Raw genomic sequence first — 144,179 nt, forward strand, 5'->3', positions numbered from 1 at the left:
ACCCACACGTCAGCCGCACGGGGAGTTGACCCCGAGCGCTGACGTGGATAAGTGGACGCGGGTTTTGCCCGTGTACGCTTTCATCTTCTGAAGGCGTACTCTGGTTCTTCTTCGGGCCAGAAGGCGCTTTTCTTTCGGAAAAGCGTATTTTCATAAGTGCGTTTTCAGTTAACCACTCGGGGGCCTGTTTGTGGATGTATTTTTATAGATTGGTCCCTGGCACTTCTCTGATCGTATCTTTTTGCTCACAACTCCAATTCAGGTGATTCCAAAGCCCACTTCTTCGTCTCGTCGAGCCCGGTCCAATGGGATCATTTTCACCATGTGAACACATTATGAAAATGACTATTTTGCCCTTGCACTTAATCAGTCCCCTCCGGGAGAGAACTGTTTCTGGCCATTCTTTCCGCGAGCTTCTCGCACTTCCCGGTGAATCCATCTCCCCCGGGCAAGCCACACCCTCCATTTGCATGATTGCAATGCAATGCCATGGTTGATTGGTTTAACTTGCTTAAAACTTGCTCTAGCTAAATATGATTTGTTCATGGCATTTCTTGGAGTGATATGTTGATCTTGCTACTGCCATGATGTTGTTTGGATTCCTAGGACTAATATTTTGTAGCTTATGAGGATGACATGTTGCCACTGGATTATTAGTGGATATTATGATTATTTTCATGATGGTATCTGATATTATGTTTCGGAGTATTACTTTGGATATGATGTTATCATGTTGATCTATGGTTAGCTATCTTGCTCTTGATGTTGGTTTAGTAGTATCATTATACTTGGATTCATCATGATAGTAGTGATATGTTGCCCTCGAAGTATTTTGATATGATGATAGTATGCTCAGGATTATTTGTTGGATATTGCTATGACTTGGATTACAGGTGGATAGATGATATCGGAATGTCAGTTATCATAGTTCTACCTTGGGGATAAATTGTTGGGGAACGCAGTAATTTCAAAAAAATCCTACGCACACACAGGATCATGGTGATGCATAGCAATGAGAGGGGAGAGTGTGTCCACGTACCCTCGTAGACCGAAAGCGGAAGCGTTAGCACAACGCGGTTGATGTAGTCGTATGTCTTCACGATCCGACCGATCCAAGTACCGAGCGTACGGCACCTCCGAGTTCAGCACACGTTCAGCTCGATGACGTCCCGCGAACTCCGATCTAGCAGAGCTTCATGGGAGAGTTCCGTCAGCACGACGGCGTGATGACGGTGATGATGCTGCTACCGACGCAGGGCTTCACCTAAGCACTGCTACGATATGACCGAGGTGGAATATGGTGGAGGGGGCATCGCACACGGCTAAGAGATCAAGAGATCAATTGTTGTGTCTATGGGGTGCCCCCCTCCTCCGTATATAAAGGATCAAGGGGAGGAGGGGCGGCCAAGGAAGAGGAGGCGCGACCAAGGGGGGCAACCCTACTCCAAGTAGGATTCCCCCCTCTTTTCTAGTCCTAGTAGGAGAGGGGAAGGAAGGGGAGGAGAAGAAGAAGGAAAGGGGGGCCGACCCCCTAGTCCAATTCGGTTTGGGCAATGGAGGCCATCCGCCCCTAGCTGGCCGCCTCTCCTCTTCCTCCACTTGGGCCCATAAGGCCCAATAACCCCCCGGGGGGTTCCGGTAACCACCCGTACTCCGGTAAATGTCTAAAACCTCCCGAAACACTTCTGTGTCCGAACATAGTCATCCAATATATCGATCTTTACGTCTCGACCATTTCGAGACTCCTCATCATGTCTGTGATCATATCCGGGACTCCGAACTATCTTTGGTACATCAAAACACAAAAACTCATAATACCGATCGTCACCAAACTTTAAGCGTGCGGACCCTACGGGTTCAAGAACTATGTAGACATGACCGAGACACTTCTCCGATCAATAACCAATAGCGGAACCTGGATGCTCATATTGGCTCCCACATATTCTACGAAGATCTTTATCGGTCAAACCGCATAACAACATACGTTATTCCCTTTGTCATCGGTATGTTACTTGCCCGAGATTCGATCGTCGGTATCTCAATACCTAGTTCAATCTCGTTACCGGCAAGTCTCTTTATTCGTTATGTAATGCATCATCCCGCAACTAACTCATTAGTCACATTGCTTGCAAGGCTTATAGTGATGTGCATTACCGAGAGGGCCCAGAGATACCTCTCCGACAATCGGAGTGACAAATCCTAATCTCGAAATACGCCAACTCAACAAGTACCTTCGGAGACACCTGTAGAGCACCTTTATAATCACCCAGTTACGTTGTGATGTTTGGTAGCACACAAAGTGTTCCTCCGGTAAACGGGGGTTGCGTAATCTCATAGTCATAGGAATATGTATAAGTCATGAAGAAAGCAATAGCAACATACTAAACGATCAAGTGCTAAGCTACCGGAATGGGTCAAGTCAATCACATCATTTTCTAATGATGTGATCCCGTTAATCAAATGACAGCTCATGTCTATGGCTAGGAAACTTAACCATCTTTGATTCAACGAGCTAGTCAAGTAGAGGCATACTAGTGACACTTTGTTTTGTCTATGTATTCACACATGTATCAAGTTTCCGGTTAATACAATTCTAGCATGAATAATAAACATTGATCATGAAATAAGGAAATAAATAATAACTTTATTATTGCCTCTAGGGAATATTTCCTTCAGTCTCCCACTTGCACTAGAGTCAATAATCTAGTTCACATCGCCATGTGATTTAACGCCAATAGTTCACATCACCATGTGACTAACACCCATAGTTCACATCGTCATGTGACCAATACCCAAAGGGTTTACTAGAGTCAATAATCTAGTTCACATCGCTATGTGATTAACACCCATAGAGTACTAAGGTGTGATCATGTTTTGATTGTGAGAGAAGTTTAGTCAACAGGTCTGCCACATTCAGAGCCATATGTATTTTGCAAATATTCTATGTCTACAATGCTCTGCGCAGAGCTACTCTAGCTAAATGCTCCCACTTTCAATATGTATCCAGATTGAGACTCAGAGTCATCTAGATCGGTGTCAAAGTTTGCATCGACGTAACTTTTACAACGAACTCTTGATCACCTCCATAACCGAGAAATATTTCCTTAGTCCTCTAAGGATAATTTTGACCAATGTCCAGTGATCTACTCCTAGATCACTATTGTACTCCCTTGCCAAACTCAGGGCAGGGCATACAATAGATCTGGTACATAGCATAGCATACTTTATAGAACCTATGACTGAGGCATAGGGAATGACTTTTCATTCTCTTTCTATTTTCTGCTGTGGTCGGGTTTTGAGTCTTACTCAACTTCACACCTAGCAACACAGGCAAGAACTCCTTCTTTGACTGTTCCATTTTGAACTATTTCAAAATCTTGTCAAGGTATGTACTCATTGAAAAAACTTATCAAGCGTCTTGATTTATCTCTATAGATCTTGATGCTCAATATGTAAGCAGCTTCACCAAGGTCTTTCTTTGAAAAACTCCTTTCAAATACTCCTTTATGCTTTTCAAAAAATTCTACATTATTTCCGATCAACAATATGTTATTCACATATACTTATCAGAAATGTTGTAGTGCTCCCACTCACTTTCTTGTAAATACAGGCTTCACTGCAAGTCTGTATAAAACTATATGCTTTGATCAACTCATCAAAGCGTATATTCCAACTCCGAGATGCTTGCACCAGTCCATAGATGGATCGCTGGAGCTTGCACATTTTGTTAGCACCTTTAGGATCGACAAAACCTTCTGGTTGCATTATATACATCTCTTCTTTAAGAAATTCATTAAGGAATGTAGTTTTGACATCCATTTGCCAAATTTCATAAAATGTGGCAATTTGCTAACATGATTCAGACAGACTTAAGCATCGCTACGAGTGAGAAAATCTCATCGTAGTCAACACCTTGAACTTGTCGAAAACCTTTTTGCGACAATTCGAGCTTTGTAGATAGTAACACTACTATCAGCGTTCGTCTTCCTCTTGAAGATCCATTTATTCTCAATGTCTTGCCAATCATCGGGCAAGTCAACCAAAGTCCATACTTTGTTCTCATACATGGACCCCATCTCAGATTTCATGGCCTCCAGCCATTTTGCGGAATCTGGGCTCATCATCGCTTCCTCATAGTTCGCAGGTTTGTCATGGTCTAGTAACATGACTTCCAGAACAGGATTACCGTACCACTCTGGTGCGGATCTTACTCTGGTTGACCTACGAGGTTCGGTAGTAACTTGATCTGAAGTTTCATGATCATCATCATTAACTTCCTCACTAATTCGTGTAGGCATCACTGGAACTGATTTCAGCGATGAGCTACTTTCCAATTCAAGAGAAGTTACAATTACCTCATCAAGTTCTACTTTCCTCCCACTCACTTCTTTCGAGAGAAACTCCTTCTCTAGAAAGGATCCATTCTCAGCAACGAATATCTTGCCTTCGGATCTGTGATAGAAGGTGTACCCAACAGTTTCTTTTGGGTATCCTATGAAGATTTACTTCTCCGATTTGGGTTCGAGCTTATCATGTTGAAACTTTTTCACATAAGCATCGCAGTCCCAAACTTTAAGAAACGACAGCTTAGGTTTCTCGCCAAACCACAGTTCATACGGTGTCATCTCCATGGATTTAGATGGTGCCCTTTTATTTAACGTGAACGTAGCTGTCTCTAAGGAACAACCCCAAAACGATAGTGGTAGATCGGTAAGAGACATCATAGATCGCACCATATCTAATAAAGTACGGTTACGACATTCGGACACACCATTACACTGTGGTGTTCCAGGTGGCGTGAGTAGTGAAACTATTTCACATTGTTTTAACTGAAGGCCAACTCGTTAACTCAAATATTTTATTTCTGCGATCATATCGTAGAAACTTTTATTTTCTTGTTACGATGATTCTCCACTTCACTCCGAAATTCTTTGAACTTTTCAAATGTTTCAGACTTGTGTTTCATCAAGTAGATATACCCATATCTGTTCAAATCATTTGTGAAGGTCAGAAAATAACGATACCCGCCGCGAGCCTCAACACTCATCAGACCGCATACATCAGTATGTATTATTTCCAATAAGTCAGTTGCTCGCTCCATTGTTCCGGAGAACGGAGTTTTAGTCATCTTGCCCATGGGGCATGGTTCGCAAGCATCAAGTGATTCATAATCACGTGATTCCAAAAGCCCATCAGCATGGAGTTTCTTCATGCGCTTTACACCAATATGACCGAAACGGCAGTGCCACAAATAAGTTGCACTATCATTATTAACTTTGCATCTTTTGGCTTCAATATTATGAATATGTGTATCACTACGATCGAGATCCAACAAACTATTTTCATTGGGTGTATGACCATCGAAGGTTTTATTCATGTAAACAGAACAACAACTATTCTCTGACTTTAAATGAATAACCGTATTGCAATAAACATGATCAAATCATATTCATGCTCAACGCAAACGCTAAATAACATTTATTTAGGTTTAACACTAATCCCGAAAGTATAGGGAGTGTGCGATGATGATCATATCAATCTTGGAACCACTTCCAACACACATCGTCACTTCACCCTCAACTAGTCTCAGTTTATTCTGTAACTTCCATTTCGAGTTACTACTCTTAGCAACTGAACCAGTATCAAATACTGAGGGGTTGCTATGAACACTAGTAAAGTACACATCAATAATATGTATATCAAATATAGCTTTGTTCACTTTGCCATCCTTCTTATCCACCAAATACTTGGGGTAGTTCCGCTTCCAGTGACCAGTACCTTTGCAGTAGAAGCACTTAGTCTCAGGCTTAGGTCCAGACTTGGGCTTCTTCACTTGAGCAGCAACTTGCTTGCCGTTCTTCTTGAAGTTCCCCTTTCTTCCCTTTGCCCCTTTACTTGAAACTAGTGGTCTTGTTAACCATCAACACTTGATGCTCTTTCTTGATTTCTACCTTCGTCGATTTCAGCATCGCGAAGAGCTCGGGAATTACTTTCGTCATCCCTTGCATATTATAGTTCATCACGAAGTTCTAGTAACTTGGAGATAGTGACTAGAGAATTTTGTCAATTACTATCTTATCTGGAAGATTAACTCCCACTTGATTCAAGCAATTGTAGTACCCAGACAATCTGAGCACATGCTCACTGGTTGAGCTATTCTCCTCCATCTTGTAGGCAAAGTACTATCAGAGGTCTCATACCTCTCGACACGGGCATGAGTATGAAATACCAATTTTCAACTCTTGGAACATCTTATATGCTCCGTGGCGTTCAAAACATTTTTGAAGTCCCGGTTCTAAGCCGTAAAGCATGGTGCACTAAACTATCAAGTAGTCATCATATCAAGCTTTTGCCAAAACGTTCATAACTTCTGCATCTGGTCCTACAATAGTTCTATCACCTAACGGTGCATCAAGGACATAATACTTCTGTGCAGCAATGAGGATAATCCTCAGATCACGGATCTAGTCCGCATCTTTGCTACTAACATCTTTCAATTTATTTTTCTCTAGGAACATATCAAAATTAAATGGGGAACTACATCGCGAGCTATTGATCTACAACATAGATATGCAAATACTATCAGGACTAAGTTCATGATAAATTAAAGTTCAATTAATCATATTACTTAAGAACTCCCACTTAGATAGACATCCCTCTAATCATCTAAGTGATCACATGATCCATATCAACTAAACCATGTCCGATCATCACGTGAGATGGAGTAGTTTTCAATGGTGAACATCACTATGTTGATCATATCTACTATATGATTCACGCTCGACCTTTCGGTCTCCAGTGTTCCGAGGCCATATCTGCATATGCTAGGCTCGTCAAGTTTAACCTGAGTATTCCGCGTGTGCAAAACTGTCTTGCACCCGTTGTATTTGAACGTAGAGCTTATCACACCCGATCATCATGTGGTGTCTCAGCACGAAGAACTTTCGCAACGGTGCATACTCAGGGAGAACACTTATACCTTGAAATTTAGTGAGAGATCATCTTATAATGCTACCGTCGACCTAAGCAAAATAAGATGCATAAAAGATAAACATCACATGCAATCAATATAAGTGATATGATATGGCCATCATCATCTTGTGCTTGTGATCTCCATCTCTGAAGCACCATCATGATCACCATCATCACCGGCGCGACACCTTGATCTCGATCGTAGCATCGTTGTCGTCTCGCCAACTATTGCTTCTACGACTATCGCTACCGCTTAGTGATAAAGTAAAGCAATTACAGGGTGATTGCATTGCATACAATAAAGCGACAACCATATGGCTCCTGCCAGTTGCCGATAACTTAGTTACAAAACATGATGATCTCATACAATAAAAGATAGCATCATGTCTTGACCATATCACATCACAACATGCCCTGCAAAAACAAGTTAGATGTCCTCTACTTTGTTGTTGCAAGTTTTACGTGGCTGCTACGGGCTGAGCAAGAACCGTTCTTACCTACGCATCAAAACCACAATGATAGTTCGTCAAGTTAGTGCTGTTTTAACCTTCTCAAGGACCGGGCGTAGCCACACTCGGTTCAACTAAAGTTGGAGAAACTGACACCCGCTAGTCACCTGTGTGCAAAGCACGGCGGTAAAACCAGTCTCGCGTAAGCGTACGCGTAATGTCGGTCCGGGCCGCTTCATCCAACAATACCGCAAAACCAAAGTGTGACATGCTGGTAAGCAGTATGACTTGTATCGCCCACAACTCACTTGTGTTCTACTCGTGCATATAACATCTACGCATAAACCTGGCTCTGATGCCACTGTTGGGCAACGCAGTAATTTCAAAAAAATTCCTACGCACACACAGGATCATGGTGATGCATAGCAACGAGAGTGGAGAGTGTGTCCACGTACGCTCGTAGACCGAAAGCGTAAGAGTTAGCACAACGCGGTTGATGTAGTCGTACGTCTTCACGATCCGACCGATCCAAGTACCGAACGTACGACACCTCCGATTTAGCACACGTTCAGCTCGATGACGTCCCGCGAACTTCGATCCAGTAGAGCTTCACGGGAGAGTTCCATCAGCACGACAGCGTGATGACGGTGATGATGCTGCTACCGATGCAGGGCTTCGCCTAAGCACTGCTACTATGTGACCGAGGTGGAATATGGTGGGGGGGGCACCGCACACGGCTATGAGATCAAGAGATCAATTGTTGTGTCTATGGGGTGCCCCCTCCTCTGTATATAAAGGAGCAAGGGGAGGAGGGGGCGGCCAAGGAAGAGGAGGCGCGACCAAGGGGGGCAATCCTACTCCAAGCAGGATTCCCCCCTCTTTCCTAGTCCTAGTAGGAGAGGGGAAGGAAGGGGAGGAGAAGAAGAAGGAAAGGGAGGGCCGGCCCCCTAGTCCAATTCGGTTTGGGCTAGGGGGGCCACGCGCCCCTAACTGGCCGCCTCTCCTCTTCCTCCACTTGGGCCCATAAGGCCCAATAACCCCCCCGGGGGTTCCGGTAACCACCCGGTACTCCGGTAAATGTCTGAAATCTCCCGAAACACTTCCGGTGTCCGAACATAGTCATCCAATATATCGATATTTACGTCTCGACCATTTCGAGACTCCTCGTCATGTCCGTGATCATATCCGGGACTCCGAACTATCTTCGGTACATCAAAAAACAAAAACTCATAATACCGATCGTCACCAAACTTTAAGCGTGCGGACCCTACGGGTTCGAGAACTATGTAGACATGACCAAGACACGTCTCCGGTCAATAACCAATAGCGGAACCTGGATGCTCATATTGGCTCCCACATATTCTATGAAGATCTTTATCGGTCAAACCGCATAACAACATACGTTGTTCCCTTTGTCATCGGTATGTTACTTGCCTGAGATTCGATCATCGGTATCTCAATACCTAGTTCAGTCTCGTTACCGGCAAGTCTCTTTACTCGTTATGTAATGCATCATCCTGCAATTAACTCATTAGTCACATTGCTTGCAAGGCTTATAGTGATGTGCATTACCGAGAGGGCCCAGAGATACCTCTCCGACAATCGGAGTGACAAATCCTAATCTCGAAATACGCCAACTCAACAAGTACCTTCAGAGACACCTATAGAGAACCTTTATAATCACCCAGTTACGTTGTGACATTTGGTAGCACACAAAGTGTTCCTTCGGTAAACGGGAGTTGCATAATCTCATAGTCATAGGAATATGTATAAGTCATGAAAAAAGCAATAGCAACATACTAAACGATGAAGTGCTAAGCTAACGGAATGGGTCAAGTCAATCACATCATTCTCTAATGATGTGATCCCGTTAATCAAATGACAACTCATGTCTATGGCTAGGAAACTTAACCATGTTTGATTCAACGAGCTAGTCAAGTAGACGCATACTAGTGACACTCTGTTTTGTCTATGTATTCACACATGTATCAAGTTTCCGGTTAATACAATTCTAGCATGAATAATAAACATTTATCATGAAATAAGGAAATAAATAATAACTTTATTATTGCCTCTAGGGCATATTTCCTTCATAAATTCCGTCATTTCGTCGGTCAAGTGCCACCGAACCGGGCTTTTCTAGTGCAACCACATTTGCCTTTATGGGAAGGCCCTAATGCGGTCTATTGTCATGCCTCTCGCTGGTTCCTCCAACTAGGGAAGGTTATGTGTGCGCGCTACCCTGGCCTGGTAGGCAGCGATATCCTTGTGTGCCCGAGTTGTATGGATCCATCATTCCTGCTTGGGACCATTTTTGTTTTTGCCATGACGGTGGCCGTTGGGTGTCACGAGGTGACATCGGGGCCACCCAGGACTGATCCCAAAGGGGAGTTGGTCGGAATGGCCGGGAGATTGTCATGGCAGTAGACTGGTTTTGTCGGAACGCCATTGGTCGACCCGAATGGGAGAAAGAGGCCATGGGTTCTGTGATGTGGGTACAGTGTGCTAGCCTGTGCAGAGTGTGTGTGTTTAATCTATCGATAGCCGCGTCCTCAGTCATGGGCACAAGTTCATACTAGGTCACATCGTTCGATCAACACTCACATGACAGAATGACTTATAGATGATTTATATGTTGATATTTGAGTAGTACAGTTTGGCAGGATGATGATGAGGATATTGGGATGATCTTGAGGATGATCATTCAGTTTGTGGTTTGGTCACGAGGTGATCACATGGAGGTTTTGATCACGAGGTGATCGAGGTGATATATTACTTGGCCGGATAGCCAAGTGTGACATGGTTCATGTGATTCGAGATGTTGGTTAATTCTAGTAGTATCATATCATGCTTAGTTATTGTTTCCTCATCTTAGTAGTTGTTAATAACTTAACCTGTTAATGCTATGTTATTGTCTTGCCTTGATGCTTTTGGTTGTTGTGAGCTTGCAAGTACATTCAATGTACTGACCTAGCGTGTCATGCCAGATTCCAGGTGCTGCCGTGATTAATTGCTTGTCGAGGTTACCGCGCGTGCGAGCTAGATCGTGTCCCAACCAGAGTCCCTGCGGAGTGGAGTTCACCACCTTCGTCGTTGTTCCGCTGCTACGAGTTATTCCGCTGCTAGCATAGAGCTTCCTTAGCAGGCATAGTGTTGCCAGGCTGATGTGATCTTTTGTAACATCAGACCCTTTCACCTTACCCTTTGTAATAAAGAGCTGATTTATTCTATGCTAAGCATTGCCGTATTCCAGAAGTCTTGATCTCTAGGTTGGAATACGGGGTGTTCCGGTGCCTCTGAGCCAGGGTGCCACAAAAGCGACGTCATCAATTTTCAACCCTTTCTAACTTCATTTGCTATTTTTCATGCATTTACTGATTTTTTTGAGCTAAACGGCCCTGAAATTGAAAAGCACTACAAATGAACTCTGAAAAGGTTGAAAGTTGGCATGGTATCATCATTTCACCCACATAGCATGTGCTAAAAAGTTGAGAGGGTTACGGCAAAAATTGGATGCACTTCGTGTACAAAATGGACAATCTCTTTCCAAGTATCAGGGTTTTGGACGAAAACTCATCTGTTACAAAGGCATTTCATTTTTTTAAACTTATTTCAACTCCAGAATTTTTGTGCGTTCAGTATGCACCATTCAAAGCCACGTCATCAATTTTCAACCCTTTCTGACTTCATTTGCTATTTTTCATGCATTTATTGATTTTTTAGCTAAACGACCCTGAAATTGAAAAGCACTACAAATGAACTATAAAAAGGTTGAAAGTTGGCACGGTATCATCATTTCACCCACATAACATGTGCTAAAAAGTTGAGAGGGTTACGGCAAAAACTGGATGCACTTCGTGTATAAAATTGACAATCTCTTTCGAAGTATCAGGTTTTCGGACAAAAACTCATCTGTTACAAAGGCATTTCATTTTTTTTAACTTATTTAAACTCCAGACTTTTGTGCGTTCAGCATGCACCATTCAAAGCCACGTCATCAATTTTCAACCCTTTCTCACTTCATTTGCTATTTTTCATGCATTTACTGATTTTTTTGAGCTAAATGACCCTGAAAATGAAAAGCACTACAAATGAACTCTGAAAAGGTTAAAAGTTGGCATGGTATCATCATTTCACCCACACGGCATGTGCTAAAAAGTTGAGAGGGTTACGGCAAAAACTGGATGCACTTCATGTACAAAATGGACAATCTCTTTTGAAGTATCAGGGTTTTGGACGAAAACTCATCTGTTACAAAGATATTTCATTTTTTAAAATAAGCTAAGAATTACCAAATTTAATATAATGATAAAACAAACTAATATTAAACAACAGAAAAGAGAATCACTGAAAAAATCTATTTTTAAAGTAAAGTTATTCACAAATTAGTGATTCACACAAATTTCAAATAATTCAAATTTAAACTATCCAAATTTGAAAACTACTGGCACTAACAGAAAGTTATAATTTTTGTGACCTATAGCAAAAAGATTCACAAAGAAACTCTAAATAAAGCAAAAAAAACAACTCAGAAAGAAAAGAAAATAAATAAAGCAGAAAAACTGAAAAATAAATAAATTAAAAAAGCCCGCCTACTAGGCCGCCACGGCGTGCGCACGACTAGAAACCCAACCTCCAGTTGGGCCAGGATGCAGGCCCGTACGGCCCAGTAGGCCCCACAGGGCAGCACAGGTTCAATAGGCCCACAAAGGCCTACTTAGAGAGGAGCTCGACACCGTAGCCGCGGCGGGGCTTATAAACCGGTGCGAGCTCCTCTCAACTAGCGATGTGGGACTAAACATTCTACACGGGAAGCACAGGCCTTTAGTCGCGGTTGGTGGCTCCAACCGCGACTAAAGACCCCCCCTTTAGTCGCGGTTGGAGCCACCAACCACGACTAAAGGTCTGCGATTCCCGCCGCTTCGGCTGGGTGAATTTCAACTTTAGTTGCGGTTGGAGCCACCAACCGCGACTAAAGGGGGGTCGTATATAAGCGGCAGTTTGCCAAATTTCAGAACTCATCGCTTTTCCCCCTCGACGACGCCAAACAGGACGTCGCCAGGCTGCCGGATCTGCACCCCGCCGCCGTAGCTGTCGACTCGCCTCGCCGTCGCCGTTGAATCGCCTCGCCATCGCCATTGCCTCGCCGTGCCATCGCCGTCGCGCGTCGACCTCGCCGCCCCCTCGATCTCCTCCTCGACATCGCGCGCCGTCGCCGTCACAGTCGTCGTCGACTCGCCTCGCCTCGCTGTCGCCCCGCCGTGAGCCCCTCCCCCTCTCCTCTCCCTGCCGCGCTATGGCCGCCCCTCCCCGAGCCCACACACACATATATGTTAGATGTTTTAGATGATTATTTTTTCACTATATGTATGTATGTTTTATTTTTTTCACTAGTTTTTATACAATGTATGTATATATATATGTATTGTAGATGAACGGTGGAATTTGCATAGATTTTCCCTTTTTTTAGTTTTTTATACTTACAGAAAAAAGTTGCATAGGAAAAAGTTGCATAGAAAAAAGTTGACCATGTATTAATAATATTTTAATGTTAATATATATCTTAATGTTGTATTTGCAAAAGTTTGTTATGTATTTGCAAAATCAAGTAAAAAAATTACAAAAATCACAATCAAGCATTCAAAATTGTTAAATTTGCATAGAATTTGTTCTCGACATCAACGATGCCCGGCCCACATCCTCGTCGTCGACTGTTCGCGACCTGCTTCAGAGGCGCCATGTCCGGGTTGGTCTCCGCCGGGCTGGCACTGGGAGGTGCTACCTTCAGGGGCGCGCATCTTGGTGAGGAACCCGCCTCCCGTCGTCGACCCGGAGCTTCTTTGGTGGTGGGTGCGTAGGTCACATTCGGTGCGAAGGCTGGCGTCCCCCGCGGAGGTGGTACGTCACCGTGTCAGGGAGGAGGACGAGCACGTCCGTTGCTACATGGTTGCATTGGACGTCAGGTTCTCCAATACCTGGCAGGTTCTTCAGGGATCTCACCCGAGCTATGATCCCGTGATCGTTCCTTCTCTTTGGGTGTCCACCGTGAGTGATGTTAGCTAGTGATGTTATATATATGATAATATTCGGGATGTATTTTTTGACGGGAATATTCGAGATGTATTAGTGATAATACTCAAGATGTATTCGAGATTATATTCGATAATATTCGAGACGATGTATTCGAGACTATATTATTCGATAATATTCGAGATGATGTATTCGAGATTATATTCGATGATGCATATTATTTGGATTATTCAAGATATATATTAGTGATATTATTCGAGATGGATATTATCTACTATGATTCAATTTTTCCTTATTGATTGCATGCATTCTAATTTGAATACTAAATTGTTTTATCTTTCTTCTGAATTAGTCAAATAAAAGCTATGGACAATACCAGCAGAGAAGGAGAAGAGACTATGTTCGACATCATACGCTCCCCGAGCCTAGATGAGAATGAAGAAGATGACGGCTCGCAATATCTGCACAATACCGGTGAGGGTATGATATTTGATGAAGACGAACGAATAGATGAAGTCCACAACAATGATGACGAAGGATATATTCTTCAATTAACAAAGACTGGCGAGGTATATTTATATAAGGCATCTGGTGATCATCACATGTTTTAGTTGATTTGTATATATATTAACGAATCGATCTTTCTTCTTTTAGCCCTCCAGATCGAGAAAATCTTCTACAAGCAGCAGGGCATTTCGTGGCCCGGCCAAAAAGTTACAGACTGGCGTAAAGTACAACGTCGATGCCATCAAACGTAATGGCGAACCGCTCGAACCTAAGAAGAATGCGAACAAGTTCATTCGTCAATGCGGAGTTATTGTCAGGGACCAAATCCCGATCTTTGTTCAAGAATGGAAAAAGGCAGCAAAGGGAGATCCAGATGTTACTTTTGTCTCTGTAAGAGCAAAAGATCTGCTTTGGGAATCTCTCATGTCACCTTTCACCCTACCAGATCGTTTGACAGATGCAGATCTGGAGAAAGTCAAGAAGAGTGCTCTTAAGAAGATGGCGATAACATTCAACAACCACAAGAAAAATATATGGGCCGCATACGTCAAAGCAGGAAAGCAGACTCCAGAATTCAAAGGAACACTGGAGAAGGCAAGAGATCAAGGATGCTTTCGTGAATTTCAAGGAATCGGAAATAGCTCAGGAACGGTCGAGTATAAACAAGATTAATGCTACGAAAAAAGAAGTGGCAACATAATCTAGGGCCAGGTGGCTACCAGGTGGCCCGGCCTAAGTGGGATATCGCTGAGCAAGAGATGATTGCTGTACGGGTCACTCCAGTTACATTGAGCTGGCCCGAAAGGTGCAAGACTTGGTTTTATGCGCATGGGGGGAAGTTGGACCCAAAGACAGGGCTGGTTTTGGAGCGGGCAAGTCTTCAAGAAGCCTCCGACGGTTTACTTGTTGCAATAGAAGAGGCTCGAATGGGGGTGTTCACGCCCAACAGAGAGAATGACAAGCTTACGCGCGCCCTGAAGAATCCTGAATACCCGGGAAGAACACGAGGCAAAGGCGTTGTTCCGTGGTTTGAGGGGTTTGCGGATTGGAACGACACTTACAGAAGCCGTGCGAGAAAGAGGCAGCAGGAGGAGGCGAAGAGGAAGCTGGAGGAGGAGAAGAGGAAGGAGGAAGCAGACCGCCTTCAACCTGTAGAATCAAAGCACGTGGAGTTGGAACGCGCTTCAGGCGGCAGCAGGAGCAGATCGACTCACTTAGCCAGGAAAGGGCGTCTCAGCTGCAGCAGTAAGCATATCAAGCATTGGATAGCACCGTCCCAACTATGCTGAGAAGTAGCGTGGGTTCCACCCAGGCCGATGATGCACTGTTGGCTAGATACCCTGTGGATGATATCAAAGATAGCACTAATTGTGAGCTACACATGAAAGTGAAGAACATATCCATGAAGGTGGCGGACGACTATGCTTTAACAAATCCCCTGAAGCAACCTTCCATTGCAATCCAATTCGAGCTGGCTATGCTCGTGTCGGGGTTGATGAAGTGATGACAGGATATTACGAACTAGAGCTTAACATTCCTGGAGGTGACGAGGAGCGCACACTGGGAGAGACCATACATCGTATCATTCTATGGAGAAAGGATTGCATCGTCTTTCCAAGGACACCGACTCCTGCTCCAACAAGTCTGCTGCGTCAGTCGACTCCTGCTCCTCCAAGTCCGGCGCTGCGTCAGTCGACTCCTGCTCCCCCAAGTCCGCCATCGCGTCAGCCGACTCCTCCTGCTCCAAGTGCGGCACCGCGTCAGCCGACTCCTCCTTCAAGTCTGGCACCGCGTCAGCCGTCTCCGCCGCCTCAGCAATAGCGAAAGAGAGGCGCCGCAGCTACGGTGGCTAGCGGTACAACAGGAGGCAAGAAATTCAGATATGGTCCAGGCCTCAAGCCTCTTCCGAAGTTGCCTTACGACTATACTGAGGAGGAAAACACAGCCATAGTGGATGCCCAAGTGAAGGCCCATTTTGCACCCCCCCCCCCGCGCGCGCCAAAGGAGAAAGTACCTGACAAAGTGGTACAACACTTTATTGATAATGCTCAACCGGCTGTGAAGCAAAAGGACTCAGACTGTCAGACTATGAGCGCTCTATCAAGAAGTTATATCATGCACAAAAAGAGAAGAATTCGAGCTCGAGCCAAGTAGTTGCTAAAAAAGCTGGAAAACTGTTCCCCAGCTGGGAGAACAGGCAGTGCAATCGACCCCCCCGCTCATTGTACAACCACATGTGAGTACCGCCGATCAGCTGATAACCGACTATCATATAAGGCAGGCTAAAGAGGCCGGTGTCACTGTTCAACAACTCCTAGGCATCGAGGAACTCCCCGGGTTTAAACAGGAGGAAATAAGATGGAAATATGTCCCCGGCCAACCTCTGGTCAAGCCTGAGGAGATCCCGCTTCTATCAACGAGAATGCGCACATTGCATGAGTGGTACCTGAGAGAAGTAAACAATGGGCGAGAGTCCCTCATGGTGAAAGTCAAGGAAGAGCATTACTTCCATGCAAAAGATTTGTGAGTTGAGTTTCAAGAAATGTTTCAGTTATTCAATCAAGACGCACTCGACAAATCTATCGTCGGTTGCTATTGTATATAAGTGATTTCTTTCTGTAATTTAATTCTCTAGCTAGTTGTGCTCGTTCATTGCCTATAATTATCCTCACTATATTCATTTCTGTGGTATTATGTAGAATGAAGATGTATGAAATGAAAAGAGATGGACGCTATGGCATTGGGTTCATTGACCCAAAAATACCATTAATCAAGAGACATGGTCAATTGAATGGTTGAGAAAAGACACAGAGAGAAGCTTGCTACAGTTTTTGAAGCGACTAAATAGCCAACCAGAAATACTACTTCCTTACAACTTTGGGTGAGTGACACTGTCTTGTACTACAAATTCTGTTTTTTGCTTAGTAGATGTTAATAAGTTTAGTTGATGAGTTATGCACATGCCCGCTTAATTATACAAACGTGTGCGCATGGACTTTCCACTGGATCCTGCTAATCATTGAAGTTGACGAGGAAAAAGTTCAAGTACTGGACTCACTACTTAAAGACGTTAATGACTACGCAATCGTGAGGGGGATAGTCGACAGGTAATTTCAATCATTATCGCACTATGTCGGCCTCTTTAGTTCATTCCCTGATATCAACTAATTAATAACTCCTTTATTCATTTTCTTTGCCGGCGGGCAGGGCTTGGCAAAAGTTCATCAAACAGGTTGAAGGCGCATGGAAACAATAGCTGAAATGGGTGCGGCCCAAGGTAATTAATTAAGTAGTACTAGCTAGCTACGTCCGTGCATCTCTTTACTTCTAGTTTCAATACCATCATGCTTGATTAATTATTACCTGATTGAACTCTATTCTCGTAAAGACCATGAGGCAGGTGCAAGGGAATAATTTATGTGCATACTATGTTTGCGAGAACATTCGCATTACGACGTCCGAAAGGACCAAAGATGATAAACAAATTTGGGTACGTTTGCCTAAACACTATTCACAATTTTTATATCATTATCTAATATATACACACACAACTAATACATTCATATTGATTCCTTCTTTATCGGAGATGTGGGATAAGCTCCTACCAACGGATCACGTACGAGCAATTCAAGAGGAAATAGCGGGATTTTTGCTCGACCAGGTCATAGATCCCAAAGGAGAATACCATTACACCTAATGCCTCCATGTAATGATCTCCAAATTGTAGGATAAATTGTATATACCAAATTGTATATATATGTGTGTGTGTGTGAATGGTCGTACGAGAAATTCGATGATATATATATATGATCGGTTCTACGAGAAAGTCTATTTACATATATGCATAACGTGTACAGTATGTAGTAGCGTAAAATATGTTTGAAATGAAAAAGAATTAAATGGAAAACACAAAATTAAAAGGAAAAAATAAACCATAAACCAATAAACCCCTAAACCTTTTAGTCAACCTCCCGGCGCGGAATCGTGCCATGTGGTGGGCCTTTGGTCCTGGGTCGTGACGAACCGGCACTAAGGGGGGGCTTTAATCCCCCCTTTAGTGCCGGTTGCTGAACCGGGACTAAAGGTCCTTACAAACCAGGACTAAACCCTGATTCTGCACTAGTGCCCTAGCCCCAATCAATGGACGAGACCGGGAAGGCGGTGACCCCGATGCCGAGGAGATCCGCCTCCCCCAGCGCCACCCCGACCATCGACACGCTTGGCTCCACCAGAAGGAAATATGCCCTAGTGTCGGGTGGTTGGTGCGACATATGCCAAGGGATGGCTTATCATTGTGGGAGCCAATAAAACGTCGCCGGTGCCTAGAAACGGGATGAGGCGAAGACATGCACGCCGGCGGATCTTACCCAGGTTCGGGGCACTCCGAGGAGATAACACCCCTAGTCCTGCTCTGCGGGGTCTCCGCATGATCACTAGATCGGTAAAGGGTAGCTACAATCGCTCCTAGAGCTGTTGGGATCAAGGGAGAAGAAGAACAAGGCTAGCTCTTGCTTGCCTCTATCTATGGTGTGTGTGTGTGTGCTATCAGGGATCGAACCCTTTGCATGGGTGCTCCGGGGGGTTTATATAGGCCTACCCCCCGGGGGTACAATGGTAATCCGACAGGGAACTGGCCCCAGCCGTCAGTGTCTATGCCTGCCGGCTTCTCCGCCGGCTGGTGGGTCCCGCCGGCTGCCGGCTCCTCGGTCGACAGGCCGGCCCCACTGCCTAGGGTCTTGTCCGCGGCTGCTTACTGTAGCCGCGCCTCTGATGACGAGGGCTTTGTCGAGGTAAGCGTGGCTACAGTGACCCGCATCGGGGGCTATCACTGTAGCCTTACCTCGTCTTGTCTCCTTAATGGGGCTCCTGCTTCGAGGAAGGGAGTCGCCGGCTTCTGGAGGCCGGCTATGCTCCTGGCCGACTAGGAAAAGCCGGGCCGCCTTCACGCCTCTCTCTGGCTGAAGGGGCCCGCGGTCCTTGGGCCGTACAGGAGGGGGTCGTGGATGACGTCGCGGCTGGCGTGGCTACAGTGCCGGGCCGCACGGGAGACATCCCCCCCGTACGGCCTCCTGTAGCCATGCCTGCCTCGGGCTTCGGGGGTCGTGGGACGCACTGTGGCCATGCCCCGTCAGGTCGTCGTTATGTAGGAGTGGTTGTAGTCTTGGCCGGCTTCTAGGAGTCGGCGTCCTTCTTGGCCGGCTTCTTGGAGTCGGTGAGGCTGAGTCGCCTTCCGGGAGTCGGCTTTAGTGGTAGCCGGCCGGGGAAGGCGGCCCAAATGCTTGAAGTGCTTGAAGGCCCAAAGGCCTGATAAATTTTCTAAAGAGCCAGGGGTAGTCGGTTAGGCTACCCGTGGTCATTTACCCCGACAGTAGTCCCCGAAGCTGATTGGGCTTCGAGGTGGAGTGGGGTTCGAGAAGCTCGATCAGCTTCCTATCGTGACAAGCCGGCAGCTAGGAGCCGGCCTTGGTGCAGGCGCGCCGCCTTTAGTCGAATTCTTCTGGAGTCGGGAGGCGGGAACCCGCGGACTTGTGCGCCGGGCCGCGGGCCGGCCTCGGGCCGTGGCATGCCACGTGGCCGGAAAGCCTGCCAGCCCACGCGCGTGACGGGACGTCGCCGCAGGGAGGGGGCCTGCCACGTCCGCGCCCCGGCCCAGGCGCGGATCCTTTGTATCCCGAAACCGCCCGCCCGTTCCGTGCGGCAGTTTCGGCTCGCACTTATGCGTAATAAACGCGAGACGTGGGGGGAGTGGGCGCAGTTAATCCCACGTCTCCCCCCACGTCCGGCCTCTTCGGCCGCGTGAGGCTATAAGTAGGGGGAGGTGGAGGGCGGCAGACCCTCGCACGCTCCTCCTACTCCCTTCGTCTTCTCGCCTTGCTCGTTCCTGCGACAGCGCCTCGCCGCCGCGCTCTTCCTTCGCACGCTCCTCCGCCGCCGTGCCAGCTTCCGCTATGCCTCCCCACGTAGAGCAGCTCGGCGGGGATTGGGATGGCTCCATCGTCCACAGCGACCACATCGACTTCCTCCGCGACACCCGGCGTCTGCCCAGCGCGGACAAAGTGGAGGTCCGCCTCGCGCCGGAGAAGGAGGTCAGGCCGGCGCCGCAGGAGGGCGAGCGGGTAGTCTTCCGCTCGCACTTCCTGCGCGGCTTCGGACTGCCGGTGAGCGCCTTCTTCCGCACCTGGCTGGACTTCTATCAGCTCCAGCCGCACCACCTCACCCCCAACGCGGTGGTGCTGCTGTCGGCCTTCGTCACCCTGTGCGAGGGCTATCTCGACGTCCTCCCCACCCTCGAGCTCTGGGGGGAATTCTTCCAGACGAAGCTGGGTACGCGCAGCAAGGGCGTGCCAGCCCATACTGGCGCCTTCATCGCGTCGCGGAGATCGGGCGCCGACAACCCCTTCCCGGTCATCACGCTGATCCAATCGGTGAAGAAGTGGCAGAAATCATACTTCTACGTGCGGAACATCGCTCCCCGGGGCGACTACGTCAACCTGCCGGCTTACGTAGCCGGCCCACCGGCGGGGAGGCTGCCCCAGTGGTCCTTCCGGGCGGTGACGCTATCGCAGGGAGGGAACGCCGCCATCGCCCGCCTGCGGGTGATGGTCCAGTCGGAGGGTCTGACGGGGCCCGACCTTCTGGCCGCGTTCGTCACGCGCCGGGTCCTCCCGCTCCAGAGCCGGCCTCATCTGATCTGTCAGATGAGCGGCCAGCTCGATCCGAGCCGGATGTGCTCCAAGGAGATGCCGCAGGCCGACGCGGCCGACATGGTGAACTACCTTGCCAACTTCCAGCTTCCCGACAACTGGCAATTCGGCAAGGAGCCATACAGCCGCGCCAATCCTCCGCCTACGGTACACTCCCCTTCTCTTTTTCTCTCTTTCTCTCTCAGCTTTGTTGCCGAGTTCCTTTGGGCCGACTCTAACTCAGTCGGCTCGCTCTTTTTGACAGAGTCCTCTGCTTCGGCCGGCCGGCGGGGCGGACGCGGAGCGCCGCTTCGTCCCCGACCGGACCGAGCACGACCAGGAGGACCCCGATCTGGGGGCAGTCCATATGGAGGACGCCGCTGATCCGGCCGGCGGCCAAGCCGGCGGCAAAGCAGGCGGCGCCGGGTTCTCCGCGACCTTCGACGACTGGCCGGACGAGGATGAAGCCGAAGCCGTCCCGCCCCGCCAGCCAGCCCCCGGACGCGGCGCGGGCTCTTCCGGTGCGCAGCCTGCTCGGGGTAGAGGCCAGAAATGTCGCGCCACCCAGGGCATGTTCGGCAGCCGGACGAAGAAGCCTAGGGGTGGGGCGGCGGCCACCAGGCGGGAAGAGGCGGCCGCGAAGGCGGCTCGCTTCCGCAGAGTGGTGAAGCAGCCGCAGGCTGTGTCAGCGTAAGCTTTCTCTCTTTCTGTGTATTCTCCTTCTTTATTTTCTTGGGTGGTTTTCTGAACCTTTGTCTTCTTTTCTTTGATCAGAGCTCCACTGTCACTCGAGCGGGCGGCTTCCGGCTCCGTTGTCGAGTCGGCAGGGGGCTCTGGGAGCATCACCCGCCGCGTAGATCCCCGCGCCGCCCTCCTGGAGGCGACGGAAAGGAACGCGCGGGAGGCGCGGGAGGAGCAGGAGGCGCAGGAAGCGGAGGCACGGAGGGCAGCCGCCGCCCAGGCAGCTCGGGAGGAGGAGGCGGCGAAGGCGCTTGCCGAGGCCGCAGCCAAGGCCCAGGTAGAGGCCGAGGCCGAAGCGGCGGCAGGGGAGGCCTTGATGGTCACCCCCCTGCGCACCATGGCGCCCGGGGGCGCGGATCCCTCGCCAGGGAGAGCCAGTGGCTCCCAGCCCGATCTGGGAGGGAGCGGCGACGACGTCATCTTCGTGAGGGAGGCGCCGGGGCCGACTCTTCCGACTGGGCGGCCCAAGGCGGCCAGACTGAGCCTGCGCCCGCACAGTCGGCGGAAGGCGAGCCGGCCGCGGGAGCTGCGGTGGCGGTCCGGGTTCCGCCAAGCCGGCGCGCAGGGAAGGCCGCGTCGGAGCCGCAGAAAGCGGCGTCGGAGCCACAGCCGGCCGTGGGCTCCAGCTCGTTGGCCCAAGACGCGGAGGCGGCCAGCGCTACCTCAGGGTGGGCGCCAGGCGGAGGGACAGCCGTGGTGAACATCGCTGCGCAAGACGTCCGGACCCGGCTCCAAGGCCAAGCCGCGGCGCTGAGGCAGCTCACGGACGAATTCCTCTCCACGCGGGCTGCCATCCGGGTTAGTATTCTCATCTTCTTCTTGATTTCTCTCGTGGGGGCGCGTCAGCGCACCCACTGGGTGTAGTCCCCGAGATTCGGGCCGACTGCTGGCAGTCGGCTCGGATCTTCCTTGATGATTTCTCATCGTTGCTTTTGTTCTCACTTCGGTCTTCTGTCCATCTTGGAGGACTATCACAACCTCCGAGCGGCCTTCTTCAACTCCCAGGCTCGGGAGCTGACGCAGAAGACCGCCGATCTCACTGAAAGCCGAGGTATGTAACTTGATCTTTATCTCATGTGGGGGCGCGTCAGCGCACCCACTGGGTGTAGTCCCCGAGATTCGGGCTGACTGCTGAGCAGTCGGCTCGGATCTTCCTTGATGATTTCTTATTGCTCTTCTTTTTCTTCTAACTCTACAGCGGCCAACGCCAGTCGGAGGGCGCAGCTGGGGGAGTCCCAGACTTCTCTTCGTGCCAAGGACGCGGAGCTCGCCGCCTTGGTGCAGGAGCGAGACCGCCTGGTCAAGAAGCTGGCCGACCAGGAGGAAGGCCACGAGGCTGCGCTGAAAGCTGCGCAGGATCGCGAGGCCGCCCTCCAGGCCGAGTTCGAGACGGAGGCGACCGGCTGGGCAGAGGCCAGGCAGACTCTGGTCTCCGGCTATGGCCGGATTGAGGATCTGGTTGACGGTAAGTCGTCTATCCCTTCATCCTCTCTTGCCATCTGCTACTTCGACTCGTTTTTCTGATTTGGGGTTCTTCTTTTCTTTTCTTCTTCGCGCAGAGTACTTCCCTGGCTACTCAACTGCTGCCAACCAGGCCATCGAAGCTCGTCACCAGGCGAAGAGGCAAGCCGGCTTCGAGATCTCGCCGACCGCCGGCCGCTCGCTGGAGGAGCAGCTCCTGGCGATCCGGGCTCGTATCCAGCTGGCTCACAGGCTGCTCCGCCGGCTTCAGCGTGCCGGGGCGCAGGTCTTGGCCGCCCTCTGGCCCGGCCAAGTGGTCCCGCGCACTCCCAGCCGGACCGCCGACTGGCTGGAGGTGGCCGTCGGCCGCTTCGAGGCTTGGAAGGCGTCAGCGGCTCGCTCCGGCGCCAGGCGGGCGCTGGAGTTTGTCAAGGCCTGGTATCCTGGCCTGAACTTGGACCAGCTGGCGACCTGGCGGCAGCAAGCCGACACGGAGCTGGAGCCGGCGCGGCCGGCCATCATTCGGCGAGCTTCGGCGATCGCCGACTACACCGACACCAACGTCTTCGCCCCCGAGGTGGACGACAATGGAGTCGCCCAGCCCGAAGATTGGTTCGGGCTGGACCCGGCGTACGGCGAGGACTCGGCGGAGGAGATCGACTCCAGCGACGAGGGCGAGGAGGGGGAGGAAGAGGAAGGTGAAGACGCCGAGCCGGCTGGCGGAGAAGCCGGCCAGCCTGACCGCGCCTCCAGCACTACGTCGCGTGCGAGTGCGTCTCCTGCCGCGGGAGGCAGTCAGGCCGGGACCAGCTAGGCGGCCACTCCTTCAGCCGGCGAGCTGCCTTCACCGACCAACTCGCCCTTCGCGCCCTTGTCTTCTTTCTTTGTTTCCTGTCTTGTTACTTTTGAACAATATTTGGTTAAGTCTGCGCAATTCCACCCACTGGGTGTATTGAAACTCAAGTCTGTTGCCAGCCTTTGAGCGGCTTTGTGTATATAAGTTATGCAATCGGCTTTTCCTTGTATTTTTGCTTTTTGTCCTTCTGCTTTTTTCCTTTGCCGCCCTCCCTTGGTTGCCGCCTCCCCAGTCAAACAGGTGCTCTGCAATCTGTAGCCGGGGAGTGCCTGGCCGATTTGGGAGGGGGAAGTACTTTTTAACTCTGCTGGACTTAAGCTAAGTTTTTAGGAAGCCGGCCAGCCGGCTGTTGTGACAGTCGGCAGGCGTATATAGAGGCCGTCTTTTTGCTATATAGGTTAGTTGTTCCTTAGCCGTTTTTCGTGCGGGCGTCCTTTCTGTCTTCTCTCTTGCTAGTCGGACAGTCAGTTCTTTGAGCTGCGACTTTCAACAAGAGAGGACTGGGAAGCCGGCGCACTACTTTGCTGACTTCGGGAAGAACTTATAATATAGCTTAAGGCGGCCAGTCCCCGGGCCGACTAGTCGAACCCGGTGCCAGACAAGAATTCAAAATGTAATAAGATAATCATGGATATGACACTCGTCATCCATAGATAAATAAAAGGCAGTCCCCGAGTACTGTTCGGGGGGCCTGCTGGTTTGTAACTTAATACAAAAGGGGTAGCGTGATACATACTGCTTTTCAGCTGTAAAATCGTCTTAGGAGATTTGCATTCCATGGTCGCTCCGACTCCTTGCGGGAGTCGTCTCTCTTGCGTGCTCTTGGCTTTGGCGCGTCGATCAAGTAGTAGGAGTCGTTGCCGAGTGCCTTGCTGACGACGAAGGGGCCTTCCCAAGGGGCCGAGAGCTTGTGCTGGCCGGCTGTTCGCTGGATCAGCCGGAGCACAAGGTCGCCCTCTTGGAAGGATCTTGGCTTGACCTTGCGGTTGTAGTAGCGGCGCAGGCCTTGCTGGTAGATGGCGGACCGGCTGAGGGCTAACAGCCGGCCTTCTTCCAGTAGGTCGACGCCGTCTTCTCTTGCTTCTTTGGCTTCCTCCTCCGTGTACATGGTGATCCGAGGCGAGTCGAACTCGATGTCTGTTGGGATGACAGCCTCGGCACCGTACACAAGAAAGAATGGAGTGAAGCCGGTTGACTTGTTGGGTGTAGTGCGCAGACTCCAGAGGACAGCCGGCAGTTCTTCAAGCCAACAGCCGGCCGATCGCTCTAGTGGTACAACGAGTCGGGGCTTGATGCCGGAGAGGATAAGTCCATTTGCTCGCTCGACCTGGCCGTTTGACTGCGGGTGGGCAACGGACGCTAAGTCCAGTCGGATGCCCTGTGTCACGCAGAAACGTGCCAGTGCGCCTTTGGCGAAGTTCGTGCCATTGTCGGTGATGATGCTGTGCGGCACGCCGTACCGAGTAGTGATGTCGGTGATGAATGTCACGGCAGTCGGCCCGTTCAGCTTCTTAATCGGCTTCGCTTTGATCCACTTTGTGAACTTGTCCACGGCAACGAGTAGATGTGTCAAGCCACCGCGGGCCGTCTTGAAAGGGCCCACCATGTCCAGTCCCCAGACGGCAAAAGGCCAGGTGAGGGGAATGGTCTTGAGGGCGGAAGCCGGCAGGTGTTGTTTGGAACTGAAGACTTGACATCCTCTGCAGGTCTTGACTATTTCTTTAGCATCCTCCAAGGCAGTCGGCCAGAAGAAACCATGGCGGAAAGCCTTGGCCACGAGGGATCTTGAGGCGGCGTGATGGCCGCATTCGCCTTGGTGGATGTCTTTGAGGATTGCCACTCCTTTTTCTGGCTCGACGCAACGCTGGAAGACTCTAGTGACGCTGCGCTTCACAAGCTCCCTGTTGATTATTGTGTATGCTGTGGCTCGTCGTTGGACTAGTCTTGCTGCGATCTCGTCAGCCGGCAGCTCTCTGCTGACTAGGAACTTGAGGATGGGCAGGGCCCATGAGGGAGCTGTGACTTCTTCTGCTGTTAATGTGGCCACCATGACTCGGGTGGGCGGGTTGGGTGTTGCATTGGAGTCGACCACCGCTTCTTGCGTCGTTGCAGTCCCCGGGCCGACTGCTGCAGTCCCCGGGCCGGGCTCTGAGGTCCCTGGGCCGGGTGCGACTACGTCAGTCCCCGAGGGAGTCGTTGAAGTCCCCGTGCCGCCTGCGGGATTTCTTGAGCCGGATCCGGCTGTTTCTGGCGCAGGCGGTACGAAGATGGAATCCGACTCTGGAGACGGCTTGATGGACGGCTTGAGGAGGCGCTGGAGGGAGACGCCAGTCGGTATGGCTTGTCGGGTGGAGCCAATCCGTGCTAGGGCATCTGCTTGGTCGTTGTCGGCCCTTGGCACGTGAATGAACTCGCACCCTTCGAAGTATCCGCTCATCTGCTGGACGAGGAAACGGTAGCTCGCCATATTCGCGTCCTTGGCGTCCCAGTCGCCAGATGATTGCTGGACCACCAAGTCTGAGTCGCCGTAGCACAGGATCCGGCGTATGCCGAGTTCTTTGGCAAGCCGGAGCCCATGTACGAGCGCCTCGTACTAGGCCACGTTGTTGGAGGCGGCGAAGTGGATCTGCAGCGTGTACTTGAGCTTGTCGCCTTTGGGAGAGGTGAGGACGACGCCGGCTCCCAAGCCGGTGCGCATCTTGGACCCGTCAAAGTGCATCCGCCAATGGGTAGAGTCGGGAGCCGGCGGTAAGTACTGGGTCTCGGCCCAGTCGACGAGGAAGTCGGCCAATGTTTGCGACTTGATGGCGGTGCGGGGTTGATAGAAGATCGTGTAGGGCGCCAAGGCAATGGCCCATTTGGCCACCCGGCCGGATGCATCCCGGCTGCCTATGATCTCGGCGAGCGGGGCAGTGCACACGACCGTGATGGGGTGCTCTTGGAAGTAGGGCTTCAATTTCTTGGCAGCGAAGTACACCCCATAGCACATCTTCTGGTAGTGCGGGTAGTTTTGCTTCGAGCTAGATAGTACTTCGCTGAGATAGTAGACCGGCCTCTGGACCAGCTGGGCTCGGCCTTCCTCCGGGCGCTGGACCACAACAACGGTGCTGATGACTCGGCTTGTCGCGGCGATGTAGAGGAGCATGGGCTCCTTCTCAGTCGGCGCGACCAGGACAGGCGGAGTGGTCAACATTTTCTTCAACTCATGGAAGGCTTGGTCGGCTTGATCATTCCACTCAAAGTGAGTGGACTTCTTCATGAGTCGGTACAGGGGGAGAGCCTTCTCTCCTAGTCGGCTGATAAAACGGTTCAGGGAGGCTAAGCAGCCAGTGAACTTCTGCACATCTCGCAGCTTGGTGGGAATCTCCATCCTCTCGATGGCTTTGATCTTGACAGGGTTGCACTCAATGCCGCGTTCGGAGACCAGGAAGCCTAGCAGCTGGCCGGCTGGCACTCCGAACACGCACTTCTCGGGGTTGAGCTTGATCTGGAATCGGCGCAAGTTGGCGAATGTTTCCTTCAGGTCTTCCAGCAAGGTACCGCGCATCTCTGTCTTCACCACAATGTCGTCTACGTAGACGTGGGCATTTCTGCCGAGTTGTTTCAAGAGACATTTCTGCATGCAACGCTGAAAAGTGGCACCGGCGTTTCTCAAGCCGAATGTCATTGTCAGGTAACAGAAAGCTCCAAAGGGTGTGATGAAGGCAGTCTTCAGGCGGTCAGCTGGGTCCAACTTGATCTGATGATACCCTGAGTATGCATCCAAGAAACACAACAGCTCGCATCCGGCTGTGGAGTCTATCACTTGGTCAATCCGTGGCAAAGCAAACGGATCCTTTGGGCAGGCCTTGTTCAAGCTTGTGTAGTCTATACACATGCGCCACTTGTTATTCTTCTTCAAAACCAGAACTGGATTGGCAAGCCATTCTGGAAAGAACACTTCCATGATGAAGCCGGCTGCAAGGAGCCGGGCTATCTCTTCTCCCACGATTCTTCGCTTCTCTTCTGATAGTCGGCGGAGGGGTTGCTTGACCGGCTTCGCATCAGCTCGGACATGTAATTTGTGCTCGGCGAAATCCTTCGGGACACCCGGCATGTCCTTTGGGGACCATGCGAAGATGTCTCGATTCTCACGGAGGAAGTCGGCGAGCTCGCCTTCCTATTTGCTGTCCAAGTTCGCCCCAATCACGGCGAACCTCTCCGGGTGCTCCGGGTCTAGAGGTATCTTCTTCGTCTCTTTTGCAGGCTGGAAGGAGCCCTGCGCATCACAATCCTTAGGGTTGGGCGACAAGGCAGGCTGCTTGCCGGCCATGGCCACAACCCGTTCCAACATCTTCTTCTCTTCCGCCACCACGAGGGACTCGGCCAGCCGACTGCTGGCCATGGCACACTCGATGGACTTCTTGTAGTCGCCGGCTACCGTGATGATCCCCTTCGAGCTCGGCATCTTCATCTTCAGATAGGCATAATGGGGCACAGCCATGAACTTGGCCAAAGCAGGTCGGCCAAGTAGCGCATGATAGGGGCTCTCTAGGTCCACCACCTTGAACCATATTGCTTTCCGGCGGAAGTGATCTTTGTCTCCGAAGAGAACATCCATTTTGATCTTGCCGATTGGAGAGCAAGATAGGCCGGGTACGATACCATGGAAGACAGTGCGGCTCGGCATGAGCTGCTTTGCTTTGATGTTCAGCTTGTCCATGGTGTCGCGGTACATTATGTTGATACTGCTTCCGCCGTCTATCAGGACGCGGGAAAATCTGGCAGCTCGCCTCTCCGTCGCAAGGGTGACGTCCAAGACCATAGCATAGGAGCCAGGCGAAGGCATCACCTCTGGGTGGTCGGCCTGGCTCCAGCTGATGGGCTTTTCCGACCAATGCATGAACTCGGCGGTGCTAGAGGCGACTGCGTTTACTTCTTGGTGTTGCCGGCGTCGGCTGCGCTTGTCGTCAACTTGACTCGTGAAGACGACGTAGGCGTCGTGCGCTTCGGGGAACTTGTCTTGGACAGCACCGACTGCCGGCCGGGCCGCCGGCTGCTGGGGAGCTGGAGGCGGCGGGCCGGGAGGCGGAGGCGGCACCATCCCTTCGCCCTTGGTGATGCGGGTGAGCCAGTGGCATTTCCGTGTTGTATGGTTGGACGGCTTCGCGCCGCTGTGGAATTTGCAGGGGGCATCGAGTGCTTGTTCGTAGGAGAAGGACGGCTGCCAGGGCGGCCGGCCTCCCTTCTTCTTGGGAGCGGGCCGCTCCTCGGGCTGCTCGTCTTCAACTGTGGCCACCTGCCGACTGGAGGAAGTCGGCATGGGGCCCTTGCGCTTGTGGTCGTTCTTGTAGGGGCGTCGGTTTGGGTCGCCAGCCGGCGTCTTGGGAGTCGGAGCGACTACCTTCCCCGAGGCGTCCACTCGAAGCTCGGTCTTCATGGAGGAGTCGGCAGTGGCGTACTTGTCGGTGGTAATCAGTAACTCATCGAGGGTAGCCGGCTCGTCGCAGAGGAGTCGGTGCTTGAGGAGGGTGCCCTCTCGGCACCCGGCAGTGAAGTATTCGATGGCCTGGACCTCATGCACCCCCTCGCAGGAGTTGCGGAGCTCGGCCCATCGCGTGAGGTAGTCGCGGGTCGACTCGTTGGGTCCTTGGACGCAGAGGGAGAGCTGGCGAGGCTGGGGAGGCCGCTTGTAGGTGCTAGTGAAGTTGCGGACGAAAACCTCGGTGAAGTCCAGCCAGCTGTTGATGCTGTACGGCTTGAGGCTGTTGAGCCACGTGCGCGCCGTCCCTTGCAGCATCAAGGGGACGTACTTCACGGCGACGCACCGATTGCCGTTGGCGATGCTGACGGCCGTGGAGTAGTCGATGAGCCAATCTTCTGGCTTCACCGAGCCGTTGTACTTGGGCGTGTCTCTGGGGAGCGAGAACCCTTTGGGGAAGGGCTCGTCGCGGATGCGGGGGCCAAAGCATGGCGGGCCGACATCGTCTTCTTCTTCTAACGCCAAGGACCGAGCAAGGCGGTCGATCCTGTGGCGGGCGTCACTCTCGCCGACTCCTTCTCGGCGGCCGAGTCGGTCGCCAAGAGTCGGATGTGTGATGGGTGGCGGAGTGAGGCGTCTTTCTCTTCGAGGCGGGGGAGGCGGCAGGTTTCCTTGGTGTTCGACCGCCCGAGGGCGACCATCCGCGTCGCGCTCGATAGTGATGCGAGTCCGGCTGCGGCTGGCAACTGGCTCCTTGTCTTTCTTCTGGCGCGTGCCGCTCGCAGTCGGCGAGCGGGACGTCGCGGCGTGCTCCCGGCGCGGGGGATGGCTATCAGCTCGGGCGCCGGCTTCGTGCCGTTCTGCAGCCGCGTCGATCAGCTGCTGGATCCGTCTTGTCATGTAGGGGAGCTCATCGGCTCCCAGCCCATTGAGCTCCTCTGCTGCCGCCTGAGCGGCTCGCAGATTCTCGAGCGGGGTGGCGTAGACGGGGCGATCTGCGCCCAGCATGCTGGCAACGGCTGCGCCGCGCTTCTGGACGAAGCCGGCTCGGCTCGGGCCGCTCGGCGGCGGGGTCCCGAAGGCGGCGCGGTCGACTTCGCGCTGGTGGGCCTCGGTGAGGCGTCTCATCGAGGCTCTCTTCTTGCTCTCCGTGATGAGGGCAAGACGGCGTGCCTCCAGGGTCTCGGCGTCGGCGTCGGCCGGGAGGGGGATGGAGAGGTCGTGCATCGCTGCTTGCTGAGCGTCGCGGGCGCTCCCGCCCGAGTTGGAGACGTGGCTGATGACCAGCACTTCGGTGACAGCGCTGCTGCCGCTGTCAGCTCGAGGGAGTGGGTCGTCGAAGACCACCACGTCGGAGGGGTAGGCGTCAAGCGACGCGGTGTCGGAGTCGATGAGCATCGGGTCGGTGGAGCCGACAGACTCCATGTCCGCAGCAGGCTCGCTGGAGACGTGAAGTTGGTCGAGGAGGCTGACGAGGCGGCTCTCGGGGTAGTCGGTGCTTGCGTCGGACGCAGGCTCGTCGGAGATGCGAGTCTCGCCAAGCAGATCGGCGAGGCGGCTCGCTGCGCAGGCGTCGTCGACGCCTTGCAGCGCGTCGGGGCAAACGCCATCGGGCGCAGCAGGCTGGCTGCGCTCGTGAGGAAGGAAGAGGGTTCCCGTCCAGAACAGGTCTCCGGACGACGGTGCACCTGGCCCCACGGTGGGCGCCAAATGTCGGGTGGTTGGTGCGACATATGCCAAGGAATGGCTTATCATTGTGGGAGCCAATAAAACGTCGCCGGTGCCTGGAAACGGGATGAGGCGAAGACATGCACGCCGGCGGATCTTACCCAGGTTCGGGGCTCTCCGAGGAGATAACACCCCTAGTCCTGCTCTGCGGGGTCTCCGCATGATCACTAGATCGGTAAAGGGTAGCTACAATCGCTCCTAGAGCTGTTGGGATCAAGGGAGAAGAAGAACAAGGCTAGCTCTTGCTTCCCTCTATCTATGGTGTGTGTGTGTGTGCTATCAGGGATCGAACCCTTTGCATGGGTGCTCCGGGGGGTTTATATAGGCCTACCCCCCGGGGGTACAATGGTAATCCGACTGGGAACTGGCCCCAGCCGTCAGTGTCTATGCCTGCCGGCTTCTCCGCCGGCTGCTGGGTCCCGCCGGCTGGTGGGTCCCGCCGGCTGCCGGCTCCTCGGTTGACAGGCCGGCCCCACTGCCTAGGGTCTTGTCCGCGGCTGCTTACTGTAGCCGCGCCTCTGATGACGAGGGCTTTGTCGAGGTAAGCGTGGCTACAGTGACCCGCATCGGGGGCTATCACTGTAGCCTTACCTCGTCTTGTCTCCTTAATGGGGCTCCTGCTTCGAGGAAGGGAGTCGCCGGCTTCTGGAGGCCGGCTATGCTCCTGGCCGACTAGGAAAAGCCGGGCCGCCTTCACGCCTCTCTCTGGCTGAAGGGGCCCGCGGTCCTTGGGCCGTACAGGAGGGGGTCGTGGATGACGTCGCGGCTGGCGTGGCTACAGTGCCGGGCCGCACGGGAGACATCCCCCCGTACGGCCTCCTGTAGCCATGCCTGCCTCGGGCTTCGGGGGTCGTGGGACGCACTGTGGCCATGCCCCGTCAGGTCGTCGTTATGTAGGAGTGGTTGTAGTCTTGGCCGGCTTCTAGGAGTCGGCGTCCTTCTTGGCCGGCTTCTTGGAGTCGGTGAGGCTGGGTCGCCTTCCGGGAGTCGGCTTTAGTGGTAGCCGGCCGGGGAAGGCGGCCCAAATGCTTGGAGTGCTTGAAGGCCCAAAGGCCTGATAAATTTTCTGAAGAGCCAGGGGTAGTCGGTTAGGCTACCCGTGGTCATTTACCCCGACACCTAGAGGCAATAATAAAGTTGTTATTTATTTCCTTATATCATGATAAATGTTTATTATTCATGCTAGAATTGTATTAACCAGAAACATAATACATGTGTGAATACATAGACAAACAGAGTGTCACTAGTATGCCTCTACTTGACTAGCTCGTTGATCAAAGATGGTTGTGTTTCCTAGCCATAGACATGAGTTGTCATTTGATTAACGGGATCACATCATTAGGAGAATGAGGTGATTGACTTGACCCATTCCGTTAGCTTAGCACTCGATCGTTTAGTATGTTGCTATTGCTTTCTTCATGACTTATACATGTTCCTATGACTATGAGATTATGCAACTCCCATTTACCGGAGGAACACTTTGTGTGCTACCAAACGTCACAACGTAACTGGATGATTATAAAGGTGCTCTACAGGTGTCTCCAAAGGTACTTGTTGGGTTGGCGTATTTCGAGATTAGGATTTGTCACTCCGATTGTCGGAGAGGTATCTCTGGGCCCACTCAGTAATACACATCACTATAAGCCTTGCAAGCATTGTGACTAATGAGTTAGTTGCGGGATGATGTATTACGGAACGAGTAAAGAGACTTGCCGGTAATGAGATTGAACTAGGTATCGAGATACCGACGATCGAATCTCGGGCAAGTAACATACCGATGACAAAGGGAACAACGTATGTTGTTATGCGGTCTGACCGATAAAGATCTTCGTAGAATATGTGGGAACCAATATGAGCATCCAGGTTCCGCTATTGGTTATTGACCGCAGAGGTGTCTCGGTCATGTCTACATAGTTCTCGAACCCGTAGGGTCCGCACGCTTAACGTTACGATGATAGTTATATTATGAGTTTATATGTTTTGATGTACCGAAGGTTGTTCGGAGTCCCGGATGTGATCACGGACATGACGAGGAGTTTCGAAATGGTCGAGACATAAAGATTGATATATTGGAAGCCTATGTTTAGACATCGGAAGTGTTCCGGGTGAAATCGGGATTTTTCCGGAGTACCGGGAGGTTACCGGAACCCCCGGTAACTTAATGGGCCTTAGTGGGCCTAGGTGGAAGAGAGGAGAGGAGGCCAGGGCTGGGCCGCGCGCCCCTCCCCCAGTCCGAATAGGACAAGGAGAGGGGGGCGGCGCCCCCCTTCCTTCCTCCCCTCCACCTCTTCCCCCTTTCTCTTCTAGTCCAACATGGAAAAGGGGGGGGAGTCCTACTCCCGGTAGGAGTAGGACTCCTCCTGGCGCGCCTCTCCTCTAGGCCGGCCGAACCCCCCCTTGATCCTTTATATACGGGGGCAAGGGGGCACCTCTAGACACACAATTGATCAACGATCTTTTAGCCGTGTGCGGTGCCCCCCTCCACCATATTACACCTCGATAATATCGTAGCGGTGCTTAGGCGAAGCCCTGCGTCGGTAGAACATCATCATCATCACCACGCCGTCGTGCTGATGAAACTCTCCCTCAACACTCGGCTGGATCGGAGTTCGAGGGACGTCATCGAGCTGAACGTGTGCTGAACTCGGAGGTGCCGTGCATTCGGTACTTGATCGGTCGGATCGTGAAGACGTACGACTAAATCAACCGCGTTGTGTTAACGCTTCCTCTTTCGGTCTACGAGGGTACGTGGACAACACTCTCCCCTCTCGTTGCTAAGCATCACCATGATCTTGCGTGTGCGTAGGAATTTTTTTGAAATTACTACGTTCCCCAACACCACCGCCTCCTCCTGCTCCTCCAACTCCGACCCCGCGGCGGCGGCGTGGACGCCCCCGTCCGCCTACCTCGTCCCATGGGTGCGCCCCGGCGGCCACGGGGCTGAGGGTGGCGGCAGGGGATACTACCCCGGCAGCCACAAGGACGCCAACTGCGCCTATGAGATCTGCCTCGCGAGCATCAACGCCACGCGGGGCCTCCTCCTGCCCGAGGCCGCCTGCGTGCGCTGCTACTTCGCCGCTGCCGCCAGGGACTGGAGGTCCAGGATGCGCTCGCTCTTCCTCGCCCGCAATGGCAGCGCTACGCCCGGGTCCGCTGTCACCGAGTCGTGGACACCGCCGCTGCGCTCCACCGCCAAGACAAGGAGGCCCTGGCGGGAGTCCGCGGCCGCCAGGGCCCGGAGGTCCTCGTCGCTGGACTGGGCGCTCTACGTGCTGACAACTCACAAGTATAGGGGATCGCAACAGTTTTCGAGGGTAGAGTATTCAACCCGAATTTATTGATTCGACACAAGGGGAGCCAAAGAATATTTGCAAGTATTAGCAGCTGAGTTGTCAATTCAACCAACCCTGGAGATTAATTATCTGTAGCAATATGATTAGTAGCACAGTAATATGAAAATTTTGTTAGCAGTGGTAACAGTAATAGTAAAGGTAACACTAATAGCAATGGTTTTGTAGCAGTTGTGACAGCAGCTATAACAATAGTAACTTAGCAGAAACAATATGTGGAAAATTCATAGGCATTGGATCGGTGAACTCGTTGGATGATATTCATCATATAACATTCATAACCTAGGGCGATATAAAACTAGCTCCAGTTCATACTCATAATGTAGGCATGTATTCCATAAATAGTCATACGTGCTTATGGAAGGAACTTGCATGACATCTTTTGTCCTACCCCCCCCCTCCCCGTGGCAGCGGGGTCCATATGGAAACTAAGGGACATTAAGGCCTCCTTTTAATAGAGAACCGGAACAAAGCATTAGCACACAGTGAATACATGAACTCCTCAAACTACGGTCATCACCGGAAAGTATCCTGAATACTGTCACTCCAGGGTTTACGGATCATAACACGTAATAGGTGACTATAACTTTCAAGATCGGATCTAGAACATAGATATAATGGTGATAACATAAACGGTTCAGATCTGAAATCATGGCACCCGGCCCCAAAGTGACAAGCATTAAGCATGGCAAAGTCATAGCAACATCAATCTCAGAACATAATGGATACTAGGGATCAAGCCCTAAAAAAACTAACTCGATTACATGATGAATCTCATCCAACTCCTCACCGACTAGCGAGCCTACGAAGGAATTACTCACTCCCGATGGGGAGCATCATGGAATTGGCGATGGAGAAGGGTTGGTGATGACGAAGATCGAAGATCCCCCTCTCCGGAGCCCCAAACGGGCTCCAGATCTGGCCTCCCGATGAAGAACAGGAGGTGGCGGCGGCTCCGTCTCGTGAAACGCGATAATTCTTCCTCTCTGATTTTTTCTCCAAAAATAGGATTTCATAGAGTTGGAATCAGGGTCTGCGGGGCCACCAGGTGGGCACAAGGCACCTGGGCGCACCAGGAGGGGCGCTTGCCCTGGTGGGTTGTCACTACTAGGGAAAACCTTATACACAGAGGTATAGCAGTAGCGTTGGTTAGAACAGAGCGCTACTGCTACTTAGTAGTAGCGCGTGTCAATAAAGCACGCTACAGCTATGGTTATATCAGTAGCGTGTCTGCTGGAAAAAGCTCTACTACTATAATTCCCACCCTATTGCCGGTAGGCTAGGAATAGTAGTAGCGGTGCCGCAAAAAGTACGCTACCGCTAAGTGCCTTGTAGTAGTGTGTTTTCTGTATAGAACACTATTGCTAAAAAAGAAAATAAAATGGAAAAGTAAATGAAAATGAAAGAAGTAGAAAAAGGAGAAATGAAAAAAAGAATATGTAAAGATAAACAAAAGAAAAAGAAAATGAAAGGAGAAAGGCATAGCAGTAGCGCTTGTTTCCACAAAGAGCTATAGTTACTCTAGCAGTAGCGCATTCTATAAGCCCGCGCTATAGCTACGTTCCTTAGATAAAAGGAAAATAAAAGGGAAAATAAATAACTACTTCCTATAGTAGTAGCGCGTTTTGGTAGAAAGCGCTATAATTAACTTAGCTATAGCGCTTTTTTCCTACCAGCGCTACTGCTATTTTGACTTAACCCCGCGCGGGCTCAAAATTCTGCTAAGTCCTTTCACCCCTCTCCCCCCTCTCCCCCAACTCCTTTGTCGCCGCCGTTGATCGCCCTACCCAATTGAGCATGCCCTCGACATCACCGCCGCCGCCCGAGGCCGCCCTCGACCTCACCATCGCCGCCCTCGACCTTACCGCCGCCGCCCTCGACCTCACCGCCGCCGCCCGAGCCCGCCCAGGACCGCCGTCGCCCGAGCCCGAGCCCACCCTCACCACCGACCGTAAGGCTCTCCCTCTCCTCTTCCATGCCCTCCTCTCTCTCTCTCTGCTGTGATGATGTTCATATGAACCCTAGATTTGTTTAGGGCAGTAGGCATTTTTTTAGCATTTAGGAAAAAAATTAGCATTTTTTTTGGAAATTAGCTAGGGCAACTTTTTATGAAAAAGCCTAAACAATAATTCCATTTAGCTTTAAATTAACAGAGGGAATATAAATAATAGTAGCATTTAGCTTTAAATTAATAGAGGCTGTAAACAAAAAACAATAGCATTTAGCTATAAGAATTTATTTGGACTATGGACATGAATCTGGTCCAAATTTCATTCAAATGAAATTTGAATTATTTGGACTATGGACCTGAATATTTTTGGAGAAATTGGGTGTAGGTACTAAGGTCTTGCTGTGGAAATTTTGGTGAGGTCAGAAGGGTTAGAGAAAATGGAGTTCCTTTGCAATTTCTAATAAGGTGAAGTATTGTTGGCATATTTGCTCTAAAACAATTTGGATGAAAAGAAAATAATGTGTGTGTGTGTGTGTGAGAGAGAGAGAGAGGAATAGCTAGAACAGAATTTGGGTTTTGTCCTAGGCAGAGAAGTGTTTAGTGAGGTCATTTTGCAAAGGATTTTGGTTTTCAAAAATAACACTATTTCTCAAGGAAAAGAATTTAGGAAGTTTTATTTTAAAGATGATCCCTTCCTAGAGTTTTAGCTTTAGACAAACACAAAATTATTTAGCTATAAATAAAAAACAGTAGCTATGGCATTTAGCTATAAACAAAAAACAGAATTGTTTTTCTTTTCAAAAACTGGGTTAAAGTAATTGTTGTTATGTAAACGAAAAAACAAGATTGATGTTATATGATATATGTCATTGATGTTCATTTGCATATTCCATTATTGTTGATTATATCTTTTCACTGAAGTGGTCATGTTATATGAAAATTTGTCAATAGTGTTTGCTCAATATATATGCAACATTGAAGTGTATCGATTGTGCCCAAGTGGGCTTTTGTTGTTTGCAGGGAATCACTCCGAGTGGCCTATGTTTTGCCGGAATGTTGATTCATTTCCGTTCCGGCAAATTTCAGGCGCTTTATTTGTCCAGTTTGTAGCAAAGGTCATGCCGAAATTTTCCGTGAATTTCGGCATGACTTGTGCTACAAACTAGGACATATCGAGTGCCCAGGATTTGCCGCAACGGGAATGAATCAACATTCCTGCAAAACATTGGCCTTTTTTATGTCATTATTCATTTTATTTGGTCTAGAATTAATTGACTACATTTGGACAGGGTTAGCAACGATGAAGGACAGGGTTCTGGTGATTGCAGCGTCTACGCGGCGGCAGACACCTATTTGAACCTTCTCGTTGAGCAACGATTGTTGTAGGGCCCACCTGCCACATCCGATACTGAGACCGACATCAAGACCGGCGCTAAGATTGATACTGGCGCCGAGACCGACGCCGATACTGGCACCAAGACTGGCGAAGCCGGTATAGAACCGAAACCAAAGAGGCAACGACGCCCAAACAACCTCATCACTACTAGACTGGTGGTCACTGATATGTCTCCAACGTATCTATAATTTTTGATTGTTCCATGCTGTTTTTTATAAATCTTGGATGTTTTATAATCATTTTATAGTCATTTTATATCATTTTTTGGGTACTAACATATTGACATAGTGCCAAGTGCCAGTTGCTGTTTTCCATGTTTTTTACATCGCAGGAAATCAATATCAGACGGAGTCCAAATGCCATGAAACTTTACGATGATTTTTATGGACCAGAAGGAAGATATTGGGCCCTGGTTGCACCTGGGGGAGTCCCGAGGAGGGGACAACCCACCAGGGCGCGCCAGGAGGCCAAGACGCGCCGTGGTGGGTTGTGCCCACCTCGACGCCCCCCGAACCGCCTCTTTGATCTATAAATACCCCAATATTCCAGAAACCCTAAAAGCGTCGACGAAATATTCATCCAGCAGCCGCAGAGTTCAGAACCACCAGATGCAATGTAGACACCATCTCGGATGGGGTTCACCACCTCCATTGGTGCCTCTCCGATGATGCGTGAGTAGTTCTTTGTAGACCTTCGGGTTCGTAGTCAGTAGCTAGATGGCTTCCTATCTCTCGCGGAATTGTCAATATAATGGTCTCTTGGAGATCCATATGATGTAACTCTTTTGTGGTGTGTTTGTTGGGATCTGATGAACTTCGAGTTTATGATCAGTTATATCTTTTTATATCCACGAAATTTATTTGAGTTTCTTTGATCTCTTATATGCATGATCTCTTATAGCCTCGTATTTCTTCTCCGATATTTAGGTTTTGTTTGGCCAACTTGATCTATTTATCTTGCAATGGGAAGAGGTGCCCGGTAGTGGGTTCGATCTTACGGTGCTTGATCCCAGTGACAGAAAGGGAAACAACACGTATGTATCGTTGCTACTAAGGATAAAAAGATGGGATCTATATCTAAGCAATAGATAAACGGATCTTGTCTACATCATGTCATCGTTCTTATTGCATTACTCCGTTTTTCCATGAACTTAATACACTAGATGCATGCTGGATAGCGGTCGATGTGTGGAGTAATAGTAGTAGATGCAGGCAGGAGTCGGTCTACCAATTTTGGACGTGATGCCTATGTAATGATCATTGCTTGGATATTGTCATAATTATTTGAAGTTCTATCAATTACCCAACAGTAATTTGTTTACCCACCGTTTGCTATTTTTCTCGAGAGAAGCCACTAGTGAAACCTACGGCCCCCGGGTCTTCTTTCTCATATATTTGCTTGCGATCTACTTTTCCTTTGCATTTTTATTCAGATCTATTAAACCAAAAATACAAAAATACTTTGCTGCACTTTATTTTATTTCCGATCTATTATTTCAATCTATTATAAATTTATGGCATCGTTACCCGAAAGGGATTGACAACCCCTTTAACATGTCGGGTTGCGAGGTGTTGTTATTTGTGTGCAGGTGTTGTTTATGTTGTGTTGCTTGGTTCTCCTACTGGTTCGATAACCTTGGTTTCATCACTGAGGGAAATACCTACCTTCGCTGTGCTACATCATCTCTTCCTCTTTGGGGAAATACCGACGTAGTCCTAGCAGACAGGAGCTTTCTGGCGCTATAGTCAGGGAGCAATCAAAACGAATTTCTGGCGCCGTTGCCGGGGAGGATCTTCAACATAACCAGGTTCCTAAGCACAAATCTCATCTCCTCGCAATTTACATTGTTTGCCATTTGCCTCTCGTTTTCCTTTCCCCCACTTCACAAAAATTTGCCGTTTTATTCGCCCCTCTTTTCCCTTCGCCGTCTTCTTGCCGGATATGTTTTTGCATGCAATCTTGTTTGCCGTTATGGATAGTTCTTCCTCTTTTTCTTGCACTCCCAAGGACGAGATCCTCAACTTTAAACAAAGGGGAGGAGAAAATTTAAAAGATGCTTGGTATAGAATTTGCAATGCTCATAATAGATCTATCTGTAAGCAATCTACAGTTGTGCTTCTGCGTTGTTTTTATGTTGGCATCACCACTTGGTATAGATTCATCCTTGATACGATTACCGGTGGAAATTTCTTAATGAGTCCTCCTTTTGATGCTCTTAATGCTATGGGAAATTTAGTAGGCTCACCACCTCTTATGGTTAATGAAACAATTTTGACTCTTGAGCATGTTATGGAAAGACAAGATGCTATTGAAAAGAAAATGCTCACTAAATATCATATGGAAATTATACATAAAAAGATGCATAATTTTGCTACTACTATTGGGTCAAAAGCGGGCGATATTTTTAAGTTGTTAAAAGAGAGGGGTACCTTAATCCATGAAAGAATAGAAGAAAGTCTGTCTCGGATCGATAAATTGGAAGAAATCTTTAGTAATCTAAGCACGGCTTTTACTGCCACTAAAATTATTGAGGAAACTCCCGTAAAGAGTAGGAGATCTAGGAACAAGGGTGCAACTTCTAGTAATAATGATAAGGGAGACCTTAAGATGATTAGCATCCATCCGGATTTTGTTGAAGTGATAAGAGATCCTTTTTGTAAGAATGAATTATTTAAATTTACCCCTAGGAGTACTGCTATTGAAGGTCTTTATGCTAAATCTTTGAAGGATTCTAAGTGTTTGATTTAAGAGTTGGACAAAGAAGACAAAACTCAGATCCTTGCCTTACGTCTAGCTAAGGGCGAGCGCTTGTTGGGAGGCAACCCAATGAATAAAATTTATTTTTGCTTTTTTGCTTTCTGTTCTTGTGTGTTCACACAATTATGCCTCTGGTATGATTGTGTTTTTTGTGTTTTAATTAGTTTTTGTACGAAGTAAAACCTTTAGGATCTTCTTGGGTGATAGTTGTTTGATCTTGCTGAAAAAGAAAGAAACTTTGTGCTCACGAAAATAATTTTCATAAATCAAAGAAAAGAGATTTTGCCCTGATTCTTTTTGCAGAAGATTAATATACAAATTACCCTGGTCGTCCTAATTTTGTAGAATTTTTGGAGTTCCATAAGTATTTGAAAGTTCCAGATTACTACAGACTGATCTGTTTTGACAGATTCTGTTTTCTTTGTGTTGTGTGCTTATTTTGATGGCTCTATGGTTTACTTTGATGAGTTTTTGCCATATAGAAGTTGGAATACAGTAGATATAATACAAAAACAAAATATGAATTGGTTTGATACAACACTTATAGTAGTGGTTTGCTTTCTTTTACTAACGGATCTCACAAAGGTTTTGTTGAGTTTTGTGTGATTGAAGTTTTGGGTTATCTTCCGATGGATGAAAGAAGGATAGAAGAGCCTAAGCTTGGGGATGCCCCGGCATCCCTAGCTATTATCCAAGAATGAGCAACCAACTAAGCTTGGGGATGCCCCCTAGTGGCATCCCCTCTTTCTTCTAACGACCATCGGTATTTTACTCGAGACTATATTTTTATTCGTCACATGATATGTGTTTTGCTTGGAGCGTCTTGTATGATATGTGTCTTTGCTTGTTTTATTTTGTGTTTTAAGTCATCAATCCTTGATGGACACACCTATTTGAGAGAACCAAAATTATATCATGACTTGTTAGAATTGCTCTCTGTGCTTCACTTAAATCTTTTATGAGCTAGGACTTGTTCTAGTGCTTCACTTTTATCTTTTTGAGCACGGTGTGCTTAGTATTTTTGAAGAAATGCTCTCTTGCTTCACTTATATTTATTTGAGAGTTAGTAAAATTTTGAAGAATTTTTCTCTTACTTCACTTAAATTATTTTGAGAGAAAGAAAAAATGTATGCTCATGATCTTCACTTATATTTGTTTGAGCTTATGAAAAGCAACACATGAAAATTAGTCCCAAAGTGATAGATATCCAAGAAGGATAAGGTAAAGAAAAAATTTCATGAAGATCATTGGACAAAATAAACTTGATTCTTAGTAATAGTTTTGAGATATGATGATGTGATATGTGAGTTATGTTGATGAGTAATTATGCTTTAGTAAGAATATTGGTGTTAAGGTTTGTGATTCCCTATGCATGCACGAAAGTCAATAATCATGCAATAAAAATTATATCCTACTTGTGGTGCATTATTCGGTGTTAATTATGCTTAATGCTTGCTTATGAGATTATTCGTTTCTTGGTTGGTCACTTCTCAATCTTTTTGCTAGCCTTCATTTTGCACTAAGTGTGATCTCTACTTGTGAATCCAAAATCCTTTAAACCAGTTTTGCCACATGAGTCCACTATATCTACCTATATGCGGTATTCTTTTGCCGTTCTAAGAAAATTTGCATGTGCCATCTCTAATTTTCAAAATAAACTTCTCTTTTGTGTGTTTGTTTCGCTTGTGGAACGGTAACGGGTGGCTAATATTTTCCATGCTGGATGTGTTATTCTCACGATGAGTGTTTATTCACTTGTCATTGCACGAGAGTAAGGCAAAGGTTTTAGGGATTCCCAGTCCCGAAATGCAAAAATGAATTTACTTTATGTTGCCAAATAATAAATTCCTTGGAAAGTGTTGGTATGGAAGGCAGCCGTGGATACGGTTAGCCATGGAAAGTGAAAGAATGGTGGAAAAAGGAATAAACTTTATTTTCTGTTTGGGAACCGCCTATGGCATATCTAGCATGAAAAGTGTTGGGAACTCTAGGTCATTTTCATTAGTGGGATGGATACACCTCCCAAAATGTTTTTATCTCTAATTTTTTCGCTTTGAGCTCTGGCACCTCTACAAATCCCTACTTCCCTCTGTGAAGGGCCTTTCTTTTACTTTATGCAATTTTTATTTTGAATTTTAGTCTCCATCTTATGTTATAAAAGCACCAACTAGCTAAGAGGCAATATGATCATGCTTAAGTATTGGGTGTAGCTAATATTCGAGTGTGTTTCATGAATGGATCAATGTTTGAGCATGATGGGCTAGGGATAACTTGTTTTAGCATTGATATTTTGAAAGACATGGTTGCTTGTTGATATGCTTGAGTATCTAAATTATTATGTCAAAACTAGACTATTGCTTTGAATCACATAAAAGTCCAAATGTCCGTGCTATAAAGAAAAGAATATGATATGACATGATAAACAACACTCCACATCAAAAATTCTGTTTTTATCACTTACCTGCTCGAGGACGAGCAGGAGTTAAGCTTGGGGATGCTAATACGTCTCCAACGTATCTATAATTTGTTATTGTTCCATGCTGTTTTATTATAAATCTGGGATGTTTTATAATCATTTTATAGTCATTTTTTAATCATTTTTGGTACTAACCTATTGACATAGTGCCAGTTGCTGTTTTTCCATGTTTTTACATCGCAGGAAATCAATATCATACGGAGTACAAATGCCACGAAACTTTACGATGATTTTTATGGACCAGAAGGAAGATATTGGGCCCTGGTTGCACCTGGGGGAGTCCCGAGGAGGGGACAACCCACCAGGGTGCGCCAGGAGGCCAAGGCGCGCCCTGGTGGGTTGTGCCCACCTCGGGTGCCCCCTGGACCGCCTCTTTGCTCTATAAATACCCCAATATTCCAGAAACCCTAAAAGCGTCGACGAAATATTCATCCAGCCACCACAGAGTCCAGAACCACCAGATCCAATCTAGACACCATCTCGGATGGGGTTCACCACCTCCATTGGTGCCTCTCCGATGATGCGTGAGTAGTTCTTCGTAGACCTTCGGGTCTGTAGTCAGTAGCTAGATGGCTTCCTCTCTCTCGCTGAATTCTCAATACAATGGTCTCTTGGATATCCATATGATGTAACTCTTTTGCGGTGTGTTTGTTGGGATCTGATGAACTTCGAGTTTATGATTAGTTATATCTTATTATATCCATGAAAGTTATTTGAGTTCCTTTGATCTCTTATATGCATGATCTCTTATAGCCTCGTATTTCTTCTCCGATATTTGGGTTTCGCTTGGCCAACTTGATCTATTTGTCTTGCAATGGGAAGAGGTGCCTGGTAGTGGGTTTGATCTTACGGTGCTTGATCCCAGTGACAGAAAGGGAAACAACACGTATGTATCGTTGCTACTAAGGATAAAAAGATGGGATCTATATCTACGCAATAGATAAATGGATCTTGTCTACATCATGTCATCGTTCTTATTGCATTACTCCGTTTTTCCATGGACTTAATACACTAGATGCATGCTGGATAGCGGTCGATGTGTGGAGTAATAGTAGTAGATGCAGGCAGGAGTCGGTCTACTAATTTTGGATGTGATGCCTATGTAATTAGCATTGCCTGGATATCGTCATAATTATTTTAAGTCCTATCAATTGCCCAACAGTAATTTGTTTACCCACCGTTTGCTATTTTTCTCGAGAGAAGCCAGTAGTGAAACCTACGGCTCCCGAGTCTTCTTTCTCATATGTTTGCTTGCGATCTACTTTTCCTTTGCATTTTTATTTAGATCTATTAAACCAAAAATACAAAAAATACTTTGATGCACTTTATTTTATTTGTGATCTATTATTTCAATCTATTATAAATTTTTGGCATCGTTACCCGAAAGGGATTGACAACCCCTTTAACACGTCGGGTTGCGAGGTGTTGTTATTTGTGTGGAGGTGTTGTTTACGTTGTGGTGCTTGGTTCTTCTACTGGTTCGATAACCTTGGTTTCATCACTGAGGGAAATACCTACCTTCGTTGTCATACATCATCCCTTCCTCTTTGGGGAAATACCGACGTAGTCCTAGCAGACAGGAGCTTTCTGGCGCTATAGTCAGGGAGCAATCAGTCACGGAGGTGGACTTCGGCAACTTTGAGCCAAAAGAGTCTGCAGAAGCGCGCGCATGCTACGGCAATCAAATAGGCTGCATCCTACGGGCAACCGCCACCATCAACGATGAGAAACTAAAGAAGTTACCAGATATGAAGCACTCCCTCCTAACTAAGCTGCACCAGGTATTCTTGTTCCCGGGCCGGGATGAAATCAATATACTGATCCAGATAAAGACCCGGCAATGAAGAAGATAAACAAACGCGCCATGGGCAAGTTTAGCAGCGCGTTGTCCGCCTGGAAAGTAAGGGTGAAACATCGGATCATCGCCAAAACGGAACCCTACTCCGAGATTGTAAAGGATTATCCGACAATTACGGAAGAGCAGTTCGAAATATTCAAGAACACTTGGGTTGACGAAGATGTCAAAGAAAAGTCAGAGTACATGAAGGGGCTCCAAGAGAGGAATATGGGGTGCCACCACCTCGGAAACCGTGGTTACGCGGGGAAGAGGTCCATATGGGCCAAGGAGGATGTCGGGGAAACGACACCTATGGGATCACAAGAATCCCTACTACGGTTGCTGGGGCGCAGGGTTGTGAGAAGAGCAGGATTAGTAATCAGCACAAGGATCGCTTACCCAGGTTCGGGCCGCGAGGATGCGTAAATGCCTAGTCCTGCTTTGGTGGGTGTATTTCAGAGAGTTCTTGTGTTCTTGAGCTAGCTACGGGGTGTAACGAGCCCAGAAAAGCCGAATCCTTCTCATGGTCGCCTTGGGCCTCCTTTTATAGGAAAAGGGGCTGCCACGGTGGCACACAGGAGGTGGAAAGGTAACAGTGCTGCGAGCTTATCGCTTGTATTATAGGACAAGACACATTTAATGCGCTACTGAGGTATCCCCTTGCTTTATTGGGGACGGGAACGAGGCCCGTCCCATCCGTCGCCGCTCCCCCTCGCTTCGACACACGCCCTGGCCAGCGATGCATGCGGCGCCATGTAGGCAGGCAGGCAGTTGAGGTGGCGCGATGGTAGGACCTTCACGAAGATTTGCATGCCGCCACGCAGGCATGTGCTGAGTTGGCCTGGAAGCCACATGTTGCCACGCAGGTGCCCGCCCAACTAGTTGGGCTAGCAGCTGCATGCGAACGGTGGTGGAGAGTTGGTTGGTGCGGGCCTGGCAGTGGCCCCGCCGACACCTTTGGTGAGGGCCTCGCCGGGTGGCCCGGCAAGGGTCTTGCCGTGGCGCGCAGTCGTCCCCGGCAAGGATCTTGCCGGGGGTCTCGTGGCTTTCCTCGGCAAGGATCTTGCCGAGGATCGTTGTCTTCCAATCCTCATCTGATCTTGAACATTTCTTGTCTTCATAAAGATCTGCATGCCACCACGGAGGTGTCTCCCGAGTCCTGGCCCAACACAGTTGATGGTGTTGCAAACCGTGGGCTCAAGGGCGGCGCGTTCCGCTGGTGGGGGCGAGCTACCCCCGGCAAGGGTCTTGCCGGGGGAACCCGCTTCGTCCCTCTGCTTCTTTGTGGTCTTGGACTTGGCATTACTCTGGCTGCCTCGGGCTTTGGTTTTACCTCGGTTCACTTCCCCTGCTCTGCTTGGTGTGGCCGTGGGCGCGGCTCCGACTGTCCGTGCACAGGTAAAGGGGTACAAAGGTGTGCCCCTTCTTTTGCACACCGACAGGAGCCCCCGGGCCTGGGCCACACATAAGCGCGACGCGTTGTTGGGCGAGGCCCAAAACGGTGCGCGGGCAGGCGGGGCAGTTTTTACCGCGGTAAAACTATTCACGCGCCGTGCTTCCCACGACCTATGTTGAATGCGCGACGTGGGCGGCGTGCGTGGGGCGGTTTCCGCATGCATGCATCACATCGCGGTAAAGAGGCGGCTCGCGCCTTCCCCGTAAAAAGAGGGAGGCGTGGAGGTGCGGCTCATTTACTGCGTGGGGCCGGGTCGCGGTCTTCAAGGCGTCCACACCCCACAATCACGGGGTGGCGAGAGGTCGCTTCACTCGTCCCCTCGATTCTGCATGTTCGCCACGCGTCCTTCATGCGCTCGGGGTGGCAAGCGGTGGAGGCGGGAAACCGGGCCGTCGCTGGTTGGGGCAGCGGGTCGGCCTCGATTCCCTGCGCCTCTGGTGGCTGGATTGGCCGAGCAGGGCGGCCGAGCCCCGACCCCGCCCCTTTATAAGGAGGGGGAAGGGGGGATGGCATTCCACACTCTTCTGTCATCTATCTCCTCCTGCTTCTGCTTCTTCCTTTCACCCGCCATGGAGAAAGGGAATCCCGGTCCCTCGACGGTGGCGGCGAGGGTCGCCGCTCGACAGCGTGTCCCTCCTCCTCCTGAGCCCGCGGTGGCGGAGCCGGCCGCGAGGGGAAGGGGGAGGGGGCGAGGCCGTGGGCGAGGCCAGGGCAGAGCTCGTGGTGCTCGGGGAAGAGGAGGACGGGGCGGCGCGCCGGCTTCGCCCCCGCCAATGATGCCTTTTCCAATGGAAGGCCATGTCGGAGACCAGCCTCGCGAGTTCTTCATCAGGCTGCGCCGGCCTCCGCGTCGCCGTCTTCGTCTTCACGCCCCGTTTGCCTGGGAGATGGAGCGTGACCCGCCCCAATCCCTTAGATTGCACATGAGGGGCTGTGGGAATGGGGGCACGCGGGTCGACGTCGACTTCCCAGTTCCTCGGGTCATGTACCTCCGTCGTGGATGGAAGACGTTCGGTCGCATCCACAGCCTGGCGGCGGGGCTCGTCCTCTACTTCAAATTAATGGAGGACGGCCTGCTCTCCGTCAAGTCTTCGGAGACTTCGGGACTCGCCTGAAGTGCTGCGTGGAGAGCTCCTCCGAAGGAGATTCTGACGATGGAAGCTCTTCCTCAAGCGAGAGTGATGAGGAGGACAGCGAGGCAGATGACGGGGACGAGTCCGACTAGGCGTCGGACGCCCCGCGCCTGGGCGGGTGCGGCAGCAGCAGCATCTGCACCTGGCCGCTCCTCCGGCAGAGCTTTGCCGGGGGAGGGGCCAACTCCTTGAACTTCTCGGGGCCGTCTCCTTGGGCGGCTGGCGTCGGGAGGCTGCGGAAGAGGAAGAGGGCGGGCGGCAAGGCCGTCAACTCGGAGTACGCGGGCACCGATGCCTTCATCGTGTATTGCCGGTCATGCCGCCTCGTCTTCCAGCTCCTTTCCCGGCACCGTCATCACCGGCCCATCCGTGGGCGGCCACCGAGGTGTTCTCTTGGTGCTTTCTGCTGCTCGTAGCTCGCCTAGGCGCCCCTTTCGCCCTTTCGACTCCTTGACCTGCCTCCTGAGGAGAGGGACAAGAAAGGAATTACAGGCATCTCCTCTCTTTTTTAATCTGTAAGCCTTCGGGCCTTGTTAAATTTAAAGCTTGTAATCCCCCTTGTTCATGTTTTTCATTTCGTATGAACTGTACCTGTACGGGATGTTTTTAATGAAAAAGGGGTGTTTGCCGGTGGTTTTCGTTCATGGATGGAACCCACGACAAGGAATGAATCCTTGTTACTATTAAGATACCTTTTCCGCCCGGCAACAGGCCTTGCCGTCCCCCCACTTCGCTCGACCATTCTCGCGCTCTTGGCGGAGGCAGGGATGAAGCGGGCTTAGGCCCCTCGTTCTATTTCCTTGCCGTCGCGACTACGACCAAATCCGGGCCCAGGAGATAATCCTTGGGCATAGAAAAGGGGAGCACGGTGGCCTAGAAATAAAATGAGGTTTCACATATCCTAGTTTCATAACGAAATGCATGACAGAGGATAAAAGACTTATCTGGATCTGCAGCCCCCGGCAACCTCATCTTGCCGTGGTTGGATCCTTGTACTTGCAGCCCCCGGCAACTTTGGTTTGCCGGGGTTAGGACGCCGGTCCGTGCCCTTTCTTCTAAGTGGCTTAGCAGAAATGCTCACATGCCCTACAAACCAAAAGATGACAGAAAAGGACAGAGAGACGCGCACTCGACCTCTAAGCTAGGGGTTAGTCGCCGCCAAGCACTATCAACCCTAACCAAGGAAGAGACTCGACCTAGCATGCATGCTATAACTTAGGGCGCCATCCCTTCATTTATTTATGCTCAGGGTCTGCGCCTGGCTTTGTACAAAGGGTTACATGCCTTGCCGGCAAAGCTTGTACAAAAGGGTGGCTTGCCGGGGGCCCCAGCAAGCCGCGCCTTATGGGTAAAACTTGCGAAGATGCTCGATGTTCCAGGAGTTGCTCACTGGGACAGCATCTTCGGTCTCCAGGCGGACTGCGCCAGGCCTGGTGACTCATATTACCCGATAAGGGCCTTCCCACTTCGGCGTCAACTTGTTGGAATTCTTGGCCGACTGAACGCGCCGAAGAACAAGGTCACCTTCCTCAAAGCATCGGGCATGAACCTTGCGGCTATGGTAGCGGCGCAAGGCTTGCTGGTAGCGTGCTGCTCTCGCAGCCGCCCGAAGACGATCCGCCTCAAGGAACATTGCGTCATCTTGCCGCAACTGCGCTTGCTCAAGCTCATCATAAGCGAGCACTTGAGGTGACCCGTATATGAGTTCCGTGGGGAGAACTGCTTTCGCCCCATATACTAGGGCAAAGGGTGTCTGACCGGTGGCTCGGCTCTGGATTTCTTGCTCCTGTCGGTAGAGCTCTCTGGCACGTCCTCGACGGTAGCGCAACACTTCGAGGAGGTGCGCTTGCCGGAGTGGGTGCGAGAGGTCTTGCCGGGCTTCTTCTTTCCTCCCGGGCCCTCAGCGGCTGGAGCAAGTGCCTTGACGGCAGCTGCTGCAACTGCTTCCCGGTAGAGTTGGTCGGCGCAAATCAGCGCGTCCTTCTTGTCGGAGGGGACGGAGATGATGGTCAACGTCCCGAGCATCTTGAGCATGTTATAGGCATAGTGTGATGCTGCCATGAACTTGGCTAGTGTCGGGCCGCCGAGGATCCCGTTGTATGGCAAGGGGATCTCGGCCACGTTGAAGATGATCCTCTCCGTCCTGTAGTTCAACTCCCCTCCAAACGCCACGGGCAGTGTGACCTTCCCCTTTGGCTGGCTCCTCCCCGGATTGACCCCTTGAAACGTGCCCGTTTTCTCGAGGTCTCCATCAGGAATTTGCAGTCTTTTGATCACGACAGGCGAGATCAAGTTCAGGCTGAAGGAAATATGCCCTAGAGGCAATAATAAAGTTATTATTTATTTCCTTATATCATGATAAAATGTTTATTATTCATGCTAGAATTGTATTAACCGGAAACATGATACATGTGTGAATACATAGACAAAGAGAGTGTCACTAGTATGCCTCTACTTGACTAGCTCGTTAATCAAAGATGGTTATGTTTCCTAGCCATAGACATGAGTTGTCATTTGATTAACGGGATCACCTCATTAGGAGAATGACGTGATTGACTTGACCCATTCCGTTAGCTTAGCACTCGATCGTTTAGTATGTTGTTATTGCTTTCTTCATGACTTATACATGTTCCTATGACTATGAGATTATGCAACTCCCGTTTACCGGAGGAACACTTTGTGTGCTACCAAACTTCACAACGTAACTGGGTGATTATAAAGGTGCTCTACAGGTGTCTCCAAAGGTACTTGTTAGGTTGGCGTATTTCGAGATTAGGATTTGTCACTCCGATTGTCGGAGAGGTATCTCTGGGCCCACTCAGTAATACACATCACTATAAGCCTTGCAAGCATTGTAACTAATGAGTTAGTTGCGGGATGATGTATTACGGAACGAGTAAAGAGACTTGCCGGTAACGAGATTGAACTAGGTATCGAGATACCGACGATCGAATCTCGGGCAAGTAACATACCGATGACAAAGAGAACAACGTATGTTGTTATGCGGTCTGACCGATAAAGATCTTCATAGAATATGTGGGAACCAATATGAGCATCCAGGTTCCGCTATTGGTTATTGACCGGAGAGGTGTCTCGGTCATGTCTACATAGTTCTCGAACCTGTTGGGTCTGCACGCTTAACGTTACGATGACAATTTTATTATGAGTTTATGTATGTTGATGTACCGAAGGTGTTCGGAGTCCCGGATGAGATCGGGGACATGACGAGGAGTCTCGAAATGGTCGATACGTAAAGATCGATATATTGGACGACTATATTCGGACATCGGAAAGGTTCCGAGTGATTCGGGTATTTTTCGGAGTACCCGAGAGTTACGGGAATTAGTATTGGGCCTTAATGGGCCATACGGGAAAGGAGAAAAAGGCCCCAAAGGGTGGCCGCACCCCTCCCCATGGACTAGTCCGAATTGGACTAGGGAGGGGGGGCCTTCCTTCTTTCTCCTTCTCCCTTCCCTTTTCCTACTCCAACAAGGAAAGGAGGAGTCCTACTCCCGGTGGGAGTAGGACTCCCCCCTTGGCGCGCCTCTCCCCTTGGCCGGCCGCCTCCCCCTTGCTCCTTTATATACGGGGGCAGGGGGGCACCTCTCGACACACAATTGATATACGATATTTTAGCCGTGTGCGGTGCCCCCCTCCACCATATTACACCTCGATAATATCGTTGCGGAGCTTAGGCGAAGCCCTGCATCGGTAGAACATCATTATCGTCACCACGCCATCGTGCTGACGAAACTCTCCCTCAACACTCGGCTGGATCGGAGTTCGAGGGACGTCATCGAGCTGAACGTGTGTTGAACTCGGAGGTGCCGTGCGTTCGGTACTTGATCGGTCGGATCGTGAAGACGTACGACTACATCAACCGCGTTGTGATAACGCTTCCGCTTTCGGTCTACGAGGGTACGTGGACAACACTCTCCCCTCTCGTTGCTATGCATCACCATGATCTTGCGTGTGCGTAGGAAATTTTTTGAAATTACTACGTTCCCCAACAGTGGCATCCGAGCCTGGTTTTATGCATTGATGCTATGCACGAGTAGAACACAAGTTAGTTGTGGGCGATATAAGTCATACTGCTTACCAGCATGTCATATTTTGGTTCGGCGGTATTGTGAGATAAAGCGGCCCGGACCGACATTACGCGTACGCTTACGCGAGACTGATTTCACCGTTGAGAGCACTCGTTGCTTAAAGGTGACTGGCGGGTGTCTGTCTCTCTCACTTTAGTTGAACCGAGTGTGGCTACGCCCGGTCCTTGCGAAGGTTAAAATAGCACCAACTTGACAAACTATCGTTGTGGTTTTGATGCGTAGGTAAGAACGGTTCTTGCTAAGCCCGTAGCAGCCACGTAAAACTTGCAACAACAAAGTAGAGGCGCCGCGATCGGCGCACATGGCCTCTGTGGCCTTCTGGAACTCTTGGTCACCGGACTCGTCGTCCTCGTCGTGATCATCGTCTTCTTGTTTCTTGTCACGGCCCCGGGCGGGCCCCTCTTGTTGGTTGTCCTTGCCGGGGCGGCCTCCCTGGCCGCCACGCTTCTTGCCGGATCCCTCGGCATCGTCCTGACCCTTCTCCTTATCCCGCCTTTCATACTCGGCCTTTTGCTTTTCAGCAAGCAGCTCAGTAACATCCCAAATTTTCAATTTGGTATGTTATACATAGATCATCATTGCATATCATATTTTTATTGCATTTTGACAAATCCTCGATAAATTCTAAGCAACTCAAGGACCCTCGGAGAGAGTTGGGGATTTTCTCGAATTTTCATATTTGATTTTCATCAAATAATAAAACGAGGATTTTGGTTTTAATTATTTTCTCTCCGGAAAAGTATTTCATTAAAAACTTAATGAGAGGAGAAAATATGACTTCTCCAAAACAATTGAAATATTGGAGGAAAAATGTTAAAATCATTTATTGGATTTCATTCGGATTTTATTTGTAATTTTAATTGCATTAAAAAATATTGTCCGTTTTTAAAACTGCATTTTTGTGTCAAAAAAATGTTCACCCTGTTCTAAATATTCTAACTAGACGGGGAAAATTTGTTTTATCTTTTTTGGATTTTTATTTATTTTTCTATGAATTTTTTGGACCTCGCCGTCGTTTGCCGGTTTATTTTTTAAAAAAACCGTTCGTTGTTTTAAAAAAAACCCTAGATCGGTTTATTTCTTCGGTTTTGTTATTTAGTGAACGTTCACCGACCCGTTCGTTTTAACGAACGCGTTCGTCGGATTTTCTCTGTTAACGAACATTCGTTCTTTAACCGTTCGTCAGTTTTTCTTTTTCGTCGGATTTTTCCGCGATTATCTCAGATCTCGATTTCTGATCGGATCTTCGTTTCTGTTTAACTTTTCGCTTGTTTATCGGAATCAGGCGATTCAAGCGCCTAGAGTTTCGTCTCGAAATTCTCTTTCCGGTTAACCTACTCAAACAAGTTTTTGCTAATGTAAAATTTGACCTAGATCCAGATTAGTAAACGAAGCTTGTTTCTTTCGCCGTTTGACTTTCGTTGCTTCGTTCGAGTTGATTCTTTTTGCAAACCGGAGTTCTTAAGTTGAACTTTCTGGTTGGATCTTTCATTCGAGTTTTACCTGTGCATTAGATAAGTACTTATTGTTTGCTTGTTTGTTTGCGATTGAGTACCCGGAGTGTGCCGCTTGTTACTTCGAATCGCTAGGTTTCGCGGATCATCAGCAAGGCAAGTAACACTTTGATCATACCTTCCATACCCAGTTTTTATTGCATTAGATCTATTCCTCAAACATTGCATGATTTGGATCTAATTAAATTGTGGATATTGGGAAGTAGTTGAGGTAGTACCTATTACCTGTTCTTTTATCAAACCCTTGGGAGTTACTTCTACGTTGCTATTATATTGCCATGCTATGCTCGTAGACGTGGATTGGGTTTGAGCGATATTCATGACAGATGTGAGATTGTTAATAATGGTTTACTTAAGGTGGCAACTAAAACTCACATCTGGGTGGATTGAGGCACCTGGGGAACCCAGTGTTGTCTGTTTGTATAAGGACCGCCACCCAGGCTCAAAGGGATCATAAGATTATTCATGCTAGAAACTTCCGTGTGCAGCCACAAGCTATTATGGGCTCTAGCATAGTTGAGTAGGTTACATGATCTCTTGAAGAGGTGGGCTAGTAGATGTAGGGGAAAGTAGGTGTAACTGTCCATCCGGAGTAAAGAGTGGTTGTTTCTGAAAGACTGTGTCTCGGTCATCCGTTTCTCAAACATCATGTAGTGCGAGAATCAAGCGAAGGCGATCGAGTCTTGTGGGGGAAAGTAGGTGTAAATTTATTCCAAAAGCAAAAGATGACGAATGCACTTGTCCGGACAACTACATCATCATCGACGACACCGACTCGGAACCAAGTGAAGATGACTTTGTTGATGAAGCTGGAGCAGACATCATGGAGTCTTCAACTGATCAGAATTTCTAAGTAGACCACCATATCAGTAGTAGTTTTCTCCCATTTAATAGTATAGTTCAAGCACTTTGTAACGCTAGTTAGATCGATTGTTATGCCCTGTTTGAATTGATTGAGTCATATTGATTGTATTTGTCTCATGAGCATATGGGTAGTGTTTTCCCTCTAGACCTCAATCTATTCTTAACTCTCATCTTTTCTAACCTATCAGATGCCTCCGAGACGCGACCCCGGATTTGTTTTCCCACCGGAGATCACCCAGTTGATTCAGCAACAGAATGCCCTGATGCAAGTGTTAGTGCAGAACCAAGGCAACAACAACAACAACCCACCACCACCACCACCTGTTGATCACTTAGCCCGTTTCTTGAGGCTAAACCCGCCGGTGTTTTCCAGTAGCACCGAGCCAATTATTGCAGATGATTGGCTCCGCAAAGTTGGAAGAGAGTTGACCACTGCAGGATGCACAGATGCGGAAAGAGTGCGTTTTGCCGCACATCAGCTTGATGGACCCGCAGCATCATGGTGGGAGAATTATACCGCCACACACCCTATTGACACTGTTACATGGGACCAGTTTCAGCAAGCTTTCCGTACAACTCATGTTTCAGCAGGACCTATGGCTATGAAGAAGCGCGAGTTTCGCAACCTACGCCAAGGAGGACGCACCGTAGGCCAGTACGTGGAGGAATTCAGTAAGTTAGCACGTTATGCACCAGATGACGTTGCTACAGATGCAGCCAAGCAGGAAATTTTTTTGGAAGGACTGAATGATGAACTGAGTATGCAGTTGATGGTAGCAACCTTCAACAACTACCAGGAGCTGGTAGATAGAGCTCTCATGATTGAAGGGAAGCAACAACAGATTGAAAACCGTAAGAGGAAGTATGGACAAGGGAAGTATAACTCTGGAGCTCAACAGAAACCACGATTTGCCCCAAAGCCGGGAGGACAGTTTCAGCATACCCATGGAGGAGGTAGTTCGCACAATCATAATGGCTCCAAGAATGGTAATGGGAATGGAGGAACTAACGGACAGAACCGCACCAACCCATCTACCCCAGCCAAGAGGGATCTAAGTCACGTTACCTGTTTCAAGTGCCAGAAGACTGGACATTATGCAACTGATTGTCCTGAAGCCCAAAATGGAAATGGTAATGGAAGCTCTGGGAAGAAGCCGAACCCGTTCAACAAAGGACACGTGAACCACGTGAGCGTGGAGGAGGTTGAAGCACAGCCTGATGCAGTAATAGGTAAGTTTTTGGTTAAGTCATTTACTGCAACCGTTCTTTTCGATACTGGTGCATCGCATTCATACATATCAAGGGGATTTGTGAATAAGTTTAAGCTGCCCACCAAAGTTCTCAGAACCCCTATGTTAGTAACCTCGCCAGGAGCAGAGCATATGGCAAGCCAAGGATGTTTTCAGATGCCATTGGCCATTGGTAGGCATGTTTTCCCCTCAGACCTAATAGTTTTGGAGTCGCAAGGGTTGGATGTGATTTTGGGAATGGATTGGCTATCATTGTATGGAGGAAACATCGATTGTGCCGGCAAGTCGATTTTGCTTACCACCCCAGAAGGAAAAAGGATTAAGTATGTATCCCGGCATATGCCGAAGAGGACTCAAGTAAATTCCTTATCAGGAGTTGTACAGGAGGAAGTACCAGTGGTGAAGGATTATCCGGATGTATTTCCAGAAGGGTTGCCAGGCATGCCACCGGATAGAGACATTGAGTTCTTGATTGAACCTTTGCCAGGCACAGGGCCAATATCTAAGAGACCGTACAGGATGCCCGCAAAAGATTTGGAGGAAATTAAGAAGCAGATCAAGGAGTTACTGGATAAAGGCTATATTCGCCCAAGTTCGTCACCTTGGGGATCACCAGTACTTCTAGTGGAGAAGAAAGATGGATCGTTGAGGATGGTTGTTGATTACCGTGGATTGAATGAAGTGACCATCAAAAACAAGTACCCACTGCCGATGATCAATGATTTGTTTGACCGCTTACAAGGAGCTAAAGTATTTTCCAAGATCGATCTACGATCAGGATACCATCAGTTAAAGATTTGAGAGTAGGATATACCTAAGACGACTTTTACCACCAAATATGGACTGTATGAGTATACCGTTATGTCATTTGGTCTGACTAACGCACCTGCCTATTTTATGAACCTGATGAACAAAGTGTTTATGGAGTTTTTGGATAAGTTCGTCGTGGTGTTCATTGACGATATTTTAGTCTTTTCCAAGAATGAGGAAGAGCATGAGGAGCATTTGCGATTGGTACTTGAGAAGCTCAGAGAACATCAGTTATATGCCAAGTTCAGCAAATGTGAATTTTGGCTGAAGGAAGTTGGATTCCTTGGACATGTTATTTCTGGAGAAGGAATAGCAGTAGACCCTGCCAAGGTTGACACAGTGACAAGTTGGGAATCACCCACGACAGTTGGAGAAATCCGGAGTTTTCTTGGACTTGCAGGATACTACCGGAGGTTCATCGAGAATTTCTCGAAGATTGCTAAGCCCATGACTGAGCTATTGAAGAAGGACACCAAATTCAATTGGACTGAGGATTGTGAAGCTAGTTTCCAGGAGTTGAAGAAACGATTGGTTACATCACCAGTGTTGATTCTGCCAGATCAACGCAAGGATTATGAAGTTTATTGCGACGCTTCTCGTCGAGGACTTGGAGCAGTGCTTATGCAGGAAGGAAGACTTGTGTCATATGCTTCACGACAACTTAAACCCCATGAGAAGAATTACGCTACGCATGATTTGGAGTTAGCAGCCGTGGTGCATGAGTTGAAGACATGGAGACATTTTCTCATCGGAAACCATTGTGAGGTGTACACGGATCACAAGAGTTTGAAGTATATTTTCACGCAGAAGGAGTTAAACCTCAAACAGAGGAGATGGTTGGAGCTCATTAAGGATTATGATATGAGACTGCATTATCACCCAGGAAAGGCTAACGTAGTAGCAGACGCGTTGAGCCGCAAGGGTCATGTCAACACCCTCATGACAGGAGAGTTACCTCAGGAGTTAGCCGAGGACCTTCGCGAGCTATGTTTGGAGATAGTCCCAAGAGGCTATTTAGCGACACTGGAGATTCAGTCTACCTTGATGGAAAGGATCAGAGAAGCCCAGAAGACAGACAAGGAGATTGACGGGATAAAGGAGAAGATGAGCAAAGGAAAAGCCAAGGGATTTCGTGAGGATGAGCACGATACCTTATGGTTTGAGGACCGCCTATATGTGCCAAATGATCCGGAGATCAGAAAGTTGATTTTGCAAGAAGCCCATGATTCACCGTACTCGATTCACCCAGGGAATACCAAGATGTATTTGGATCTGAAGAATACTTTCTGGTGGACCGGAATGAAGAAGGATATTGCAGAGTATGTAGCAGTTTGTGATGTGTGTCAGAGAGTGAAGGCAGAGCATCAGAAGCCAGCAGGATTGCTACAACCATTGCCAATACCCGAATGGAAGTGGGATAAAATAGGCATGGATTTTATCACAGGATTACCCAGGACTCGTTCAGGCTATGACTCAATATGGGTTGTAGTCGACCGTTTGACGAAAGTGGCTCATTTTATTCCAGTGAAGACCACTTACACCAGTGCTAAGTTGGCAAAGATATACATGACCAGGATCGTATGTTTGCATGGAGTTCCGAGGACCATTGTATCAGACAGAGGAACCCAATTTACCTCGAAGTTTTGGAAGCAGTTACATGAAACATTGGGAACCAGGCTAGAATTTAGTACAGCTTTTCACCCACAGACAGATGGACAGACCGAGAGAGTCAACCAGATTTTGGAGGACATGTTGAGAGCTTGTGCACTAGATTATGGATCTTGTTGGGACGACAATTTGCCATATGCAGAGTTTTCTTATAACAACAGTTATCAAACCAGTTTGAAGATGGCCCCTATCGAAGCTTTGTACGGAAGGAGGTGTAGAACACCGTTGTTATGGGACGAAGTTGGAGACCGTCAGTTGTTCGGACCAGATTTGATTAAGGAGTCTGAACAGAAAGTGAGGTTGATTCGCAATAGGCTCAAGGTAGCCCAGTCCAGGCAGAAGAGTTATGCTGATTCTAAACGAAAGGAGACAGTTCACGAAGTCGGAGACAGAGTTTATCTTCGAGTATCACCACTTCGAGGAGTGAAGCGCTTTGGAGTTAAGGGAAAGTTAGCGCCCCGTTTTATCAGACCATACAGAGTTTTGGAACGTATGGGAGAAGTTGCCTACAAGCTGGAATTGCCCAAAGGATTGTCTGGAGTTCATGATGTATTTCACGTTTCCCAGTTGAAGAAGTGCCACGCAGAGATGGCCGAGATACCACTGAGAGATACTGTGCCACTGGAAGCGATTCAGCTGGAAAGTGATTTGACGTATGAGGAGAAACCAGTCAAGAGTCTTGAGTATGCCAGCCGAGTTACCCGCAGTAAGGATATCAAGTTTTGCAAAGTCCAGTGGAGTCACCACACGGAAGATGAAGCCACCTGGGAGCGAGACGAAGATCTACGGAAGGACCACTCCCACCTGTTTTCTAGCCAACCCGAATCTCGAGGGCGAGATTCATCTTAAGGGGGGTAGGTTTGTAACATCCCAAATTTTCAATTTGGTATGTTATACATAGATCATCATTGCATATCATATTTTTATTGCATTTTGACAAATCCTCGATAAATTCTAAGCAACTCAAGGACCCTCGGAGAGAGTTGGGGATTTTCTCGAATTTTCATATTTGATTTTCATCAAATAATAAAACGAGGATTTTGGTTTTAATTATTTTCTCTCCGGAAAAGTATTTCATTAAAAACTTAATGAGAGGAGAAAATATGACTTCTCCAAAACAATTGAAATATTGGAGGAAAAATGTTAAAATCATTTATTGGATTTTATTCGGATTTTATTTGTAATTTTAATTGCATTAAAAAATATTGTCCGTTTTCAAAACTGCATTTTTGTGTCAAAAACAATGTTCGCCCTGTTCTAAATATTCTAACTAGACGGGGAAAATTTGTTTTATCTTTCTTGGATTTTTATTTACTTTTCTATGAATTTTTCGGCGGAATGTTAAAAAAAACGCGCCGCGCCCTACCGGGCCGAGGCCCAGTCGCGCGTCTCCTCCGCGAGCACGCCGCCCGCCGCCGCCGTGTCCGCCTCGGACACCGCCGCCGCCGCGCCTTGCCCCCTCCTCCAAGCACCCCCCTCCTTTTATACCCCGTCGCCGCCCCCTCCCTCGCCACCCCGTACCCGCACCCGCCCCGAGCCGAGCCGCCGGAGCCGGAGCCCGACGCCCGAAGGCCGCCGCCCCGTTCGCCGCCATCCGCCGCCGGAGCCACCCATCGCTGCCCCCCAGCCCCCCGAGCCCCGCCGCACCCCGCCGCCCTCGCCGGAGCCCAGCCGAGCCCCGCCGGAGCCCCGCCCCGACGAGGTACACCTCGCCATCGTTTGCCGGTTTATTTCTTCGGTTTTGTTATTTAGTGAACGTTCACTGACCCGTTCGTTTTAGCGAACGCGTTCATCGGATTTTCTCTGTTAACGAACGTCCGTTCTTTAACCGTTCGTCAGTTTTTCTTTTTCGTCGGATTTTTCCGCGATTATCTCAGATCTCGATTTCTGATCGGATCTTCGTTTCTGTTTAACTTTTCGCTCGTTTATTGGAATCAGGCGATTCAAGCGCCTAGAGTTTCGTCTCGAAATTCTCTTTCCGTTTAACCTACTCAAACAAGTTTTTGCTACTGTAAAATTTGACCTAGATCCAGATTAGTAAACGAAGCTTGTTTCTTTCGCCGTTTGGCTTTCGTTGCTTCGTTCGAGTTGATTCTTTTTGCAAACCGGAGTTCTTAAGTTGAACTTTCTGGTTGGATCTTTCATTCGAGATTTACCTGTGCATTAGATAAGTACTTATTGTTTGCTTGTTTGTTTGCGATAGAGTACCCGGAGTGTGCCGCTTGTTACTTTGAATCGCTAGGTTTCGCGGATCATCAGCAAGGCAAGTAACACTTTGATCATACCTTCCATACCCAGTTTTTATTGCATTAGATCTATTCCTCAAACATTGCATGATTAGGATCTAATTAAATTGTGGGTATTGGGAAGTAGTTGAGGTAGTACCTATTACCTGTTCTTTTATCAAACCCTTGGGAGTTACTTCTACGTTGCTATTATATTGCCATGCTATGCTCATAGACGTGGATTGGGTTTGAGTGATATTCATGATAGATGTGAGATTGTTAATAATGGTTTACTTAAGGTGGCAACTAAAACTCACATCTGGGTGGATTGAGGCACCTGGGGAACCCAGTGTTGTCTGTTTGTATAAGGACCGCCACCCAGGCTCAAAGGAATCATAAGATTATTCATGCTAGAAACTTCCGTGTGCAGCCACAAGCTATTATGGGCTCTAGCATAGTTGAGTAGGTTACATGATCTCTTGAAGAGGTGGGCTAGCAGATGTAGGGGAAAGTAGGTGTAACTGTCCATCCGGAGTAAAGAGTGGTTGTTTCTGAAAGACTGTGTCTCGGTCATCCGTTTCTCAAACATCATGTAGTGCGAGAATCAAGCGGAGGCGATCGAGTCTTGTGGGGAAAAGGGCGCAAACCTCTGCAGAGTGTACAAACTAATCATGGTTAGCCGTGTCCCCGGTTATGGACAATTTGAGTATCTAGTACCTGGATTATCATTTGAATCTCATCACCATGTTACTTTTAATTAATTTTGTTGGGTTAATGATGACTTTTAATTGGGATTGAGATGCTGTCAACCATCTCAATGTTTAACAACCACCATGATAGTTAAATAAAATTTATTCCTTTGCAGTAGGGAAAAATTGGCTTTCCGCAAAAACTTTAACCATAGAGCTTTCCACCAGCCATATATGCATGTAGCATAGCATTATTATTGTTCATTATTCTCCATGTGTTATTTTGCCAGCATATTCCATGTGCTGACCCGTTTTCGGGCTGCAACGTTTCATGTTGCAGACTTTTCAGACGACGAGTAAGGTGCCTTAGGTCGTGGTCTTATACTCAGTGATGCCGTTGGAGTTGATGGACTCACTTATCCTCCAAGTCTTCCGCTGTTATCGTTTTTAGATGGCCTTAAGCCATATTTATCATACTTATTCTCTTTGGAGATATTCGATGTAATAAGTGTGTGATTGCTACTCTGTTATAAATCCTCCGTTTGTACTGTGCGTGTCAGCATTACTGATCCAGGGATGACACTGGTGCACAGCAGCACAGACCATTTGAGGTCTGGTCGCTACAAGCTCGACTTGCCGGCAGTTCTGGAGGTCGTGGCCCTTGGTGCGGTGGATCTTGCAGTATTGCTTGCCGGAGCTTCCTGGCTTGTCGGTAGCTGCCAAGGCCCGGCAGGCAGCGCACCCGGCAATCTCCTTGCCGGGGCTGTCTGCCTTGACCTTCTTGTGACACCCAAGTTTTTATTTGGATTTTTCAAAAGATTTTTATTTGACTTGAGGGGAGTGATTTAAATTTTTCTTCAAGAGAACTCTCACTCTCAAATATTTTTCTTTATGGCAAAAGTCTTATTTGGATTCAACCAAGATCTGTCTTTGGTCTTGGAGGTTCTTGCTTTTCACATAGACTCAAGACAAAATATTTTCACTTGGGATATGACTTTTGAAAGTCTCCTTGAAATTTGCACTATGGCTTTTGGAAAATCCTTTGCCACTTTCAATAATTCCTTCTTGCCATGGCCTTAGTGCAAATCCCCTCTCCTAACCCTTTCCTCACCTTTGGATCATGATTTGCATCAAATCCAGCAAGTTGAACCTCCCCATGTGATTATTTCCATTTATACTCTATTCAAATAAATTTCTGCCTTCTTTTCTAGCACTTGGAGATTTACAAAGGAACTCCACTTTCTGTCTTGATTTTTGCCCCCAAACCTTTTTCCCCTCCTAGTCCTTTGAACCCTCAATCAAGAACCATGAAGATCCACTGGTCTTCAGTTCAAAATTTTCAAACTACACCTGCTGCAAGTTTGGACCAGATTTGTCAAATTTGGTGAAATTCATTCAAAACCTTCTCCAAAAATTCCAAGTAAAATCAGGCAGCCTCTGGGTGCATTGAGTGGTCACCTCACCAAGTTACAGCTCCAGAAAAATTTATCTCATTGCAAAATCTTTCTGTCGAACACCTGCAGTGCACTGTCTATGTCAAGTTCAGAAAATTCAGAGATTCAGTCAGTGGCTTGCTGTCGTTTTCTTCAGAGAAGGACGTCGATCTCGCCAGTACCACCGCGTCGCCTTGCTCCTCGTCCCCGCCCTCTTGTTCCTGCACCGCACGAACGCCTGGCGCCTTGCGGGCGTCGGCGACGAGCAGCAGAAGGTGCGCCGCCCCGTGACCGACGCCGGCGGCGGCTTTGCGGACGCCAGCGGGAGACACGGCGCCGACGACGCCACCCAGCGCCGCCCAAACCACCGGAGCTCGCCGCGTGGCCTTCCACTCCCCCGAACGCGCTGCCGCTCTCGTCGTGAACCGCAGGGCGCGGAGCGCACTCTCTGCCGCCGTTGAGCCCGTGCGGTCACCTCACCGTGGACCGACGCCATTACGCCAAGACCGACCCCGTTTAGCTGTGAAACGACTCCAGTAACCTCCGCTGATGCTGCCTGGCCACTCAAACCACCTGCCAATCCACTGCTCCGCCGTAATCGCTCGCCGAAGATTCTCCGTTCACGGCCACCCCATCGATCTGCCTATAAATAGAGGCCCCGAGCTTCAACTCGAGCACCCACCATCCCTGCACTCCCCCTAGAGCAAGCCTAGCCACTGGTAGAGCCCCGAGGAGGTCTCCTTCCTCGACTCCGGCCGCCGCGACCCGCCACGGGATCCAACCCGATTCGCCCCCGTGTGTGCTTCTCCGCCCCCATTCTCTTGCCAGTAGCTTCACCTTGCATCCCTCGTTCTGACCCGCGCCTCAATTCATAGTTTGCAGCCCTCCACCGGAGTTCCCCATCCTCACCCGAGCCGCCACCCGCCGGAGATAGTGTCACCGTCGACGTGGTGCTCCCCGTTGGACGAGTCCACCACCCACCGACGCGGAAGAAGACGTTGAAGCTCTTGGTACCCTCCGTTTCTCCTAACTCGCCGTGGTTCGACGCCGGCGTCCACCGCAGTCTTCGGGCGCCGACGAGCTTTTTAAACCTGACAGGTGGACCCCGCCTGTCAGCCTCTATTCTATTCTCCTTCGAACCGTTTTCTGTTGGCGCCTTCGGGCAAATACGTTTTCTCCTTTGCGCTTACGCATTCCCAACCGAAGCGTTTTCTGTTTTCTCAGTTAAAACCCTGGAACTTTTCTGTTTCATTACAGATAAGTCCCTGGACAGAAACCTTTATAACTTTTCAATAAAAAGGAATTTTGGAGTGATTCTTTTTCTGACAATCTTCAAATTTTGTCTAGTTTTTTTATGGGATTTATTTGAAAAATATTTGGAAAAGTTTCTGTGCATGTGTTGGTTTTCACGTTAGTGCCCGTTTCGTGATTGCCGTAGGTTCCGGAAGAGGTGACGGAGCCGCGAACTTCGCCGAGCTAGACTCCGACTTCTCCGAACCAGACAAGCATGTTTTGAACATTTGATATGACAGGTGTTTTACATGTTCACGTGAGAGTTTGTGCGTGGCATATGAGTGTCGGTAAATACCTCGTTGCTTGTAAGGCAACGACCCGGTTGTTCCAAAGTCACGATGATCTCTGATGAGAGATGGCCTAATCATGTGGTGACATGAAGGGCAGCAAGGTGGTACTGTTGTAGCATACCAGCCTTGCGTCATCCGACTTTCTCCAACGTTAACGTGGTTGGAGCCACGTTATCGTTCTTTTTCCGCATGTTCCAAAGTTGCGATGATCTCTGATGAGAGATGGCCTAATCATGTGGTGACATGAAGGGCAGCAAGGTGGTACTGTTGTAGCATACCAGCCTTGCGTCATCCGACTTCCTCCGACGTTAACGTGGTTGGAGCCACGTTACCGTTCTTTCCCCTTTCCGTGCTACCACATGTCTCATTGCCAGGATGCGGTTTAGTAAGTTGGTAACCTCTTTCCGTGTACACACCAAACAGAGAGGCCGGGATGATGGTACCTTGGCCCAGGATTAAAGCCAGTCATCCGGTCAGGGGGCATGGGTGTTTCCGGTTGGGACCGAGAGGGGGGGCACCCCCTTAGAGCGCGCGTATAGAAATTTGATCCCATGCTATGCGAGGTTGTAGCCTCCCTGTCTCAAGGTTTTTCTTGAATGTTGCCGAGGGTGATCCCTGGCTTCGGATGGTTGAATTGGGTGTGTACTGGTTAGACGTGTTTCTTCCAAAACACCGTAGACGGAACTAGTCCCCATGACTACTGAAATCCGTTGGCTGTGGTTAAGTACAAACTCTGCAGAGTCAATTCTTTCCAAATCATCGTATCCATGATCAAGTAGTCTAAGCATTATATCCATATCTATCCGTGTGGAAAACTTGTCCCCGGTGAACAAGCTCGAGTGGTAAATTCAGATTTATTGTTATTCCTGTGGATGGACTAACTTTATATTTGTCTCATGCTTGTGATAATTTATGTTCCCGAACGATTGTATTATTGAGCTGTGATATAAGCCCTTTAGGTGACGTCGCGCAGACGTCCGACTGTGGCGTGTACTTGTTTCTTACTTTAAATATAAGCCCTTTATGTGATGTCGCCCAGACGTCCGATTGTGGCATGCACTGTCTTTATTTTCTGTTATAAGCCCTTTATGTGATGTCGCTCAGACGTCCGACTTTGGCATGCAGTGTCTTTATTTTCTGTTATAAGCCCTTTATGCGGTGTCGCCCCGACGCCCGACTGTGGCATTATTATTCCGCATTTTTCCGCTCGAGGAGTCTTTCAGACACTCGTTTGGCACCAGCATTATTATTCCGCATTTTCCGCTCGAGGAGTCTTTCAGAGACTCGTTTGGCACCAGTATTATTATTCCGCATTTTCCGCTCGAGGAGTCTTTCAGACACTCGTTTGGCACCAGTATTATTATTCCGCATTTTTCGCTCGAGGAGTCTTTCAGACACTCGTTTGGCACCAGCATTATTATTCCGCATTTTCCGCTCGAGGCGTCATTCAGATCCTTGCTTGGCACCCAATATTTATTATCTCTATGTCTGATCGCACTGGTTAACTTGTTCATGTGCTTCATGTTTACATTTGTTATACCTTATGTCCGAACTGTCTTGCGAGTACTTTCATGGTACTCACCTGGCTTGTTGATTTGGCCAGATGTTGACGAAGGCGATCTCTTGGATGAAGAGTTTGATAGCCCGTCCGATGCCTAGAGGAGTCCCAGTCAGTCCTGCGCGATCCAGGATATTGGTCACTTGTTTTGTATACGCTTCCGCCACCCGCTATATGTCTTCTCGAGGCTCACTCCGACGCTCGAAGAGTTGTAGTCTTCTGGAATCATATCACTCGCTTCGCGATGATATTTCCACCACCGTTATTATCGTGAGTTAGTAGTTTGCCACCCTATCCGCCGTCTTGTTTTATCGGCATGCATGTAATAAATTGTTGGGCAGTCTCTGCTCAACCTTGTATTATATTTAGTACTCCTGGTATTTTTTTTTCTTCTGTGCCAAGATATTGTCTACCAGTGAGAAGGAATTCTTCCTCGCTGGTCCGTAAAAGGGATTGGTCTCTCAATAATTATTTTATTGAAAAACCGGTAGTGACAAGCTTGGTATCAGAGCCAGGCTGACTGTAGGAAGCCACTAGGTGCGATCGCTAATTGGTTATTAGCGTCTTTTGTGCTTTTTCAGCATTCTGCAATTGTAGCTATTTTCTGTTGGCCATCATAAATTTATGACATGACTACTCAGAATTTTTGCCTACTTTTGTAGATGGCTGGCAGCAACTGTGAGAATCGAGTGTTCACCAACGTGCCCGAGGGGTTTGTCAAGCTCCTCGTCTCCATCACCAAGCTCGCGATCGGGCCAGCAGCTCGCCCGGAGTTCACACTCTATCAGCACAAGCTCAGTGATGACGTGTCTATGCACCAAGCTGTGGTGCAGTTCAAGGGAGGACGTTCTGCTGCTCGCCACTTCCGTTTCGTGGGAAGGGCCATGCCTACGGAGAGGCATGCCATGCAGATGGCTGCCCGTGAGGCGATAGCTCGCCTTCGGGACATCCTTCCTACGATGAAGACTCGTCGCTACCGCTACCTCCCATGCCATGTGCCTTACACCGGCCACTATGCGTTCGCCTGCCATCGGGGAGAGTGAGATGAAGCCATCGAGATGGTTGTTGAGTATCTCAAGGCTTTGGAGGAATCTTTCGACAACCTCGTAGATGATCTTGTGGCTGCGCGCATGGACTTAGTCCGGGGCGGTCCTGCCAGCAGGAAGGAGCTTCTCAACACGGCGCCACCCCTGACATTCGTCTCGTTTCAGCCTCTTATGCACCGGCCGTTTTGGCCACTGCTCGCCGTCTGCCTACCACTGAGGAGTTCGACCGAATCATCGCTCCCACTCCAGTCAGAGCCGCACCGCCTGCCACACACGCTCTACCACCAGTCGCCCCCGCACCATCACCGCAGCGCAGCGTCACGCGCCAGGAGCCAGCTAGAGAGGAGGTGGAGGTTGACTCTCCTGGACCGCTGAGCCTTGCCATCGGCAAGGGGAAGGAGATCTTCACCATCTCCGACTGAGAGCACCGAGTAGCCGCGTGTTATGTCTGCCTGTATGATGTGCTGTTTATTCCTGTATGCTAGTTTGTATTGGTGTGTTTGCTGCCTTCCGGAGTAGTACGCTAGTTTTTAATAACATGTCAGGATTGTGTACGCGCATCCTGAGTGCTGTATCTTGTGTTTGCTTTTCGCATGTAAGATTTATGTTAAGCACTTCTTCTCCGTAAAAAAATCATTTGTGTTTCTTTGAAAACCTTGAAGCCCTTTGATTATTGCCTTTGCGAGGTTTTTCTTGTGCTACACAGTTTTTCTCCTGGGTTTTGCAAATAATACCCCAGACTGGAAAAAATGTCTCGCCCGTGGACTCGCTCCATGCCCAATCAGCCAGAAGAGGTTTACGGGACACAGACCAGCAACAATTTCACTCAGGGTCAGTCCAGCCAACAGGACAGCGAAGCAGCACTGTCTCAAGTATGCCGTCTCTTCGAGCAAAGCCAGCAACAGCACCAAGAGATGATGAACCATGTCATCAACATGGGAAACCACCGTGATCCCTATCAACCCTATTCCAAGTTATCTGAGTTACAGAAGACTCGCCCCTCAACTTTTGCTCACATCGACAGACCACTGGAAGCCGACGATTGGCTTCGTGAGATTGAAAGGAAACTGATTATTGCTCAGTGCTCAGATCATGAGAAGGTGCTTTATGCACCACACTACCTTACTGGAGCAGCCGCAGCATGGTGGGAAAACTTCCTACACATGCATCCCAGGGAACACAACATCACCTGGGAAGAGTTCAAGGAAGGCTTCCGTGGGGCACACATCCCCAGGAGCATCCTAAAGATCAAGAAGAGAGAGTTCGATGACCTGAAGCAAAGAGGCATGTCAGTGACAGAGTACAATGGTCAGTTCACCCAGCTGTCTCGTTATGCCTACGACGAGCACATGACAGAAAGCAAGAAGATGGAAAAATTCCTGGACGGCCTGGCACCAGCACTGAGATGCCAACTGATTGTGCACACCTTTCCGGATTTTAAGACGCTGGTGGACAAGGCCATCACCTTGGAGAATGAGCGTCGTAGTCTGGAAGACATCCGTAAGCGGAAGAGGGACAAGACGACTCTTGCCCGCAGCAACCGAGGCAAGACTGAGGTCCCAAGGACAGACACAAGGAGATCCACGACTACTGAGCCAAGGCCCGTCGGACAATTTCATGCCAGGGATAAGGAGTTCACATACCGTCCAGGGGTCACCTGCTATGCCTGTGGTCAACAAGGGCATTATGCTAAACAGTGCCCGAAGCCAAGAGACTCGGCACCCAAGCCGAACAATGGTGGAAATAATACCGCCCCCAAGCGCAACAATTTCAACCCCAACCACAACCACAGGAAGGGTCACCTGAACCATGTGACCAGGGAAGAAGCGCATAATGCCCCAGACATCGTGCTCGGTACGTTCCCTGTCAACACAGTACCTGCCACGGTTTTGTTTGATTCTGGAGCTTCCCATTCGTTCGTTTCGAAGAGTTTCATTTCGCAACATGATTTTCCGATACTCCCCTTGGAAAAATCTGTGATCATCAAGTCCCCCGGAAATAAGCAAATCGCTCAAGGTTACTGCCAAGGAGTGGTCATTGAATTTGAAGGACTACAATTCCACGCGAATCTCATCGTGTTGGAAAGTAAAGGACTGGATGTCATTTTAGGGATGGCCTGGTTGACCACCAACAAAGGATTCATTGACTGCTTCAATCGGACAGTGATTCTCACTCACCATCACGGCAAGACAATAAGAGTTTCCGCTCAAGAAAGGCCACGATCACAGCAGCCAAAGCTGAACAAAATGGACATTGCAGAACTGAGGAAGGTTCCAGTGGTATGCGAGTTTCCTGATGTGTTCCCTGAAGAACTACCAGGCATGCCACCAGACCGAGAGATCGAATTCAGCATCGAACTAGCACCTGGCACCGCTCCCATCTATAAGAAGCCTTATAGAATGGCACCCTCAGAATTGGTGGAGTTGAAGAAGCAGATAAAGGAATTGTTGGACAAAGGATTTATTCAAGCCAGCTCCTCACCGTGGGGTTCGCCAGTGTTGTTCGCCAAGAAGAAAGATGGGACACTGAGGCTGTGCATAGACTATCGAGCCCTCAATATGGTCACCATCAAAAACAAATATCCGATGCCACGAATAAATGATTTGTTTGACCAGCTCGCACAGGCCAAGGTATTCTCAAAAATTGATTTGAGATCGGGATATCACCAATTGAAGGTACGGACGGAAGATATCCCCAAGACAGCTTTCACTTCCAGATATGGGTTATACGAGTTCACAGTGATGCCTTTTGGACTAACGAACGCCCCCGCATATTTCGTCCACCTCATGAACAAAGTATTCATGAAATTCATGGACAAATTTGTGGTGGTATTCATTGACGACATTCTGGTTTACTCGAGGACACCAGAAGAGCATGCTGAGCACCTCAGAATTGTTTTGGGAGAATTGAGGAAACATCAGTTGTACGCCAAATTTAGCAAGTGCGAATTTTGGCTAAGACAAGTTGGCTTCTTGGGCCATATACTGAACCAAGAAGGCGAGGCCGTAGACCCAGAAAAAGTCAAGGCCATACTGGACTGGAAGCCACCCGCCAATGTTACTGATGTGCGGAGTTTTCTGGGAATGGCCGGATATTACAGAAGATTTATTGAAGGATTCTCCACTGTGGCGAAACCTATGACACAGTTACTCAAGAAGGACAAGAAATTTGTATGGACGGAAGCATGCGAGCAGAGCTTCCAAGAACTCAAGAAGAAGCTGACAACCGCGCCGGTCTTAACTGTACCAGACATACACAAAAGTTTTGAAGTGTATTGTGACGCGTCCCGAAAAGGTCTCGGATGCGTACTAATGCAGGATGGCAAAGTTGTCGCATATGCCTCCAGGCAGCTGCGAAAACATGAGGAAAATTAATCAACACATGACTTGGAGCTAGCAGCAGTCATACATGCACTCAAGGAGTGGAGGTACTTTCTGTTGGGAAATCGCTGTGAAATATATACAGACCATAAGAGCCTCAAATATATTTTCACACAGCCAGAGCTGAATTTACGCCAACGACGCTGGTTGGAACTGGTCAAAGACTATGACGTCGGCATTCACTACCACCCAGGGAAAGCAAATGTAGTGGCCGATGCCCTTAGTCGAAACCCCAGCCCGGACAGTGACGGTCAGCAAAATTTGAGGCCTGAGTTTCAGCGAGAGTTCGCTAGGCTCAACATGATGTTAGTCTCCGAGGGCACCGTATCGGACCTGGAGATACAACCCACCCTGGTGGAACAAATTAAGAAGGCTCAACAGGGACATCCCAGCATCGAAGGCATAAAGAAGAAAATGAATCTTCGTAAGACTTCCGACTTCGTCACCGACAGTGAAGGAACATTATGGTACCGAGACAGACTTTGCGTGCCTAACATTGCAAGCAACAGATCTTGACGGAAAGCCACACCGCTCCATACTCGATTCATCCTGGAGGAACCAAAATGTACAAGGACATTCAGGAAAGATTTTGGTGGCACGGTATGAAAAGAGATATAGCCACATTCATTGCTTGTTGCGATTCGTGTCAGCGCAACAAGGCCGAGCATCAAAAGCTAGCAGGGCTACTCCAGCCAAACAGGATACCGGAGTGGAAATGGGATGAAATAGGAATGGATTTCATCGTCGGATTACCCCGATCACAGCGTGGGAATGACGCCATATGGGTCATCACAGACCGACTAACCAAAGTTGCTCATTTCATTCCCGTGAAGACTACCTACTCCACACAAAGACTGGCAAAGCTTTATCTCTCTCGTATAGTTTGCTTGCACGGAGTCCCAAAGACTATAATATCAGACCGAGGCACCCAATTTGTCTCCAAATTTTGGGATCACCTACAACAAGCTCTGGGCACGCAACTAGCTTTCAGTACAGCATACCACCCTCAGACGGATGGACAGACGGAACGTGTGAACCAAATCCTAGAAGATATGCTAAGAGCCTGTGTGCTCACCTATGGATCCAGTTGGGAAGAGAGTTTGCCGTATGCCGACTTTGCTTACAACAACAGTTACCAAGCCAGCTTGCAAATGGCACCCTTTGAAGCATTGTACGGACGAAGGTGTCGTACCCCACTGAATTGGTCAGAAACAGGTGACAGCCGTATCTTCGGCCCAGACATGCTTAAAGAGGCCGAGGAGAAAGTTAAGCAGATCAGGGACAGACTCAAGACAGCACAGGGCCGACAAAAGAGCTACTATGATCAGAAGCATCGTGAGGTCAGCTTTGAACCCGGTGATTCCGTATACCTCCGAGTATCTCCTATGAGGGGTCTGCAACGGTTCAAAATAAAGGGGAAGCTAGCCCCAAGATTCATTGGACCATTTTGTGTAAAGGCACGAAGAGGCACTGTAGCCTACCAACTAGACCTCCCCAAGGAGCTGTCAGACGTCCATGACGTATTCCACGTCTCACAGTTGAGGAAATGTGTGAGTAACCCGGAAAAGCATGTACCTCATGAGGACATTGATATGCAACCTGATCTCACCTACAGAGAAAGGCCAGTAAAGATTTTAGAAGAGTCTGAACGGAGGACCCGTCAGAAAACGACAAAGTTTTTCAGGGTTCAGTGGAGCAACCACACTGAGGATGAAGCTACATGGGAAAGGGAAGATTTCCTTCGAGCAGAGTATCCATATCTATTTGAGGGTCAGCAGAAATCTCGAGGACGAGATTTTTCCTAAGGGGGTAGGTGTTGTGACACCCAAGTTTTTATTTGGATTTTTCAAAAGATTTTTATTTGACTTGAGGGGAGTGATTTAAATTTTTCTTCAAGAGAACTCTCACTCTCAAATATTTTTCTTTATGGCAAAAGTCTTATTTGGATTCAACCAAGATCTGTCTTTGGTCTTGGAGGTTCTTGCCTTTCACTTGGACTCAAGACAAAATATTTTCACTTGGGATATGACTTTTGAAAGTCTCCTTGAAATTTGCACTATGGCTTTTGGAAAATCCTTTGCCACTTTCAATAATTCCTTCTTGCCATGGCCTTAGTGCAAATCCCCTCTCCTAACCCTTTCCTCACCTTTGGATCATGATTTGCATCAAATCCAACAAGTTGAACCTCCCCATTTGATTATTTCCATTTATACTCTATTCAAATAAATTTCTGCCTTCTTTTCTAGCACTTGGAGATTTACAAAGGAACTCCACTTTCTGTCTTGATTTTTGCCCCCAAACTTTTTTCCCCTCCTAGTCCTTTGAACCCTCAATCAAGAACCATGAAGATCCACTGGTCTTCAGTTCAAAATTTTCAAACTACACCTGCTGCAAGTTTGGACCAGATTTGTCAAATTTGGTGAAATTCATTCAAAACCTTCTCCAAAAATTCCAAGTAAAATCAGGCAGCCTCTGGGTGCATTGAGTGGTCACCTCACCAAGTTACAGCTCCAGAAAAATTTATCTCATTGCAAAATCTTTTTGTCGAACACCTGCAGTGCACTATCTATGTCAAGTTCAGAAAATTCAGAGATTCAATCAGTGGCTTGCTGTCGTTTTCTTCAGAGAAGGACGTCGATCTCGCCAGTACCACCGCGTCGCCTTGCTCCTCGTCCCCGCCCTCTTGTTCCTGCACCGCACGAACGCCTGGCGCCTTGCGGGCGTCGGCGACGAGCAGCAGAAGGTGCGCCGCCCCGTGACCGACGCCGGCGGCGGCTTTGCGGACGCCAGCGGGAGACACGGCGCCGACGACGCCACCCAGCGCCGCCCAAACCACCGGAGCTCGCCGCGTGGCCTTCCACTCCCCCGAACGCGCTGCCGCTCTCGTCGTGAACCGCAGGGCGCGGAGCGCGCTCTCTGCCGCCGTTGAGCCCGTGCGGTCACCTCACCGTGGACCGACGCCATTACGCCAAGACCGACCCCGTTTAGCTGTGAAACGACTCCAGTAACCTCCGCTGATGCTGCCTGGCCACTCAAACCACCTGCCAATCAACTGCTCCGCCGTAATCGCTCGCCGGAGATTCTCCGTTCACGGCCACCCCGTCGATCTGCCTATAAATAGAGGCCCCGAGCTTCAACTCGAGCACCCACCATCCCTGCACTCCCCCTAGAGCAAGCCTAGCCACTGGTAGAGCCCCGAGGAGGTCTCCTTCCTCGACTCCGGCCGCCGCGACCCGCCACGGGATCCAACCCGATTCGCCCCCGTGTGTGCTTCTCTGCCCCCATTCTCTTGCCAGTAGCTTCACCTTGCATCCCTCGTTCTGACCCGCGCCTCAATTCGTAGTTTGCAGCCCTCCACCGGAGTTCCCCATCCACACCCGAGCCGCCACCAGCCGGAGATAGTGTCGCCGTCAACGTGGTGCTCCCCGTTGGACGAGTCCACCACCCACCGACGCGGAAGAAGACGCTGAAGCTCTTGGTACCCTCCGTTTCTCCTAACTCGCCGTGGTTCGACGCCGGCGTCCACCACAGTCTTCGGGCGCCGGCGAGCTTTTTAAACCTGACAGGTGGACCCCGCCTGTCAGCCTCTATTCTATTCTCCTTCGAACCGTTTTCTTTTGGCGCCTTCGGGCAAATACGTTTTCTCCTTTGCGCTTACGCATTCCAAACCGAAGCGTTTTCTGTTTTCTCAGTTAAAACCCTGGAACTTTTCTGTTTCATTACAGATAAGTCCCTGGACAGAAACCTTTATAACTTTTTAATAAAAAGGAATTTTTGAGTGATTCTTTTTCTGACAATCTTCAAATTTTGTCTAATTTTTTATGGGATTTATTTAAAAAATATTTGGAAAAGTTTCTGTGCATGTGTTGGTTTTCACGTTAGTGCCCGTTTCGTGATTGCTGTAGATTCCGGAAGAGGTGACGGAGCCGCGAACTTCGCCGAGCTAGACTCCGACTTCTCCGAACCAGGCAAGCATGTTTTGAACATTTGATATGACAGGTGTTTTACATGTTCACGTGAGAGTTTGTGCGTGGCATATGAGTGTCGGTAAATACCTTGTTGCTTGTAAGGCAACGACCCGGTTGTTCCAAAGTCACGATGATCTCTGATGAGAGATGGCCTAATCATGTGGTGACATGAAGGGCAGCAAGGTGGTACTGTTGTAGCATACCAGCCTTGCGTCATCCGACTTTCTCCGACGTTAACGTGGTTGGAGCCACGTTATCGTTCTTTTTCCGCATGTTCCAAAGTTGCGATGATCTCTGATGAGAGATGGCCTAATCATGTGGTGACATGAAGGGCAGCAAGGTGGTACTGTTGTAGCATACCAGCCTTGCGTCATCCGACTTCCTCCGACGTTAACGTGGTTGGAGCCACGTTACCGTTCTTTCCCCTTTCCGTGCTACCACATGTCTCATTGCCAGGATGCGGTTTAGTAAGTTGGTAACCTCTTTCCGTGTACACACCAAACAGAGAGGCCGGGATGATGGTACCTTGGCCCAGGATTAAAGCCAGTCATCCGGTCAGGGGGCATGGGTGTTTCTGGTTGGGACCGAGAGGGGGGGCACCCCCTTAGAGCTCGCGTATAGAAATTTGATCCGATGCTACGCGAGGTTGTAGCCTCCCCGTCTCAAGGTTTTTCTTGAATGTTGCCGAGGGTGATCCCTGGCTTCGGATGGTTGAATTGGGTGTGTACTGGTTAGACGTGTTTCTTCCAAAACACCGTAGACGGAACTAGTCCCCGTGACTACTGAAATCCGTTGGCTGTGGTTAAGTACAAACTCTGCAGAGTCAATTCTTTCCAAATCATCGTATCCATGATCAAGTAGTGTAAGCATTATATGCATATCTATCCGTGTGGAAAACTTGTCCCCGGTGAACAAGCTCGAGTGGTAAATTGAGATTTATTGTTATTCCTGTGGATGGACTAACTTTATATTTGTCTCATGCTTGTGATAATTTATGTTGCCGAACGATTGTATTATTGAGCTGTGATATAAGCCCTTTAGGTGACGTCGCGCAGACGTCCGACTGTGGCATGTACTTGTTTCTTACTTTAAATATAAGCCCTTTATGTGATGTCGCCCAGACGTCCGATTGTGGCATGCACTGTCTTTATTTTCTGTTATAAGCCCTTTATGTGATGTCGCTCAGACGTCCGACTGTGGCATGCAGTGTCTTTATTTTCTGTTATAAGCCCTTTATGCGGTGTCGCCCCGACGCCCGACTGTGGCATTATTATTCCGCATTTTTCCGCTCGAGGAGTCTTTCAGACACTCGTTTAGCACCAGCATTATTATTCCGCATTTTCCGCTCGAGGAGTCTTTCAGACACTCGTTTGGCACCAGTATTATTATTCCGCATTTTCCGCTCGAGGAGTCTTTCAGACACTCGTTTGGCACCAGTATTATTATTCCGCATTTTTCGCTCGAGGAGTCTTTCAGACACTCGTTTGGCACCAGCATTATTATTCCGCATTTTCCGCTCGAGGCGTCATTCAGACCCTCGCTTGGCACCCAACATTTATTATCTCTATGTCTGATCGCACTGGTTAACTTGTTCATGTGCTTCATGTTTACATTTGTTATACCTTATGTCCGAACTGTCTTGCGAGTACTTTCATAGTACTCACCTGGCTTGTTGATTTGGCCAGATGTTGACGAAGGCGATCTCTTGGATGAAGAGTTTGATAGCGCGTCCGATGCCTAGAGGAGTCCCAGTCAGTCCTGCCCGATCCCGGATATTGGTCACTTGTTTTGTATATGCTTCCGCCACCTGCTATATGTCTTCTCGAGCCTCACTCCGACGCTCGAAGAGTTGTAGTCTTCTGGAATCATATCACTCGCTTTGTGATGATATTTCCACCACCGTTATTATCGTGAGTTAGTAGTTTGCCACCCTATCCGCCGTCTTGTTTTATCGGCATGCATGTAATAAATTGTTGGGCAGTCTCTGCTCAACCTTGTATTATATTTAGTACTCCTGGTATTTTTTTTCTTCTGTGACCAAGATATTGCCTACCAGTGAGAAGGAATTCTTCCTCGCTGGTCCGTAAAAGGGATTGGTCTCTCAATAATTATTTTATTGAAAAACCGGTCGTGACACTTCTTGGCAGCGCCGGTGTCGTCGGATCCTTCAACGGCAAGCACGGCCTTGCCCTTGCGTTTCCTGTTGCGGCGCCGGCCCTTCTTCGTCGGGGCGGCGGCGTCTTCGTCGAAGGACTCGGTTTCCACGCCGGCGTCCTCGCCGGGGTACTTCCTTCCCTCTTCAGCCCGGGCGCACTTATCGGCCAGAACGTAGAGTTTGGCCACATCCTTAACCTTGGTCATCGCCAGCTCTTCGCACATCTTGGGATTGTGCACGTTCTGATGAAACGCGCTGATCACAACGGCGGGATGAACGTCAGGGATGTTGTACTGCACCCGGCTGAACCTTTGGATGTACTTGCGCAGGGTTTCCCCTTCCTTCTGGGGGATGATATGCAAATCGCTGGCCTGGCCATGAGCTTGGTGGCCTCCTGTGAAGGCGCCAACGAACTCATGGCACAGATCCGACCAAGAAGAAATGGAATCCGTCGGCAGGTGCATCAACCAAGACATGACATTGGGCTTCAGCGCCAGCGAGAAATAATTGGCAAGCACCTTGTCGTCACGAGCTCCGGCAGCCTGCATCGCGACGGTGTAGATGCTGAGGAACTCGGTCGGATGGGTCTTGTCAGTGTACTTCTCACCGACGTCGGGCTTGAACGTGCGGTGGGACAGCCACTGGAACTGCCGCAGCTCACGGGTAAAGGCCGGGCAGCCCACCTCGTAAGGTAGGCCGCCGGAGCCCCCCGGTGTTGGGTGGTCCATAGCGTGTCCCGCCCGCTTGTCCGACTGGTGGCGTGTATCGCGCCGGCGCTCGATGGTGGTCCGAGCGTCTTCATGAGCTCGTTCCCGAAGAACTTGGCGCTGATCGCGGAGGGTCCGCGGGTCGGACGACGCTATGGAGATGTTATCACAAGCGTCGTCACGACGAGCCGACGCCCGCAGCGGCTGGCGAGGAGGAGGAGAGTGCACCGTGACCGCAGCGCCCCCGGTCCTCCCAGCGCTGGCATGTGGTGGCTCGGTGGAGCGCCGACCCGAGGGTCCCGCCGGTCGTGGGTCGTCTTTGTTGGCGACGGCGACGAGGCTCCGGATGGAGGCCCTCTACTCGTCGGGCTTCTCCACGGCAGGAGGGAAGTCGAGGAGCAGCTGCGCGCGCGCCAAAGCTTCTGCTGGTGTGGGTGGTGGCGACACCTGCGTGGACCGCGGCGTGCTTCGACTTCTAACCACGTTAGAAGGATCTCCATCACGACCCAGCGGCTGCGCGCCATTTTTGCCAACACTTCGGCTATGGGATCACAAGAATCCCTACTATGGTTGCCGGGGCGCAGGGTTGTGAGAAGAGCAGGATTAGTCATCAACACACGGATCGTTTACCCAGGTTCGGGCCGCGATGATGCGTAAAACCCTATTCTTGCTTTGGTGGGTGTATTTCAGAGAGTTCTTGTGTTCTTGAGCTAGCTACGGAGTGTAACGAGCCCAGAAAAGCCGAATCCTTCTCCTGGTCGCCTTGGGCCTCCTTGTATAGGAAAAGGGGCTGCCACAGTGGCACACAGGAGGTGGAAAGGTAACAGTGCTGCGAGCTTATCGCTCGTATTAGAGGACAAGACGCATTTAATGCGTTGCTGAGGTGTCCCCTTGCTTTATTGGGGATGGGAACGAGGCTCGTCCCGTCCGTCGCCGCTCCCCCTCGCTTCGACACGCGCCCTGGTCAGCGATGCATGCAGCGCCATGTAGGCAGGCAGGCAGTTGAGGTGGCGCGGTGGTAGGGCCTTCACGAACATTTGCATGCCGCCACGTAGGCGTGTGCTGAGTTGGTCTGGAAGCCGCATGTTGCCACGCAGGTGCCCGCCCAACTGGTTGGGCTGGCAGCTGCATGCGAACGGTGGTGGAGACTTGGTTGGTGCGGGCCTGGCAGTGGCCCCGCCGACACCTTTGGTGAGGGCCTCGCCGGGTGGCCCGGCAAGGGTCTTACCGTGGCGCGCAGTCGTCCCCTGTCGGGTGGTAGGTGCGACATATGCCAACGGGTGGCTTATCATTGTGGGAGCCAGTAAGACGTCGCCGGTGCCTGGAAACGGGATGAGGCGAAGACATGGACGCCGGCGAATCTTACCCAGGTTCGGGGCTCTCCGTGGAGATAACACCCCTAGTCCTGCTCTGCGGGGTCTCCGCATGTTCACTAGATCAGAGCGAGTAGCTACAAGTGCTCCTTGAGCTGTCGGATTCGAGGGAGAAGAAGAGCAAGGCTAGCTCTCACTTTCCTCTCTATATGGTGTGTATAACTCTATGAGACCAACCCTTTGCATGGGTGCCCCGGGGGGTTTATATAGGCCTACCCCCCGGGGGTACAATAGTAATCCGGCTGGGCGCGGGTCCCAGCCGTCAGTGTCTATGTTCGCCGGCTTCTCCGCCGGCCATTGGGGCCCGCCGCCTGGTGGGTCCCGCCGGCTGCCGGCCTCTTGGTCGACAGGCCGGCCCCACCGCTTGGGGGTCTTGTCGGCGGCTGGTTACTGTAGCCTCACCCCTGATGATGAGGGCTGTGTCGAGGTAAGCGTGGCTACAGTGTGCCGCCTCGTGGGCTCTCACTGTAGCCTTACCTCGTCTTGTCTCCTTAATGTGGCACATGTTTCGAGGGAGGGGGTAGCCAGCTTCTGGGGGCCGGCTACGCCCCTGGCCGACTAGGGGAGGCTGGGCTGCCTTCGAGCGTCTCTCTGGCTAAAGGGGCCCGCCGCCCGCGGGCCGTACTGGCGTCTGTCGTGGATGACGTCGAGGCCAACAAGGCTACAGGGCCGCGCCGGACGGGAGATGGCTGACCCGTACGGCGTCCTGTGGCCATGCCTGCTTCGGGATTCGGGGGTAGTGGGCTGTACTGTAGCCACGCCCCGTCTTATCTCCATTATGTGGGCGTAGTTTTGGTGGGTGCGGTCTTGGCCGGCTTCTTGAAGTCGGCGTTCTTCATGGCCGGCTTTTGGGAGTCGGTCCTTTTGGAGCCGGCTTCCTGGAGTCGGCCATCTCGTAGCTATCTTGTGGGAGGTTTCTGGGAATGGGTCGTCTTCTAAGAGTCGGCCCCTAGGATAGTCGGCCGGGGGAAGGCGGCCCTGTGCTTGAATGCTTGAAGGCTCAAATGGCCTGATAATTTCTTGAGAAGCCAGGGGGAGTCGGTTAGGCTACCCGTGGCTATTTACTCCGACAGTAGTCCCCGAAGCTGATTGAGCTTCGAGGTGGGGTGGGAGTCGAGAAGCTCGATCAGCTTCCTATTTTGACAAGCCGGCGGCTGGGAGCCGGCTTCGGGTAGGCGCGCCGTCTTGGCGAAATTTTTTGAAGTCGGAGGGCGGGAGTCTGCCGGCGCGCGCGCCGGGCCACGGGCCGGCCACTTGCCGCCTGCGAAAGACGTGGCATCTCTTGGCTAAAAAAGCCTGCCAGCCCACGCGCGCGACGAGACGTCGCCGCAGGTCGGGGGCCCACCACTCCTACGCCCGGGCCCAGGCGCGGATTCTCTGCGGCCCAAAGCCGCCCGCACATCTTCTCGCGGCAGTTTCGGCACGCCTTTAGGGCGTAATAATCGCGGGGCGTGGGGGGAGTGGGTGCAGTTAATCCCACGTCTCGCCCCACGCCTCGCCTCCTCGGCTTCACCGTGTGAAGCTATAACTAGGGGGAGGGGGAAGCGGCAGGCGCTCGCACGCCCCTCTCCTCTCCGCCACCTTCTTCCTTCTGCTCTTTCTTGCAACAGCGCCTCTCCGCCGCGCTGTTCTACCACTCGATTCTCCGCCGCCGCGCCCATTCTCGCCATCCCTACGCTGCGATGCAGTACGGCGGGGATTGGGACGGCTCCAACGTCCACGAGGATCACGTCGAGTTCCTCCGCAAGACGCGGCGGCTGCCCGGCGCGGACAAGGTGCGGGTCCGTCTCGCGCCGGCGAAGCAGATCACGCCGGAGCCGGAGGAAGGCGAGCGGGTAGTCTTCCACTCGCATTTCTTGCGCAGCATCGGCTTGCCCGCGAGCGCCTTCTTCCGCTCCTTTCTCGAGTTCTACCAACTCCAGCCGCACCACCTCACCCCGAACACGGTGGTGCTGTTGTCCGCCTTCGTCACCTTGTGCGAAGGCTACCTCGGCGTCCTCCCACCCTCGAGCTCTGGGGGGAGTTCTTCCAGTCCAAGTTGGGCACGTGCATGCAGGGCGTGCCGGCTCAGAGTGGTGCCTTCATCGCGATGCGGAGGGTGACTGCCGACAACCCCTTCCCCGTCATCACGCTGATCCAGTCGGTGAAGCTATGGCAGAAGTCATACTTCTATGTGAAGAACGTCGCCCCACAGGGCGACTATGTCAATTTGCCGGCTTACGAAGCCGGCCCACCGGCGGGCAGGCGGCCCCAGTGGTCCTATCGGGCCGTGACGCTAACGCCGGCTGGAGCCGCAGCTGTCGCCCGACTGCGGGTGATGATCCAGTCGAAGGGCTTATCGGGGCCCGACCTGCTGGCCGCCTTCGTCACGCGCCGGGTGCTCCCGCTCCAGAGCCGCCCTCATCTGATCTGTCAGATGAGCGGCCAGCTCGATCCGAGTCGGATGTGCACCAAAGACATGCCGCACGACGAAGTGGCCCATATGGTGAACTACCTTGCGAACTGCAAGCTCTCCGCAGAGTGGCAGTTTGGCAAGGAGCCATATTGCCGAGCTCACCCGCCGCCCACGGTATGTTCTCTTTTTCTCTTTCTCTTCTCTCAGTTTTGTCGCCGAGTTCCTTTGGGCCGACTCAGACTAGTCGGCTTGTCTCGTCAGAGCCCTCTTCTTCGGCCTGCAGGCAGGTCGGACGCGGAGCGCCGATTCGTCCCCGACCGGGCGGAGCACGATCTGGAGGACCCCGACTTGGGGGCGGCCGCCATGGACGACAACACCGAGGCGGGCGGTGGCCAAGCCGGCGGCGGGGCAGGCGGCTCCGGGCTTGGAGCCAGCTTCGACGACTGGCCGGAGGATGACGAGGCAGAAGTCGTCCCACGCCGCCAGACGGCGCCTGGCCACGGCGCGGGTTCCTCCGCCGCGCCGCCTGCTCGGGGCGGCGGGCAAAAGCGTCGTGCCGCGCCGGGCTTGTTCGGCAGTCGGCCGAAGAAGCCCAGAGGCGGGGCAGCGGCGACCAGGCGGGAGGAGGCGGCCCGCTTCCGCAAGGCGGTGAGGCAGCTGCAGACGGTGTCGGCGTAAGTATATACTCCTTCGTGTGTTCTTTTTTCTTTTCTCTGGTAGTTCCTAAGTCCTTGTCCTTTCTCCGAAAAACCAGGGCTCCATTGTCGCTCGAGCGTGCTGCTACCACCTCCGTCGTTGGGTCGCCGGGAGGATCTGAGAGCACTACTCGTCGCGTGGACCCCCGTGCCGATCTTCAGGCGGCGACGGAGCGGAACGCACGGGAGGTGCGGGAGGAGCGGGAGGCGGAGGCATTGAGGGCGGCCGCTGCCAAGGCGGCGCAGGAGGAGGAGGCGGCGAAGGCGCGCGCTGACGCCGCGGCCAAGGCCCAAGCGGAGGCTGCGGCTGCGGCGATGGCGGAGGGGGCCTTGCTGGTCACCCCACTGCGCGTCGCGGCGCCTGGGGCCCCAGAGCCCTCGCTAGAAGAGGCCGGCGGTGACCAGCCGGGGCTGGAGAGGGAGGACGACGTCGTCATCCTGGAGAGGGTGGCGGCACCGGCCCCGCCGACTGGGGCGACTCAAGGCGGCCGGCCTGACCTGCCGCCTGTGCAATCAGCCAGGGGCGAGCCGGCCGTGAGGACTGATCTGGTGGTCCGGACACCGTCGCGCCAGCGCACGGGGAAGGCCGCATCAGAGCCGCAGAAGGCTGCATCGGAGCCGCAGCCGGCCGCGGGCTCCAGCTCGTCGGCCCAGGATATGGAGGCGGCCAGCGCCAGCTCGGGGTGGACGCCAAGCGGAGGGACGGCCGTGATGAATGTGGCCGTGCAGGACGTCCGGACCCGGCTTCAAGCCCAGGCTACGGCGCTGAGGAAGTACAACGACGAGTTCCTTGCGACGCGGGCGGCCATCCGGGTTAGTCTTCTTGTCTTTGCTTTTTTGATCTTGATTTCTTTCGTGGGGGCGCGTCAGCGCACCCACTGGGTGTAGTCCCCGAGTTCCGAGTCGGCTGCTGAGCAGGCGGCTTGGAACTTCTTAGCGGATCTAGTTTTGCTATTCTTGCTCTTATTTCGCTCTTCTGCCTGTCTTGCAGGACTACCACAACCTGCACGCGGCTGCCTTCAACTCCCAGGCTCGGGAGCTGACCCAGAAGACCGCAGACCTATCTGAGAGCTGACCCAGACTCCCAGGTCGGATCTTCCTTGACGACTTCTTCTTATTGCTTCTTTTACTCTGCCATCCCTGCAGCGGCCAACGCCAGTCTAAGGGAGCAGCTGGGAGGGTCTCAGGCCGCCCTTCGTGCTAAGGAGGTCGAGTTTGCCGCCTTGGCGCAGGAGCGTGACCGCCTAGCCAAGAGGTTGGCCGACCAGGAGGAGAGCCACAAGGCGGCCCTGAAGGCGGTGCAGGACAGCGAGGCCGCCCTCCAGGCCGAGCACGAGACAGAGGCGGCTAGCTGGGCTGAAGCGAAGCAGACGCTGATCAATGGCTATGGCCAGATTGAAGATTTGGTTGACGGTAAGCCGCCTTCTTCTTCGTCCTTTCTTGTCGCTTGCCGTTTTTGGCTCGTTTTCTGACTTGGTGTTTTCTCTTCTTTCTCTTTCTTTCTTGCGCAGAGTACTACCCTGGCTACTCTACTGCCGCCAACCAGATCATCGAGGCCCACCGCGAGGCACAGAGGCAGGCTGGCGCCGAGATTGCGCCAAATGCTCGCCGGTCGCTGGAGGAGCAACTCTTGGCGATCCAGGCCCGCCTCCAGCCGGCTCATCGCCTGCTCCGCCGGCTTCAACATGTCGGGGCGCAGATGTTGGCCGCCCTTTGGCCTGGCGAAGTGGTTCCCCGCACCCCCAGTCGGACTGCCGACTGGCTGGAGGTGGCGGTCGGCCGCTTCGAAGCCTGGAAGGCTTCGGCGGCTCGGTCCGGCGCCAGGCGGGCGCTGGAGTTCGTCAAGGCCTGGTATCCCGGGCTGAGTCTGGACCAGCTGGCCACCTGGCGGCAGCAGGCCAACACGGAGCTGGAGCCGGCGCAGCCGGCTATCATTCGGCGGGCTTCAGCGATCGCCGACTACACCGACACCAGCGCCTTCGCGCCTGAGGTGGACGACAACAGTGTTGCCCAGTCGGAGGAATGGTTCGGGCTGAACCCGGCAGACAGCGAAGACTCGGCGGAGGAGATCGACTCCAGCGACGAGGGCGAAGAGGAGGAGGAGGAGGGTGAAGACGCCGGGCCGGATGGTGGAGCGGCCGGCCAGCCTCAGCTTGACCATGCCTCCAGCAATACGGCACGCGCGGGTGCACCGCCTGCCGCCGGCGATGATCAAGCCGAGACCCGCCAGCCGGCCACTCCTCCAGCCGGTGGCGCCGCCTCCACCGACCAACCCGGCTCCCACACCGCGCCTTTAGTCTAGTCTGCTATCTTTATTTTCCTGTTTTATCACTTTTGGAACAATATTAAGTTTGCACAATTCCACCCACTGGGGGTGTATTCGAACTATGTTGATTGCCGCCTGTTGGGGGCTTTATATGTAAATATGATTATGCATGCGTTTGGCTTTCCCTTGTTCTTTGCTTTTCATCCCTCTGTTGTTTCCTTTGCCGCCCTCCCTTGGTTGCCGCCTCCCCAGTCAGACAGTTGCTCTGCAATCTGTGGCTGGAGAAGTGCTTGGCCAGTTGGGAGGACAAGTACTCTAGCGTTGTTGGGTTATAGCGAAGTGTTTGGGAAGCCGGCCAGCCGGCTGTTCTGACAGCCGGCAAGCATGGTTGGAGGCCGTCTTTTCGCTATACGAGTTCATTAGTCCTTAGCCGTTTTTCATGTGGGCATCCTTTCTGCCTTGGCTCTTGTTAGTCGGACAGTCGGTTCTTCGAGCTGCGACTTTCAACAAGAGAGGGCTCGGGAGCCGGCACACTACTTGTCTGACTTCAGGTAGAACTTTAATATAGCTTAAGGCGGCCAGTCCCCGGGCCGACTAGTCGAACCCGGTGCCAGACAGAAAATCAAATGTAATAATACATTCATGGATATGACACTCGTCAGTCATAGATAAATGAAGGCAGTCCCCGAGTGCCCCTCGGGGGGCCTATTGTTTTCGTACTTAATACAAAAGGGTAGCATGATACATACTGCTTTTAACTGTAAAATCTTCTCAGGAGGTTCGCGTTCCATGGTCGCTCCGACTCCTTGCCAGAATCATCCCTGTTGCGTGCTCTTGGTTTTTGCGCGTCGGTCAGGTAGTAGGAGTCGTTGCCTAGTGCCTTGCTGATGACGAAGGGGCCTTCCCAAGGGGCCGAGAGCTTGTGCTGGCTGGCTGTTCGCTGGATCAGCTGAAGCACAAGGTCGCCCTCCTGGAAAGATCTTGGCTTGACCTTGCGGTTGTGGTAACGGCGCAACCCCTGCTGGTAGATGGCGGACCGGCTGAGTGCTAACAGCCGGCCTTCTTCCAGCAGGTCGACACCATCTTCTCGCGTTTCCTTGGCCTCCGCCTCCCTGTACATGGTGACCCGAGGCGAGTCGAACTCGATGTCGGTTGGGATGACAGCCTCGGCACCATATACGAGGAAGAACGGAGTGAAGCCGGTTGACTTGTTAGGGGTAGTACGCAGACTCCAGAGGACAGCCGGCAGCTCATCGAGCCAGCAGCCGGCCGATCGCTCCAGTGGTACGACCCGTCGAGGCTTGATGCCGGAGAGGATGAGTCCATTTGCTCGCACGACCTGGCCGTTTGACTGCGGGTGGGCAACGGACGCTAAGTCCAGTCGGATACCCTGCGTCGCGCAGAAACGTGCCAGTGCTCCTTTGGCAAAGTTTGTGCCGTTGTCGGTGATGATGCTGTGCGGTACGCCGTACCGAGTAGTGATGTCGGTAATGAACGTCACGACAGTCGGCCCGTTCAGCTTCTTGATCGGCTTTACTTTGATCCACTTGGTAAACTTGTCCACGGCGACAAGCAGATGTGTCAAGCCGCCGCGGGCTGTCTTGAATGGGCACACCATGTCTAGTCCCTAGACAGCAAAGGGCCAGGTGAGGGGAATGGTCTTGAGTGCAGAAGCCGGCTGGTGTTGCTTGGAACTGAAGACTTGGCATCCTCTGCAGCTCTTGACTATCTCTTTGGCATCTTCCAAAGCAGTCGGCCAAAAGAAACCGTGGTGGAAAGCTTTGGCCACAAGTGATCTTGAGGCTGCGTGGTGGCCGCATTCGCCTTGATGGATATCCTTGAGGATTGCCACTCCTTTCTCTGGCTCGACGCAGCGCTGGAAGACTCCAGTGACACTGCGCTTGACAAGCTCTCTGTTTATTATTGCATATGCTCCAGCTCGTCGTTGCACTAGTCTTGCTGAGATCTCATCAGCCGGCAGCTCTCTGTTGACTAGGAATTTGAGGATGGGCTGGGCCCATGAAGAAGCTGTGACTTCTTCTACAGTTAGTACGGTCACCATGACTCGGGTGGGTGGGTCGGGTGGCGTGGAATTGGAGTCGGCCACCGCTTCTTGTGTTGTTGCAGTCCCCAGGCCGACTGCTGCAGTCCCCGGGCCGGGTTCTGAAGTCCCCGAGCCGGGTGCGACTATGGCAGTCCCCGGGCTGGTTGTCGAAGTCCCCGTGCCGCCTGCGGGGTTCCTCCAGTCGGATCCGGCTGCATCGGGGGCAGGCGGTACGAAGATAGAGTCCGACTCTGGAGACGGCTTGATGGACGGCTTGAGGAGGCGTTGGAGGGAGACACCGGTTGGTATAGCCTGTCGGGTGGAGCCGATCCGTGCCAGGGCATCTGCTTGGTCGTTGTCGGCCCTTGGTACGTGAAGGAACTCGCACCCTTCGAAGTACCCACTAATCTGCTGGACGAGGAATCGATAGCTCGCCATGTTTGCATCCTTGGCGTCCCAGTCACCAGATCACTGCTGGACCACCAAGTCTGAGTCGCCATAACACAGGATCCGGCGTATGCCGAGTTCTTTGGCTAGCCGGAGCCCATGTATGAGCGCCTCGTACTCGGCCACATTGTTGGAGGCGGCGAAGTGGATTTGCAGCATGTATCTGAGTTTGTCGCCTTTGGGAGAGGTGAGGACGATTCCGGCTCCCAAGCCGGTGCGCATCTTGGACCCGTCGAAGTGCATCCGCCAATGGGTAGAGTCGGGAGCCGGTGGTAGGTACTGGGTCTCAGCCCAGTCGACGAGGAAGTCGGCCAATGCTTGGGACTTGATGGCGGTGCGGGGTTGGTAGAAGATTGTGTACGGTGCCAACGCAATGGCCCATTTAGCCACCCGGCCGGATGCATCCCGGCTGCCTATGATTTCGGCGAGCGGGGCGGTGCACACGACCGTGATGGTATGCTCTTGGAAGTAGGGATTCAGCTTCTTGGCAGCGAAATACACCCCATAGCACATCTTCTGGTAGTGCGGGTAGTTTTGCTTTGAGCTGGATAGTACTTCGCTTAGATAATACACCGGCCTCTGGACTAGCTGGGCTCGGCCTTCTTCCGGGCGCTGGACCACGACAACTGTACTGACCACTCGGCTAGTCGCGGCAATGTAAAGGAGCATGGGCTCCTTCTCAGTCGGCGCCGCCAGGACAGGTGGAGTAGTCAGCATTTTCTTCAACTCATGGAAGGCTTGGTCGGCTTGGTCATTCCACTCGAAATGAGTGGACTTCTTCATGAGTCGGTACAGGGGGAGGGCCTTCTCTCCTAGCCGGCTGATAAATCGGTTTAAGGAGGCCAGGCACCCAGTGAACTTCTGCACATCTCGCAATTTGGTGGGAATCTCCATCCTCTCGATGGCCTTGATCTTCACAGGGTTGCACTCGATGCCGCGTTCGGAGACCAGAAAGCCTAGCAGCTGGCCGGCTGGTACTCCGAACACGCATTTCTCGGGGTTGAGCTTGATCTGGAATCGGCGCAAGTTGGCAAATGTTTCTTTGAGGTCCTCCAGCAGGGTGCCGCGCTTCTCTGTCTTCACCACAATGTCGTCTACGTAAACGTGGGCATTTCTGCCGAGTTGCTTGAGGAGGCACTTCTGCATGCAACGCTGAAAAGTGGCACCGGCATTCCTCAAGCCGAATGTCATAGTCAGGTAACAGAAAGCTCCGAATGGTGTGATGAAGGCAGTCTTCAGGCGGTCTACTGGGTCCAACTTGATTTGATGGTACCTTGAGTAGGCATCCAAAAAACTCAACAGCTCGCATCCGGCCGTGGAGTCTACCACTTGGTCAATCCGTGGCAAAGCAAACGGATCTTTGGGGCAGGCCTTGTTGAGGCTGGTGTAGTCTATACACATGCGCCACTTGTTATTCTTCTTCAAAACCAAGACGGGGTTGGCAAGCCACTCTGGAAAAAATACTTCCATAATAAAGCCTGCGGCGAGGAGCCGGGCTATCTCTTCTCCTACGATTCTTCGCTTCTCTTCTGACATTCGGCGGAGGGGCTGCTTGACCGGCTTCGCGTCGGCTCGGACGTGTAATTTGTGCTCAGCGAAATCCTTCGAGACACCCGGCATGTCCTTTGGGGACCATGCAAAGACGTCTTGATTCTCACGGAGGAAGTCAACGAGCTCGCCTTCCTATTTACTGTCCAGGTTTGCCCCAATGACAGCAAACCTTTCCGGGTTCTCCGGGTCCAGAGGTATCTTCTTCGTCTCCTTGGCCGGCTGGAAGGAGCCCTGCGCATCATAATCTTTGGGGTTGGGGGACAAGGTCGGGTGCTTGCCGGCCATGGCCACAACCCGTTCCAGCATCTTCTTCTCTTCCGCCACTATGAGGGACTCGGCCAGCCGACTGCTGGCCATAGCGCACTCGATGGACTTCTTGTAGTCGCCGGCTATAGTGATGATCCCCTTCGAGCTCGGCATCTTCATCTTCAGGTAGGCGTAGTAGGGCACAGCCATGAACTTGGCCAGAGCAGGTCGGCCAAGCAAAGCATGGTAGGAGCTCTCCAGATCCACTACCTCAAACCAGATCGCTTCTCGGCGAAAATGATCCTTGTCTTCGAAGAGAACATCCATCTTGATCTTGCCGATCGAGGAACAAGACAAGCCGGGCACGATGCCATGGAACACGGTCCGGCTTGGCGTGAGCTGCTTCACCTTGATGTTCAGCTTCTCCATGGTATCGCAATACAGTATATTGATACTGCTTCCGCCATCAATCAGCACGCGGGAGAATCGGCAGCTCGCCTCTCCGTCGCGAGGGTGACATCCAAGACTAGTGCGTAGGAGCCAGGGGATGGCATCACCTCTGGGTGGTCGGCCTGGCTCCAGTTGATGGGCTTCTCGGACCAGTGCATGAACTCGGGGGTGCTAGAGGCGACTGTGTTGACCTCTTGGTGCTGTCGGCGCCGACTACGCTTGTCTTCAACTTGGCTTGTGAAGACGACGTAGGCGGCGTGCTCTTCAGGGAACTCATCTTGAATGGCTCCGACTGCTGGTCGAGCCACCGGCTGCTGGGGGGCTGGAGGCGGCGGGCCGGGAGGCGGAGGCGGCACCAGCCCCTCGCCCTTGGAGATTCGCGTGAGCCAGTGGCACTTTTGGGTCGTGTGGTTGGACGGCTTCGCGCTGCTGTCGAACTTGCAGGGGGCGTCGAGAGTGCTCGTAGGAGAAAGCCGGCTGCCAAGCCGGCCTGCCACCCTTCTTCTTGGGAGCAGGCCGCTCTTCGGGCTGCTCATCTTCAACTGTGGCCACTTGCCGACTTGTGGAGGGTGGCATAGGGGCCTTGCGCTTGTGATCGTTCTGGTAGGGGCGCCGATTGGAGTCGCCAGCCGGCGTTTTGGGAGCCGGAGCGATCACCTTCCCAGAGGCGTCCACTCGAAGCTCGGTCTTCATCGAGGAGTCGGCTGTGGCGTACTTGTCCGCGATGATCAGTAGTTCGTCGAGGGTAGCCGGCTCGTCGCAGAGGAGTCGGTGCTTGAGGAGGGTGCCCTCTCGGCACCCGGCGGTGAAGTACTCGATGGCCTGAACCTCGTGCACCCCCTCGCAAGAGTCGCGGAGCTCGGCCCACCGCGTGAGGTAGTCGCGGGTCGACTCGTTTGGCCCTTGGACGCATAGGGAGAGTTGGCGAGGCTTGGGAGGCCGTTTGTACATGCTGGCGAGGCTTGGGAGGCCGTTTGTACGTGCTGTTGATGCTGTAGGGCTTGAGGCTGTTGAGCCAGGTGCGCACCGTGCCCTGCAGCATGAGGGGGACGTACTTCACGGCTACGCGCCGATTGCCGTTGGCTATGCTGACAGCAGTAGAATAGTCGATGAGCCAATCTTCCGGCTTCACAGAGCCGTTGTACTTAGGCGTGTCTCTGGGGAGCGAGAACCCCTTGGGGAAGGGCTCGTCGCGGATGCGGGGGCCAAAGCATGGCGGACCGACATCATCTTCTTCTTCTAGCACCAAGGACCGAGCCAGGCGGTCGATCCGGTGGCGGGCGTCGTTCTCGCCGACTCCTTCGCGGTGGCCTAGTCGGCCATCAAGAGTCGGATGCGTGACAGGCGGCGGGGTGGGGTATGTCTCCCCTCGAGGCGGGGAGGAGGCGGATTTCCTTGGCGCTCCACCGCTCGAGGGCGGCCTTCCGCGTCGCGCTCGATGGTGATACGAGTCCGGCTGTGGCTAGCAGCCGGCTCCTTGTCTTTCCTCGCGCGGGCGCCGCTCGCAGTCGGCGACCGAGATGTCGCGGCATGCTCCCGGCGCGGGGGAGGACTCTCAGCGCGGGCGCCGGCTTCGTGCCGTTCTGCGGCCGCGTCGATCAGCTGCTGAATCCGCCTTGTCATGTAGGGGAGCTCATCGGCTCCCAGCCCATTTAGCTCTTCAACGGCCGCCTGAGCGGCTCGCAGATTCTCGAGCGGGGTGGCGTAGACGGGGCAGTCTGCCCCCAGCATGCTGGCAATAGCCGCGCCGCGCTTCTGGACGAAGCCGGCTCGGCTCGGCCCGCCACGAGGCGGCATGCCAAAGGCGGCGCGGTCGACTTCGCGCTGGTGAGCTTCGGTGAGGCGTCTCATGGAGGCTATCTTCTGGCCTTCCGCGATGAGGGCAAGGCGGCGTGCCTCCAAGGTCTCGGCGTCGGCGTCGGCCGGGATGGGGACGGATAAGTCGTGCATCGCCGCTTGCAGGGCGTCGTGGGCGTTCTCGCCCGAGTTGGCGACGTGGCTGGTGACCAACACTTCGGTGACAGCGCTGCTGCCGCTGTCGGCTCGAGGGAGAGGGTCGTCGAAGACCACCACGTCGGAGGGGTAGGCGTCGAGTGATGCCGTGTCGGAATCGACAAGCATCGGGTCGGTGGAGCCGACCGACTCCAGGTCTACAGCAGGCTCGCTGGAGACGTGAAGTTGGTCGAGGAGGCTGATGAGGCGGCTCTCGGGATAGTCCGTGCCCGCGTCGGACGCGGGCTCATCGGAGATGCGAGTCTCGCCGAGCAGATCGGCGAGGCAGCTCGCTGCGCAGGCGTCGTCGACGCCTTGCAGCACGTCGGGGCAAACGCCATCGGGCGCAGCAGACTGGCTGCGCTCGCGGGGGAGAAAAAGGGTTCCCGTCCAGAACAGGTCTCCGGACGACGGTGCACCTGGCCCCACTGTGGGCGCCAAATGTCGGGTGGTAGGTGCGACATATGCCAACGGGTGGCTTATCATTGTGGGAGCCAGTAAGACGTCGCCGGTGCCTGGAAACGGGATGAGGCGAAGACATGCACGCCGGCGAATCTTACCCAGGTTCGGGGCTCTCCGTGGAGATAACACCCCTAGTCCTGCTCTGCGGGGTCTCCGCATGTTCACTAGATCAGAGCGAGTAGCTACAAGTGCTCCTTGAGCTGTCGGATTCGAGGGAGAATAAGAGCAAGGCTAGCTCTCACTTTCCTCTCTATATGGTGTGTATAACTCTATGAGACCAACCCTTTGCATGGGTGCCCCGGGGGGTTTATATAGGCCTACCCCCCGGGGGTACAATAGTAATCCGGCTGGGCGCGGGTCCCAGCCGTCAGTGTCTATGTTCGCCGGCTTCTCCGCCGGCCATTGGGGCCCGCCAACTGGTGGGTCCCGTCGGCTGCCGGCCTCTTGGTCGACAGGCCGGCCCCATCGCTTGGGGGCCTTGTCGGCGGCTGGTTACTGTAGCCTCACCCCTGATGACGAGGGCTTTGTCGAGGTAAGCGTGGCTACAGTGTGCCGCCTCGTGGGCTCTCACTGTAGCCTTAATGTGGCACATATTTCGAGGAAGGGGGTAGCCGGTTTCTGGGGGCCGACTACGCCCCTGGCCGACTAGGGGAGGCCGGGCTGCCTTCGAGCGTCTCTCTGGCTAAAGGGGCCCGCCGCCCGCGGGCCGTACTAGCGTCCGTCGTGGATGACGTCGAGGCCAACAAGGCTACAGGGCCGCGCCGGACGGGAGATGGCTGACCCGTACGGCGTCCTGTGGCCATGCCTGCTTCGGGATTCGGGGGTAGTGGGTTGTACTGTGGCCACGCCCCGTCTTATCTCCATTATGTGGGCATAGTTTTGGTGGGTGCGGTCTTGGCCGGCTTCTTGGAGTCGGCGTTCTTCATGGCCGGCTTTGGGAGTCGGTCCTTTTGGAGCCGGCTTCCTGGAGTCGGCCATCTCGTAGCTATCTTGGGGAAGGTTTCTGGGAATGGGTCGTCTTCTGAGAGTCGGCCCCTGGGATAGTCGGCGGGGGGAAGGCGGCCCTGTGCTTCGAATGCTTGAAGGCTCAAATGGCCTGATAATTTCTTGAGAAGCCAGGGGAAGTCGGTTAGGCTACCCGTGGCTATTTACTCCGACATCCCCGGCAAGGATCTTGCCGGGGGTCTCGTGGCTTTCCTCGGCAAGGATCTTGCCGAGGATCATTGTCTTCCAATCCTCATCTGATCTTGAACATTTCTTGTCTTCACAAAGATCTGCATGCCACCACGGAGGTGTCTCCCGAGTCCTGGCCCAACACAGTTGATGGTGTTGGAAACCGTGGGCTCAAGGGCGGCGCGTTCCGCTGGTGGGGGCGAGCTGCCCCCGGCAAGGGTCTTGCCGGGGGAACCCGCTTCGTCCCTCTGCTTCTTTGTGGTCTTGGCCTTGGCGTTGCTCTGGCTGCCTCGAGCTTTGGTTTTACCTCGGTTCACTTCCCCTGCTCTGCTTGGTGTGGCCGTGGGCGCGGCTCCGACTGTCCGTGCACAGGTAAAGGGGTACAAAGGTGCGCCCCTTCTTTTGTACACCGACGGAGGACGCGGAACGCGAAAGTCTGGGGATCCCAGACCCCTTGGCGGAGTTCACCATCCCGCAAGAGCGTGACATCATCAGGGCCCGGTACCGTTGGGACCCAGTCAACAAGGTTTTTGATACGGACGCGGGCACGAAGGAGTTCATGAGACTGCTGGTAATTATTAATTTACCCCCTAATTTTAGATTCTGATCAGTTTGACAGCACGTTTAGTCACATTTGTAAATGATCCACATTCCTTTTGCACAAAGAGCAGCACTGGATTGCGACCGAAAGTGACTCGCCGTCTGAGGCATTGGCGAGGCCCAAGTGGGACACCCCATTCAACCAGGCCTTTAACGTATTGAAACGACTCCCGGTGGACACTCGACCGTCATATGGACTTGTGCACGGCATCGGAGACGGCGCCACGTGGAAGAAGTACTACCGTGAGACCACGGAGGAGAGAAAGGAAAGACGGAGGTTAAATGAAAAAAACATCAACAAGAAGGTTGAGATTGCGGTTGAGAAGAAATCAGCTGAGACAGTCAGAGCAGCGGTAGCTGCCGCAAAAGAGGAGATGGCATCTTCGTATAGTGTCTTGGTTCCGGCTATCGTCAGTTGGACCAAGCAAAATCCAAATAAAGAGGCAGCGGACTTTCCCCTTTCCAACTTATTCGAGAGCAGCTCGTTTAGCGCACCTGGTCCCGCACCCGCTAGCAGCCTGTCCTCTGTCCGTGGCGTGCTTGGTGGGGCTTCGTCTTTGGCTGAGCTTGACACCCTCACGGTACCTGTCACACCGGCCCTCTTCAATATATGTATAATCTCCCGTTTCCGTTGTCTTTCAGATGTCTCACGCCGCAGACATGTCTTTGCAGGCCGACGTAACCCCGTGCACCATACTGTACACCATCGACGGCCAGAAGGTGGATGTGGGAAAGGCGACGATAGTGAAGCCGAAGGAACAATTGTTCCACAGCCGGCCGATCCCCCTGACATCTTCAAGGTTTCCGTGGGCAGTGTCGAACCGGGCCACAAGAATTTGGCTCCTCCGGTAGCACTAGGGGGAGATGATGATGAGACCCCACGGTGGCTTGGCGATTGCAAGCGGTTGGTCTTATTGTGGCCGAAGAGTCTGCTTCGTCTAGAGGCGGCCGGGAGCACACCCACGACCAAGCAGCCTCAGCAAGGTATGAACACCAACACCCCACCTACCCAATTAGCGTCGCCTGTCGTGCCGGGTAAGGAAGAGGCTCCATTAGTGGCTGATGACGTCGTCGCCGTCGAAGAAGCAATGCATGATGCTATCGATGAGGATGATGATGACCCTCTACAGTATCTCAATACTGGCGCCTATGACGATGGAGGATTGATGGCTCAGCAATATGAGTACTCAGGGTTTGAGCGTGATGAGTCGGTGCCTGAATTGCCGGAGGATGAACGTATTATAGGCGACCTTCCAGTAGCAAAGAAGCATAGGAAGAGACTGAGGAAAGGCAACAAAGCTGCTTCTATGATCTAGTCGCCTCAGCAGCCTAGGGTCCAAGACCGTATACCTATCCCTGATGCGGCAAAATGTCATATCCCCGGTGATCCGATCATACCTAAGGCAGCGGTAGAGGCCATATACGGCGATCTAAGGAGACTTCATGACGATGTGCTGTGGAGAGAGAAAAGCCTGGTCGCCTCAAAAAAGCCAGGATACCCACTCTACGTGGTTAACGTGTCGCAGCAAAGGTTGTACGTCGACACATTCCCAGTGGAGAAGTTCTTCCTTCGATTCGAATACATCTTCGACATGTTTCGCTTGAAAAAGCTGGATTTTATGTTTGTCCGCCTTTTTGCCTTGTACATGAACTACATCATCAGGATTGAGCAGATACCTTATATCTGTGTCGCTGACCCGTACTTCATGCACGAGGGCTTCTTTGCAGTCTGCCAAAAGCACTGTGAATACGTGAGTAACTACATCGCCGTTTTCATGGTCGGCAATAAGGACAAGGAGACGATTCTCGTGCCTTATCATACCATGTAAGTCATCCACGCGGATATCCTTCCTTCAGTTTCAATCATTCATTTGCACGATGGAGGCTAATTTGAGGTGTACTTATTTTGCGCAGCGACGTGCATGCCATCCTCATCATCCTTTACCCCCGATTCTCCCGCGGTCTTTACTTGGACTCATCAAAGAACATGAACAAAAAGGATTACACCCACGTCAAGTCTGTTCTCGATAGTGCTATCTTTACCTACGGCCTACGGGGTGGAGAGATCACGGTCAAGAAGACAAGGAATCGCGCGCCCGCCTTCGGCCATAAGACCGACTTCTGCTACAACCAGCAACCGAGTGGTACTCTCGGTGATGGATTCTATGTCCTCCACCACATGCTGGAGTACAGACAGGATCAGCAGAACCTTCGCATGTCACCTAGATCCGGTGATGCCCATATTCTGCAATGGGCAAAGAACCTAGGAGATATCCCGGATCATCGACTTCGAGCTGAGTTCTATCAAATCCAGCGTGAACTTGCCCAAATCATCATGAAGGAGGTCATCGAAAAAACAGGGATGTTCTAGGAAGAAGGGCAAATGTCGCGGGAAGACGTCCGAACACGCGTATCGACTCAGCGTCTCGACCTGAAGCCTTTCACTGCGCTCGGGGACTATCTCCCTGACTTGGATGGATGGCATGACATGTTGGAGTGATTGACGATATATGAAAAAGTGTCCATTTAGTCCATACTTTCTCTATGACGAAACTTTGAGTTATGCACGATGAAACTTTATTTGTGATGTAATTAAACCGTCCTCCACAACTAGCGAAGATCACTCTACTTAGGGCATTTTGGGTACGATGAACTTTCTTATTTATGCTTATGGTATGTTGCTTCTATTTTTGCCAAGTCTGTCTCTTTCTGTTGCTCAACTATATATGTTGCATATTATCGACTCATGTGACGATGCAGGTACATAAATCATCGATGGAGAAGAAGTGCTACGCCAGGAGTATACAACGAGTTGCCGGAGTCTTCGATAGCAGAGCCGAAGCGGAAAGTAGTTAGTTTAGGTTCACGCTAGTGCGAGAGAGGGATACGAATCGGTGCCTCAAGAAGTACTACATTATGTATGATGAGACATGCCATGTAACTTATATAGCTATATCGTGATTATGATGTGACGACATGATTTGTGTTGGATGATATGATGAGACTATTATGTGTATGATATGATGAGCATATTGCCAGTTTATGATATGATTAGTATACTGTATAAAATTTGTACAAAAACATCGCAAATACGTAGCAAAAAACAAAGATATGTGAAAATATAGTAGTAGCGCTCTTTAGCGCTGAACAGGAAAATGCTACTGCTAAGCCACTTAGCAGTAGCGCTGGTATGGTCAGCGCTACTGCTAAGTAGCTATAGCAGTAGCGCGGGTATAAACGCGCTACTACTAAATGTTCCCCGCGCTATTGATAGCCCTTAGACCCGCGCTACTGCTAGGCTTTTCCCTAGTAGTGTGTGCTCACCCAGGGGCCCCCTCCAGTGGTTCTTGGCTCCAGTATTTTTCTTTTATTGTATAAAAATTCTCCAAAAAGGTTGGTTTCATTATGAGAATTTTATTTCTGCACAAAAATTACACCATGGTAGTTCTGCTGAAAACAGCGTCAGTCCGGGTTAGTTTCATTCAAATCATGCAAATTAGAGTCCAAAACAAGAAGAAAAACGTTAGGAAAAGTAGATACGAAGGAGACGTATCATGCTCCTACTATGGGTGGACACGGGGCTCATCCCGGAGGTCGTGGCCCGGGGGTTCGGCCCCTAGCTGTCTTCGGACGCCGTCGCGCGGTTGGGCCAAGAGGCATGCCTTGCGCCTGCAGGTCTAGGCCACAAACTGCGCTCCTTGGAGCGAGGGGTCGGGCAGCTCATCGGCGCCGACAGGATCTCCAACTGCAGCTCGAAGGATTCCGTCTGGCGACTCCAGCAGGTTCGTCGTTCTTGTGTGTCAATCAACGTATTTCCTCTTGGCTGTAGAGACAGTTCTTCATAGACGAAATATTTTCTTTCAGAATGATCAGCATTTGTTCCATTGGCGCTGCTCACTCTACAAGTCGGCTGCAGAGGAGGTCAGCATCTGGGGGAGCCCTCTCCGGAGCTCAGGCCTGCTCCCGTCTACGCTCTTGACACGGCACATCACCATCCTCTCCGGCAAGCTCACCGAGATAATTGACAGAATGTCGACTATCAATGCCAATATTACTTCATCACCCGAACCACCAGTAGCAGATAACTGAAATCCATGTCTTGTATTTGTTTGCGGTGGTCGGATGGGAGCGTATTGCCGATGGTGAGTGCGAGCAATGGGAGCTCCTGGAGCTACCGGGGCTGGAGTGCAGCAGCAGTGCTGCTAGAACCAGAGGTGTGGGTGCTGGAGTACCAGAGGAGCGTGCTGTTCGAGGGCACACGGCTGCTGCCGGCCACGGTGGAGCTGCTGGCGTCCAGGTGCTCGGAAATGGCGAAACGGAGCGTTTACATGAGGGGTGCCTCCTTCCAGTTCACGGCCAAGAACACGTGCACATCTACGAGATGCACAGCCAGATCGTTGACATGAGGGAATGCCTCCTTCCAGTAGTCACCGAGGGATTGAGCCACCAGCAGAGCAGTGGCGGCAAGCGTCACAAGAAATAGATGATGATTAGCTGATCATTTAACCTAGTTCATGATGCACGTAATAGTTTACTTTGGTGTGTGCAAATATCATGTATGTACTAGCCACCTATGTAATTGGGTGTCTAATTTCGGTATGCAATCATGTCCTTATAAGTATATATGTTGTTGTTCTGTAGACATAACAAATCACATCGCACATAGACCAAACTAGGAAACCTGCGGTGATGCTTTCATCAATCGTTGATAATTATATACAGCAATCGTTTGCCCACAACACACACGGCTTATTGGCAGCAATCGTTTGTGTTATTATCGGCCTTCGCACACATTTCTAATTGTGGACCTGTTTGCCGCGTATCACACACATCTTGTTAAGTTGAACCGTTTTGTTGTCTTGGCTCATCGCAAACAGTTCTTCCGAGTGAACTGTATGTCATCTATCGCAAACACCTTGATCTGGCTCACCGTTTTTTGTTGTGTTGCCTAATCACAAACACTTCGTCCGAGTGAATTGTATGTCGTATATCACACACACCTTCATCTGGCTGACTGTTTCTGTTGTTATGTTCATCGCAAACAGTTTGTATAGATCAACTGTATGCCACGTATCGCACACGCAACTCTAATCTAAATCGTGTTTGATATCTCCGCCATCGCAAATAGTTCGTGACATTTTTTACGATTTTCTTACAACACCGTTGCGATTAATGCATCCCACATAGTTTCGCTCAAGGGTCTCTCATTGTAGTGTCGCGTTAGCAGCATCATGTAGTAGTGAACGGAGATAACTGAATTACTAGAAAATGTAAACATTCAAAGAAAAAGAACAGTTAAGATCAGATTTCAAATAAGCAAAGCACGACAGGTATTGCAACTTACTTCCGTACCACATCTATAAAACCTCCTTCTAGTAATGCTACAAATTTATTTGCTATTTTCCCGTGGTAGCACTCAACTGGGCCGTCCTTTGTCACCACACCGCCTTCAAAGTCCGAGTCATCTATGCTTAGTAGCGGCTGGATCAATTTCAAAAGGAATCTGGGGTGGCCAAATGCAGCGGATCCGGTCCAGATAATACCAAAAGGAAATTCCTCATTCTGAAATTCATAACCCTAATCCTAGGCTATCAGACAGAGTACATCGGTGGCGGCATTACCTACCCGGCAAAGTTTAGCATCTCGTCGTCATCGCTGCTCTCATCCTCGTCTTTCCAAGAAGGCGTTCTGTGGTTGAGCAAGAGTGAGGGAGAGGAGCGAGCCACTATTTCCTTTTTTGGCATCTCCCGACCGGCTCGGTCGGTCGGGGCCATTAACGGCCGTTATTTCCCGCGTCGTCCATCACTAGCCACGTGGCCACTTTGCCGCGTCAAAACGAGATCATTTTTTTATCAGTATTTTTTGTCACTGTCAAATCTTTGATGCGGTGAAAAGTGTCATGTTTTATAAAGCGGTGTTGTTTAGAGAGTTAAGACGCGAAAGTGATGGTTTTATGCATTTTACTCATATCAGGGTCTACTGAGCGAGGAGAGGAACATCTCGCTCCACGCTGCTCCCGCACATGTCGACCACATGATCGAAAGGCTCGGACACGACACGACATCTTATGTGTCGACGTACTGGCGATATGTATGCCGATATCCAATCGAATCCGCCGGAGCCGGACATGATACATGCAATGATAGAGCAGCATGCATGCATGCACTGGAGACAGTGCTCAGATCCCGTCTCGACAGCACCGGCCCGCGCTCCGGCCCTGCCGACGCTGAGCGATGGCTCGGCTGATGTCTGATGAGAGCACCACGATCGTCAACGGTACACCTACACGTACGGCCGCGCGCGCAACCGCGCAACATGGGACACGATCACGTGACCGATCGTCGATCGAGATGGGCGGTGGGATTGAACCGATCGATGAACGTACGGCATCTGCGACGATGGACGCGCGTGCGTGCACCCTGATCACACGCGAGCAAGACCGTTAATTCGGTGAAGATGTGCTAGTGCAATGCCGGGCAGGAACCAACGTGGCTAGACATGCCGACAGTCTTCGCAGGCATCTGCGGGCTACTGCACAAGTACGTGGCTGTACCTCGTGGGGGCCTGTCGAGCATGGCATGTCGTCCTGGAGGAGTACATCCGCTGAGCACTATGTCACGGGAGTTACTTATGCGAGATTAGATAGAATTGTTTCCGTCCTATCTTCATAAAATGTCTCGCCCTTCAAATCTTATATTGAATATATACTTACCCTCAAGACTCAATAATACAATTCAACACATTACGTCAATTATCCCTCTCTATCCCTTCTTACATGGGCGCCGCGGGGCGGAAGTGGCGTTGACCTTGTGCCGCCGAGCTACGGCCCAAAGAGGCGACACAATGACGACGCGAGGGTCGGTGCAGCCGTGGGGACGGCCTCAGGCGATGGCGTGGACCGCTTGTCGCGGCGCTACGACCCGAAGGAAGAACTCAGCGGCAACGCGGGTTGGTGCAGTCATGAGAAGAACCACGGGGCGGCGACGCTGCGGCCTGACGGGGTGACACAACGGCAGCTCGTTGCTCGATCGATGAAGGGGCGCGCTGTACTCGGGACGACCTTCACGGGACCTACGGAGGCGCGTGCAACCGACCTGAGGCAACCGACTGATCAAATCGGTTGCACGGCGTGGACGAGGCGGATCGCGGGCGGGCAGATGATCAATCCAATCGTGCCCGAGGTCGGGGACACCGCTCAGTGAAGGCGGGGTGGTGGCGAAGTCCCAGCTGAAGTAGCCGCCGCTGGCCGGCCTGAGACGATGTGTGGACAAGCACGACGCCTTTTGCGCCTGCAGCTCCACGACGACTTCCTCGACACCGGCCGCCCCGACTCGACGTCGACCACGGTGTTCTTCGCTCGGCTACCTCGACCACGGCTATACCACTCTACGCTCTCGCCTCCCTCGACAACGGCACAAAGGGCTATCACCTCGCTTGAGCAACTCATCGGCTTCCTCTACAGCCCACGCGTCCGCGATGCGACACTGTCCATGACGCTCCCGCTGCGACTGCGTGGGTGTGTCAGTCCGTTGGCTGCTATTCTGTCTAGTCTGACCGCCAACGACGCTTCTGGTGTTCGTAACGCCACCGCTATGACCACGGGATGTTAAGAGATATATTTAGTATTTAGGAATTGTTCGAAATTAAATAGAATTGTTTCCGTCTTATCTCTAGCTGTCGTCTTCCCTGCACAAACGCTTGTAATTTCATACGTGGGTAGACATACCGACAGCCTTCGCAGCACCTGCGGGCTAGTGCACAAGTACGTGGCTGTATTGCAAAGAAAACAAAAAGGGTGGTACGTAGTGGGGCCCGTCGACCATACCATGTCGTCATGGAGGAGAACATGTGCTGAGGATTATCATCAAAATTAGCTCATAATTACTCCTCCGTCCCGAAGTGTAAGACGTTTTCTAATACTATAATAGTATCAAAAATGTCTTATATTTTAGGACGGAGAGAGTAGTTTTTTTAACACGATAGTACGAACCAGACGCTTGCAGATACGCACGTCCTGCCCATATGAGCAACGCTGTCTCTTACTAAGCCAACCTCGCCAGAAGCCTGAAAATACAGTTTCTCAGCTGCCCCAACCATAGTCTCGCCCAAAGTTGTCAGAATCACAAAGCTGACTTAAAGGATCATAACTAACAACCCCTCACAAAGCGTATAAAGGGCAATATAAGCATCTCACAAATTATACGGTAGTCTGTCGTACACTTATTAATATATATTTTTAAGACACGTATCCGTAATAAATGCGAAAAATAAAAGCACTTGCAAGTGATATCGAACTCACTACCTGGCCATGAATGGAACCGATGCTAACCAGACAGCCTAGTAACTCAGTACGGCTTAAAGGCAGCGCTAACTTTTAAAGTATTATTTAGAGCTGCAGATCCGACTTTTTTTCTTTTTCAATACTTTTGCAAAACAGTGCGAACAAAATTTCTTGAATGCCAACAATGTTTCAAAATCATAAAAAAATCGAATATTCTTTTCTTAAATATGAACAGTTTTCTAAAAAGTGAATTTAAAATACGCACTTAACATTTTCCTAGTATACGGTGTTTTTTTTTCAAATACAAACTAAACTTTCTTTAAAATATATGTTGAATATTTTTGAAATGCACGTTGAATAAAATTAGTAGACACGATGAACACTTTTTATACACAGTGAACATTTTCCTAATATACGGTAAATACTTTTCTTCAATACGGTGAGCTCAGGGAACCTTCTAAAAGGTTCCCAAAACCGGTTGCTCGTTCAAAGTGGGCCGACGCATATCGTGTCGGTCGCTTCGCTTCAACAAAGCCATGATGCTTTGACACCCTCGGGCGGCAAATAGGGTTCGCCTTCGGGAAGTAGAGTCAGATAGAAGGTGCCACGCACAGTACGCTGCCTCGACTGGCCCCGTCCATTATCGCACGCGAAAACAGGGAAAATACATTAAAAAGGAAATGGCAATGCGCGGATCAAACCCTGTAACTCTCACTGCCGACCGCTCGCCGCTAGGCACACAAACTGATAAGCTCAAATGTCTAACTAAAAAAACGCAAACTACTATAACTATCCTTTACCTGTTGGGGAACGTAGCATGCAATTTAAAAAAATTCCTATGATCACGCAAGATCTATCTAGGAGATGCATAGCAACGAGAGGGGAGACTGTCCATGTACCCTCGTAGACCGAAAGCGGAAGCATTAGATTAACGCGGTTGATATAGTCGAACGTCTTCATGATCCAACCGATCCAAGTACCGAACGTACGGCACCTCCGTGTTCAGCACACGTTCAGCTCGATGACGTCCCTCGAACTCTTGATCCAGCAGAGGATCGAGGGAGAGTTTCGTCAGCACGATGGCGTGGTGACGGTGATGGTGATGTGATCCGCGCAGAGCTTCGCCTAAGCACTACAGCGCTATGACCGGAGGAGTAAACTGTGGAGGGGGCACCACACACGGCTAAGAGAACAATTGATGTGCCTTTGGGATGCCCCCGCCCCCGTATATAAAGAAAGGGAGGAGGAGGCCGGCGGCTAGGAGGGGCGCGCCATGGGGGGGAGTCCTACTAGGACTCCAGTCCTAGTACGATTCGCCCCCCCCCCTTCCTTTCTCCACCGGAGGGAAAAGGAAGGAGAGGGAGAGGGAGAGGGAAAGGGGGGCGCCGCCCCTCCCCCTAGTCCAATTCGGACTGCCATGGGGGGGGCGACCACCCCTTGCGGCCCTCCTCTCTCTCCACTAAGGCCCACTAAGGCCCAATATTTCCCCCGGGGGGTTCCGGTAACCCCTGGGTACTCCGGTAAAATACCCGAATCACTCGAAACCATTCCGACGTCCGTATATAACCTTCCAATATATCAATCTTTACCTCTTGACCATTTCGAGACTCCTCGTCATGTCCGTGATCTCATCCGGGACTCCGAACAAATTTCGGTCACCAAACACACAACTCATAATACAAATTGTCATCAAACGTTAAGCGTGCGGACCCTACGGGTTCGAGAACTATGTAGACATGAACGAGACACATCTCCGGTCAATAACCAATAGCGGAACCTGGATGCTCATATTGGTTCCTACATATTCTACGAAGATCTTTATCGGTCAAACCGCATAATAACATACGTCATTCCCTTTGTCATCGGTATGTTACTTGCCCGAGGTTCGGTCGTCGGTATCATCATACCTAGTTCAATCTCGTTACCAGCAAGTCTCTTTACTCGTTCCGTAATGTATCATCCCGCAACTAACTCATTAGTCACATTGTTTGCAAGGCTTATAGTGATGTGCATTACCGAGAGGGCCCAGAGATACCTCTTCGTTACTCGGAGTGACAAATCTTAATCTCAATCTATGCCAACCCAACAAACACCTTTGGAGACACATGTAGCGCATCTTTATAATCACCCAGTTACATTGTGATGTTTGATAGCACACAAGGTGTTCCTCCGATATTCGGGAGTTGCATAATCTCATAGTCAGAGGAATATGTATAAGTCATAAAGAAAGCAATAGCAATAAAACTAAACGATTATTATGCTAAGCTAACGGATGGGTCTTGTCCATCACATCGTTCTCTAATGATGAGATCCCGTTCATCAAATGACAACACATGTCTATGGTCAGGAAACATAACCATCTTTGATCAACGAGCTAGTCAAGTAGAGGCATACTAGGGACACTCTGTTTTGTCTATGTATTCACATATGTACTAAGTTTCCGGTTAATACAATTCTAGCATGAATAATAAATATTTATCATGATATAAGGAAATATAAAATAACAACTTTATTATTGCCTCTAGGGCATATTTCCTTCATTACCAACCAGCTTACTGTAGCACAGCAGACTTTTTCCACTATTTCTTTCTCTTTTTTGCTGATAGTTTTTGTTTCTTTTCCATTTTCATTTTTTCAAAAAAATTAAAAAATTGCGTTTTCAAATTTTGTTCATAAATTATAACATTCGCATTCTAAAAAATTGTATAAACATTGAACAGACACAATTGTAAGAAAAAGGATTGAAATACAAATATTCATAAAATACAAAGCTTCATCTCATAGCATGTTGTTTTTCGACATCCTTGAAATGACCCTATTTTTTCCAGTGGCTTGTATGACCAAGTTATGGCACCATGCCAAGTTGCTTTGCTTTTCGACAAATTTTGTATTTTCTGGAGTTTTCTCGGTAAAAAATGGTCGATAAATGGCGGGACGTGTCGCAACTTGCATATGGTGTAGGAAATCATTCAAACCTGGCGTAAATGACTACCATTGGCACGCCTACCTGCTTACGGAAGTTTGGGTCAGTCTTGAGATTTCCAAAAATACCATGTTCGACGGAGACTGTTCGGTTAGGCCAGAAGAGTCCGTTTGGGAGTAGCCCATTTCTCAACATCTCTTAAATGGTCTCAGTTTTTTTCATGTCCTTGTATGATCAATTTAAGGCACCATGTCAAGTGGTTTGGGGTTTCAACAAGTTTTGCATTTTTTGGAACATGAATTGAGAAAAAATTCATGTTTGTAGATTTTTTTAAGGATTTGAGAAAGTTCATCGATTTTGAAAATAGTGCATCAATTTTGGCAAAAAAATTCATCTACTTTGAAAATATGCATTCATTTTGAAAAAAACTTCATCAATTTTGAGAAAAAGGAACAACAATTTTGAAAAAAAATCATCTATTTTGAAAAAACGTTCATCAATATTTTTTATGAATTTTAAAAAAGTTATTGATTTAGGAAAACGTTCACCAAGTTTGAAAAAATGTTCGCAAATTTTGTTAAAAGTCCATTCTTTCATAAAACCGAAATTGGAAAAAGTTTGCACATTGCAAGAGAAAAGGGAAAATAAAAAATGAACAAAAAAGAAAGGAAAACGAAAAATATGAAATAGAGAAGGAAAATAAATCTGGGACAAAACCGTTAAAAACGAGAAAAAAGAGCAAGAAAAAAGAAAGAAGGAAAGAAGTAAAGAAGAAAATTGGAAAAAGAAAAGCGGATAGAAGAAAAGAATAAGAAAGACACTTGCAAGCACGTGAAGTGGTGGTGGCAAGTTGGTTAGTGCGTCGAATTTTGAACCAGAAGTTCCTGTCTCGAATCTTGGCACACTCATACTTTTTGCGATTTAAAGAGATGGTTGGGACGGCTCAGCGCGCAAGTGTACGGCCAGCAAGATATGACCATCATGCCCTTTATTACAAAGAGGTATGGGCTAATCTGAGTCGTTCTTGTGTTTAGGGGGGGTCTACCGAAGTAGATGTGAAATCTTAAACCGCAGAACCTATCAACTATAATTGTAGAACCAGTCCAACAAAATATAGATGAATGCGTAGAATCACATGACAAAATCGTAATTCTGACAATCTTGATCTCGGCTAAGCTCCTCCTCATCTCCATCACCATCGGGGCGGAAAATATAAATCCGTGGAGAGTGCGCACAGCTGCGTACACAAAATAATCGGCTGATGAAGCCCAACAATGTTTAGTTGACTATAAGTACTCCCTCTGTTCCAAATTACTCATCGTGGTTAACTAAAACCACGATGAGTAATTTGGAACGGAGGGAGTAATAGCAAAACGTGCTTATCTAGGGCAGAGATAAATTCCTCCGCGCAGCACATTAGTTAGGTTCCACTTGCACATTGGCAGAAGCAAGGGGCGTTCCACTTGCACGTAGGGAGCCAGCTGGTGCCGATCTTTGCCTGTGATCTAGGGCAGAGATAAATTCCTCCGCGCAGCACCTCTGACTTGGAAGTGATCAAGATCAATCTATACATGATACATCATCGAAGTCATGAAATAGCAATCAAAGACGGCCTATTCAAAGACTAAAGCGCGCGGATATTTGATTATTAGTCCTCGACAAATTAAATTAGACGAAGCAGCTGGCTGGACGAAATGTTCTTCTCATGTTCCCTTCCCATCAGGGAAAATTAAACCAGGCGAGGAACAAGTAGTGCACCAGCATACGTAGACCCTGATGGAAATAGGAGTAGCTAGAGCGTAAACAGGCAACGCAGCATGCCACACCTGGCCGGCCGGTGAGCAGGGGTACGTGAGTCCATGTGACAATACACAAATTGTCCAGGTCGCCATGACAAAGAGAGCTAAGGTGCCCTGGGCCTCCCAAACGATATATAAATGGACCTACCGATGCACACACAACACAAAGCACAGCACGAAAAGCACAAGAGAACCTGATTCTTCTTCTTCTTCTTCTTCCAGAGATTAACCAGTCCAAGAACCCACCGTGGTTAACTACCGATCTATTCCAAACTAGACATGGAGGCGGTGGAGCCGTTGGCGGTGGTGAGCTGCGAGTGCTGCGGCATGGAGGAGGAGTGCACCGGCGAGTACATCGTCGGCGTGAGGGCCTACTTCGGGGGCCGGTGGCTGTGCGGGCTGTGCTCCGAGTCCGTCAAGTATGAGGCCGGCCGCAGCAAGCGCGCGGCGGTGATGGGCGTGGAGGAGGCCGTGCGGGCGCACATGGCCTTCTGCCGCATGCTCAGGCGCGGCGGCCCCGCGGAGCGCGTCGCCGAGGGCATGTGCCAGATGCTTAGGCGGCACACCGCGTCCGGGAAGTGCCGGGTCGCCATCTCATCGTCCTCGTCGAGGCGGATGACGCTGGCGCCGGCTGCGTCAGCGTCTGGACCGCACCACCGCGCGTCGGTGGCGCCGCTGTCGATCGGTCTCTTAATATCTGGTCGGTCCGACGTGCAGGCTGGCGGCGGCGACCGGCCGCCTGAGTTGATGCCTGGTTCTTTATTTTCATCGAGTGCATGCTTCGGACGTACGTCTTCCTCATCGCCTCAGAGCACAAGCTAGCTAAGCTATATAGTATAATCTTGTTGAATAGATTACGGAAGCTAAGCACAAGTGTTGGATTTCATTTCTACGTGTAAGTTTTGGTCGGTTGATCCGATGAAACTTAATTATGGTACGAGGTTTAATTTGTGTATATACGAAGTTAAATCCAGTTCAATTAATCATCACCTGAGGATCTTGATGAAGAAACCTATAGGCCGGCTTCTGCCGAGCTGTTCTTGGCAACCAATCATATATCCATCGGTGAAATCGATCTGCTGTGCAATTGTTTATTCCTCGTCGCGTTTTCCTATTGGTGAGAATGATCTTGCTCCTGTTCTCGGGATGATTTCTTTGTGCACCTCATCAGTTTTCTACCGTACAGTAAAAACTGCTCCGGGCGCTAACATTTTTAATTTTTGCCGCCGGACAACTCCAGCAGAAGCTGTAAAATAGTGCGCGCGAAAAAAAAGGTTGGGCGCGCGCTAAAAAATGCTATCACATGTTGCAAATTTGAGGCGCCGGATTGCGCGCGCTTCACAATTTACACTGCATATTTTTTTTGGGCGCGTGTTTTCGGCGTCTAGTAAAGCAATGTTGTGTCCGGCGCGTTAAAAGTGCTACAGTGGCGCGCTAAAACTATTTTAGAGCGCGAAACTTTTGTGCGCCTGTTGGAGATGCTCACATGAGAGGGTGATGCTGGTGCTCGATAGTGGAGAATTTTGTCTAGATAATTAATGGAAGAAAGTTTCTCCCGTGGAAAATGTGAGTCACCCCAGAATTGTGTACACTGCAAGTTTGTCTGATAGACGTACGCCCTAAATACAAAAGTTATGGCATGCATCTTAGGTCTTAGCTTGACCCTTGTTGGCTACGAATGGACGCGCTTAGGAAGGAGGTGTTGTCTGGCGCTGTGGTGGCGTCGACAGCAGGTCTGGCAAGGTCGATGCCTCAGTATCTGCTCTGAAGATGAGTCGATGGAAGACGGTGGCGACGACATATGAGACTGCGTCAGACCGGTTTGTGCCTTACACCTAGTATGTAGCTTGGTTGGGACATCTGGCTTTAGATGTTAGGCTTAGCTGACAGGTCTGGGTATTCGGCACACTTCATTAATGAATAGGAGTAGCGACAGATGTTGACAAGATGACGGCTTCAGCCATATTGATGTATTACTTTATAAGGTTTTTGTGAACAATTAATAATGTGGTTGCATGCATCTCCCAGATGCAAAGACCGGGGTCATCCTCCTTTTCAGAAGAAAAAAACTTGTTGGCTACCAAGCTAACTACATTTCTGAGAGATGCCAATTGAACTACTTTTTTTGTTATTGATGTCAATCTAAGTACTTAGCTTCCTTTTTGTGTCCCAGAGAAAGTGTGCACACTGCACACACGTACGTGTACACAAAAGCTTTTTGATCGATGGCTCTACCAAACACGACGTCCAAGTTCCAAGATGCTCGAGTTGCTTTATATTAGATGATGATATGTACACGCACACGTACACGGCGCAGATCGATCGAGCAAAATCATGACACACTGCACATTTTGTGGACTAAACAAAAAGCCGAATTCGAGATCGATCAATATATATTCTTCCTTCAGAGCAAAGTAATCAATCATGGATCGATCTCCACTCCATCGAGTCATGCATGCTTTGCTCGATCAACAACTACTCCAGTCAAAAGGAGGAGCTCAGCCGCTTGCCTCAGAGACAGCGACACTTCAAAATCTCATGTATAGTAATATCACCGTTACAATTGCCGTTGAAAATTGCAGAAGCTTCCCAAGATGATCAACCGAACAAAAAGAAGATTACTCACCAGGAGTCGGGCGATGGCCACTTCCAAACAGCCTGGGAGAGAAAATAAAGAATGGGGACGTATAGTAATCGTGCCGACATTTACTTGGCCGGCGTCACCCGCCAGAGGAAACAAAAACCTACGGTTCGGTGGATCGAGCTCGGACGGCGACGGGGGTATATACTGCTCCTGCAACGAGCACCAGGCGCTCCCTCGTTCGTTTGCTAAGAGCATCTTCATTCGCGCCCCAAACAGGGCCCAGGGCAAGTTTTTTCACGTCGGCGCCGAAAAAAACCCCAAGTCGCGTTCTCAAGATGTCGAATTCCGCCGGCTCGGCCCATATTTTGGCCCGGCGATCCGAGGCCGAACCCAGTGCACTGAGGGCGCTTAGGGGCTCTGGCGGAAGAAAAATCCGCGCCTGGGCCATCACTGTCAGGCGAAAAAGCATCATGCACGTCCAGATTTGCGCCCCCCTGCACGCGCACGCCCTTCCGCCACCGCCTACGTACCCACCGCCGGTAGGAAGGCCATTCCCCGCCCGGAAAAGAGAGGGTTCGCCGCGGCAGCCTCCCACCCGCTCCTGGGCGAGCTTTCAGGCGCTCCGGCCACGCAGGGCGGGGATACCGGCGGTTGCGCGCCTACCACGCCCGCCAGGTGTTCGGCGATGGACTCGAACGACTAGGAGGCGTTCGCGGCGCTGCTGGAGGAGGAAGCCGATGTCGATGCCCATGACGAAGAGCACCTCATGATCCTCGCCGCTCTGGCCGGCCTGTTCGCAAGCAATGCAAAGCCGCGGCGAGGTGGCTCGGCGCCAGGCCGACTGAAGGCAAAGCAGAGGCATCGACTGGAAGGCTATTGCTTCCTCTTCGCCGACGCTCCAATCTCGAGCGGGCATTTGGTGTGCTCCAATCTCGATTTGCTGTTGTCCGATACCCCGCTCAGACCTGGTCGAAAGATCCAATGTGGGAGGTCATGACTTGCTGTGTCATCTTGCACAACATGATCATTGAGAGCAAGCAGGAAGAGCCAGTGTTTGACACTGAACCATATTACAGGCAGGATCCTCTTGCCCAAGTTGATCACCAGCTACCAGCGACCTGGATTGCCTTCCTCAATATGCGCCAGGAGATCCGAAACCCACAGATGCATCAACAACTGCAGTACGATCTGGTGGAGCACCTATGGAGGCTCAAGGGCAACGCCTAGCTCGACGTGTGATGAAATATAAGTTTTTATTTGTCGAACTATTTGATTTGTATTGATTTGTTGAACTATTTGATTTGTATTAATTTTCTGTGATGAACTATGTGATAAAAATTAGCTTCTGTTGAATTTGTGCCGAAGCACGCCGAATATGGGCCGAAATTGGTACAATTTGCGCCAAAAGTGGGCCAAGTTACTCCGAAAGTGGGCCGAAATCATCGCCTGGGGGCGACCTTGGGGGCGGCTGGGAACCTGAGCCCCCCATGCCGATTTTTTCGCCGGCGCGCCCCCAGGCGGCACTATTTCAAGCCCCTAGGGGGCCGAACGGCTGGAGATGCTCTAAGCGTCACGTTGTTTTCTCTGTTCAGGTCGTGCGTCTATTTGAAATCGTCAATCCGACGCGACGTGATTGTGGCACAGACAAATTAACGTTGTGAGGTTCTGGAGCGTCGCCGCATCTCCGGCGCCGTGGGGTGGATTCCAGCCGCACACCAGCAGAAACTCGTGGGTGTTAGAGCATCTCCAGCCGTTCGGCGCCCCCAGAGGCTGAAATAGCGCCTCCTGGGGTCTAGCCAGTGCTTTTTTTGCCGTGCCGGGGGTCGGGTTCCCAACCGAACCTGACTGTGGCCCCCAGTTGGCTCCAGACGCTGGTTTTTGAAAACTAAATTTGGCCAAACTTCGTATAAAATGACACAAATTTGGAGGAAATTCAGGCGTTTTCATTGATATTTGTACAAACTTAAAATATAATTTAAAACTAAACTAAAACTACTACGCCGCCACCGCCGCCGAGCCTTCTACATGCCGGGGAGCATGTAGAAGTTGGTGTAGTCGCCGCCGCCATCGTCCTTGCTGCAGCCCGGTCCTGGGTCGCCGTGGAAGACGGGGTTGGAAGGCTCGGGAGCCTCCTCGTCGAGGATGACGACGCCGCCCTCCTCGCGGCCGCGGCCGCGGCGCCGAGTGGCGATCTCCTCGAGGGCGGGGCGCTGGCGCTCCATCTCCTCCCGGACGTAGTCGTCCCGCGCCCATTTAAGGCCGGTTTCCTCGTCGGCGGCCATGGAGAGGTGCTCCTGCTTGACGACTGGCGGCGTCACCGGCTCCTTCGGCCTGACCAGGTGAAGATGGCCGCGGGGAGGAGGGGAAGGTTGGCGACAGCGGCCCTCATTTATGACGAGGTTACCACTGCGCCGGCGCTCCGGCGTCTCTGGGGCTCGGCCTTCACGGCGGCGAGCAGCGGTGTCGGCGCGCCGGAGGAGTGGGAACCGGAGGATGAAGACGACACGCCCGCCATGCGCCTTGGCAGCCACGAGGAGCCGCTCCGGCGCGAGTAGCACGGCGGCGGGTACTCCATCCGCGGCGCATTGCCGCCCTCGATGTGCTCGAGGACGGCTTGGAGAGTGCGGCCGGGGACTCCCCACCACTGGCGGCGGCCCTCGGGGTTGTGCCGCCCCCGCGCTGCGGGAGCGCCGTTCGTCGAGCGGAGCTGGTCGGTGTGGCGGCGCTCGAAGTATGTCGTCCAGATGGTAGTGCTGTCGAGGGCGTACCTGGTCTGCTGCTACGCTTCCTCCGGTAGCACCAACCGGATCCGCACGATCTCGGCGCCGCGGTCAGCGCTGGTGGGCGGAAGGGGCACGGGGACGCCGCTGGTGCTGAGCCTCCACGAGCCCGGCACGCGCATGTTGGGGAGTGCCGGGTAGTCGGCCTCGTGGAGGAGGCGCGCCTCCCACTCGTGCAGGTGGCGGCGGCTGAAGCCATTGGCCGCCGGCACCGTCGCCGGGGAAACGCTCGGCCATCAGGACGGGGAAAGAGAGGGGCGTCGGCGACGAAGGAAAGAGGCTGTGGGGGAGGCGAGTGTGCGGCCAGCGGGGAGGGAAGGCGGCTTTTATAGCGGCGAGTGGGCGGCGACCGGGCGGCAGCAGTGTGGACGCGTGGCGGGAGGGGGCGGAACGCGCGGTGGCTCATCTTTACTGCGTCGCCCGTGAATCAATGGAAGGCTGACCGGTGGTAGCCTTCGCATTGATTCCTCGCGGGAAACCGAGGCGGTGAGGACAAAGGTTCTCGGCGTCGCTGACTCGACGGGTCCACCAGCTTTCGCTTCAAATTCATTTCCCCCGGCGCCCCCCAGCGCGCCGGGTTCGGCCTGGGTCCGCCGGCGCCAGTTTCGGCCCTAACCAGCGAAATTTGGGCTCCTGGGTGCGCGACTGAACTGATTTTTTTTGAGCCGGCGATAAAAAAGACGCCTGGGGGGCCTGTTGGAGGGGCAAGTGGAGATGCTTTTATAGGCTAGAGGGGTGGATAATCCGTTTTCGAACCTGTTTTCTTTTTGCACCAGTAAAAAAGCTCACCCCACCCTTTGGTTCTTTAGAACTAGACTAGAAGAAGACGGCATACAAATCATCATCGAAAGAATAACTTTTCACACATTTTGAAAACAAAGATTCCATGCCACATGGATACATTTTCGATGGGTTAGACCGAACAAAAGAAATGTTTCAACGCCTAGGAGAGAGTCCCGTTCGACACTGTTGTCGGGCTGTGATTGAAGGAGTGGACACGACATGGACAAACATTTCGACCTATAGAAAAGAAAGCTAGAGTCATAGAGGCCTTTGAATTCGTACTCTATATGTTGATATCTTGGGAAATCTCGAATGATACAAATGTAAGGGCAACTCTAACCAATCCCTAAAAGGCCATAAGGAAGTAAAATTTATGATTTACTCCCTTACGACGCACCTAGCCGATCCCTTAAAAAACTTAACGAAGTAAAACTTTTACTTCACCTCTCTATTTTCCCTAAAATTTCCTTAAATTTACTCCATCCCGCCGCGGTCAAGTAAAACTGGCGCCTCTCTCCCGCGCGCACTGTCTCCCACCGACGCAGTCGCCACGCCCCGCCGCCACCACCAATGACCACCGGGCCGGCCGGAATGGATAGCCCGGCCCCTTCCCTCACCCCGCCGGCCACCGGCGCCGGCTTTTCGCCGCCGGAAACCACCCACGCGCTGTCGCCGCCGCCGAAGAAGAGCTTGGGTATGAAGAAGACCCACCCACGCGTCCAGAGTCCTTCCAACTGCTCCAATGGTGTCCGTGGTGGCCACCACCTCTCCGACAATGGCACGCCACCCTCCCGCCGCACCTACCGGAGGCAAAAAAGGCTCGAAAGCCGACGGCGGCGGCGTGGTGCTCGCGAAGAAGAAGATGAAGAAGGCCAAAGCAGCGCCTCATCCTTGGCCGACGCCTCGTGGTGCACTTGAGGAGGAGAGGATTCGTGATGCCAAGAAGGCTGAAGAACGTGCTACCATGTTCATGAATCCAGACACAATGGATGAAACCGCAAGAAAGTATTGGGAGCTCACTCGTGGAGAGATCTTGGAAGCCTCTCTTCGGAATGTTGGTGGTGGCCGAGGGGGTGGTGTTGATGGTGGTGGCCGAGGAGGTGGTGTTGATTGTGGTGGTCGGGGAGGTGGTGGAGGCGATGATGTTGGTGGTGGTTGCCGAGAGGATGACGGTGTTGATGTTGGTGGCGGTGACCGAGAGGATGATGAAGTTAATTTCTTCGCCAACGACATCGTTTGAGTGGTGGTGGTGCATGTCAAACGTTGGCTCAATCCACAACATATACAAGCTATGTCTGTGGTGATTTCGAATCAAACATTGTGTTCGACGTGATGTCTTTTGGGTGAACTTCGCATGTTTTACTTTGAAAAACGGGATGATGAAACTTTATGTTATTACGGTTATGCTATGAATGTTTTAATTTGAATGTTTTTTATGTATTGTGTATTGTTTGAAGTTGGTGCGGCTAAGACACAAAATCAAGACAATTTTATTTTTAATCCATTAACTTTTAGGTGATCGGCTAGGTGCGGCCACCGTTAATAGAGTAAAATTTTAGTCCACTAACTTTACTCCGCCGTTTACTCCCTTAAGTTTCAGGGGATCGGTTAGAGTTGCCCGGAGGATTTTTCAGCCACAACAAAACCATACTGATGATCATTTACTCTCTGTAATAAAAGGGGTAGCAGAAAATGGCGGTTAGTGGGAGCGAACCATTTGAGCAACATAACATGCCGGGAGACTAGGCTTCCTGTTTTTTCAATGCCGCTACTCAACTTTGTACAGTACAACTTTTTTTGATCAACAGGGCCTCACCCCCGGTTCCATTCTCAAAGAAAACAAAACCAAAACCAAGAAAATTGATCTGTCACACTAGTGGTGACCTTAGTTTTCTAAGAAGCAGATCCCTAAACAGACACCCCTACACGTGTCTGCTTGAGGCCTTGTTCGGTTCCATAAGATTTCAAAGCGTTTGAAGGGGATTGGAAAGGATTAAATCCTCAACAAGTGAAAATCCACCTCAAACCCCTTCAACCCCCTTGTGGTGGGGATTAACCGAACAAGCCCTGAAGGGTTTTGCCCACTTCTTCAGATTTCTCACTATCAGGTGCCAGACCTGTTTCACACTGATTCAGGTGTTACTACCAACACAAGAGAATGTATAAAATTTCATAGCCCCCGCAGGACCGTGGAAGAGACTATCTTCAAAAGACAAAAAATAACTCTTGTTAGCCAGTGTGTACAATAATTTTTTTAGATTTAGGGCATCTCCAAATCGGACCCTCAAACTGCCGCAACCTTCTGGACTGCACGATCCGGACGTGTTATGCCATCCAACATGGGCCTGTATCGGTCCGCCGAGTGGTCTGAACGTACTTTTTTTTGGCAAACCCGAGACAAAGTGGGGGAGGGGGTTTGCGGGAGTCCAGACAGTAGCCACATAGGACTCCGACACCCCCGGCCCACCCAAAACCCCTCCCAGACCCCGTGCCTCATCCTCCCATTTTCTCTCCTTCCATTTTCTCTCTTGCCTTCGCCGCCGCTGAGGGAGTCCTGGATTTGGGGGTTCTCGGGTGTCCAGTCTATTCAATATGGGCCGGATTGATGGGCCGTAAAGGATGAAAGCAAAAGACTTTCCCCCGTGTCCGGGTAGGACTCCTGTATGCGTGGATTGCAAGTTTGGTGTCCGGATATGTTATTTCCTTCCCTTACAAACCGACTATGTAAAACCCTAGGCCCCTCCGGTGTGTATATAAACCGGAGGGTTTAGTCCGTAGAGGCTATCAGAATTCTCATAGGCTAGACAGCTACGGTTTAGCCATTACGATCTCGAGGTAGATCAACTCTTGTAACCCCTATACTCATCGAATATAATCAAGCAGGACGCGGGGTTTTACCTCCTTTAAGAGGGCCAGAACCTGGGTAAACATTGTGTCCCCATCGTCCCTTGTTACCACTAATCCTCAGACGCACAGTACGGGACCCCCTACCCGAGATCTGCCGGTTTTGACACCGACATTGGTGCTTTCATTGAGAGTTCCATTGTGTTGTCGACAGAAGGATCAATGGCTCGCCTTGTCATCAATAATGATATCACTTTTGGAAGGAACCTAACTTCAGGAGAGGTCCTCCAGCTTGGCGGTTTCACCATGGGCGCCCGCACGGCTGTCAAGCCGACGACGGCCCCCACGATCGCCAAACATCACCTCCGCATCGGCCTCGAATACTCCGAAAAGATGGATCCGGCGGATGTCTCGTCCTTGAACGAGCTGCTAGATCGCATCGCCGCCCTGGGGCTTGCAACAGATTATGATCAGATCGGGCTCAAACCCGATCAGAGGGAAATCAATTCCCCGCCAATCACCCATCTGGTAGCGGTCGTCAAGGAACGAGCCGAAAACACTTCTTCCCCTAAGCTAAAGACCACCTATGTTTGGATCTCCGAGCCGGACACCCTCCCTCAGGATGAGACTTCATGTCCTCCGAGCTCAGGGTCGGACATAGGGCCCGGAAAGCACTTGGATCTTCCTCGACCCGAACTGGTGACCTCGGAGAATTTTCAAGCTCCGGATTCAATCTTGGGTCAGGATTCGGGTTTTAACCCACCCACCCGCCACAATCAATACTCTCCAAGTAATTCAGGCCCTCCAGACATATGTGACCTAATGTATGTACGGCAACAACCTCAGGAAATGGTCCATCACTTCTGGGCCAGATTCCTCCTTGTTAAAAACAAGATTAAAGATTGCTGCGACGACGATGCAATTCCGGTTTTTTATCGTAATTCTACGGACGAGGGAATTCTGAACGCCCTCAGCCGCCGTCGCATACAAGACTTTATGGAATTATCACACGTAGTACAAAAATACTGCCGCGATGGAAAGCACATGGAAGGCCCAGAAAGCCCGGTTGGAACCGCTGCCCTTAAGCAGTCCACCACACGGGCAAAATGGATACACCCTTACGAGGCATCCGATCATAAGCCCGTCGGCAAGAAAAACAAACCCTTTATGGGATACAAGACAGTTCTTGATGAACTTCTCGACAAACCCTGTCAGATACATGCGACGCCGAGCACCGAACCAACTCACAGCCTTCGGGCATGTTGGGTACTCCGGCAAGTGGCTAAAAGCGGCGAGGCTATCCTCACCAATGCTACCCCAGAGAAGCATTCTCCGGAGGATAACGATCTTAACGTCTTTATGGTCTTTGAGACTTTCTCTTCAAATCATCAGTGCAAAAGGGCGGTTCGCGACCTCACCGAAATCAACCGAGTAACCGCAATGAGCCCCTGGAATGACGTGGCAATAACTTTCACCGCGGACGATGAACCAAGGGCCCGATCAATCCGAGCACCAGCCGCCTTGGTCTTAAACCCAATTGTAGATGGCTTTCGACTCACCAAAGTGCTCATGGACGGCGGCAACGGACTTAACCTCATCTACGAGGACACGCTCGACAAAATGTAAATTCACAAGGCCCGCATTGAGCAAAGCAGTACCACCTTTCGAGGCATCATCCCCAGTCGAGAAGCACGATGTTCGGGGAAAATCAAACTTGATGTAGTATTCGGCACGCCTGAGAATTACAGGTCTGAAGAGTTGCTCTTCCACGTGGCCCCCTTCAACAGCGGATATCACGCCCTTTTGGGGCGGGACGCCTTCTCATGCTTCCAAGCCATACCCCATTACGGGTACATGAAGCTTAAAATGTCGGGGCCCAGCGGAGTAATCACTATCACAAGTGATCTGGATATAGCACTCCGCGCCGAAAACAAAACCGCATCCTTGGCCCTCGAGGCACTATCCGAAGCCCTCGCGGCCGAAGAACTAACCACCCTGCAATCCAGGGTGGGTAAAGATGATGTGATCCTCGATAAGAGGCCCAAGTCTACCTCTTTCAAACCAGCAGATGAAATAGTTAAATTTCAAGTGCACCCGACGGATCCTAATAAAACAGTGTCGAACGGAGCACAGCTGGATCCGACGGTCGATGCCGCCCTACGAGCGTTCCTGCGTGAAAATTGGGATATATTTGCCTGGCACCCTTCGGACATGCCCGGAATCCCACGTAGACTGGCCGAACATAGCCTCAACATAATCAAGGGGTTCAAACCAGTCAAGCAAACGGTACGACGATTTTCCGAACCCAAACGACAACCTATGCGGGAGGAGCTAGCTAAGTTACTCGAGGCTGGGTTCATCAGAGAAATCAAACACCCGGATTGGCTAGCCAACTTGGTCATGGTGCCAAAGAAAGATAAATCCTTGCGCCTTTGTGTCGATTTCAAAGACCTTAATAAGGCTTGCCCCAAGGACCCTTTCCCATTGCCCCGCATTGACCAGATTATTGACGCAATCGCGGGACACGACTCATTGTGTTTCCTTGATGCTTACTCCGGATACCATCAGATTAAGATGAAGGAGTCCGACCAGGCCGCAACGACGTTCGTTACCCCGTGGGGGCCTTTTTGTTTCAACACTATGCCTTTTGGGCTTAAAAACACCGGCGCCACTTACCAACGCATGATTCAAACATGTTTGGAAACACAAATCGGCAAGATAGTGGAAGCATATGTGGATGACGTGGTCATCAAGACTAAACACGCCGAATCATTGGTGGACGATCTCCGCCTCACATTTGACAACCTCCGAACATATGACATAAGGCTTAATCCGGAAAAATGTGTTTTCGGTGTTCCAGCCGGAAAGCTGCTGGGGTTCATTGTCTCCAATAGAGGAATCGAAGCGGACCCAGTCAAAATCCGAGCCCTGTCACAATTTTCATACCAACGGACTTAAAGCAGGTCCAAAAACTAGAGGGTGCGTGGCAGCTCTGAGCCGCTTCATCTCCAGATTAGGAGAAAAAGCATTACCTCTTTATAGACTGCTCAGACGCACCGACCATTTCGAATGGACGGACGCGGCTACAGCCGGATTGGAAGAAATAAAAACCTTATTAGCAGGCAACCCAATCCTAGCCGCCCCAAGTGTCGGTGAACCTATGTTGCTCTATATATCGGCAACTCACCAGGTAGTGAGCACCGTACTCATCGTTGAGCGAGAGAAAGAGGGACATAAATTCCCCACCCAAAAACCAGTATACTATGTATCGGCGGTCCTTACACCATGCAAATCCCAATACCCTCACTATCAAAAGATAGCTACGCGGTCTTTATGGCATCCCACAAACTACGAAACCATTTTCAAGAGTGTTCGATCACGGTGGCATCCGAAGTACCACTTAATGACATTATAAATAATAGGGATGCCACCGGCCGCATAGCTAAATGGGCCATCAAGCTGAGCTATTAAATCTCAGGTGCTGGCCGACTTCGTCGCCAAGTGGACGGAAGCGGAGCTCCCTAAAGAGTACAGTTCATATTCCAACTGGATCATGTACTTCGATGGCTCTAAAATGTTAGCCGGACTGGGGGATGGTGTCATATTGACATCCCCCACGGGGTACACAGTCCGCTACGTGCTGCAGATAATGTATACGGACTCCAATAACGCAGCCGAATACGAGGCACTTCTACACGGTCTCCGAATGGCCTCTCGATGGGCATACAATGCGTCGAGGTGCGCGGTGATTCAAACCTCGCAATATCTCAGATAAATGAAGAGTTCGATGCAAAAGATTCCAAAATGGCGGCATATCGAAACGTCGTATTAAAAATTTCAGCTCTAATGCGCTTCGGCTCGTGATCTATTTGACTTTTCCTTCGAATGCCTTCATTGCAACAAACAAATCTACATGAAGTGATTGTTCCATCAATTCTGCTTCTGATGGTATTTCTTTTCCTCACATCAAAGCCTATGTGACCTCCATATTGCACCCAGAACTCCCAAGCCTCATCCGAATTTCTGAACCGCATACCAACTTCGGGTATCCTGTTGCCAATCGATCCCATCGCACAACGCACAATTCTGCCAAATTCCACAGTGTATACTCAAAATAGAAGTACAATACTCGCTGCAAGTCTCCATATTTATTCAGAAATGTAGTGCTGACTCAAAATAGAAGTAGTTCCTCTGTTGAAACCACAAAGCTTAGCAGATTATAGTCTTATCGAGATGCACATAAGTACTTAACTTGCTGCAAGTCTCCATATTTATTCAGAGTGTAGTGCTGTAAGTCTCCATATTTATTCAGAGTATAGTTTGTCACTATTAGTATTATATCGGTGACTGGACAACCAATTATATCAAATACCACAGCAGGAGGTACATTATGGTTAGCTCTACCAATATACAAATACCAATTTCAATTTTGTTGCCTGCATCTGAGTGCACTAATCAGAGACAGCGCGAGGAGCCTGGGCAAAGCTCGTGCATAGCGATGTCAGCTAGCTTTGCCCTAACAAAAATCACTACTAAGCAAGTAATCAGACTAATCTGCAGTGAAGTGTTGCCGGACGAGCCCGGGAGCTGGCTCCGCCTCTGGCACTAATGGAATAAGAGAGAGAGAGGGGACCTGAGAAGAGGTCGCTGACGATGATGAACGGTCCCCAGCTCGCGGCGGCGCTCGTCCTCGGCTCCCGCGGCGGACGGCGCTCGTCCCCGACCCGCGGCGGCGTTTGGCCCTGGTTCCCGCGGCGGACGGCGCTCGTCCCTGCCTCTCCTCAGTGGCGACGGCTGACGGCGGGCGGCGACGGCGGCGGCGGCCGGCGAAGGCCGCGAGGCGAGGAGACGCCGGCGAATCGCCGCGCCAAAGCCCGCCTTTTCCTTACCTTCCCCGCCAGATTTTTCTGCTGACCCGTGCTCGATTTGGTCTGTATCTGGATGTTGTTTTTGCCTTGGAGTGCTGCTGTCCGTTGGATTCTGGCTGGGCGGTGGATGGAAGGCCGCGAGGCACACGGTGGCATGCCGTTTGCATGTCACCTGATCTGCGTCCGTGGCCGGTCGGGCGGTCGGCGGTCATCCTCACATCCTGTTGGAGGCTTGGAGCTCTCGCCTCTGACTCGAGGTCTGAGCCTCTCGCCTCTTTATGTTGAAAACCGGAGTAGTCCTAGTGTAAATTGAGCTAGCTCTAGTGTTAATGCGTATGTATATTACTGGTTGCTCTTGTTGCGCTGTCAGGTGAAAGCAGTTCTCCTGTAATCCCGAGTTTCAGTCATATGGTTCTGAACTTCTGATATTAGCATATAGGCTTTCTTCTGAACTGGGTGGATGTTGGTTGGCATATAGTATGAGTAGTTCTTATCTTCCTTTTTAAATTCCTTTGAAATGGTGCTCTGTACTGACTAATGATGATACTAGTTATTTGATACTGCTCCTAATGCTCTAGTAGAAGAGGCTGCTGAAGGGCACACTCAAGAACAGGGGACTGCTCCAGAACAAGAAGCATGTGCAAGTCTGGTGTAGACAAACAAGGTAATTACCATGTATATTTTCGACATTTTCATAGTTGTTACAATATGTGAATTTGCAATGTTTGCATTACACTTAAATTGTGAGCTTTGCGCAGATTTTTTTTTAGTGGCACCCCCCCCCCCCCCCCCCCCCATAGTGTAATCCTAGATCCGCCACTGTACAGAGTGATTTGACATGCCGCCTGAAAAGTACTAGTTGTGAATATTGGATATCTGTAGCATTACATTTTGAACCTAATTTTGGTCTGCTAACTCTAGCTTGCTGTTCCATGTTAATCAGAATGTGGTGAATTTTTGTAATAAAAAACATGTCACTCCTTGAGTGACAGCTTTTATGGGGTGTAGAAAAGAATGACTTTAAAGAAAATGTACTTTGTGGATGTTATATGTCGTGGAACTTTGACCCTGCCATTTTTTTGACATGGTATCTTGGAGTGTCTATTTTGTACATATAATATATTGTACGATTCTACAACTGTTATTAGTAATTCTGTTATAGAGTATCTTGGTGTATTCGAGGGCGGTTTTTGAAATCCTATTGAGAATATTTTTCAAGGAACTCGAGGCGAATGTCTCGTTTTGAAGAAGCAGAAAATGAAGAAGTAAGTTGTCTAACCATTTGATCTGTCTTGGTTTGCTTGACTCTAATTGTGTAGCTTTTGCATCAATTCATTTGGATCCAATGTTGCCTCGTGTAAAGAATAAACCATGTATCTTGCTTCAGTTTTTATTTTTGAACTAGGACAAAATATTCTAAGAGAACTTCCACATTCACTCATGGCAATGTATGATAATAAAGTATGTTGTATCATTGGTTTCAGACATCTGGACGAGAAGAAAAAGAAGTGCAAGGCTGGTAAGGTCGAGACTCATCTTGAATTCCCTGGACGTGAAAAGGTTAAATTTGGTGAAGTTGTCGAAGCTCCACCAAAGTTATCATTCCCAAAGGTGCCTTCTCTACTCAAAACCTTTTATGTTATTAGATTCGGTCGGATTCATATGAAGGGTTGACTGAACTTTTGAAGGACGCCCCATATACTTCAGTGCTTGTATGTTTGTCTTAGATTCTTATGGTCTGATCTCTGCCAATATGAATTTGACTGTTGGCATTTGTTGTTACCAAATAGATCACTTTTCAGCCATTTAGAAATGAGAAGTTGACTTCTTGTAAATGTGAATTTGGTGTACAGGATTTGACAACAAAAAATAATATTATATGATGAATGAATGATATTTTTAACAATCAAAGTGATGTTTGACATTGAGCTTTCTTATTCTTGCAGCACACTGTTAATAGTACTATTTCGTTGAACTGATGCAATTTGCATACTAACAAGTTTTCACTTTCCCGACGTGGGCGCAGAGGTGATCGACGCTGACAAGCGCGGCCCGGTGGCGCTGTGCTCTTCAACCACTCAGAGGCGGACTTCGCCGTGAAGTCCGGTGGCCACGTCGCACAGATGATCGTCCAGGTGATTTCGACGCCGGAGGTCGCCGATGTGGAGGACCTCGACGCCACCGTCCGCGAGAGGGAGGATTCGTGTCCAGCGGCGTCTAAACTCCTAGCCTTGTAGATACATCTAGAGAGGTGGTCTGTTTAGGTTGGTGGCCACTAGGGAAGGTACCCATCGTACGATGATAGTTGTGTGTGTCTGATGTTAAATGGAATCTTGACATGGTTATGTGAGTTGGTTTGGTTTGCACTGGACGTATTATCATTCATGAGTACTACATCTAATTTATATTTTTTTAATTCCCAAATTTTTAGTAGTAGCGTGGGTCAAAAGTGAGGGCTACTAGTAGTTAGGTTAGTAGTAGCGTGGGTTTTAGGTTAGCAGTAGCGCGGGTGCACACGCGCTACTACTAACTTTTTAGCTGTAGCGTGGGGTAAAAAACGCGCTATTACTAAAAATTAGCTGTAGCGTCGTAGCAGTAGCGCGGGAACCCACGCTACTGGTATGCAAAAAACCCACGCTACTGGTAGTGTTTTTCCTAGTAGTCGCTTGTTCCAAGTGGTGTTACGGTGTGCCAGGTCGCACTTTGTATCGTTCAAGTCTGGTACAAGTCCCTCCATTAAATGAACAACCACCTGTTGGGGAACGCAGTAATTTCGAAAATTTCCTACGCACACGCAAGATCATGGTGATGCATAGCAATGAGCGGGAGAGATGTCCACGTACCCTCGTAGACCGTAAGCGGAAGCGTTATGACAACGCGGTTGATGTAGTCGTACGTCTTCACAATCCGACCGATCCAAGTACCGAACGCACGGCACCTCCGAGTTCAGCACACGTTCAGCTCGATGACGTCCCTCGTACTCTTGATCCAGTTGAGGCCGAGGGAGAGTTCCGTCAGCACGACGGCGTGGTGACGGTGATGATGAAGTTACCGACGCTGGGCTTCGCCTAAGCACTACGACGATATGACCGAGGTGTGTAACTGTGGAGGGGGGGCACCGCACGCGGCTAAGAAATCAACTTGTGTGTCTATGGGGTGCCCCTGGCCACGTATATAAAGGATGGAGGGAGGAGGAGGCCGACCCTCATAGGGCGAGCCCAAAGTGTGGAGTCCTACTAGGACTCCCTAGTCCTAGTAGGATTCCACCTCCCACATGAAATAGGAAAAGGGGAAGGGAGAAGGAGAAGGAAGGAAGGGGGTGCCCCCTTTCCCTAGTCCAATTCGAACATGTCCATGGGGAAGGGGCGCGACCACCCTTGAAGCCTCTCTCTCTATCGTGGTGGGCGCACGGCAGATGCCAAGGGATGGCTAAAGAGAGGAGGATGCTCGAGGGCGCTGGTGGGCTCTAGAGGCGAGGTTGGCATGAGCGGGCGCGGGACGCCGGACATACCCAGGTTCGGGGCCCTCCGGAGAGATAATACCCCTAGTCCTGCCGAGTGTAGTTGGATGATCGATAGTACAATGTTGCTCCTGGAGCTGTATGAAGGAGGAAGGAAGCTGGCCAAGGCTTGGGCTGCTCCTTCTCTCCGGTGTTGCTGTTTCGTGGCTAGTTCTCCTGCTTCGCCCCCCGAATGATCGTGGGCTCCCAGGGGTTTTATAGTCCAACCCCTCGGGGGTACAATGATAATGTTATAAGTCGGTGGGTCCGTGTAGTCGGTGTCCGGGGACCCGGGCTGGGCCCCGCTGAGGGCTTGTGGTTCGCCGGGTTCCCCTAGGTGCGGGCCCTGCCAGCCTAGGGGGACTGTGCGCCGTCTTGTCGATCGTCAGGGCGTGGCCGAGTCGAGCCGCGTACAGTGCTCTCGGTCAGGTTGCCGCTTGCTGTCGTCAGCGGTGAGGGTGGGGGCACTGTTGCCATGCCGGCCCTGGTCAGCGGGTAGGTGAGGGGCACTGTTGCCATGTTCCTGCTGACCAGAGGCATGGGCGGGGCACTGTTGCCTCGGTCATCGTTGATTGAAGTCTTGTCCCCGTCATACGGCCTGGATGGGACGGGAGTTGACTCGCGGCTGGATTGCGTACCACGCCATGGGTGGCGCTGGCTTGGTGAGGAGGCCTTGGCCGTGCCGGGTTCGGATGTCTTGCGCCAGTTGTTGGTGCCGAGTCGAGGTGTCTTGCCGGGTCGGCTAGTCTGGCCGGCTTGGGGGGCTTGGCCGGCTCGAGCGACCCGGCCAAGCGCGCGCTGGTATTGAGGGGCGGTGCCAGCCCCGTTGTTTTTTGAAGAGGATCCGGGTTCCGTTGCCTGCCCGGGGTCCATCCCCCCGACAGTAGTCCCCGAAGCTGTGAAGGTCCGCCGTCTTCGGATGAGTGGGCCTTCGCAGTTTCCCCCTTAAGCAAGGTGGATTCTGCGAGCGCCAGGTCCGGCAACACCCACTGTGTGCCGGTTTTCTCGGAAACCGGATCGCGGCGTCTCGGTCGTGGCGGGGACCGAGCGACCTGGAGCGCGCCGTCCTGGTAAGTCTTCTTGCAATTTTCTTCTTTGTGGGGGCGCGCCAGCGCACCCACTGGGTGTAGCCCCCGAGGTTCGGGCCAACTACGTAGTAGTTGGGTCGAATCTTTAGAGTGTTGGCCTTGTTCTGATTTCTGCTTTCTTCACCATCTCGACGCCTTCCGGGTCGCCGCCTACAATCGTCTCCTGGGCAAGCACCGGGAGCTCGTGGAGCGGCTTGCCGCCAAGGAGGAGGAGCTCCGCGTCGCCGCAGGTATCCTTGTGCTCTTTTCTAGTGGGGGGGGGGAGCTAGCGCACCCACTGGGTGTAGCCCCCGAGATTCGGGCCAACTCTGTAATAGTTGGGCCAAATCTGAAGTCTTGCTTTTTTCTTCTGCTGAGTCCTTTTTTTCGCAGCCGAGGTGCTATCCTGGCGGACTCGTCTGCTCCGGGCCGGTCATCACTACGACCGGCTCGTTGCCGACACCGGCCGTCTTGGCGTCGAGGCGGCACAGGCAAGGGCGGAGGCGGCTGCGGCTCGGCGGTCTCTCGACGAGGCCAACCGACTGCATGAGCAGCCGGCGGGTCACAAGAGCCGCCTCGAGGCCGAGGTGGAGCTCCTTAAGGCGGAAGCCGCCAAGGTGGCAGAGGCGCAGCAGGCCCTGGTGGAGGTGGACCAACAGCGCGGCCAGCTGGCCGACGACAAGGGCCGGCTCCGAGGTGGATCGCCTGCAGGGGCAGGTCACCATGGCTGAGAGGGCCTGTTAGGACGAGGCCCGTCGCCGCGAGGCGGCCGAAGACAAGGACGCCGAGCTGAAGGTGGCCCTTGCCAAGGCGACCGATCTGGAGAAGGCGCTCGAGGAGCGCGACTGCGCCATCGAGCGGGAGCGGCGCAGTACGTTGCTTGAGGCGCAGCACCTGAAAGAGTCCTTCTCCAGTAAGTGCTTTTTTCTTGTCGTTTGCCAGGTCGGGATTCGGCCTTTCTTCCTTGTTGTTGTTCTTCTAACTCGCTTCTTCCTTTGTGGCAGGGGCCTTCCCAGAGACGCACCGGCTGGCGGAGGAAGCCATCCGCTATCAGCGTGACCCGACCAGCGTCATTGGGTCCGGGACGGATCCGCGGGTGGCCTGGACCTTCCCGGAGATCATCGCCGCCGCTGAGGCCCGCCTGCAGATTCTGGGAACGCAGTTGGGGCGGCTGTCCCAGGCCGGCACCGCGATGACGGCGGCCCTATGGCCGGACTCCGTCCAACCGAGCAGCTTCTCGCGCCTGGCGCGTTGGTTGGAGATGGGGCCGGACCGGCTTGGCGAGTGGCGCGTCTCCGCCGCTCGTGCCGGTGCTGAGATGGCGCTCCGGTTCGCGCTGTCCTGGCATCCGGACCTGCAGCTGGACGCGTTGATGGGCCAGCGGGCCGGTTCGGAGCAGCTCTTGCAGGAGCAAGCCGGCCGGATCGCCTCCCGGGCCAGCTACATCGCCGAGTTCGCCTTCCACGACGAGTTCCATCCAGAGCGGACAGAAGACGGCAGGGTCGTGGACGGCGACGACTACAGCTTGCTCCTCCATGATCCGGAGGGGAGCTCAGAGGAGACGGGCGTCTACCGCGACGCGGATGCTGAGGAGGGCACCGGCACCTCGCTGGACCCGGAGGCCGCAAGGGGAGAGCCGTCGATGTCGCGACGCGGCGCTGGAGATGCCTGAGACACTTTGTGTAAAATTTGTTAAATAGCAGGTCCACCCACCCACTGGGGGTTTTAGTGTGTAATGAACTCGGGCCGTGGGCCTTTTCTTAAATACTTGCAGATGTCGTGGGTGCTTTTGCTTTTTTGCCTTCCATTTTTTGGACCGATTTCATGCGCTTTTCCTTTCTCAAACCTCCCCCCCCCCCCCGCGAGTCAGACGGCCGAGGCTCCGGTCCGTGACAAGGGGTTCGGTTCTTTGAGAGGAGCGCGCATGACTTGGGTCCCTCGAAACGTTGAGCGCGAGCGAAACACCCACTGGGCCGGCTGGCGGCAATCCGGCGAAGCCGGTTGGCGAGCAGCCGGTCGTGCGGCTGTTCATTTGATGAATGGCGGACCGGGTTGATCGACCCGGCGACCTTTGGCTTAGTGTATGAAGCGTAAAGGAGCTTTGGCCTGTTGTGCTTGCCAGCCGATAGCCAAAGCTGGATCTGTGGCTTTAGGGCGAAGTGGGGGACCGCGGCATCCTAACTTTATCAGGAATCACCAAGTAAGGCGGCGGCGTAGCGACCGAGCCGGCCAGCCCCCGAGCCCCCGGGTCGAGCGAGTCGGACCGGTGGCCAGGTTCAGTGGTATAGTGATGCAAGAAAAAGGGACATAATAAATTGGTCGACAAAAGGCAGCCCCCAAGTCTTGTTCGGGGACCCCATAGTTTCATGCGTTTACAAAAGGCAATGATACATACGCTCGTGCGGCTAACTGTAAAACGGGCGGAGGAGTTCCGCGTTCCACGGCCGGGTCGTTTCTTCACCGGCAGTGTCCTTCTTGTGCTTCCTCGACTTGCGTGCGTCGATGAGGTAGTAGGCGTTGCGGTCGCGCAAGGCCCTGCTCACGATGAATGGGCCCTCCCATGGAGGGGACAGCTTGTGCTGGCCTGCCTGCTCTTGGACGAGTCAGAGGATGAGGTCGCCCTGGCGGAACGCGAGGGGCTTGATCTTCTTGCTGTGGTAGTGCCTCAGGCCTTGCTGGTAGATGGCCGAGCGACGGAGCGCCAGGAGGCGTGCTTCTTCGAGCAGGTCGACGCCATCTTCGCGGGCTTCTCTGGCTTCGGCTTTGGTGTACATCGCGATGCGCGGCGAGTCAAACTCGACATCGATCGGGATGACGGCTTCGTCTCCGTAGACGAGGAATAACGGGGTGAACCCGGTCGACCGATTCGGCGTGGTGCGTAGACTCCAGAGAACGGCTGGCAACTCGTCAAGCCAGCTGTCGGGTGGGCGGATGAGCGGCTCGACGAGTCGCGGCTTGACGCCGGACAGGATGAGTCCATTGGCCCGCTCGACCTGCCCGTTGGACTGCGGATGCGCAACGGAGGCCAGGTCGAGGCGGATGCCGGAGACGGAGCAGTATTGCTCGAGCGCGCCCTTGGCGAAGTTGGTGCCGTTGTCGGTGATGATGCTGTTCAGCATGCCGTAGCGCACCGCTATGTCCTTGATGAACCGGACGGCTGTTGGCCCATCCAGTTTCTTGATTGGTCTTGCCTCGATCCACTTGGTGAATTTGTCCACTGGCACCAGCAAGTGCGTCATGCCGCCTCGGGCGGTTTTGAAGGGTCCCGCCATGTCGAGTCCCCAGACCGCGAAGGGCCAGGCGATCGGTATGGTGCGGAGTGCTGACGCCGGCTGGTGGCTGCGTTTGCTGAAGCGCTGGCATCCCTCACACTTGAGGACGAGCGACTCGGCGTCTTGGAGGGCCGTGGGCCAGTAGAAGCCGTGGCGGAACGCCTTGGCCACTAGGGATCATGATGCGGCGTGGTGCCCACACTCGCCCTGATGTATGTCAAGGAGGATGTCGATGCCCCGCTCCTGCTCGACGCAGCGCTGGAACACGCCGGTGGAGCTGCGCTTGACGAGCTCGTTGTTGATGATGCTGTAGGCGGACGCCCGGCGCTGCACTTGCCGAGCTTCGGTCTCGTCCATGGGAAGAACCCCATTCTCCAAAAATTCTGATATTGAGAGGGCCCAAGATGGAGCCGTAACCACGGCGAAGACGACCACCAGGGTGGGTTCCGAGTCGGCAGCCCCCGAGCCGGGTTGAGCAGCCCCCGGGTCGGGGATGGCGACGGCCGGGTCCGGGACGATGGTGGCCGGGTCGAGCTGAGCAGCCCCCGGGCCGGGTTCAGCAGTCCCCGTGCCGGGTTGAGGTGCGGCCGGGTCGTCTGGAATGTGGATGGACTCGGAGTCCGGCGATGGCTTGACGGACGGCTTGCGCAGGTGCTCAAGGGAGACGTCGGACAGGATGGCTTGTCATGACGAGGCGATCTTGGCGAGCGTGTCGGCTGCTTCATTCTCCGCGCGCGGGACGTGGAGGAACTCGCAGCCCTCGAAGGATCCGGACAGCTTCTGGACGAGGAAGCGGTAGCTTGCCATGTTGGAGTCACGGGCGTCCCATTCGCCGGAGCATTGCTGTACCACCAGGTCCGAGTCGCCGTAGCACAGGATGCGCCGGATGCCGAGTTCCTTGGCCAGCTGGAGGCCGTGCACAAGGGCTTCGTACTCGGCAACATTGTTGGAGGCGGCGAAGTGGATCTGGAGCGCGTAGTGGAGCCGGTCGCCCTTCGGGGACGACAGTACGATGCCGGCCCCCAAACCGAGTCGCATCTTGGACCCGTCGAAGTGCATGCGCCAATGCGTCGAGTCGGGAGGCGGTGACAAGTACTGGGTTTCGGTCCAGTCGACGAGGAAGTCGGCCAGGGCTTGAGACTTGATCGCAGTGCGGGGCTCGTAGAGGATGGTGTGGCCGGCTAGCTGGATCGCCCATTTGGCAACCCGGCCAGAGGCATCCCGGCACCCGATGATTTCTCCGATAGGCGCCGTGCTGACCACGGTGACGACGTGCTCTTGGAAATACTGCTTCAGCTTCTTGGCGGTGAAGTACACGCCGTAACACATCTTTTGGTAGTGCGGGTAGTCCTGCTTGGAGATGGAGAGCACCTCGCTCAGGTAGTAGACTGGGCGCTGGACGGCTTGGATCTTGCCCTTCTCTGGTCGCTCGACCACCAGCACCGTGCTGACCGCCCGCGAGGTCGCGGCTATGTAGAGGGACAGTGGCTCCTTGTCGGTCGGCACGGCCAGGACTTGCGTGGTGGAGAGCATGCGCTTGAGGTCTTGGAAAGCCTCGTCTGCCTTGCCGTTCCATTCGAACGGGCTCGTCTTCTTCATCAGCTGGTACAGGGGTAGCGCCCTCTCGCCCAGCTGGCTTAGAAACCGGCTGACCGAGGCCAAGCATCCGGTGAACTTCTGGATATCGCGCAGCCGAGCCGGCTTGCGCATGCGCTCGATGGCCTTGATCTTCTCCGGGTTCGCCTCAATGCCGCGTTTCGAGACGAGGAAGCCGAGTAGCTTTCCGGCCGGGACGCCGAAGACGCATTTTTCCGGGTTAAGCTTGACCTTGTATTCGCGGAGGTTGGCGAAGGTTTCCTTCAAATCGTCGAGGAGCATGAGGTGCTGCTTGGTCTTCACCACGATGTCGTCCACGTATACGTGGATATTGCGGCCGAGTTGCGGCAGCAGAAAATTCTGCATGCAGCGCTGGAAGGTGGCGCCGGCGTTCTTCAAGCCGAACGACATGGTGCTATAGCAATACGCCCCAAAGGGCGTGATGAAGGACGTCTTCAGGGCGTCGGCCGGGTCCAGCTTGATCTGGTGGTAGCCGGAGTAAGCGTCCAGGAAGGACAGGAGCTCACACCCGGCGGTCGAGTCGATGACTTGGTCGATCCGTGGGAGGGCGAACGGATCCTTGGGACAGGCCTTATTGAGGCTGGTGTAGTCGATACACATGCGCCAGGTCTTGTTCTTCTTCAGCACGAGGACTGGGTTGGCCAGCCACTCGAGGTGAAATACTTCCATTATGAAGCCGGCCGCTAAAAGCTTGGCGACCTCTTCACCAATGGTTCTTCTCTTCTCTTCGGAAAATCGTCGTAGGGGTTGACGGACAGGCTTGGCGTCCTTGCGGACGTGAAGTTTGTGCTCGGCGTACTTCCTCAGGATACCCGGCATGTCCTTGGGGGTCCATGCGAAGATATCCCGATTCTCACGAAGGAAGTCGACGAGCTCGCCTTCCTATTTGCTGTCGAGGCGGGCGCCTACGACAACGTACTTGCTGCAGCTGGGGTCTTCTGGGTCGAGCTTCACTTTCTTGGTCTCCTTGGAGGGCCTGAAGGCGGCCTCGTCGGCCGGGTCCGGGGTCGGGATTGACGCGGTGGAGGCCTCGCCTGCCAGGGCGACGATCCGGTCAAGCTGGCTTCGCTCCTCGGCAATGACCAGCGACTCGGCCAACTTGGAGCCGTCTCGGGCGCACTCCAGGGACTTGTGGTAATCGCCGGCGACGGTGATGAGGCCCTTGGGACGCGGCATCTTCATCTTCAGATACTCGTAGTGGGGAACCGCCATGAACTTGGCGAGCGCGGGCCAGCCCAGCAACGCGTGATACGCGCTGGACAGGTCTACCACCTCGAACCAGATCGGTTCGCGCAGGAAGTGATCGCTGTCACCGAACAGGACATCTAGCTGGACCCAACCAATGGGGGAGCAGGAGAGGCCGGGTATGATGCCATGGAAGATCATTCGGGTTGGCTCCAGGTCCTCGGCCTTGAGGCCGAGCTTGGTCATCGTGTCGCGGTAGAGGATGTTGATGCTGCTACCGCCGTTGATAAGGACTCGGGAGAACTTACATGTGCGCCGCACGACGATGGTGGGGTTGAGGACGAGGGCGTAACCACCCGGGCTCCGCATGACTGCCGGGTGATCCTCCCGGGTCCAGGTGATCGGGCGATCCGACCAATGCATGAACTCCGGTTTGGCCGGGACGACGGTGTTTGTTGGGGAACGTAGTAATTTCAAAAAAATTCCTAGGCACACGCAAGATCATGCTGATGCATAGCAACGAGAGAGGAGAGTGTTGTCCACGTACCCTCGTAGACCGAAAGCGGAAGCGTTTAACACAACACGGTTGATGTAGTCGTACGTCTTCACGATCCGACCGATCAAGTACCGAACGCACGGCACCTCCGAGTTCAGCACACGTTCAGCTCGATGACGTCCCTCGAACTCCAATCCAGCCGAGTATTGAGGGAGAGTTTCATCAGCACGACGGCGTGGTGACAATGTTGATGTTCTACCGACGCAGGGCTTCGCCTAAGCACCGCTACGATATTATCGACGTGTAATATGGTGGAGGGGGGCACCGCACATGGCTAAGAGATCAATGATCAATTGTGTGTCTAGAGATGCCCCCCTGCCCCCGTATATAAAGGAGCAAGGGGGGGTTCGGCCGGCCAAAGGGAAGAGGCGCGCCAGGAGGAGTCCAACTCCTACCGGGAGTAGGACTCCCCCCTTTTCCATGTTGGACTAGGAGAGAGAGGGGGAAGAGGTGGAGGGGAGGAAGGAAAGGGGGGCGCCGCCCCCCTCTCCTTGTCCTATTCGGACTGGGGGGGAGGGGCGTGCGGCCCTTCCCTGGCCTCCTCTCCTCTCTTCCACCTAGGCCCACTAAGGCCCATTAAGTTACTGGGGGGTTCCGGTAACCTCCCGGTACTCCGGAAAAATCCCGATTTCACTCGGAACACTTCCGATATCCAAACATAGGCTTCCAATATATCAATCTTTATGTCTCGACCATTTCGAGACTCCTCGTTATGTCCGTGATCACATCTGGGACTCCGAACAACCTTTGGTACATCAAAACATATAAACTCATAATATAACTGTCATCGTAATGTTAAGCGTGCGGACCCTACGGGTTCGAGAACTATGTAGACATGACCGAGACACCTCTCCGGTCAATAACCAATAGCGGAACCTGGATGCTCATATTGTCTCCCACATATTCTACGAAGATCTTTATCGGTTAGACCGCATAACAACATATGTTGTTCCCTTTGTCATCGGTATGTTACTTGCCCGAGATTCGATCGTCGGTATCTCGATACCTAGTTCAATCTCGTTACCGGCGAGTCTCTTTACTCGTTCCGTAATACATCATCCCGCAACTAACTCATTAGTTACAATGCTTGCAAGGCTTATAGTGATGTGTATTACTGAGTGGGCCCAGAGATACCTCTCCGACAATCGGAGTGACAAATCCTAATCTCGAAATACGCCAACCTAACAAGTACCTTTGGAGACACCTGTAGAGCACCTTTATAATCACCCAGTTACGTTGTGACGTTTGGTAGCACACAAAGTGTTCCTCCGGTAAACGGGAGTTGCATAATCTCAGTCATAGGAACATGTATAAGTCATGAAGAAAGCAATAGCAACATACTAAACGATCGAGTGCTAAGCTAACGGAATGGGTCAAGTCAATCACATCATTCTCCTAATGATGTGATCCCGTTAATCAAATGACAACTCATGTTTATGGCTAGGAAACACAACCATCTTTGATCAACGAGCTAGTCAAGTAGAGGCATACTAGTGACACTCTGTTTGTCTATGTATTCACACAAGTATTATGTTTCCGGTTAATACAATTCTAGCATGAATAATAAATATTTATCATGATATAAGGAAATAAATAATAACTTTATTATTGCCTCTAGGGCATATTTCCTTCAGTCTCCCACTTGCACTAGAGTCAATAATCTAGATTACACAGTAATGATTCTTACACCCATGGAGTCTTGGTGCTGATCATGTTTTGCTCATGGAAGAGGCTTAGTTAACGGGTGTGCAACATTCAGATCCGTATGTATCTTGCAAATTTCTATGTCTCCCACCTGGACTAAATCCCGGATGGAATTGAAGTGTCTTTTGATGTGCTTGGTTCTCTTGTGAAATCTGGATTCCTTTGCTAAGGCAATTGCACCAGTATTGTCACAAAAGATTTTCATTGGACCCGATGCACTAGGTATGACACCTAGATCGGATATGAACTCCTTCATCCAGACTCCTTCATTGCTGCTTCCGAAGCAGCTATGTTCTCCGCTTCACACGTAGATCCCGCCACGACACTTTGCTTAGAACTGCACCAACTGACAGCTCCACCGTTCAATGTAAACACGTATCCGGTTTGCGATTTAGAATCGTCCGGATTAGTGTAAAAGCTTGCATCAACGTAACCATTTACGATGAGGTCTTTGTCACCTCCATAAACGAGAAACATATCCTTAGTCCTTTTCAGGTATTTCAGGATGTTCTTGACCGCTGTCCAGTGATCCACTCCTGGATTACTTTGGTACCTCCCTGCTAAACTTATAGCAAGGCACGCATCAGGTCTGGTACACAGAATTGCATACATGATAGAGCCTATGGCTGAAGCATAGGGAACATCTTTCATCTTCTCTCTATCTTCTGCAGTGGTCGGGCATTGAGTCTTACTCAATCTCACACCTTGTAATATAGGCAAGAACCCTTTCTTTGCTTGATCCATTTTGAACTTCTTCAAAACTTTGTCAAGGTATGTGCTTTGTGAAAGTCCAATTAAGCGTCTTGATCTATCTCTATAGATCTTGATGCCCAATATATATGTAGCTTCACCGAGGTCTTCCATTGAAAAACTCTTATTCAAGTATCCCTTTATGCTATCCAGAAATTCTATATCATTTCCAATTAGCAATATCTCATCCACATATAATATCAGAAATGCTACTGAGCTCCCACTCACTTTCTTATAAATACAGGCTTCTCCAAAAGTCTGTATAAAACCAAATGCTTTGATCACACTATCAAAGCGTTTATTCCAACTCCGAGAGGCTTGCACCAGTCCATAAATGGATCGCTGGAGCTTGCACACTTTGTTAGCTCCCTTTGGATCGACAAAACCTTCCGGTTGCATCATATACAACTCTTCTTCCAGAAATCCATTCAGGAATGCAGTTTTGACATCCATTTGCCAAATTTCATAATCATAAAATGCGGCAATTGCCAACATGATTCGGACAGACTTGAGCATCGCTACGGGTGAGAAGGTCTCATCGTAGTCAATCCCTTGAACTTGTCGAAAACCTTTCGCAACAAGTCGAGCTTTATAAACAATAACATTACCGTCAGCATCAGTCTTCTTCTTGAAGATCCATTTATTTTCAATGGCTTGCCGATCATCGGGCAAGTCAACCAAAGTCCATACTTTGTTCTCATACATGGATCCCATCTCGGATTTCATGGCCTCAAACCATTTTGCGGAATCTGGGCTCACCATCGCTTCTTCATAGTTCGTAGGTTCGTCATGGTCTAGTAACATAACCTCCAGAACAGGATTACCGTACCACTCTGGTGCGGATCTTAATCTGGTTGACCTACGAGGTTCAGTAATAACTTGATCTGAAGTTTCATGATCATTATCATTAACTTCCTCACTAATTGGTGTAGGTGTCGCAGAAACTGGTTTTTGTGATGATCTACTTTCCAATAAGGGAGCAGGTACAGTTACCTCATCAAGTTCTACTTTCCTCCCACTCACTTCTTTCGAGAGAAACACCTTCTCCAGAAAGGATCCATTCTTAGCAACGAATGTCTTGCCTTCGGATCTGTGATAGAAGGTGTACCCAACAGTCTCCTTTGGGTATCCTATGAAGACACATTTCTCCGATTTAGGTTCGAGCTTATCAGGTTGAAGTTTCTTCACATAAGCATCGCAACCCCAAACTTTAAGAAACGACAACTTTGGTTTCTTGCCAAACCATAGTTCATAAGGCGTCGTCTCATCGGATTTCGATGGTGCCCTATTTAGAGTGAATGCAGCCGTCTCTAAAGCATAACCCCAAAACGATAGCGGTAAATCAGTAAGAGACATCATAGATCGCACCATATCTAGTAAAGTACGATTACGACGTTCGGACACACCATTACGTTGTGGTGTTCCGGGTGGCGTGAGTTGCGACACTATTCTGCATTGTTTCAAATGTAGGCCAAACTCGTAACTCAAATATTCTCCTCCACGATCTGATCGTAGAAACTTTATTTTCTTGTTACGATGATTTTCAACTTCGCTCTGAAATTCTTTGAACTTTTCAAATGTTTCAGACTTATGTTTCATTAAGTAGATATACCCATATCTGCTCAAATCATCTGTGAAGGTGAGAAAATAACGATATCCGCCACGAGCCTCAATATTCATCAGACCACATACATCTGTATGTATGATTTCCAACAAATTAGTTGCTCTCTCCATAGTTCTGGAGAACGGTGTTTTAGTCATCTTGCCCATGAGACACGGTTCGCAAGTACCAAGTGATTCATAATCAAGTGATTCCAAAAGTCCATCATTATGGAGTTTCTTCATGCGCTTTACACCGATATGACCTAAACGGCAGTGCCACAAATAAGTTGCACTATCATTATCAACTCTGCATCTTTTGGCTTCGACATTATGAATATGTGTGTCACTACTACCGAGATTCATTAAAAATAGACCACTCTTCAAGGGTGCATGACCATAAAAGATATTACTCATATAAATAGAACAACCATTATTCTCTGATTTAAATGAATAACCGTCTCGCATCAAACAAGATCCAGATATAATGTTCATGCTCAACGCTGGCACCAAATAACAATTATTTAGGTCTAATGCTAACCCCGAAGGTAGATGTAGAGGTAGCTTGCCGACGGCGATCACATCGACTTTGGAACCGTTTCCCACGCGCATCGTCACCTCGTCCTTGGCCAGTGTTCGCTTAATCCGTAGTCCCTGTTTCGGGTTGCAAATATTAGCAACAGAACCAGTATCAAGTACCCAGGTGCTACTGCGAGCTCTGGTAAGGTACACATCAATAACATGTATATCACATATACCTTTGTTCACCTTGCCATCCTTCTTATCCGCCAAATACTTGGGGTAGTTCCGCTTCCAGTGACTAGTCTGCTTGCAGTAGAAGCACTCAGTCTCAGGCTTAGGTCCAGAGTTGGGTTTCTTCTCCTGAATAGTAACTTGCTTGCTGTTCTTCTTGAAGTTCCCCTTCTTCTTCCCTTTGCCCTTTTTCTTGAAACTAGTGGTCTTATTGACCATCAACACTTGATGCTCCTTTTTTATTTCTACCTCCGCTGCCTTTAGCATTGCGAAGAGCTCGGGAATTGTCTTATTCATCCCTTGCATGTTATAGTTCATCACGACGCTCTTGTAGCTTGGTGGCAGTGATTGAAGAATTCTGTCAATGACGCTATCATCTGGAAGATTAACTCCCAGTTGAATCAAGTGATTGTTATACCCAGACATTTTGAGTATATGCTCACTGACAGAACTATTCTCTTCCATCTTGCAGCTGTAGAACTTATTGGAGACTTCATATCTCTCAATCCGGGCATTTGCTTGAAATATTAACTTCAACTCCTGGAACATCTCATATGCTCCATGACATTCAAAACGTCGTTGAAGACCCAGTTCTAAGCCGTAAAGCATGGCACACTGAACTATCGAGTATTCATCAGCTTTGCTCTGCCAGACGTTCATAACCTCTGGTGTTGCTCTTGCAGCAGGCCTGGCACCCAGCGGTGCTTCCTGGACGTTATTCTTCTGTGCAGCAATGAGGATAATCCTCAAGTTACGGACCCAGTCCGTGTAATTGCTACCATCATCTTTCAACTTTGCTTTCTCAAGGAACGCATTAAAATTCAACGAAACAACAGCACGGGCCATCTATCTACAATTAACATAGACAAGCAAGATACTATCAGGTACTAAGTTCATGATAAATTTAAGTTCTATTAATCATATTACTTAAGAACTCCCACTTAGATAGACATCTCTCTAATCATCTAAGTGATTACGTGATCCAAATCAACTAAACCATAACCAATCATCACGTGAAATGGAGTAGTTTTCAATGGTGAACATCACTATGTTGATCATATCTACTATATGATTCATGCTCGACCTTTCGGTCTCAGTGTTCCGAGGCCATATCTGCATATGCTAGGCTCGTCAAGTTTAACCTGAGTATTCTGCATGTGCAAAACTGGCTTGCACCCGTTGTAGATGGACATAGAGCTTATCACACCCGATCATCACGTGGTGTCTGGGCACGACGAACTTTGGCAACGGTGCATACTCAGGGAGAACACTTTTATCTTGAAATTTAGTGAGAGATCATCTTATAATGCTACCGTCAATCAAAGCAAGATAAGATGCATAAAAGATAAACATCACATGCAATCAATATAAGTGATATGATATGGCCATCATCATCTTGTGCTTGTGATCTCCATCTCCGAAGCACCGTCATGATCACCATCGTCACCGGCGCGACACCTTGATCTCCATCGTAGCATCGTTGTCGTCTCGCCAACTATTTCTTCTACGACTATCGCTACCGCTTAGTGATAAAGTAAAACAATTACATGGCGATTGCATTGCATACAATAAAGCGACAACCATATGGCTCCTGCCAGTTGCCGATAACTCGGTTACAAAACATGATCATCTCATACAATAAAATTCAGCATCAGGTCTTGACCATATCAAATCACAACATGCCCTGCAAAAACAAGTTAGACGTCCTCTACTTTGTTGTTGCAAGTTTTACGTGGCTGCTACGGGCTTAGCAAGAACCGTTCTTACTACGCATCAAAACCACAATGATAGTTTGTCAAGTTGGTGTTGTTTTAACCTTCGCAAGGACCGGGCGTAGCCACACTCAGTTCAACTAAAGTGAGAGAGACAGACACCCGCCAGTCACCTTTAAGCAACGAGTGCTCGCAACGGTGAAACCAGTCTCGCGTAAGCGTACGCGTAATGTCGGTCCGGGCCGCTTCATCTCACAATACCGCTGAACCAAAATATGACATGCTGGTAAGCAGTATGACTTATATCGCCCACAACTCACTTGTGTTCTACTCGTGCATATAACATCAACGCATAAAACCTGGCTCGGATGCCACTGTTGGGGTACGTAGTAATTTCAAAAAAATTCCTACACACACGCAAGATCATGGTGATGCATAGCAACGAGAGGGGAGAGTGTTGTCCACGTACCCTCGTAGACCGAAAGCGGAAGCGTTTAACACAACGCGGTTGATGTAGTCGTACGTCTTCACGATCCGACCGATCAAGTACCGAACGCACGGCACCTCCGAGTTCAGCACACGTTCAGCTCGATGACGTCCCTCGAACTCCGATCCAGCCGAGTGTTGAGGGAGAGTTTCGTCAGCACGACGGCGTGGTGACAATGTTGATGTTCTACCGACGCAGGGCTTCGCCTAAGCACCGCTACGATATTATCAAGGTGTAATATGGTGGAGGGGGGCACCGCACACGGCTAAGAGATCAATGATCAATTGTGTGTCTAGAGGTGCCCCCTGCCCCCGTATATAAAGGAGCAAGGGGGGGGGGTTCGGCCGGCCAAAGGGGAGAGGCGCGCCAGGAGGAGTCCTACTCCTACCGGGAGTAGGACTCCCCCCCTTTTCCATGTTGGACTAGGAGAGAGAGGGGGAAGAGGTGGAAGGGAGGAAGGAAAGGGGGGGCGCCGCCCCCCTCTCCTTGTCCTATTCGGACTGGGGGGGAGGGGCGTGCGGCCCTGCCCTGGCCTCCTCTCCTCTCTTCCACCTAGGCCCACTAAGGCCCATTAAGTTACCGGGGGCTTCCGGTAACCTCCCAGTACTCCAGAAAAATCCCGATTTCACCCGGAACACTTCCGATATCCAAACATAGGCTTCCAATATATCAATCTTTATGTCTCGACCATTTCGAGAGTCCTCGTTATGTCCGTGATCACATCCGGGACTCTGAACATCCTTCGGTACATCAAAACATATAAACTCATAATATAACTGTCATCGTAACGTTAAGCGTGCGGACCCTACGGGTTCGAGAACTATGTAGACATGACCGAGACACATCTCGAGTCAATAACCAATAGCGGAACCTGGATGCTCATATTGGCTCCCACATATTCTACGAAGATCTTTATCGGTCAAACCGCATAACAACATACGTTGTTCCCTTTGTCATTGGTATGTTACTTGCCCGAGATTCGATTGTCGGTATCTCGATACCTAGTTCAATCTCGTTACCGGCAAGTCTCTTTACTCGTTCCGTAATACATCATCCCGCAACTAACTCATTAGTCACATTGCTTGCAAGGCTTATAGTGATGTGCATTGCCGAGAGGGCCCAGAGATACCTCTCCGACAATTGGAGTGACAAATCCTAATCTTGATTATGCCAACTCAACAAGTACCATCGGAGACACCTGTAGAGCACCTTTATAATCACCCAGTTACGTTGTGACGTTTGGTAGCACACAAAGTGTTCCTCCGGTAAACGGGAGTTGCATAATCTCATAGTCATAGGAACATGTATAAGTCATGAAGAAAGCAATAGCAACATACTAAACGATCAAGTGCTAAGCTAACGGAATGGGTCAAGCCAATCACATCATTCTCTAATGATGTGATCCTGTTAATCGAATGACAACTCATGTCTATGGCTAGGAAACATAACCATCTTTGATCAACGAGCTAGTCAAGTAGAGGCATACTAGTGACACTCTGTTTGTCTATGTATTCACACAAGTATTATGTTTCCGGTTAATACAATTCTAGCATGAATAATAAACATTTATCATGATATAAGGAAATATAAATAACAACTTTATTATTGCCTCTAGGGCATATTTCCTTCACCACCCCCTCATAAAATTGTGAACAAGGCCACGGCTAAAATTATCGGAAACGTGGGTTGCCCCAACATGCATTATTATTTATATTTTCTACTCCCTCCGTTCCTAAATATAAGTCATATTTATTAGCCACACCTAAGACAAGAATTTTTTTATTAGCAGTGAACCCCACATGTCATAGACACAAAAAGTGTGACAAGATTCCCTTAGGCAAGCCAAAGTGTGTCTAACAATTTGAGCAACTCAAGTTAGGCAAGTGTGGCAAGTGTGGGAAAAATAATGTGGCAACATAAGACAAACATAGTCACAATCCAAACAGCCCCATAATTTTTTGTGACATGCATGAAAATTTGGTTAGTTAAATTTATAATCAAAATTTGGCAAGGTGCATCAAATCAACACATGCAAGTATCAAAAGGGAAGTCACGGCATGCATGCATGCGTTGTACTCCCTCCGTTTCCAAATATAAGTCTTTTTAGAGATTGCAACAAGTGACTACATACGAAGCAAAATATGTCTACATACATCCGTATGTTGTAGTCCATTTGAAATGTGTAAAAAGACTTATATCGAGTGCAGTGCTCTGATGTCTCGCCTCAACTCGTACAAGACCGAGAAGTTTGATTACTACAACGCCCTCTCCCTCGCGGAATGAGCTCCGGTGCCTTAACTGCACCTGCCTTTGGCTGCATGACAGGTGGGCCAACCACCTGTTGGGCCCACCTGTCATAGATGCAAAGGCAGGAGCAGTAAGTCAATGAAGTTGCGTCCCTCCCTCGCGCATGAGCGTGGTGGCTAGCAGGACTAGTAGGAGCTTTCTCTACACGCTATCCCTCCCGCACGAGGTGGACGGACATGCAGAAGTGGATTCGATACTGTAGAAGTAGGAGTAACATCATTGTTCGTCTTCTCGAAGAGGCGAAGAGCCAAGCGCAACCCGAGCGTGGCAGTTGTGAACGCTCGCGTGGTGCGGTGCCTTGGAGCACGCATATAGCCAGGCTCTTGCATGAGACAAAATTGCTATTTGAGCCCACTATTGTAGTACTAGTACTTGCTAGTATAGCCCTGTAAACCGGAAAGGAGTATTTGCCTTTCTAGAGATTTCAACAAGTGACTAGACTACACCGCGTGCATTACTCCCTCCCTTCCGGTTTATAGGGCTCAAATCTCAAATCTCATCAATCAAGGCATTTTGCGATTGGAGGAATGTATCTCGTACTTTACAAAACTACCCTGATTAAACTCATGCATTAATTACGTAGTTCTCTCGTTTTCCTCTCTGCCTTGGTCGCAGTGCACAATATTGAGCACTCCTATATGAGTAGCCGCTCTATCTACATGCGGGACATCAAAGCATCCGGGCGTGCGTGCCATCCACCAAATCACAGCGAGGTGCTACTATCGAAACTCACTGGTCACCCCGGTGTGGCCGTCATGACCTGTCATATCACAAAACCCACACCTTTACAAGTAGTGGTAAAGTGGCCTCGAAGTTGGACTGGACGAAGCAACCATCATTTCACTGGAATGCTCGTTGAAGCCCATTATCTCCTTTCTTGAATAAAACCTCACTCCAGGCTACTCACTTCTGCCATTTTTCTTCTGTACCGACGAAGGAAAGGTGGGCGAATCAGTGATGCTGCTATATTTTCATTCCAAGAATCTTCTTTTTGCGAAGCACCGACCGATTCTCACAGCCTATTCTTTTCCCGTTTTCATTGCGATTGTGGTTTCCTTTCGATTGCTTTTTGTTTGTCAGTTCATTGATGGATCCTGGAGCACTAGGCAAAGAGTTGCCAGCGGACAACCCACTAGAGACAGCGATCTCCAGGAAGCGAGCACTGACCAACGAGTTGACCATGTTGGCGGGCCAACCCATGGAGACGAAGAACTCCAAGAAACAAGCACTGGCCAAAGAGTTGACGACGTTGGTGGACGAACTCCTCAAAGAAAGTTGGAACAATAGCAAGGGCCCCACCGTGCCTACCCCAGAAACTCTGATGGCCACCTATGCGAGGCTCAAGGCCGAGTTTGAGGAGATAGTCACCGTTGAGAAGCAGTATTCCCCTGACAAGGTGATGGCCCCCATCGAGGATGAGGAGATGGCCCCCGGAGGGATGGGATCCCCTAGTGAGCTGCACAAGGTAAAAAATAATGGCTTATTACCATAGTTGTGTTTTTTGATTATTTGCAATGTGCTTGCTAATATGTTAGGGTTGTGCAGGTGCCGGTGGACGTCCTTGATGATTCCGATGTCGCGGCTCGTCCTGTGGACAACGCCCCAGAGATTATTTTCGATGTCGCGGTCCGTCCTGTTGGCATCGCCCCGGAGATCGATTCCGATGCCGCTGTCCATCCTGTGAACATCGCCCCAGAGATCGATTCCGATGTCGCGGTCAATCCTGTGGACATCGCCCCAGAGATCGATTCCCATGCCGCTGTCCGTGCTGTGGTCATTGCCCGAGAGATCGATGACAAGAAATAGTTGGCCGCGCTAATCCTTCAGGGTAGTTTGCATTACCCTATGTTTAATTACCAGAACGATGCGTGTTATCAAACCATCTTTGGGCTAGTGCACTATCTTGTGTGGGCGGTACTTGCTACTTTTGTTTGATAGTCAATCATGCGAACCCTCTCCGAGTTATGGAAACAGATGTATCCTCACCAGCTTTTGATGTAATATATGGCATGCTTAGATGTAAGTTTGAACTGTTTATCATATCAGCAGGGCTTGTTTGATGATTCTTGGTGTTAGTAGGCTAGCTACTGTGCGAGCTATAGTACTTGCAAAGCACTCACCGAAGAGAAACGTTGGGGCCGATGAGCTCGTGGTACGCTTCTACTTATCCATCGTCGATCGGCCAATAGCCCAAGCTCCTAAAATTGTAGGCTTAGTCGACACGGATACATTCAGGCCTCATTTGGTTCATAGGGTAGGAAAATCGTAGCAAAAGTACAGAGACGTACAACAGAAAATCATAGGAGTACAGAGACGTACTCCCTCTGTTCCAAAATAGATGACCTATAGGAGGGCTAGTTTGGCCTAGTGGGTTTCTTTTTTGAGGATGTCCTAGTGGGTTTCAATTATATGACGTGGTACAGTGACGTCCAGTCTTCGCGTGTGGTAGCAGTATTGCAGGTACAGTAAGTTTTCTTGAAGAAGCGGAATTCAATGAAGTCATGATGGTTCCTTCGTCTGACCAACTTACAGTGGGAAAGGTTGGGCATGCGATACGACCGGGGTAGACGACGATAATTTTTTCAAAAAAAAATAGTATCACTGCTGATTTATATTTATTTTTAATTCTAATGAATGCTAGCGTTTCAACTCCAAACACGGCACGTGCTGGATGTCCCACACGTCAGCGAAAGGAGTGGGACATGAACAGCGTGGTAGAGCATCTCCACTTCTTCCACTTCTGGGTAGGAGAGCACACGTATTAGTACTAGTGGTATGAACGATACAAAGTGCGACCTGGAGAGAAAGACACGTCTAGTTGGAAGGTCTCGGGGCATACACGTAAACAAATATAAAAGCTAATATGTGCCTCCAACTAATATAGTACTAGTAGAGTACTTAGGCACGTACTCCATAACATCACCGTGCATTGCACGTAACCACGACGAGTAATTTGGAACGGAGGGAGCACGTAGTAAGAGACAAATGCCGCCTAAGAGTTCCCTTCTCAACCCACTTTTGGGTGTTTGATAGAGTGTATGGAGGGTGCATGAGTCCACACTAGTTTAGCACAAATACACTAGAAGCATGCATGAAGAGAGCATGCATGAAGAGGGGTGTTGAGTTGAGCATGCATGAAGAGGGAACGACTATGCTGAGACGAGAATGCAACCAAACACACCCTATAAGCCACGCATGTTCATACCATTTGTGCCTTTCTACTTCACTTACTCCGAACTCCCCCATGGCCCACCGCACATTATCACCATATATATTTCTTGGAGTTCGTGCGTGGTGGGCGGGCGATCTCTTCTCCCTCCCCCGTCTCTCTCTTCTCAGCCGACGCCCGCCGAGCGATTAGATTTCGGCTATCGACGGTTTATTCAATTGTAGTCCCACATGTTAGTGAAAATGCGAGACAACGCGTGTCCCCTCTGGTGAGCGGCGTGCGAGCCGGACTGTCGGGGGTGCGACGCGTACGAGTCGTAAGTGTGCCGCCTTTTCCTTTTGAAGTTGCAAAGCGTAACATTTTCGTGCGATCGATCATAGAAATCCAGAACAAAATGACGAGGGCGGTGCTTCCCCGCGTGTTAGGCGGGCTAGTTTGAGTGATATGACGTGCTACAGTGCCGTCCACTTGCTCCATTTTTATGTAAGCAAGAGTCTACACTCTTACGTGGGAGGAGTGCGAAACACGGCGGATCTGATTTTGATCGAGGGAAAATTGTTCCCTGTGAAATAATGGAGCACTGTTAGAAATTATAGCATGATACTTAGGGCATCTCCAGCGCTGGCCCTCAAATTTACACCGGCATCTGTCCGAGGACACTGATGGATGCCATCCAATGCTGCCCGCATACCTTTCGACAACTATATGAACTAACTGGACGAAATTCGTGCAAACAAAGCAAATTTCAAATTAATCAGATGAAATTCATTACATTTCGAAAACTTTTCCTATAAACTGGACGAAATTCATTACATATTTCGCACAAACCATACTAAAACCTACTGTAAACCTAATCTAAACGATCACCGGCGCCCGACCACCATGTCCGGCCATGAACCTTAGGAAGCCGGCTATTGCCTTTGCCTCCTCCTCATCCGCCTCGATAACCTCCTCCTCCGGAGCACAAGGTTCTGAAGATTTCCGCCTCCACGTCGCCGTCAAGCGGCTAATCGGCCACCGATGTTTATCCTACCAAGCTTGGCGTCGACTGAGTGGAGGAGCGGTGGCCTTCCTGGGAAGAGAGCGGCGGCGACCTACCGTGTACTATTCTTCCTTGCTGCCGGCTGCACCCGCACACGTGCGCCGGCTTCGTGGTCATGGCGGCGGAGGGCGGCCGGGGGGAGCCGGCGATCTCCTTCGTCTGCTCCTGTGACAGTACGTCCAAGAGAGCTTTGGAGCGCGCCCGGAGCGGGGCCGCCGATGTCCTTCGTCTGCTCATGTGACAGTACATCCAAGAGAGCTTTGGAGCGCCAGGAGGCCATGGTTGGAGTGGTGCCGACAGAAGGAAGGGACCGGATGAGAATGAGTGTTGGTCTTTGGCTATGGCTGGGAGCTGGGGCTCAATTTAATATAGCGGGCGAATGGCAATGAGCCGCGGCAGACGGATGGACGGCTGGCGCCGGAGTAGGTTCGTCGGCAGCCGCGTGTCATTAATGTGGGCGGCGGATGGAAGGATAGCCGTGGTGTCGTTAACGCGGAACAGTCGCTTGCACCGGGATGCCGCGCGGGTGGCGCTCTCTCGGCCGTCGCGCTGCTGCAATGCTGGCGCCAGTGAGAGGTCGCATCGGGCGTGAATGCGGACGCTGCTTCAGTGACTTAACCGCAGGTGCGTTGTATCACTGACATGTGGGCCCAACGGGCATCTGGCCCGCATGTTAGTGACACACCAACTGCACCTGCAGT

General features: G+C 50.8%; 1 protein-coding gene, 1 long non-coding RNA gene and 1 pseudogene across 2 annotated transcripts; all 3 read left to right on the forward strand.

The window, feature by feature from the left end:
- The first annotated feature begins 16,380 nt into the window (after positions 1-16,380).
- Positions 16,381-96,328, forward strand: LOC109768774 (uncharacterized; annotated as a pseudogene).
- Positions 96,329-105,053: 8,725 nt separating this feature from the next.
- Positions 105,054-105,911, forward strand: LOC109768777 (uncharacterized). Its single transcript, XM_020327499.4, has one exon. It carries the CDS (start codon positions 105,180-105,182, stop codon positions 105,720-105,722), a length of 543 nt encoding a protein of 180 aa, XP_020183088.1. The 5' UTR covers positions 105,054-105,179; the 3' UTR covers positions 105,723-105,911.
- Positions 105,912-119,299: 13,388 nt separating this feature from the next.
- Positions 119,300-121,142, forward strand: LOC109768776 (uncharacterized). Its single transcript, XR_002234179.3, has 3 exons — positions 119,300-119,423; positions 120,244-120,370; positions 120,786-121,142. It is a non-coding gene; the product is annotated as an uncharacterized lncRNA (long non-coding RNA).
- The last annotated feature ends 23,037 nt before the right edge of the window (positions 121,143-144,179 follow it).

This window comes from Aegilops tauschii, chromosome 5, assembly GCF_002575655.3.
Source record: "Aegilops tauschii subsp. strangulata cultivar AL8/78 chromosome 5, Aet v6.0, whole genome shotgun sequence".
Taxonomy (NCBI): domain Eukaryota; kingdom Viridiplantae; phylum Streptophyta; class Magnoliopsida; order Poales; family Poaceae; genus Aegilops; species Aegilops tauschii.

Excerpts from the sequence above, each read along its gene's own strand:
- LOC109768777 (XM_020327499.4), top strand. The coding sequence starts at position 105,180 with ATGGAGGCGGTGGAGCCGTTGGCGGTGGTGAGCTGCGAGTGCTGCGGC.